A 144179-nucleotide genomic window follows, 5' to 3' on the forward strand; every position below is an offset into this window, starting at 1 on the left:
TCATGGGAGCACTCTCCGCTGATATCAATATAAAAATCACTAACAGAGCAGGCAGCATTTTACTCGTCATGGTCATCATCATATGTAATGAGACTTTCTAGTTCCTCACTGGAACATCACATGACTGTACATTCCAACAGATTCTGTGACATCACAATGGGATCCCAAGACAGTTGTGACCGCAGACATACAGGGCAGCAGCATGCAGCTACACCGGCAGTAATGTCTTAATGGGGGAAAGCAGGGGAAGCAGGAATATAAAATGGCCATGAAAAACAATCTTAGGCTTCATGCACACGACTTTTTTTTTTTTTAACGACCATCAATCGTCCATTTTAAAACCAATTGTAGTCTCTGGGGTTATTCACACTGAAGTTTTTATTGACAGTCAGTGAAAAACAGACTTCAAAAAATAGAACATATTCTATGCTGTCCATTTTTTCACTGATCGGCTGCCCCCATACAAATGAATGGATCAGTTTTTAACATCCGTTTCTCAGAAAGGCATCAGTGAAAAAACGTCCATATACATGTAGCCTAAGGGGGATTTCACATCACCATTATTTTTCTGTTCTTCTGAGCCATCATAAGAACAGGAAAAAACGGATCCTGTGCAGGTTTATATGGAATCCAAGACATATTGTAATATTACCGCAGAAATTGCTCCAAAGGTGGTGAAGGGAAGTATAAAGAGACAGATGAAACAAGACAGAACCACCTGTCAATACAGCAGAATACACGCTGTGTTCACGACACGTTTACATATACACATACACATAAATACACCATATACATAGTATACACACATAAATACACCATATATACACTACACACACATACCGCCCAACTTTTAAAAAACCTAAGGAGCTACCCTATCAGCGGAATGAAAAGCGTGACGCTACAAATTTTTTAAAGTGCTGGCCCACAGCTCTAACTCTAACCAATGTCTATCTGTACATGTCCCAATCCTGCCTAGTTTCCATTGTGCCCCCTACACAGTAGTTATGCCAGATCCGGGATGGTTGGGAGGTATGTATATCTAAACAGACTATATAGACACTACACTCACATAATCACATATACAATATAAACCAATATATGATACACCATACAGTATATAAATTACCTATAGGCTACATTTACAGTACAGTAGATTTACCTACGTACACCATATACATTTTAGGAAAAGAGAAATGTAGCAGCTCTCACCTGCCCTTCCTTTAGTTGTGAGCACGGATGGCCCGTGTCAGGTGCGGGCAGCAAATGCAGAAAGAAGTTGAGAAAAATCCAGCTCCACTTTAAAGGAATTGCGTTTATTCAGCTTGCGGTTAAAAACTCATCCAAGAAATACAAAATTTAGCAGTCTTGTCTTGTCTACATGTTTCGGGCTATCAGAGACATTTCCAGCCCTTCTTCATGACACAGAAAGACATTAAAAGTGAGACCTTTTAAAGGGGAGGGTACACCTGTGTTCACTAATTGTTTCCACAGGCCTGTAACCGCCCCCAGGAAAAGGTGCCACACTTCCAGTTAACTCTTCTCATGAAAATTAAATAAAAGAAAAAACAAAAATATATAACCATATGTATGCATAGAGAAAATAAAAGTATAATGACTATGAAAAAAAAAAACTATGTCATACAAGGGTATACATATATAGAGGATACATGGGGTATGAGCCGGATATACAGCAATATTCTAGCAAACCATGGTGGAATGTAATGGAAATCAGGTCACCAGAAATGTGTTGTAGCATTCTCAGGAAAGGAAGAAATTCACATGCCAAAATATTATTAGCATGAGAATTATTGCTGCAAAATCAGATCTAGGCGTTTATTGAGCCCCTCAGGTTGGCGTGTATTCAGTGAAAAAATCCAAAAGGATTCCCTGTTTAATAATTTTCTTCTATAGTCTCCTCCACGTTTAGGCAGAAAAACTTTTTCTATGCCTTGTACTATCATATCTGATGTGTCCCCACCATGGCAGACAGCAAAATGCAGACTAGCTGCAGACACATTGCGACTGCCATGGTGGGGCACATCAGAGATGTGTTTGCGTATCCTAGATTTTATTGCATTAATAGTACAACCCACGTATTGCAGTTTGCACTTTGTGCAGGTGATCAAGTATACAGCGTGGGTTGTATTGCAGTTAAGATACGCTTTCATTGGAAAAACTCTGTTGTTTGCAGTTGAGGAAAAGGTTTTGGATTTCATCATATGTGTGCAGCAAATGCATCTGTGGTGTCCACACCTATAACTCCCCTTGGTCCTAAGCCACACAGGTTGCGACTTTTTGTCTTCTTGGTATAGGCTAGGGCTGACATAGTTTGCAATTGTGGGCGCCCGTCTGGCTGCGCATTTAACCCCATCTGCAACTATGTCAGTCCATTCTCTGTCATAAGACAGGACAGGAAAATGTTTTTTTATAATATGACATATCTGTTGGTACTCTGTACTATATTGTGTTACAAACAGATTCCTTCTGTCCTTGTCCTTGATAATGTTGTTTGTGTTTCTATTTTTGTTTTCACTATTAGTGCCTATATCCAGTAGTGGAACCTCCTTATGCACAGGATTTTGCTGTTTAGGATAAAGGAGGGATCCCCTTTCAATGGTTGAGACCTGAGCTATAGCATCTTTTACATGTTTAATGCTATAGCCTCTTTTACCCAGTCTATGGCAAATATGTCCAGCTTCCTCCATGAAGCCAATTTCCTCCGTGCAATTCCTTTTTGCACGGATGATTTCCCCCCTGGGTATATTGGCAGTTACATGTTTAGGATGACATGATGTCGCATGTAATGTGGTATTACCTGCCATAGGTTTCCTATATGTGCAGGTGGATACCTGACTGGTGGCGGGGTCCCCCCTCAGGCGCAAATCCAAAAAGACCACCTCCAGCGTTTCAAAATGGACACTAAAGGAGATGGTATCCACACAGGAATTGATGTAACCACAAAAGGATGGTATGGCCGCCACATCGCCCGTCCAGATCAGGATCAGGTCATCGATGTAACGGCCATACCACCTGATGTGGTGCCAGAAAGGGTGGGTGTCGATGAAGAGAAAACACCTCTCCCACCATGCCATAAAAATATTGGCGATGGAGGGAGAGAATTTAGCCCCCATCGAAACCCCCGATGTCTGGAGATAAAATTTGTTGTTGAACATGAAGAAATTGCGCCTGAGGAGGAAGTCCACCACCATCAGGACATATTCCTGCAAGCCTGCAGTAATGTTGCCATATATCTGTAGGAACCAGGTTAGGGATTTAATGGCCAATTCATGGGGAATATTGGTATACAGGGACACCACGTCTGCTGTGATCCAAACATAATTTGAGGACCATTCAATGTTATCGATTGTTTGTAAAACAGACGTGGTGTCCCTGAGATAACCCGGTATTAATGGTATGAGTGGCTGAAGTATGGAATCAACCCATTGTGACATTCTCTCTGAAAAGGAGCCAATGCCAGCTACAATTGGCCTAAGGGGAGGTGGAAAAACATTTTTATGTGTTTTTGGAAGTGCATGGAACACTGGGATGACTGGGGACATGGTATAAATATACTCTGATTCTTTTTTGGTTAGGAAGCCTGATTGGATCCCTAAATCCAAGATGGCCCTGAGTTCCTTCTGAAAAGAGCGGAGGGGGTTGTCGCTGAGAGTGACTTAAACTGATGTGTCACTGAGCATGGATTCTATCAGGGTCCTGTAGAGACCACTGTCCAGCACGACAACCCCGCCTCCCTTATCAGATTGTTTAATTACAACATCAGCTCTTGTTTTAAGATCCTGGAGTGCCTTTTTTTCTTTTTTGGAAATATTGCTGCAACCCCCACTATCATGTTTGATCTGATCATGCAGCAAAACTAGATCACGTTCCACCAAATCCTGATATCTATCCAGTGCTGGAGATCTGGACTGAATCGGATAAAAATCCTGATTTTTAGTATGAAAATGCATGGACCTATTATGTAGATCCAGATCATCCAGAACTGTATTAGACTCTTGTAATTCACAAATATGCATCATTTCATGGAAACTCATATATCTATTTTCTAAAGTAATCGCATCAACACAGACGGTGGGATCACTATTGGATGCAACAGGGTGATCGGCGTCCCCAGCCCCCGCAGCACTAACATCATTACCACCCACCTGAAAATGCCGGCGGAGAGTGAGGGCGCGGGCCAGTCTGTTAACATCCAAGAGCGTCCTGTATAGGTCAAATTGACAGGTAGGAGAAAAGGTTAAGCCTCTTTTGAGTATGCTGATATCATCAGCTGACAATATGGAAGCAGATAGGTTAATTACTTCCAGTTCATCCTGTCCTTTTTGTATCTTATCGGATATCGTCGGTTTGCCATGTTTTCGGCCTGCTCTCCGTTTTTTGAAACCGCTTTATGTGAAACAGTCTCTTGACTTTGTGCGGCCTGCGCCGATGGCGAGATAAAATCCTGTTCGGAATCAGCAGAATCCAAATCTGTTGAGCTGAATGAGACCCTTTGTTGATTGTTTCTTTTCTGTTTATTTTTATTGCGCAACTTTTTAAGGATTGAACGAGGTGTGTTCTGTTTGGAGTCTGTCCATGTATACACCTGGTTGGACTGATAGTCTAGCAGATCACGGTTAAATTTCCTCTGCTTGAATCTAATGAGATCGTCCTCCATTTTTTGAAGATCATCCTTTAGTTTGTTGTCCAGGTTAATAAATTCAGGGTTATTAATCTGTGTGCATAGGGTTTCTTGTATTTTTTTGATGTTTGCCCTGTAATCCACAAGAGCCTGACTTTCATTGGTGATGATTAAGTCCATTAATTTCAGAGAACATTCTGACAGAATGATTTCCCATTCCTGCAAAAAAGTATCCGAATATATGGTGGTAGGTTTTTTCTTTAGTCTGAGCCCTCTAGGGATCATTCCTTTATCTGTATATTTTTTCAAGGAAGTAAGATCCCACCATGTGCGGAGCTCTCTAGACATGAGATTTTCAAGTGAAGACATTGACATAGTAAGTTGTATGTTCTCCTGGATGGATCTATTGGGTGCATCATATATAGCATTCATTCGCTGTAGTCTATTTTCATCGTCCTCTAAGGGACGCAGCGAAGCATGTGCCATGACAAAAGCACCCTTATGCAAACCGCTTAGTGAAGCTGAGGCAGGGAGTGCACGCAGTCCTGACTTGTGATAAATAGGAAAAGAGAAATGTAGCAGCTCTCACCTGCCCTTCCTTTAGTTGTGAGCACGGATGGCCCGTGTCAGGTGCGGGCAGCAAATGCAGAAAGAAGTTGAGAAAAATCCAGCTCCACTTTAAAGGAATTGCGTTTATTCAGCTTGCGGTTAAAAACTCATCCAAGAAATACAAAATTTAGCAGTCTTGTCTTGTCTACATGTTTCGGGCTATCAGAGACATTTCCAGCCCTTCTTCATGACATGAAGAAGGGCTGGAAATGTCTCTGATAGCCCGAAACATGTAGACAAGACAAGAGGGTATAAGGGTGCTTTTGTCATGGCACATGCTTCGCTGCGTCCCTTAGAGGACGAGGAAAATAGACTACAGCGAATGAATGCTATATATGATGCACCCAATAGATCCATCCAGGAGAACATACAACTTACTATGTCAATGTCTTCACTTGAAAATCTCATGTCTAGAGAGCTCCGCACATGGTGGGATCTTACTTCCTTGAAAAAATATACAGATAAAGGAATGATCCCTAGAGGGCTCAGACTAAAGAAAAAACCTACCACCATATATTCGGATACTTTTTTGCAGGAATGGGAAATCATTCTGTCAGAATGTTCTCTGAAATTAATGGACTTAATCATCACCAATGAAAGTCAGGCTCTTGTGGATTACAGGGCAAACATCAAAAAAATACAAGAAACCCTATGCACACAGATTAATAACCCTGAATTTATTAACCTGGACAACAAACTAAAGGATGATCTTCAAAAAATGGAGGACGATCTCATTAGATTCAAGCAGAGGAAATTTAACCGTGATCTGCTAGACTATCAGTCCAACCAGGTGTATACATGGACAGACTCCAAACAGAACACACCTCGTTCAATCCTTAAAAAGTTGCGCAATAAAAATAAACAGAAAAGAAACAATCAACAAAGGGTCTCATTCAGCTCAACAGATTTGGATTCTGCTGATTCCGAACAGGATTTTATCTCGCCATCGGCGCAGGCCGCACAAAGTCAAGAGACTGTTTCACATAAAGCGGTTTCAAAAAACGGAGAGCAGGCCGAAAACATGGCAAACCGACGATATCCGATAAGATACAAAAAGGACAGGATGAACTGGAAGTAATTAACCTATCTGCTTCCATATTGTCAGCTGATGATATCAGCATACTCAAAAGAGGCTTAACCTTTTCTCCTACCTGTCAATTTGACCTATACAGGACGCTCTTGGATGTTAACAGACTGGCCCGCGCCCTCACTCTCCGCCGGCATTTTCAGGTGGGTGGTAATGATGTTAGTGCTGCGGGGGCTGGGGACGCCGATCACCCTGTTGCATCCAATAGTGATCCCACCGTCTGTGTTGATGCGATTACTTTAGAAAATAGATATATGAGTTTCCATGAAATGATGCATATTTGTGAATTACAAGAGTCTAATACAGTTCTGGATGATCTGGATCTACATAATAGGTCCATGCATTTTCATACTAAAAATCAGGATTTTTATCCGATTCAGTCCAGATCTCCAGCACTGGATAGATATCAGGATTTGGTGGAACGTGATCTAGTTTTGCTGCATGATCAGATCAAACATGATAGTGGGGGTTGCAGCAATATTTCCAAAAAAGAAAAAAAGGCACTCCAGGATCTTAAAACAAGAGCTGATGTTGTAATTAAACAATCTGATAAGGGGGGCGGGGTTGTCGTGCTGGACAGTGGTCTCTACAGGACCCTGATAGAATCCATGCTCAGTGACACATCAGTTTATGTCACTCTCAGCGACAACCCCCTCCCCTCTTTTCAGAAGGAACTCAGGGCCATCTTGGATTTAGGGATCCAATCAGGCTTCCTAACCAAAAAAGAATCAGAGTATATTTATACCATGTCCCCAGTCATCCCAGTGTTCCATGCACTTCCAAAAACACATAAAAATGTTTTTCCACCTCCCCTTAGGCCAATTGTAGCTGGCATTGGCTCCTTTTCAGAGAGAATGTCACAATGGGTTGATTCCATACTTCAGCCACTCATACCATTAATACCGGGTTATCTCAGGGACACCACGTCTGTTTTACAAACAATCGATAACATTGAATGGTCCTCAAATTATGTTTGGATCACAGCAGACGTGGTGTCCCTGTATACCAATATTCCCCATGAATTGGCCATTAAATCCCTAACCTGGTTCCTACAGATATATGGCAACATTACTGCAGGCTTGCAGGAATATGTCCTGATGGTGGTGGACTTCCTCCTCAGGCGCAATTTCTTCATGTTCAACAACAAATTTTATCTCCAGACATCGGGGGTTTCGATGGGGGCTAAATTCTCTCCCTCCATCGCCAATATTTTTATGGCATGGTGGGAGAGGTGTTTTCTCTTCATCGACACCCACCCTTTCTGGCACCACATCAGGTGGTATGGCCGTTACATCGATGACCTGATCCTGATCTGGACGGGCGATGTGGCGGCCATACCATCCTTTTGTGGTTACATCAATTCCTGTGTGGATACCATCTCCTTTAGTGTCCATTTTGACACGCTGGAGGTGGCCTTTTTGGATTTGCGCCTGAGGGGGGACCCCGCCACCAGTCAGGTATCCACCTGCACATATAGGAAACCTATGGCAGGTAATACCACATTACATGCGACATCATGTCATCCTAAACATGTAACTGCCAATATACCCAGGGGGGAAATCATCCGTGCAAAAAGGAATTGCACGGAGGAAATTGGCTTCATGGAGGAAGCTGGACATATTTGCCATAGACTGGGTAAAAGAGGCTATAGCATTAAACATGTAAAAGATGCTATAGCTCAGGTCTCAACCATTGAAAGGGGATCCCTCCTTTATCCTAAACAGCAAAATCCTGTGCATAAGGAGGTTCCACTACTGGATATAGGCACTAATAGTGAAAACAAAAATAGAAACACAAACAACATTATCAAGGACAAGGACAGAAGGAATCTGTTTGTAACACAATATAGTACAGAGTACCAACAGATATGTCATATTATAAAAAAACATTTTCCTGTCCTGTCTTATGACAGAGAATGGACTGACATAGTTGCAGATGGGGTTAAATGCGCAGCCAGACGGGCGCCCACAATTGCAAACTATGTCAGCCCTAGCCTATACCAAGAAGACAAAAAGTCGCAACCTGTGTGGCTTAGGACCAAGGGGAGTTATAGGTGTGGACACCACAGATGCATTTGCTGCACACATATGATGAAATCCAAAACCTTTTCCTCAACTGCAAACAACAGAGTTTTTCCAATGAAAGCGTATCTTAACTGCAATACAACCCACGCTGTATACTTGATCACCTGCACAAAGTGCAAACTGCAATACGTGGGTTGTACTATTAATGCAATAAAATCTAGGATACGCAAACACATCTCTGATGTGCCCCACCATGGCAGTCGCAATGTGTCTGCAGCTAGTCTGCATTTTGCTGTCTGCCATGGTGGGGACACATCAGATATGATAGTACAAGGCATAGAAAAAGTTTTTCTGCCTAAACGTGGAGGAGACTATAGAAGAAAATTATTAAACAGGGAATCCTTTTGGATTTTTTCACTGAATACACGCCAACCTGAGGGGCTCAATAAACGCCTAGATCTGATTTTGCAGCAATAATTCTCATGCTAATAATATTTTGGCATGTGAATTTCTTCCTTTCCTGAGAATGCTACAACACATTTCTGGTGACCTGATTTCCATTACATTCCACCATGGTTTGCTAGAATATTGCTGTATATCCGGCTCATACCCCATGTATCCTCTATATATGTATACCCTTGTATGACATAGTTTTTTTTTTCATAGTCATTATACTTTTATTTTCTCTATGCATACATATGGTTATATATTTTTGTTTTTTCTTTTATTTAATTTTCATGAGAAGAGTTAACTGGAAGTGTGGCACCTTTTCCTGGGGGCGGTTACAGGCCTGTGGAAACAATTAGTGAACACAGGTGTACCCTCCCCTTTAAAAGGTCTCACTTTTAATGTCTTTCTGTGTCATGAAGAAGGGCTGGAAATGTCTCTGATAGCCCGAAACATGTAGACAAGACAAGACTGCTAAATTTTGTATTTCTTGGATGAGTTTTTAACCGCAAGCTGAATAAACGCAATTCCTTTAAAGTGGAGCTGGATTTTTCTCAACCATATACATTTTATACACATTTGTACGTAGCACTAAAGCCACCGGCATAGCTATAGGGGTCATCTCTGTAGTATGTGATGTGTGTACAGGGGTCATCTGTATGTGTGTGATGTGTATACAAGGGTCATCTCTATAGTGTGTGATATGTGCATAGCAGTTATCTAAATGTGTGTGATGTGTGTATAGGGGTCATCTCTATAGTGTGTGATGTGTGTATAAGATTCATCTCTGTGTGTGGTGTGTGTGTGTGTGTGTGTAGTGGTCATATCTATAGGTGTGATGTGTGTATAGGCATCATGTGTGTGTGATGTGTGTATAGGGGTCATCTCTATGTGTGTAGTGTGTATAAGATTCATCTCTGTGTGTGGTGTGTGTGTGTGTGTAGTGGTCATATCTATAGGTGTGATGTGTGTATAGGCATCATGTGTGTGTGATGTGTGTATAGGGGTCATCTCTATGTGTGTAGTGTGTGTGTGTATAGGGGTCATCTCTATGTGTGTAGTGTGTGTGTGTAGGGGTCATCTCTATGTGTGTTATGTTCGTATAGAGGTCAGCTCTGTAGTGTGTATAGGGGTCATCTATATACTGTGTGATGTGTGTAGAGGGGTCACCTCTATGTGTGTGATGTGAGTATAGGGGTTATCTATATACTGTGTGATGTGTGTATAGGGGTCATCTCTATGTGTGTGATGTGTGTATAGGGGTCACTTCTATGTGTGTGATGTGTGTATAGGGGGTCACCTCTATGGGTGTGTGAGGTGTGTGTGTGTAGAGGTCATCTATATAGCGTGTGATGTGTATAGGGGTCATCTTTATGTGTGTGATGTGTGTAGGGGTCATCTCTATAGTGTGTGTTGTGTGTATAGGGGTCTTCTCTATATGTATGATGAGTGTATAGGGGTTATCTGTAGACAAATTAACCGGTATCCAGCTCACCTGCTGCCTCTATCCCATTTGTTGACCTCCTTGATGCACGGAGACTTGGGTAAGAGCACGTAACTTCTAACAATAAGGATGAATCCAGCATCAAAGTATTACAGCATTGTAAATTCATTTATTAACAATAACACAGATCCATACAGTGACAGCATCACCCCAGTGTTCCCATAAGATCGTCTACGCGTTTTGAACAGACATGTTCTTATTCATGACTGACCAGAGATTTCCAGGTGGCAAAATTTGTAAAGGTGAGCTCCCACTACTCCTCTCATCTCCAGGTGGTGATTGAAGGTAGTAGATTGGAAAATCCACCAAACAAATGCCACGCTGGGAAAATCTGGAACAAACATTGGTGTATTGGCTTGCAACCATTAAATAAAACCATATACGTGCACTTTAAAATACATGAATGTTCTGACCCTCAGGTCTGATTCCAGGGATAGCAATACATGAGGAAAAGTTCCCAGCAGGATAAAAGAAAAAAGAAAAGAAAAAAGCGCTCCCTGGAAAAACCGCATGGTCTGAATATTCATTCCCAATGTTAAAAACAAAAGAAACTAAATATGGCAAGTCTGTAATCAGGAAATAGACTCATACAAAGAATAGACATAGAAAAAGAAAAGAAAAATCATGCACATCACAATGGATAAATCCTAATATAAGTACATGATTTCCTTTTTTAAGTTGAGACCAGCTGGATACCTTGTTTTTAATTGAAGTATCCAGAAGGCTTCTCTCTGTATTAAACTCTTGTGAAAATTACCCCCTCGGGTTATCTCTATAGTGTGTGATTTAGGTATAAGGGTCACCCTATGTGTGTGTGTGGTGTGTGTGTAGGGGTTAACTCTATGTGAGTGACGTGTGCATAGGGGTCAACTATATACTGTGTGATGTGTTTATAGGGGTCAGCTCTATAGTGTGTATAGGGGTCACCTATATACTGTGTGATGTGTATATAGGGGTCACCTCTATGTGTGTAAAGGGGTCACTCTATGTGTGCATGTGTGTTGTGTGCGTGTGTGTGTAGGCGTCATCTCTATAGTTTGTGATGTGTGTATAGGGATCATCTCTATGTGTGTGTAGGAGTCATCTCTATAGTGTGATGTGTGTATAGGGGTAATCTCTATTTGTGTTATGTGTGTATAGGGGTCAAAAACATGTGTGCATGGGGGTCCTTACCCTGTGTGTGATGTGTGTATAGGTGTCATCTCTATGTGTGTGTGTAGGGGTCATCTCCATAGTGTGTAATGTGTGTATAGGGGTTATTTCTATGTGAGTGATGTGTGTATAGGGGTCAACCATAATCTGTGTGATAATAAAAATTATAAGAAAAAAAAAGAAAGGTGGCACTCACCGAATCTTCATCAAGTCGTAGCTTTATTCAGGTTAAAACATAGCGGGTGCGGGTCACAATTTGCAGAAAAAAAAGGCAACAGCCGTTTCGCACAACAGTTGCGCCTTTATTCTTTTTTCTTCTTCTTTTTATGATGCAATTGATCTTTCGTTTTGGCTGAGCACCACTCGATTATTTGCATGGTTGCTGAGAGAAAGTTACTTGCACCATACCGCACGTAGTAGTGCCGGCTGTGTTTTCTCTCTTTTATTGCATAATCTGTGTAATTTGTGTAAAGGGGTCACCTCTATGTGCATGATGTGTTTATAGTGGTTATCTCTATAGTATGTGTGTATATGGGGGTTCATCTCTATAGTGAATGGGGTGTCATGTATTTATTGTGTGGGGTGTGTATATAGGGGTCATCTGTATAGTGTGTGCTATGGGTATAGGAGTCATGTGTATAGTGTGTATATGTAGGGTGTCCTTTATATAATGTGTGGTGTGTGTTTAGGGTGTCATCTATTTACTGGGGTGTGTGTAAAGGTTGCCCTCTATATAATCTGTATACGGTCAGTGTAGTCTCTATAGTGCTTATAGGGAAAGTGTAGCATATATAGTGTTTATATAGGATGCCCTCTATATAGTGCAGTGTGTGTGTATATAGGATGTCCTCTATATTGTGTGGTGTGTGTGTGTATAGGGTGTCCTCTATATTGTGTGAGGTGTGTGTGTATATAGGGTGTCCTCTATATTGTGTGAGGTGTGTGTGTATATAGGGTGTCCTCTATATTGTGCGGTGTGTGTGTGTAAATTGTGTATATGGTTGGTGTAGTCTATATAGTGGGTCTGATATGGGGTTCTGACATGGAGGTCTAAAGGGGGTCTGATATTGGGGGAAGAGGAGATTGAACATGAAGGTCTGATGGGAGTCTCATCTAAGGTTTGATATGAGGGTCTGAGGATATGATATTGGGGTCTGGGGATCTGAGATGGGGGTCTGAGGATGTAATATGGGTGTCTGATATGAGAGTCTGATCTGAAGACCTGATATGGGGGTCTGATCTGAAAGTTTAGGAGGTATTTTTTGCGCTGCCATAAAAGGGGGTATTTCTTACTGGAGCACATTATAAGCAGGTATTTTTGTACTGGCACACATTATAAGGGAATATGATTTGTACTGGCACACTAGGGGTGTAGCTGGCCAGCTAAGACCTGTCCTAGGTTGCTAATATAGCTTATATGTTTATACAACTAGACCTGCCAATAACCTTAATACAGTTCCTATGTTTGTGTGTTGAAGACAAAAGCAGAGTTATTTACAGTGACTTCATGTTGGATGTCATGTAGCTGTTGTACAGTATATTGTGTTCAATGAAGCAGAAAGGATAATATGCCTTTAAGATTCATTAAAGGTAAGGTAAGATCAGTGACACAGCAGAAACAAAAGAAAGCAGAGAGTTAAGTGCATTTTCTCATCTCAGACAATGGGGGCATATCCTAGCGATATGCCCCCAATGTCTAAGATGGGAATACTTCTTTAAACTGTTGTTGCTGGGAAGGAGTCTTGACCAATCCTAGCCAGCCTCACACCCCCCAGGAGTTTTGACCAATCACAGCCAGCCTCACACACAGCCTGTGTGGGAAATTCCCCTAGCAGGAGCTGCTAGAAATCATTATTCACCAGAGAGAGAAGCTGAACAGACATTCCCACCACTAAGAGCTGTGTTTTATGGAAGCAGAAAGGCCAAAATAGGTATTTAAAACAGTTATATAATGTTCCTACTGTTAATATAGTGATTAGAACTGAATACTGAACCAGTTATATTTGTGTTTACTTACAGTTTCACCAATTGCAAACTTCAAATTCAATTGAAAACTACAAATACCATACAAACAATTTCAACCATTCAAATTCCATATTGCAATCCAAATTGCATACAATCATACCAGATCATACTCAACCAATCTGCAAATAGTTACTGCTAACTGCATATTGCAAATTGCGACCAAATTCAGCAAGTGAACTATTAGTTAGACCTCAGATATACCTCTCTGAGAGATGATAAAGTGCTTAATAACCTTAGACGCTGTAGTAGCGGCGCACGCACGAGACAGAAATACATAAATACATTTAATTTAAAAGCAGCAAGCATATAGATACAAAAAAGTTACAAACAAGTTACAAGAAGAGTGACCAGAGACTGGCATGTATAGAGGGAATAGTAACTGTGTATCCATTAGGGATACTGATTTCCTGTAATGGATAGTGTATTTCAAACAGACACATTTATAAGATGCCTTATTAAATAAAAACTGACAAATCATTACGTTCGTTCAGGCCCAAGTAACCAGTAGCATCGGTTTTAATGATAAACCAAGCTTCTTTTTGGAGCAGGATGCGGTTCCTATCACCTCCCAGCAATAATGGGGGGACCTGTTCTAACCCCGCAAATCGTAGGACGCTCGCATCTCCTCCATGTTGGCACCGTACATGCTCAATGAGGCGAGTACGTTACTTACCTGTTTTAATAGAATTGCGATGTTCCCGTACCCGCTCCATTAAAGAGCTTTTGGTTTTTCCTACATAGAAGGACCCGCATACGCAGATCAATACATAGACTACAAATGTTGTTCTGCAATTAATAAATTGATGTACACAGTGTTCAATGCCTCCAAAAAAGAGATGGCGACCTTGAAGCATATAGCCGCATAGGGAGCAGTCACCACAGCGATAGTTGCCAACCGGCTTACCGAGTGACAACCAATCGCGTGGTTTACGCTCGCTTTAGCGGCTACACACCAAGATGTCCCTAAATGTACGACATCTTTTAAAAGCTAGTATTGGTTTCTGATCTACAAGTTTGCCCAGATCTCCTTCTGCTTTTAAAGTCTCCCAATTATTCAAGATTGATCTCTTTATACTCTTTGCCATTGGACTATGTTTAAACACAAACACAAATCTGTCCTTTTTCTCTATATCATTCTCATCCTTACATTTTCTGCGTTTCATCAATGATTGCTGTGTGTGGGTCTTCGCCTTCTCCAACGCTATATCCAGTTGCTCAGGCGGGTACCCATGCTGGACTAATCTGTCCCTCAGTTCCTTCGCCTGTTTCAGAAATACTGTATCCTGACTGTTAATCCGTCTGAGTCTCAAAAATTGTCCATACAGGACTGACTCTGTTACGCTACGTGGATGATAGCTCTCATGGTGCAGCAGGGTATTGGTAGCAGTGGGTTTGCGATACCCTTCGGTATGCAGAGCACCATCTTCCACAACGACACGAACGTCCAAGAACTCGATGGACAATCCCCCAAAATTGAGGGTGAACATCATGTTCATGTCGTTCGTGTACCTTCGCTAATATATTTCTAGGTAGATTTGAGGATAAGTATATCTTCTCGACGTCTAACCCGTTCCTCAGTTCCATACGTCTATTTTTGCGCTACGTGGATGATATCTTCATGGTGTGGTCGGGGACACAGGAGCAATGCGAGCGATTTGTGGCCCATCTCAATGGCACGAACGACATGAACATGATGTTCACCCTCAATTTTGGGGGATTGTCTATCGAGTTCTTGGACGTTCGTGTCGTTGTGGAAGATGGTGCTCTGCATACCGAAGGGTATCGCAAACCCACTGCTACCAATACCCTGCTGCACCATGAGAGCTATCATCCACGTAGCGTAACAGAGTCAGTCCTGTATGGACAATTTTTGAGACTCAGACGGATTAACAGTCAGGATACAGTATTCCTGAAACAGGCGAAGGAACTGAGGGACAGATTAGTCCAGCATGGGTACCCGCCTGAGCAACTGGATATAGCGTTGGAGAAGGCGAAGACCCACACACAGCAATCATTGATGAAACGCAGAAAATGTAAGGATGAGAATGATGTAGAGAAAAAGGACAGATTTGTGTTTGTGTTTAAACATAGTCCAATGGCAAAGAGTATAAAGAGATCAATCTTGAATAATTGGGAGACTTTAAAAGCAGAAGGAGATCTGGGCAAACTTGTAGATCAGAAACCAATACTAGCTTTAAAAAGATGTCGTACATTTAGGGACATCTTGGTGCGTAGCCGCTACAGCGAGCGTAAACCATGCGATTGGTTGTCACTCGGTAAGCCGGTTGGCAACTATCGCTGTGGTGACTGCTCCCTATGCGGCTATATGCTTCAAGGTCGCCATCTCTTTTTTGGAGGCATTGAACACTGTGTACATCAATTTATTAATTGCAGAACAACATTTGTAGTCTATGTATTGATCTGCGTATGCGGGTCCTTCTATGTAGGAAAAACCAAAAGCTCTTTAATGGAGCGGGTACGGGAACACCGCAATTCTATTAAAACAGGTAAGTAACGTACTCGCCTCATTGAGCATGTACGGTGCCAACATGGAGGAGATGCGAGCGTCCTACGATTTGCGGGGTTAGAACAGGTCCCCCCATTATTGCAGGGAGGTGATAGGAACCGCATCCTGCTCCAAAAGGAAGCTTGGTTTATCTTTAAAACTGATGCTACTGGTTACTTGGGCCTGAACGAACGTAATGATTTGTCAGTTTTTATTTAATAAGGCATCTTATAAATGTGTCTGTTTGAAATACACTATCCATTACAGGAAATCAGTATCCCTAATGGATACACAGTTACTATTCCCTCTATACATGCCAGTCTCTGGTCACTCTTATTGTAACTTGCTTGTAACTTTTTTGTATCTATATGCTTGCTGCTTTTAAATTAAATGTATTTATGTATTTCTGTCTCGTGCGTGCGCTGCTACTACAGCGTCTAAGGTTATGAAGTGATGGGTCGGTTGAACCTCCCCTAGATGATGCTATAAGTCAGCGCACACACGATTCTCAGCGTGGATTAAACAGCCGGAAGAAGCAGTATACCGCGAAACGGCCGTCGCTGTATATCGATTCTCCATGTGAGTCTGCCCCCTGTATGTACTCTGCAATAAAGATATGAAGACGGACGGTGAGTGCGGCTGATCTTTTTACCTTGCATCCTGTGACTTACCATTTAAAGTTTATTATAAGTTCATGGTGGATTGCCCCTAATTCTATTCGAATTTGAAATGGATCCTGCATAGAGAAAATCACTTCCCCCAAAAAATTTTCAACAAAAGTAATACAAACTGAACATTCAATAAGAAAGCAACGGAATACCTGAACTCTATTTTTGTTGTAGCTGAAAACAAACATGACCTTTTTTTTGGAGAACTGACCTTTCAATAAATATTTTTTACCAAACCGAGACAAATGTTGTTGAAGAATGTCTTACTTTTTTGGGCGCTCAACATTGGCAACGTTGGGTGGAAAATCAGGTGTTGGACTCTTCCACTCTGATGTGATCTCTCCTACAGCAATTTTCAGACAGCAAAAAAAAATTCTACATGTTCAACGCTCATTGGTTCGTAAACATTCTTCACCATCCACCGCTTTTTCCCCTTTGGAAGTATGAATTTGTTTCTTCTGGTACCAATAGGTGCTAACACTGTGGTCGGTACTCGAACAACTGCGTGATTTCTTCAAATATTTGAATTATGAGCTAAAATTGCAAGTTTAGTTCTAGCTTCCATGCCATCTATTCCAAAGTGTGTCCTTTTGGTACGATACTTCAATACCAAACTGTGGAAGGCTTCTATTGTTCCGGTATGGCAATTACGGATCAAGTGTGGAATATCACTGATGATCTATGAATTTTTGATGATCTCCTCCAATCTACGAAAAGCGGCGCTCTCCTTTTTCAGCCATAAAACTGATGTGTTTTCATTGCTCAATTCTTCATGGGAACATTTGTTGTAGTGTTCTGCATCTTCCCACTCATGCATGTCGACTATGTGATTGAGGACAGAATTCTAACGTTTCATGAAGAAAAGTTCATTGTGGTCGCATGTTTTCACACTCCACCAGAAATGGTTCACTATCTTGTCAATCCAGGGTTTCCGTTCCTGTCCAGCTCTTCCGTTACTTGCTTTTATCAATTTATTTTTATTGACTTGCGTTTTTATTGAATTGCGTAATGCCAAATGTCAAACTGATGGTCAATGTCAGTGAACAACTCGCGCATCAACTTTTGTATACTGACATGACGATTAGAGACAAAGACACATACGTCAAAGCCGTTGTTAATAACTTTTTCCATTACTGTTTTGAAACCAAACTTCTCCATTGCAACCGAAGAACTGCACTGGCTTCAATGAATGACTTCTAAATCAATTATTTTTTCAGTGTACCGATCCATTACGGTGTATGTACAATAGTTCGCTGAGTGGCCAGGGCTATCACATTGACCATCTGCAGCTAAACAAATCGGAACTTCATGCATTTCTTTTTGAACTTTTTTCTTTTCTTGCTGCCAGGCAATATCCATTGCAGGGAAAATTAAGCTGATCTGGTAACGGTAAAAAGTAGTCTCTGAAAATATAGACAAACCAAAAATGTTAGACAACTCGTGCACCTTTTGAAAGTTGAGTCCACTGCACAAGATAGACGCTGCCAAAAGGACATCCTATTTTGGGCTGGGTATTCCATAGTAAAGACGAGTGCCCTCTCTTGCAACGACCTCGAATGATCATGCACTTCCCTTCCTTTGTTTTGTAATGGAAATTATGGTTAGGTTGCATCCATCGGCATCCTGGCACTTCACCTGACATAGAAGTACATCCAGGCAACTTTCATTAACTATGAATTTTGGATCATTGACTATGTCTTCTACATTTAGTTCTGTAAAAGAATAATCACAGTTATTTTCCAAAATTGACTGTAATTCAATTTGATCAAACGAGCAGTGGCTTACCATCAACGGGTCGTAAGAGTTGTCCCTAGAATCCAGAATTTCCCCTTCGTCAAAATCAGCATGAGTGCGAATATTGTCAAATTCCTCCATTTCACCTGCCAACGGAAAAATTCCACTAACCTGATCATCACTGTTACCCTCATCTACCAGTTGCACAGAGTTTTGATCGTCTTTTGATAGAATTGGAGACAGAAGGCTAACGAAAGGAATGGTAAGCTTCCTCTGATTCCGATTGGTGGAAATTAGACCTCCTGGCAAAGGTGTTGATTCAGTGACTAGGTCAGAAATTTGTCGTACTGGGGATTGCTCTTCCACTAGGACATCATTTGGGTCTCGAATAATAATTATGGAATTGGTTAGGTCATAATCTGTCTGAGTTGAGGCATCAGTGAACTTTGACCTAGGACTTTCAACAATCTCTGAGAAATGTTGAATTTCCAGGCAGGAAACAGATTCTGTTTGCCCACTTGACTCTGTATTTTTTGATGATTCAGAGGACAAAGCTCTTTTATAAGCCTGTCACAACAGAGGGGAGGGATAAGTGCTGTCCTAAACTCCATCCCACCTTTGTCCCTGCCTACTTGCATGGCCCGTCCTAACTGACGGTGTACAACTTGGCGCCAGTCCCTCACTTAGATACGTGCAGGGGCCGAAGAAGATAAGAGGAATACCATAACAGAATCAGGCAAGCCAAAGTCAAAGCCAGGAGGTCACGCAGGTCAAGGTAAAAAAACAGAGCCGAGGTCAAAGAACACAGAAAGGCACAATAGGAAACTGCTGGTGAGGGTAGCAAGACTAATCACAGGCAACCTGTGGCCAGCAGGTTACCTGTTTAAATAGGTCCTCCTGATGGGTTATGTGACGTGGCCAGCGTCACATGACCCGTCCCCCACAACTCAGAACAGCTGAGCGCTGACTCATCAATATCGGCACTCAGTTCCCCACGGGCTCGTTGCCTAAGGGATGGAGGACGCCGGCCACGCCGAGGAAGCGTGTGCAGCCGGGTCCTCCCCGCCCTCTGGTTGCTATGGAGATTAGGATGACGGCCTCGTCCTCTCTCCTCTTCACTAGCGGGATGCCAGCGGCGCTGCAGAGGGGAAGCGCGTCACCGGCTCCCCGTTACAAAGCCTCTGGCGCACTTAGATTATACAGTCATTTTCTCTTGAACGCTTTGGCTTTAGTTAAATCCTCTGAAACCTTTCTGTCAGAATCTAGGAAATTTCGGAATACGGTCAGGATTGCGTTCGGACGAAGTACACACACACAAATGTAATGAACAAAGTCTATACTCGTAATTTTTTCGCTTCATTGTAACAATGTCTTCGGCAAGAGCACTTACTTCGTCCCCCGCACGAATTAACTGTGACAACCATTCTACAACTCTTTCCAGACAGTTCGGAAAAAAATGCAATTTTATTTCGTGCCCATTGTGGGTACAGCCAGGCAAGAAAAAGCAGTCCTTTACCCAACAAGTCGGTGCCATTTTCCCAATTCCTGTGAAGAAAACAAAATAAAGTAAATTTTAAGAAACACATATTGTGTTTATACATTGTGTAAAGAAAAGATAACTCACCAGATAGGGTGTCCAAACAAATCAACTGTGCATCGTAGAAACGTAGAACTAGTAAATAACATATTCCAACAGGGAATAGGGTTTTGGAACTCCAAAACTTTGATATTCTTCTTTCTTCTTCCATTGTCGAACCTTGGATTCAATCTTTTCCGTCCAATACATACCAAATTTTCTTACTCACCATATAGAGTGTTCAAACATATAAACAGTGTAACGTTGAACCGTTGAAAAGGCAAATAACCCATTCCAACCATGTAAACTTCAGTAAACATCTTTCTTCTTCCATCGATGAACATTGGATTCAAACTTACCTGTCAGGTAGGTACTGTGAGACAATGACAGGCAAAGTGATGGCAGGTATTTTTCCCCCAGAATCCTGTCATATGCAGCTTAAGCTCCAGGGAATGCCCAGTATGTAGTGGAAAGCCCAAGCTTTCCTGAGGTGGCTTTGTAGAAAAGCCGGTATAGGGCCTGGAGTTTGCATTGGGGAAGAGTTGAGCGGGTTCCCCAATCCGCAGTCCACTTCTGGTAAGGGATCTATCCTGCTGCCTGATTAGCTGCACCTGCAGCACTTGCATAAAGAGAATCTGGGCAGAGAGTCTGGGCCTGAGAGCTGGGACTGATATGCTGGTGCTTGTGAGTAGCTTGCTCTGGTTAAATTCAGGGCTGACAGTACCGTGTATAGGACAGTTAGTAAAACACTGTTTAGTTAGCGCTCAGACGAGTAGGATTTGCTTTGTGTTTTGCCTGAAATGTAAAGGCCCTTTATTTTTTCTGTTGAAACCACAATAAAGTGGAACTTCATTTGGACTTCATCGTGTGTGTCACTGTCTCTGACTGTCCGCAAGCCGGTCAATCCTGCCTCTACCAGAGCTAATTCCCACAGTACCCAGAAATCCTTACCGCAAAACACCTATAGATTATTGAACAAAAAACAATAAGGGAAAAAAAAAAAGATATACATCAGTCATTACTTTAGTGAACATATTTAATTTATAAAAATGTTTAACATACCTGTTTATGATGTTTTAAAATGTTGACCCACAAATTTGACACTTTGATATAATGGAAGCGCTCACTAGTCTGCAGGAGGAGGGGGAGAGAAGCGCTTTGAGCGCTGTACAGTACTTGCCCCTCCTCCTGCTCGCTCTTAGGGCCGGCACCACTCTGTCCTGACTGCTGCAGCGTCAAGCCGTACAGAGCGCACTCTGACCTGCCTCTGCGAGGTCAGGTGACTGCAGAGCGGGCCCTGATAAGAGAAGACAGCCAGGACAGGGAGAGTGGCGACAGGAGAGGTAAGTGACTATTATTTTAGTCTGATATGGAGGTCTAATGGAGGGTCTGGAGTGGTCTATGGGGGGGTCTGAAGGTCTGACTGAGGGGGTCAGGAGGTCTGACTGAGGAGGTATGGAGGTCTGACTGGGGGTCTAGAGTGGTCTAATGGGGGTCTGGAGGTCTAATGGGGGTCTGATTGGGCGTCTGGAGGTCTGGAGTAATTTTTTCACAACCCCTACCTTTCATGCCGCCTCCATTCCTGTGGCTAGTAAAGATCGCTCTCTCAGACCAGGCCTGGCAGCTGTTCCATCTGTTTTCTACACGGTCACTGTTTATAATTTCATTGTGTAATACTGTTGAGGGGGCCCTGACAATCTTTTAGTCCTCCTCCTCCTCCTGGATGGGCCCCTTCTGGGTCAGGGCCCCAAAGCAGCCGCTTCCCCTATAGCTACACCCATGCAACTCAATTTCTCTAGAACCTCCCTCAACCAAACAATATGTCCTAGAAGGATCTGACTTGATTTGGCAATAAGAAAGTCGTCTAGGTAGGGGATGATAACTACCCTCCCTCTCCCGGGCATGGGCCATCATCTGTAATACAATGTTGGTGAAGACCCTTGGGGCCTGGGAAAGCCCAAATGGTAGGGCTCAGAACTGAAGGAGTAGGACTCTTTTCCTTTAGCTAAATTGCAACCCTCAAAAACCTCTGATGTCTGGGATGGATAGTGACAGGATAATACGCATCGCTCACATCTACAGTGGCCATGAAGCAGTCTGGAAAGAGATTGTTTAATCACCGCCCTGATGGATTCCATCCGAAACCTCTCGTACACTAGATAATGGTTCAAACATTTCAAGCTTATTATAGTCTGGAAAGAACCATACGTTTTTTGACAAGAAAAAGGGTTGAATAAAACCCTTTGGCCACCTCCCGTTTTGGAACCTCTACTGGGACCTTCTTCTCTAGGAGGTAAGAAAAACTTCTGCCACAATAGCCAACTACTTTGGGAAATCTGACCGAATTTGCTATAACCAAACTTTCTTTTAGTAAACTTGAAACTTTAGTCTCAAGCCCTCTCTTCTAACAGAATTTATCCAGGGACTGTCAGACTACCTCCTACTGGGGGCCTGGCATCATTAGGGTTGTTTCTTTGAGGCATCTGACCCGGAAAAAAGAAACCCCTTAAACTTTTTAGCACCTCCTGCATGATGTTTTGCCCTTTCCTTCCCTTTGAAAATTCGCCTTGACATGGAATGGCACAAGCTTAGCTCTTAAACTAGCGTTCCCATTCCAGCCCTTCGCACAAATCGCTCTACGGGCAGAAGCTCTTGCGGATAGTCTTAAGGAGTCCGCAGAAGCATCAGCCAAAAAGCCAAAGCATTATCAATAGTCGGGAAGGAGGAAAGCAATTGCTCCCTAGGGGTACCCCCTTTAATGTGGGCTTCTAATTCGTCCATCCAAAGTTTTAGGGACCTAGAAACAGAAATGGCAGGCTTAAATGCTGCAACAAAGGCTTCCCAACTTATTTATTTTAATCTTTGTTCTTTTATCCATCGGATCTATAAGAGATCCCATATCTTCAAAGGGAAGCGCTGCCTTCCTGGACATTTTGGCTTCAGGGGCATCAAGCTTAGGAGCCCTATCCCAAGATGCGGAAACCTGTTCATCAAAAGGATATTTATGTTTAACAGAGGAAGGAATATAAATGTTTTATTTATTTATTTTTAATCAGGTTTCTTCCACTCACTGACATAATGACATTTTTATGGCTGTCAAAAAACCTCGCTCTTTCTAGGACCTAGGTCCTCAAACGTAGAGTCCTTAACGGATTGTGGTAATTTCTCATCATCTAAACCCATAGAAGCTCTAACTGCTTTAACCAGTGTTCTCAGCATGGAAGAGCAGCTTTCCTTCAGACTCGTCCTCAGAAGAATTGTTAGGAGATAGCCATTCCCCTTCTTCCTCCAAACCCGATAATACATCACTGGTACTAGGGTGATTTTTAAGCAGGCCGCTAACAGATTCTTTAACTTCATCACAGATCATCTGCTTGATACTGCCCATCAGAGACGGAGCTTCCTCCCCCAGTAACTTGCTTATGAATGCTTCACACAGGGGTTTAACCCAGGCAGATGGTAACTTTCTTTACAAACAGCACACCCCTTCTCCTTTGATCTGGAGACCTTCCTAGAAGACTCATATCTAGGCATAGAAGATGGCCCACATGAGCAAATCCATAACACTGATGTTAATGGGGAACAACCCCTCTTACCCCACCCCGGTACCGGTGTATCATTGGCGGTTTCAGCACACTGAGCCTGTTCCATAATCATACAGCAATACAGCCATAATGGACGAACTGTCAGCCTCTTCTCCACCGGCATGACAGTGAGCTGACTCATATAAAGCAGTAACTAGCTCCATTCACCACACAGTGAATGAAGCTGTGTAGTTCCGGCACCAGGGCTTGGACTTCCGATTATCCTGAAAGGCCATCAATATTAAAAAGGAGATTTTTGTATAACTTACCAGTAAAATCTCTTTCTCGCTCTTCATTGGGGGACACAGGAACGGTGGGTATAGCTATGTCCTCTAGGAGGCGTTTACACTAGTAAAAGCTGTTAGCTCCTCCCCTGGCAGCTATACCCCCTCCAGCCTGGAAAGAGAGCTTCACACAGTAGGAGAAGCAAGCCAACCAAGAAAAAGCATGGAACACCAACCATGCCAAAAGACCCAACAGGGTTCTAACCAGCAACTGCCACAACTGTGGCCGAACAACAATACTGGGTGGGTGCTGTGTTCCCCAATGAAGAGCGAGAAAGATTTTACTGGTAAGTTATACAAAAATCTCCCTTTCTCGCCCATATTCATTGGGGGACACAGGAACCGTGGGACGTCCAAAAGCAGCCCACGGGGAGAGAAAAACCACAGACCCATGGAAGCAAGCGTCCCTGCTGGTATCTAAGAAACTGACGCCTGCAAGACTATGCGGTCTAAGCAGCGTCCGCTGATGCATAAGTATGCACCAAGGAGGACCGGTAGCCGCGTTACACAACTGCGCAGCCGAAGCACGATGGCTCAGAGCCCAAGAAGTGCCCACCACCGCTCAGTGGAGTGAGCCGTGACACCTAAGGGCGGAACCCCGCACCAGGTGCGGAATGGTACAGCATTTGCAGACCGAATCCATCGTGCAATTGCCACCTTGGAGACCGCCAATACCTTGCGTGGAACCTCCGGATGACAAAAAAGAGGTTCCGTAAGCCAGAAGGGACTGGAGGCTGCCAATAATGATCAGAGCCCTGACGTAACTCCCTTCCCTAGGGAGTGAATGAGAGGGACAGTGAAGGAAGGACAATGCTACATTGATGTGGAAGACAGAGACCACCTTCGGGGGAAAAAGGAATGGGCCGGAGAACCGCCTTACCCTTGTGAAGACCCAGGAAGGGTTCCCTGCAAGAGAGCACCCCCAACTCGGACACCCGTCTGATAGATGTGATAGCCACAAAAAAAAACTACCTTCTAGGACAGGAGCCAGAGAGAAATCTCCCCAAGGGCTCCAAGGGAGAAGACTGGAACGCTGAGAGAACTATATTCAGATCCCAAGGCGGTAAAGGACGGTACGGAGGAACCATATGTGCCACTCCCTGAAGGAAAGTTTCCATGGGCACCAGGGGAACCAAAGGATAGGACCGTAGAGAGAGAAAAAAAATGGAGTGAGGGAATGTCCCGGCTTTCACAGAATCCCAGGAGGACCGCCAGGTCCTATAATAGATCCTGGGCGGTGCAGGTTCCCGGCCTGAATCATAGTGCGGATAACTTCCGCCGAAAAACCTTCACATCAGGAAGATGGTTTCAATAGCCACGCCGTCAACCAAGATCCTAAATGCCGATGCAAGACCGGACCCTCAAAGAAGGTAGTCTCTGAGTGGCAGTGACCAAGGGACATCTCCTAGGAGAACGAGGTCGGCGTACCACGCGCGACGGGGCCAATCCGGAGCGACTAGGATTTGTTGGAACGCCCTCCATCTGATCCTCCATAGAACCCTGATTAGGAGAGAAAAAACACGTAAGGAGGGAGAACTCCCGCCAAGGAGATGTCAGGGCGTCCATGTCGCACGCTTCCGGAACTCCTGCTCGGGAAAGAAGGTGGGGAGCCTTCGTGTAGATACCGTTAGCACACCCAGACAAATGGAAGGAGTCCCCATACAAGGAGGAATGTGGAGAGCGCCACAGCCCACCATTCGGGACTGGAGCGTGTCTGGAATAGAAGGCCACCAAAAGAATACCCCGTGCAAATGCAGATGAGGGAAGGTAGTAACATAGGAACTACCAAGGCATGCAGAGTGTCTATGAACCATGATCCAGAGGAGGAAAAAGGACAGGGGAAGAAAAAGCTAAGACCAAGCCCATTTCCCGTTTGAGACTGGCGCTATACAGAAGTGGCCAAGGATTAAAGAGGACCTTTCACTAGAATAAAAAATGTAAACTAAGTATACAGACCCCTGCACTTATTATTATCCCTGGGCGCCACTCCATTCTCCCGGTATAGGCTCCGGTATCTTCATAAGTTCGTCTCAACTGGGTGGAGCCTGCCGGCGTCTCCTTCTCCCAGGCTGTAGCGCTGGCCAATCGCAGCGCTCAGCTCATAGCCTGAGAGTTTTTTTTTCTCAGGCTATGAGCTGAGCGCTGCGATTGGCCAGCGCTACAGCCTGGGAGAAGGAGACGCCGGCAGGCTCCACCCAGTGGAGCCGAACATATGAAGATACCGGAGCCTATACCAGGAGAACGGAGCGGCGTCCAGGGATAATAGTAAGTGCAGGGAGATCCCTGGGCACCGCTCTCCATGTCTGTATACTTAGTTTACATTTTTTATTCTAGTGAAAGGTCCTCTTTAAGTGGCTGCGCAAAAAACTCTGCCTCCTATAGACACTAGAAAAAACTGGGGCTCTCTCTCCAGGCTGGAGGGGGTTTAGCTGCCAGGGGAGGAGCTAACAGTTTTTACTAATGTCAACGCCTCCTAGAGGACATAGCTATACCCACGGTTCCTGTGTCCTCCAATGAATATGGGCGAGAAATACTGAACTCCTGCATAACTGAAACCGGACGGATCCATTATGCTAGCCACAGACTTTGCCTCTAAAGGCATTCAGTCATTGAATTGCCTTATGGTCTGCCTTAACAGAATCATAGCGCAATTCACCATATACCCAAACGTCACAACTTGAGGTTTGCTCATCTCTACTGATAACCTATCCTCTGCATAGGTCATCGGTATTTCATTAGTTGGGGGTCCAACACCTGGGCCCCCCGCCGATCAGCTCCTCACCAAGCACAGTGCTATAGATTGTATAGCTTGGTATCGCAGCTCAGCCCTATTCACTTGAATGAACAGGTCACTGGCCTAGGAAGAGCAGAGAGAAGGCAGTGGCACTCACAGGAGTGCCGCCTTTGCCTCCTCGAACAGCTGATCGGCGGGGGTCCTGGGTGTCAGACCCCCACCCACCGATCAGATACTGATGACCTATCCTGAAGATAGTAAAGAATATTTGAAGACAACACCAATGTAACAATTTTTAGCAAGATGCACGGTCACCAGCGGCCAGGCTTATCTCCGCTCCAAAGTGTACAGAATAAAAAGGATCGTGACCAGCATCTTCTCTTTCTGCAAGTTTATTCCAGTTTAAAATAAGGCAACATTTCGGCTTATACCAAGCCTTTGTGAAACCATGGCTTGGCTTGAGAAAGGCTTAGTATAAGCCGAAACGTTGCCTTATTTTATATGTAAACTGGAATAAACTTGCATAGGTCACGATCCTTTTTATTGTCAGAAAATCCCTTTAAGGGTCCATTCACACGTCCGTAGAATGGGTCCGCATCCGTTCCGCAATTATGCGGAATGGGTGAGGACCCATTCATTCTCTATGTGGCCGAAAGAGATGCGGATAGCACACAGTGTGCTGTCCGCATTTCCGGAGCGTGGCCCTGACTTTCCGGTCCGCAGCTCCGGAACAAAAATAGAGCATGTCCTATTCTTGTTCGCAATGGCGGACAAGAATATGCATCTCTATGGGGGTGCCAGCTGGGTGTATTGTGGATCCGCAATGCACTACGGACGTCTGAATGGAACCTAAACAACTTTGGGTCACTACAATTATATTTTATATTTTCTCTCTCATATACTACAGACTGTCAGCTACCCTAATGTCCACCCCCCCCCCCCCTCCCTCCCCTTTTCAGGCTTGCTGAGATCATCACAGCCACCTGAAGTGGGGATGGCTGCTTTAACACTTGATATCTGGGGCTGGGTAGCACCTAGAACATGGTCCAGGTCTTGTTTGAAAGTGGACAATCTAAGCTTTAAAACAAGACTCACATCATTATCTCCTCTACATCGGGAGATATAGCTGTGAGAGTAGGGAGTGAAAGCAGCTGAAACTTGCTCTCATATCTAGCATCTACTCACTCTGTGATATGAAGATTTAAATGCTGTAAACACCTTCGGGGGCAATTTTTTATGCTTGCATTTTACTCATTTTGGTCTAAAAATTTTTTTTTCAATTGGTCTTTATTAAAAATATTGAGCTGTTCTGTCACAAACAGTCTAGCTACGTGAATGGTACTTTCACTTTGTGCCCGGTCATCTAATAAACCATATTTCTAAACTTACTGTTTAGGAGGTCAGAGATCAAGAGCTGTCAGCTGAACTGCCTGACGGAACAGAGTGAAAATTCAGAGCCTGCTAACTACAGAATCTCAAGGCTGCACGAAGACAGGGGTTCAAATTTTTTTTATAAAGACCAATTGAAAAAAAAATTACTTTAGCTAAAAATAAGTGTAATGCAATAATAATAATAATAAAAAAAAAAAAATTGCCACAAAGGTGTACATAGCCTTTAAAGCAGTCCTCACCCTGCTACCTGAGCTCTGCTTGGGCTGAACTGTAATTTACTTTCTTTTCTCAAAGCCTGAGCAGAGCTCAGTTGGTGGTTAAGTGATCAAGTCAAAAAGTTGCTTATTATTTTTTATCTTTGTATGCCACTAAAAAAAAGGTTGCATTTATAGGGCAAGAGACTGCACAATGTTCAATGAGCCATCACCTCAAATGAAGGAGTGCTTACTCGCTGGTAAATTCAGTTCATTAATAAGCAGACAACGCGCTAAACATACAGGAAATAGAGAAGTTCAAGTATATTTTATTTGAGGTGGGAGATGTACCACAATACATTATTGCCAAAAATTCACTGGTACAAAAAAAAAAAAATAAAGAATAAATTGTTTTTGACATCACTATAAATTAGTTATACAGTACTCATTAAATTCAGAACTTCCACTCGCATTTTGTATTCTTTGTAGCTAAAAATTGCGCCAGTATTAAAAATTCCTGAAGAAGATAAGGCATGGGCTGCAAGAAGAGGTAGCTGGTCCATCAGGGGATTTCCATTTCTCTCTCAATACCCACATATTTCAGAGCATCAGCTTGGCTATATCTGCAATGAAAACAATAAATTTTTATATTTGTAGTAACGTTAGCATTTGTGTAGAACAGTGGTCACCAAACTTTTGCTGGTTTTCAGCCTCATTAAGCATAATGATATGACATCCCTCTTGCCACAAATACAAAATAGATCCTGCTGCTGCCAAGTGCCATATGCAGAATACCAAAACCACTGGTTGTGAACAGAGGTGTAAAACTGGTCCCACTTCTGATGGATATTGAGCAGCAGTTTAAAGCAGGTAACAGCAGGGTGTGAAAGAAGTGGGCTGCTACCATGAACAGTGATCTTCGGTCAAACTTGCAAATTGACTGAAAATAAAGGTCAGTTTCTAAAAAAGTTACATCATTCAAGAACACTTATGCAAGTCCATAGTGTATTTCCAAGGTCTCGGTAGCTTGACTGTCCAGAAAAGGTTTAAGTGAATAAAAATGACCTTGCTCCTACTTGTCGTGGTTTAAACTTGTACACCACTCATACGAGAATAAGTCAGAGACATGTGAGGCTTTCCCAGCATTGCTAAACCTGACATATGCTGAATTTACCCAATGGCTCAAATTTTCCCGACTGGGGCCAAAAAACAACACTATTTGGCCTTTGGAGGGACATTTATGAAGACTGGCGTATGGGCACACCAATCTTGATATCCCTGCACTGGCATGAGATGAGCCTAATTTATTAAGTGGCGGATGCCTCTTAATAAATTAGGTTCATCTCCACCCTGCCATGCTCCATTAACTGAAGTCTATGCCAGGTACAGGCTGGCGTAGACTTCAGCTATAACTTACACCACTTTCTGGCAAAAGTTATAATAAATCCCATTTACTTACATCATGCTAATTATTAAAACACCACACCAACCTGTAATCAAAGAACAGTTCTTCACCCGTCTGGATGGCTCTTTTAGCAAATATGCCTATTCTATGGTCTCCATTAACCATCATTACTGAAATAGGAAAAAAAAAGGCTCTAATAAAATATGCCATCCTCTTATAGACAACTTCAATAACCCCCATTTAAGATGTTGCTGTGCCTCCTACATTACATTCATTACCTTTTGCATAGCAGTTTGGATTCACAGAGTGGTTTGCAAAACGAATTTTGTTGCCTTTGCGAGTTGCATCAACTACAAAATCTAAAATGAACAAAAAAACAAAAACAATGAACTTTAAGCAGTTTTCTTGCTCTTGTTAAAGACTACTAGGGAATAACAACTGCATTGTAAGTGTCTGAAAAAAACGTACAGAAATACATTAGACTTTTTGTAACGGTCTGGGCATTATCAACGGAGTGAATTTGGTATAAAAAAAGGTTGGCACATCCCTGGGCACTAGATCGGATTGCATGTACTGTATGTGTGTGTTTATTAGATGCTCACTGAGAACCAGAGATCACTTGGCCTTTATATTTACAACCATGCATGCACAAGATGAAACCATGAGGCTCATGTTGGCTAGTGATGATCCCACCATGTACACTGGCTTCTGATATACATTAGCTTTACCTATAGGTTGACCTGGGTAAGGAAAATTTGGGCTACACTGCAACTGGGGTCATTTGGCCCCTTCCCGAATAGGACATACCTGTATGTTGACATTATGTGTAATTACCCATACCTCAGCATACATTTACCTGTGCCATTCGCTGCAGGTGTCAGTTCATACATACAGTTGACACCCTGTTTCAACTTCAGGGGTGGGAGTTAACTCAAAACTTGGCCGCTGCCTTCTCAAAACAGCTAATAGGCGGAGGTCCTGGGTGTCAGACCCCCACTGATCAGATATTGGAAAACCTCTTAACATCTCTGTCCCTACACTATATTAAGAGTAAACCCAAAGAAAGTTACATTTTAAGACTTTTATAAATGCTCCTATCCAGTGAAAAGGAGTGGAGAGGAGCGATTTCACCAATGACTCTTTACAGGTGCATAGTATATGTTAGAACTTACCATTGTTCAAGTTAAAGAGGAAGCTGCACATGTATTTATCATATACTTTCCCCCTTCGATCTGCTTCATCCTGAGATATGATCTGAAAGCAAACATTTAACAGTTATTGACCAGCCTAGACACCATCCTATGGAATACTCCAGGCTAAAAATTATTTTTATTTTTTTCTGCCCTAACAAACAGCAATTCCCACTCTAGCAGAATCAACATCACAATACAGCACAGGAATAAAGGTGCAAATACAGATTAGATAAAGGCTGGCTGAACCCGGCAGATTCAGCAGGACAAGTAGACCATCGGTATTTCAATCCTCCCCAATGGCATTTGTCATGAGAAAGAAGGATAGGACATGTTGGACTTCTAAATGCTCAATCCTGTGTTCTAATGGGACGTGTCTGGCAGTGGCTTACTGACTACATGCATGCCAAAACGAGTGCGCATGTGCATGGCGATAAAGGGTTAGGAGGAAAATCAGTTAGTGAACAAGCATTTAGCTTACAGCCATTGGATGTATGGGCAGCTTATAGCCTTCCTTAATCAGAGCATGAAAGTTTGTGAACCCTTCAGAATTTTTTATATTTCTGCATACATTTGACCTAAAAAACTACATCAGCTTTCCATGCAAGTCCTAAAAGTAGATAAAGATAACCAAATCAAACAAATGATTCAAAACTATCAGACTCGTTTATTTGTTGAGAAAAATGATCCAATATCACATGTCTGAGTGGCAAAAGTATGTGAACCTTTAGAATTAGCAAGGAAGTGGAGTCAGGTGTTTTATTTAAAGAACAAGGATCTATCAAAAATCTGATATTTACAACACGTTTGTGGAAGTGTATCATGGCACGAACAAATGAGATTTCGGAGGACCTCAGAAGAAGAGTTGTTGATGCTCAGCAGGCTGGAAAAGGTTACAAAACTCTCTAAAAAGTTTTGACTCCACCAGAAGTAAATTCAAGACCATTATTCCCCTCTCCAGGGGTGGTGAACCAACAAGTAATTGAGTTCACTACCAGGACGACACTGAACAATGGTGTGCTTGGAATCATTCCAAGGAGAAAGACACTGCTCTCTGTGCTGCTCATCTGTAGTTTGCTAAAGATCACTTGGACAAGCCAGAATGCTATTGGAACTATGTATGGACAGATAAGACCAAAAGATAACTTTTTAGCTTAAATTAGAAGAGTTATGATTAGAGAAAAGAAAACACTGCATTTCAGCATCAAGTCGTTATCCCATCTTTGAGACATGGTGCTGGTAGTTTCATGGTTTGTGCCTGTTTTGCTGAATCAGGTCCATGACTGCTTGTCCTCACTGATGGAACAATTAATTCTTTATGTCAGGACATCTGTCTGTGAGCTGAATCTGAAGAGAACATGGGTCATGCAGCAAGACAACAACCTTAAGCACACAAGTCAATCAACCAAAGAATGGTTAAAGGAGGATAAAAGTTTTGGAATGGCAAAGTCATAGTCCCGACCTTAATCTAATAGAAATGTTGTGGAAGGACCTGAAATGGGTAGGTTCATGGGAGTACACCTATCAACATAAAAGAATTGAATCGATTTTGTACGGCGAAATGGGCCAAAATGCCTCCAAGCCGATGTGCTGGACTAATACACAATTACCAGAAAGGTTTAGGTGCAGTTATTGCTGCACAAGAGGGTCACACTAGATCCTGAAAGCAATGGTTCACATACTTTACACACTCACAGACATGTGATATGGGATCATTTCCCTCAATAAATAAGTGACTAAGTCTAACATTGTTTGATTTATCTTTATCTCTTTTTAGGACTTGAGTGAAAATCTGATGTACTTTTACGTCAAATGTATGCAGAAATATAGATCATTTTGAAGGGTTCATAAACTTGCAAGCACCACTGTAAAATAAAGAAGAGTGCCTGTTTCGGGCACTTATTTCCCTGCCCCTGAACTGGTCTCTAAATTGAGAAATCCGTACACAGGCAGAGAGAGATGAGATGCGGCTGCAGCATCTAGTGTTTGGATCTCACCCCAGAGCTGGATTATATTACAACTAATAATCTAACTCTGGGGTGAGATAAACCACTTTGAAGCTTCAGCCACATCTCACCTCTCTGACTTCTTTCTGCTCCCTTCTCCATAGACTACAGTGGGCTCTGTACAAACTTCTGTGTCCGGTTTTCATCAGGTAATTCAGAGACCGTGAACAGAGCTAGGGCAGGGAGAAGGGAAATAAGCGCAGGTCACTATTTTCACCCTACTGCATTATGAAATTTAAAGAAATTTATGCTTTAAGACTTATTTGTGAGCCATTCTCAACATACCTCTCCACAGTACTCTGAGATAAACTCATTCTTCTGTACAGGATCTTTGATGAAGATTCCCCATCCGGCCACATCAGAGGGTGCCAAAAGCAAATGCTAAGGAAACAGGATATGTTAAGTTGCTTAGGCTGAACGGGTAATGCCATGAAGTAAAATTGCAATGCAAGAAAGGATATATGAATTTAGTTGTTGGTGCATAATATGACATTGCAATTCACAATATCAACCTCACTGCGGCAAAGCAGTTCACAGCCGCAAGACAGACATTCAAGTGCGTGAACATAGCAAGCATAAGCCGCAAACCAAAAATAAGAAAAAATAAAAACCACAAAACTGCACCTACTGCAAGGCACTCATTCAATGCCAAGAAATGGAAAACATGAGGAGTAGAGGATTAATGAGACCTGTTTTCACATGGTTACGGCTCATGATTGTTGTGGGAGGAATGCAGTTTGAAATGGCCAGCTCACGCTCTGCACCGTTCCTGATGTCAAAGCAGCCATACCGCCCACTCACGTGCATCTATTCCAAAGACTCAAGAGGCCTTACCTAGGAATTCTGCCTCTTTGCCAATATTGGACCATATCAGTCTGCAGAATCAAGTGTTATTGGAAAGGAGGGGGGCAAACAAAGACAGGGTATTTGTTACATTCCTCTCACCCAAGAGAAAGGCAACATTACTTATATGTGACAAATGTCAATAATTCAATGTACGGTCTCCAAGGGTACAGTATAACCAATGATAGCACGGAGGAGCCCCTAAAACAAACCATCCCCTCGGATAGAGCTGCTTATGACACGCTGGAGGAAAATAAGGCATCTCTTGACTACAATGTTAAACGGTCATAGACAGATAGAAGACTGAGCGCAGAAAAAGACCAGCTGATCCCTCTAATCCGCCCTTACATTTTTATGAAATATGTAAAAATACTACCTTACATGAAGAGCAATGCTACATGGGCATATTGATCACCATAACACCAGCACTACCTTTATACTGAATGTATATATCTACTGTAATTTGGTCAAAAGCCATAAATGCTGTGTCATGTGCACTGGTCCTCATGTCTGACACTACACTTAGGGTACTTTCACATAGCGGCAGGCAGTTCCGGCAATCCGGACGCAAACGAATGCATTTGTGAGACGGATCCGGATCCTTCTGACATATGCATTGCAATATCGGATCCGTCTCTCCGGTGTCATCTGGAAAAACAGATCTGGTATTAATTTATTTTCCATTTTTAAAGGTCTGTGCATGCGCAGACCGGAAAGACGGATCCGTTTTGCCGGAACACTTAATGCCGGATTCGGCACTAATACACTTCAATGTAAATTAATGCCGGATCCGGCATGTGATCAGTATTTTTGGCTGGAGAGAAAACTGCAGCATGCTGCGGTATTTTCTCTGTCCAAAAAACGTAAGAGGGACCGAACTGATGCATCCTGAACGGAATGCTCTCCATTCAGAATGCATTAGGATAATGATCAGTTTTTTTCTGGTATTGAGCTCCTGTGACGGAACTCAATACCGGGAAAAGAAAAACGCTAGTGTGAAAGTACCCTAAGTCTTCGTTCACATTATGTTTGGGGAAAGCTCCAGGAGAACAAGCTAAACATGTTGATAGTCAGAGGCCAAAAGAGTCAACTGGTATATTAAAAAAAATAAAAAGTACGCTATGCTAGACAACGATATCCAGTTTAAAAAAAGCATGCGTGTAACACAGAGGTTTATAAAGACTGGCGATTCTAACGTTGGTCTTGCTCTCCAGTGCGATGGCACAATAAGCACCAAAATTATCAAGAGGAGAATGCTACTTGATAATCGCTACACATCTCGACTGGTCAATGCGCCAGAATCTGAATGCTATGACAGCAAGTAGCTAGTATAAACTGGTAATGGTAAATGTTATTAGGCCACTTGGGCCCCTTCAACGTTTTTACAAAAATGGCGAGCGTGGCACAGAAGGGGCGAGAAATCTAAAATTTCTGTGCAAAACGGGGCTTGTGCAGAAATTTTACTTTTTAGCAACACAATTCAGGAGCAGAGAGTTTGATAAATCCCCATGTTTTTTTTTTATTTATTTTTTATTAAGGGCGACGGATGCCACTGTATGGCAGCCATCGGAGGCATTCATTTAACGTATACATCCTAGTGTATACATTGACTGGATGCCATACCATGATGTAAACAAGCCACAGATGTTTCATATGCCATTCAATAAGACGTTAGTTGCAGGCCACGTTTTCTGATGTAAATTATGCTAAATGTGTTGGGCAAAAAGGCCCCATGCCCCCCTCCCCCCCCCTTTTTAAGTGCTGTGAGCACAGGAAAAATCTCAACCATTTGCACAATTGATGGTTGCGCAGAATTTTCTGGTGTACAACTTTAGTAAATATGTGGTAACGTGTAGGTCAATTATTTAACAATTCTGGGACACAAGTCATAATTTCTGCTTCAAGGCGATACAAACCCTAACAAGACATTCTACTACGCTCTTTCCTCACTTGTGCTGTTGCCAAAAGTGCCCTTATCATGAGAAACTGCATATTTTCCCAGTAGTCAACTGACAAAGAAAAGAGGGAGGCGCACAGTCAGGATCCGCCATGTCATTGTGCTCAACCATTTATCGCCTCTCATTAAAGTAGTTGTCCCTTCTGGACATTTAAGACATATCTACAGGACAGGCCATAAATGTCCGAAAGAAGCGGGTCCCAGGAGGAGGGAACTGCACCTATCTCAAGAACGGAACCCCAGCCAAATAGGTGGGCTTTGTTATTTTTGGAACAACCCCTTTAATACTGACCGACAGGCTGACAAGGCTCCCCTGACACTGCCCCCTCTCATGTCCTTTTCAGTTGGATACAGGGCACTGGCTTTCATTACAGAGAACCTTTTTCTTGCAGTCAGGGATTAAGCTGCTGAGAGCTGTACCTCAATAACATAAATGAGTAAGACATTAGGCAAGTGACCCTGACCTTTTTGGATCCTCGCTGAATGCTGCAATTCTTGCACGACACATTTTTGCTGTCCCAGTGATCAGCAGCACCGCAGGTCAGACACAAGTCCGGGTCACACTCCCGCACAGCGAGGTAACATGGGCATTGCTTGGTGTTACACTGTGCTTTACAACGACATCCTGGGAACCTGTTTTGGCCTTTATATATAAAGAGAGAGACGGTGTGACATGTAGACAGCAAATCCTAAAAGCACATCTTTAAAGTTTGCTTTGAACCTTTAACTTACACTCAGAGCTGCACTGACAGAACTTCTCACAGAAATTCTGTGCAATCACACAGGGGCAAGAGCCATCGCAGGGCTGGCGAGGGTGGTCACAAGGCTGATAATTGTAAACGTGATTAGAGGAACCATCTGCAAAAACACAAATAAATTGTAAAGATACAATGTCATGTGAAGAATAAATCATTTTCATCTTTGAATTAAACAATTTATATAAAAGAGGGTGGTGCTGCCCTAGCTTTACGCAGTACGTTTTCTTCTATAATTCTCTCGTTTTCCAGTTAACATGTACAGTATAACTGGCTGAATGGCATCTTTCGGTGCCTAAGGGCGGCAGAGCATTAAGAAGGATGCCATGTATGACAAGATTGCCTTTACTAATAAAACAGTCCAGGGCATGTTCACAAATGCGTTGGAGGCTTCATTGCTGATTCTGCCAAAAAGAGGACAAAAGTCCAACTGAACAGACCTCATTATAGTCAATGCGATCTGTGTGGCTCCGTTGGTTTCAGCAATGTGCCGGATCCGAACAACAGAAATGAGTAGGGGTGATGGCCTTATAGCAATTTCCTGATAATAATCTGGCAGAATGTTAAAGGTCTGGGCTACAAATATTAGCAGGTGGAAGACACAACTCTTTCACAGTATAAGCATATAAATAACAAAAACTTAACCAAAGGCTCAAATAATACAAACACACCTTTTTTCAACTGGATCTTCCTGCAGTGAGCGGCCCACAACCTGCAAGAATGAACAATTCTGTATTAAATTATAAATAATAAAGTTAAAAAAAATTATAAAAGGGATGTATGGCACCGACACCGAGAGAACCAAATGTGTCAGTTTTGTTTTCTAGACTAAAGGCAGTCACTTAATTTACCTTTGATCTAATTGGATAAGTTATCTAATATTTTTAGTTTGAAACAAATCCTTACCACTGAACAAATGAAACTATCTTAAAGGCTATGGACACTTTCGGGGCAGTTTTTATGATTGCATTTTACTCATTTTAGGCAAAAAATTTAATTTGGTGTTCATTAAAAATTTTTGAGTACAACTGTCATATTTTTTCCCCCCCATATTTTGATAAAGGTGATTAGTATCACCTTAGTGGCCATCTTCAAATTTTATATTAATTGTTCCTAAACCCATGTCCTCCATAGCGCCTATTTTCACCTTACCCTAAAAGTGGGTTGCTAGGAGAGGTTCGTCTATCTGCTGGAGGACGGGAGACGCACGAGCAGGCTGCCCTGCTATGTGTGTGCGCGTTCATGATATTCTAACCCCCAGGCGTTCCCATGGTGACGGGGACGCTTGCCTGGGGGTTAGAATATACCATCGGATCTGAGTTTTCACGATCTCAGTCACTCTCCGTCACCATGGGAACGCCTGGGGGCTAGAATATACAGGGCATTGTGTAACTTTAATCATCGCTCATCTCTTTACTTTGATACCTTACTCTCATCTCCGGTAACAGCAGGCAGCGCTCACTCACTGACATCACGCGCCTGCGCTGCCTAGTGGGAGGAGCAGGCACGTGACGTCAGTGAGTGAGCACCGCCCGCACTGCATGCTGTTACCGGAGCCAAGAGTAAGGTATCAAATTAAAGAGATGAGCGATGATTAAAGTTAGTTACAGATTACAGTTATTAAATGTACTCCTGTGAGCGTCGGGGAGGGGGATCTGTGGATGTTACTTTTTAGGGGGGAGGAGGGGGGGGTCTGTGGATGGCACTTTTTAGGGGAGGGGGATGTTCCTAAAGTTTATGTAATAGCAGGAGGGGGAGCGTGTTTAAGTGTGGAGAGCACATATTGGTTGAGGTGAAGAAGCTAGTGCATGAGGAGCTCAATGCATTGTGGGTAGGGAGAGCAGGCTGGATTAGCTTCAGGATGAGTCATCAGGGGCCATCTTAACTGAATAAGGAAATTGCAGTTTTGTGCAGACTGGTTGCTAAGGGCTGGATCTTATGAAATATGGGGTAAGTCAGTCTAATAGTTAGTGATTCTGGAATATCACGGTAATAGTAACTACATATATGAAAATTGAAATTAGGGTCCAAAGGTGACAGTTATCCTTTAAGCCATTTTTGAGATAGGGGTTAAGATCAGTCTATTTGCAGAGTATCACTTCTTGATGTGAAGGCTTATCTCTGATCTTCTGACCTCATAAACACTCATTTAAGACATATTCTTATCAGTTAGGCCTCTTGCACACGAACGTATTTTCTTTCCGTGTCAGTCCCGTTTTTTTTGGGCGGACCGTATACGGAACCATTCATTTCAATGGGTTTGCAAAAAAACAGAAGTTACTCCGTGTGCATTCCGCAAAAAAAATAGAACATGTCCTATTATTGTCCGCATTATGGACAAGGATAGTACTGTTCTATTAGGGGCCAGCTGTTCTGTTCCGCAAAATACGGAATGCACACGGATGTCATCCGTATTTTATGCTGATTTTTTTTTTTTCCGGACCGCAAAATACATACGGTCGTGTGCAAGAGGCCCTAGATAAGAGTTTAGCTATGAGAGTTTAGGTGAGGAGATCAGAGATAAGGCTTAACATGAGCCTTCTGAGAAGTGGATACTCTGCAAACAGACTAATTATTAAACCCTGTATCTCAAACGGTTGAAAATTTTCATAAAGACCAAGTTAAAAAATGATTTTTAGCCCAAAAGGAGTAAAATGCAATCATAGAAAATTGTCTCAAAAGGGGTCCATAACCCTTAACTATATTAAATATTTTGTTACAATTCCCCTAGTTAATGACGTGTGTCCCTACACAGTCCAACACTGACCAATTAGTGTTGGTAGTGTCCGACTGTATGGACAATACATGCCCTACTGACAAGGGGAATAATGCCCAGTTGTCAATGTATCCATACACTTCCAGGAGGAATAACAGAGGGACAGCAGAATGCAGAGTTCTAAGAAGAAGAAAGAGTCACTACAGCATTGTTATTTCAATGGAACACAAGTGCGTCCAAAAAACTGGATTTTTGTACTTACCGTAAAATCCTTTTCTCGTAGGATGTATTGGGGGACACAGCACCCTAGGTATATGCCCAGCTACCACTAGATAACAGAAAAGTTGGTTCCGCCCAGGTGGGCTATACCCTCTCCACAGCCACTAGGCTGTTCAGTTTGTACCAATAGAAGTAGGAGAGAGAAACAAAAGCGAAGAACCAACATGTCCTAGACCGGGGAATGAAACGAGAACAGCAGCCCGGTGACAGGAAGAGACAAGAAAACAAAGGGAGGGATCTGTGTGTCCCCCCCCCCCCCCCCCCCCAATGCATCCTACGAGAAAAGGATTTTACGGTGAGTACTAAAATCCAGTTTTCTCATGAATGGCATTAGGGGACACAGCACCATGGGACGTCCCAAAGCAGTTCCCGAGGGTGGGATTGGAAAGTCATGCAAAAAGTCGGGTGCATAGGTGCAGGACAACCATGTGACCCAACAGGACCCAGCATGAAATGGTCCCAAGGAAAAAAATGGGAGACCGTAAGGATCCAAAAGGGCAAGTGCCTGGGAAAAAGGCCTGCCAGAAGGAACAAGGAAAACACCCAGCTCCACCCAAGGTGAGAGAAATATAGCGCTAGAGGACAGGAAGCAAGGCAGATGTTCTGCAAGAGAACTAGGAGGTAAACAAGACTGCACTAGAAAGCCTGAGTAAGGATCTGGAAGAACCAGGGCCCCCCTGAAGAAACAGGGGAGTAGTACTGCCACGTGTGTTGGTAACAACCTAGCTCTCTGCCTAGAGAAGGATGCTGCAAGATGAGAATCCATAAGAGAAAAAATGAAATGAATCCACCAAAAGGAGAAAAAATAAATAAAAAAATAACAATCGGCCATGGTTGACTAACCAGCCCAAGCGTAGTGACTAGCAACTGTATAACGATGTCACGGAAGGGGCAGGAAAAGCAGCCTGGATCCTGCAACGGAAACGCTAGACATCCATACGTTAGAAGGGATGCAGAAGACGCCTGAGAAAACCGGGCGGGACTACACAGAATTGTAGAAACCAGCTTCCACCCAGCACACTGAAACCACCAGGGAAGTGAAAGGAAACCGACAGGTGCAGACGATGGCAAGGCCCAAAGGAACCACCCTTGTGTCCTGTAGCACAACTAATCAGAGAACATAAGGGGGTACAAGGAACACCCGGACCATGAGTAAACTACAGGGCCCAAGTCCGATACTCGAGCAAGCAGTTTCGCTCAGTAGCCCTGACACAGCCATATCAGAGAGGGCGTCCAACAATGACAGTTGTCTTTGACCACCGAGAGATTCTGTATGGTGGAGAACCTCCAGCGATGACCCAAAAACTCCAGTCAAGGCTGGTGCAGACAATACTTCGTACCCCTGCAGGATAGAAGATCCAGTGGCGATTGCTGTAAATTACCAGAAATAGGCCACTCCGTGAAAAGAAAGCAGAGAGACAATAACAACGCGAGTACTCCACAACATGGGGAAACACGGCTGTGCAGCATGCAGTAGTACTTTACAGGGTTGAACAGGAGCAAACCTAGCACAAAACCAACAACCACCTGCCCATGGTGAAGGGAGTGTGGTTGGTTGTGGACCACCCTGGTCAGATCTGAAAAAGCCAGCCATACACTGGATCTAACAGTCCATAGTCCAAGAAGGGGGAAAACTGGACCTCCCCTGTGAGACATGGTTACCAGGTACATGCTGTAATCAGGATGGTAAGTTGTAGACAGTGCCTTGAGAAGGTAGTCACGGGGTGCTAGATGCGTGTTATAACCAGAAAGGAGGAATGAATACAGCGACTAGGGATGGAAACACCCAGTAATACAGAAACTGTATGGGCCAGAGATTGCAGTCATAGGGGCCAGCACCTGGGATAACTGCAATACTTGACTATAATATAATAGGGGTAAAGTGGCTGCACATTACACTCTATGAGAATGGAAACAGAGCCACGGCATCCGGGAATGCTACAGTATCTGGCGATGGTACAAGCACTGTACCTTTAAGACAGAAATACGGCTGTGTAGCGCAGAGGTAAAACCAGACAGGTAAAATGGGTACAGCACCTGGAGGTGGTAGAGGTACTCCAGTTGAAAGGGGAGCAACGTGGCTGCATGGTGCACCCTAGAATCCGAGAGGTGCAACGGCAAACCGCATTAGAAAGGGACCTATACTGCGCCCAGGCCTTCATATCTCGCCTGGAAAGTGGGGAAATAGGGGCCACCATGGAACACCATAGAGCCAGACAGGAGGAATGGATACATCACCTGGAGATGATGCAGGTACTCTATCTATGAGGGAGCAAGATGGCTGCTTGGTGCACATTAGAACCAGGAAGGCGCCAATGCTACGGCAATGGAAGTGGCTTCAATAATCTCACCGGGAAAGGGAGAGATAGGACCACATGGAACACCAAAGAGCCAGACAAGAGTAATGGCTACAACATCAGGAGATGGTGCAGGTACTCTACCTATGAAGGAAGGAAAGTGGCTGCTTGGTGCACATCATAATCAGATAGGTGCAATGGTCATGTCAAACGAAGTTAGCCTCTATATCTCGCCAGGTAAGGGAGAAATAGGGCCGCATGGTACTCCATAGAGCCAGACAGGAGTAATGGCTACAGCATCTGCTGTACCTATGAAGGAAGCAAAGTGGCTGCGTAGTGCACACTATGGCCAGGCGGGTACAATTGCAACAGTAATTGAAAATGGCCTCTATATCTCACCTGGGAAGGGACCCCCTATAATGAGACTACGTGGTGCACACCAGCACCAGAATGCGTAGAATAGAACCAGAAAAGTCTGTCGTGATACAGCCATTGGCAGAAGTACTAGTAACCCCCTGTTAAGGGGAAGGCGTATGTACCGGAGACCCCACGTAGGTGTGCTGGCATGCCAAACACTGACGACGTCTGACTTGCCTGCAAGTACCCCCCTGAAGAAAGGGGATTGCCATCCAAAATCCACTAGAGGGGATACCAAGCATGTTTCTTTTAGGGGAGGTTCCTCCGTGGACGTTTGTCTTAGACCACTCAGAGAGATTCTGTCGGGTGGAAGACCGCCTGATGCTCTGTTCCGAGGGTATCGGTGCAGAGGTGTCCCCAAAGGCAACTGATGGTGTGGCAGGTAAGGGTCCATCACCAGCCTCAGGCATGTCCCGGGGATGACCCGAGGGAGTGCCATCCGCAAGGATGTTCTGTAAAATACTCCTTGGGGAACCCGGTGTCTAAGCGTAAGCGCGCCCCATCCTTTGCGGAGAAGACCCTGTGGAGGGTAGAGGTAGCCGCAACTTGGACAGATAGCGGTTCAGCGACTCAACCAGCGATTGGGAGAGGCTGGCAAGGTTCCCCAAGGCTTGGGGAAGTGAGGCGGCCCAATCAGGAGGGGCCGACACAGCGGAGGGGGCCAAGGGCGTCATGAGGGGGTCTGGGGTCAAAAATGAGAGATTATCCTACCAGACCCCAGGTGCGGTGTGCCAAGATGCTCTGCCCCCTTTAGAGAAGTCCGCGCTTGCCGGGAGTGAGAGCCCCTCCCGCGGGAAAGGAGGATCCGGCCTGAAGCCCGAGAGAAAAAAAAAAAAGAGGCGGTACCAAGCAGGAAGGGGCAGGACCAAGCGACCCGAAAAAAAAAAAAAGAGCTGAAGCCCAGGGAAAAAAAAGAGGGGTGGGGTCAGGCGGAAGGGCGTGGCCAAACGGGCCAAAAAAAAAAAAAAAAGGGCCCTAAATTAAATGCTGTGGCCGGCCTGGAGCTCCGGTAGCCATCGCAGGGAGCCCCCCCACCTCAGAAAATGATGCAGGGCCCAGTGGGGAGCCCCCTGGAGTAGCGATACTAGTACCCCCCACGGAGTGAGAAAACGGGGCTAAGGTAAGTTTCAAAGGCCAGGATTGAGACCCCCTGCATGGTGCACCCTGGTGAGGGCCCCCCAGTAGAGAAAAGGCCCCAACGACAGACGCCTGGCTATGAGGAAGATGGTCAATATGACCAAGACCTGTTAGCTGGAGCCCCTCAGGTGGCATGGGGGGGGGACACACGTGGGAATGCCAGCAAGCCACTGCAGATGCAGTAATGGGGACTGGGTGACCGGCGAGTTACCGAAGTACACGCCTGCAGGGGGTGCAACTAAAGTGGCAGCCCACGATGGAGCACCCCGCCTGCAGCAGGTGAAAACCTGCAGAAGAGAGAAAGAATTAAGATGAAAAAATAAAAAAGGAAAATAGCAGCAAGACCTGCAGGAAAAAAGCAGGTCAGGTCTGCCTCCTACAGACACTAGACTAAAAAGGAATAGCCTAGTGGCTGTGGAGAGGGTATAAGCCCACCTGGGCGGAGCCAACTTTTCTGTTATCTAGTGTCGCCTCCTAGTGGTAGCTGGGCATATACCCATAGTGCTGTGTAGCCCAATGCCATTGACGAGAAACAGACATTTCAGGACTCCCCACAACGTCCTCCAATTTGGATTGGTAGACTTAATAATAAACAGAAATCCTTTACATCTAATGGGATGTTCACATCTACTTTGTGCTGTATGTCAAGCGAATAAATTTTTAAACAGAAAAAAAACGTACAGAAACGTATGTCTTGACGTACCTATAGACTGTTTACGTTTCTGTACTTTTTTTGCAGGACAGAATAACGTAGCATACCACGCTTTTCTATCATGAAAAAAAAAAAAGAAAGAAGATAAGAGACAATTAAGTATACTTTTTTTTGTACAGTGTAGTGAATGTGAGAACTTCTTTTTATACACCAAATCTAAAAAAAAAAAAAAAAGGTTTCACAATGTTAAAAAACAAAAAAACGAACTGAAATGTATTGAAACGTATGTACATGCAGCAAACGTATACGTAAAAAAGGATAACCACAAAATGGCATACATTTGTATACTTTTTGTTACTGTATTCCGAAACGTATCTACTTGACATATAGCAAAAACTAGATGTGAACAGGCCCTAAAGGAAATGTAAGCTAATAAGTTACATCTCATTGGCAGCTACAAAAAAGCCTATAAATCTTCAGCAGAATAAAACAAAAATTAGGACCTGTGTTTCCGTTTCTTCTTCCTTGGCGGTGTATCTACATCCTCAGCAAGAACTGGAGCAATAATATTAGATTCCTTTACCCTGAACTCATACACCTGTAATACAGTCAGTCAGTTTACAAAACAAGCTCAAAATGACATTACCAAATACTTTAAGATAGATAGCATAGTCAATATTGATTACCTCTCCTAATCTCTGGGAGTACTTCATGGTGCCATCTAAGAGGGCTATGGCTAAGGGTCCTTTTAAATGGGCAGATTTCTGCCCCTAACGAGCTCCGATCGAGGATATAGCAAGTCAATCGCTGCTCGTTTTAGGACCTTCTACACACGCAGATCGTTGCCCAAACGACTCCAGGAGCAATCCCTACCTTTGATAGTTTGTAAGGCCGTTCATTTCTATTATTATCAGCAGCACATCCCCGGTTGTACATATAGATGTGCTGCTGAAAAACTTTTAGAAGCCGCATAAAAAATGTGATCGGTTGACTATGTGATCAGCCGAGAGTTTGCAAAGGGCAATGAGCAGATATATCACCAACCTTCTGGGAGACATCTGCCAATACAGCATTGCTGTACCAAGTTGAAGGCCTGTAGAATTACCTGTCGACACGTCTTTGAACCAATCAACCTTGCAATTGCACAGAAGTTGTCATAGTAGGTGCCAATGAGAACTCTAAACAGTGAGGCTTCTGCTCCACTCCAATCGACGTTTTCTGGGGCCTCGATATTTGGCTTTATTTTGACTGGTGTTTGGCAACGAGAGTTTGCTTCTGTAGATTAACAGAGAGACAAATGCAATTTGATAACAAGCCACAGTGATCAACTCAAAATCTTAACTTAAAGGGGTATTCTCATCTTACACATTTATGGCACAAAGGTCTGATAGTTGAAGGGGTTCTGGATAGATCATCAGCATCTGACCGATGGGGGTCCGACATCTGGGACCCCCGCTGATCAACTGTTTGGGAAGGCAGCGGCGCTCCAGGAGCGCCACAGCCTTCTCACGTCATGACTAGTATCAACTGACCTGGGCGGGGCTAAACTCTGTTCATTTGAATGGAGCTTAGCCGCACCCAGGCCAGTTGATATTAGTCGTGACGTCACTGGGCCTGCGGTAAACAGTGAGAAGGCCACGGCGCTACTGGAGCGCCGCTGCCTTCTCAAACAGTTGATTGGCGGGGATCCCGGGTGTCGGACCAGAGGATAGATCATCCGTTTAAACAAACTGCAGAACCCCTTTAAGGATCCCACTTCTGAAACCCACAAATGTCTCCAGAAAGGAGGTTCCACAACCTGCCTGGTGCCATGGCCATACAGGACTTTTTCTGGGGCACCCTGTTCCACACTTTAATGAAGTGGTGGTCAAGCATCCTCCCACTCCATTCAACTCTAATGGACTGCCAGAGACATCCAGGCAAGAGCGATAATCAAGTCAATTACCAGAGGAGCTTGAGGTCTCGTCTTTCTTTTCTTCTTCTTCTTTATCATTGCTCTCTCCACTGGTTTCAGTTCCAGCCTCCCTGTCACTATCTGTGTCTTTTGCTTCTGAAACGTTAACTGTTGGTGTGCTAGGCCTGCTGGTGCTATTAGGAAGTCTACCTCTTCGGCGACCACCAGGACGCTTGGGTGGTGTTTTTATCCTCTCTGCTGTTAATGCAGCAGCAAATTCTCTTGCTCCCTCCTAAAAGAAAAATACGCATTTTTGACTGTAGGGAAATGCTCAGCAAATGGCCATCTATGTTCATATATTCAGGCGCTCAATACATGGCTTTGGATGAACATTAGAACCAAATAGCTAACAAAATCAGCTTACCAAAAGTTGGTAACAGTTGGGTCCACAAGGTTTCCCATCGTTTGCACCTTCGTTATTTTTTCTTTTGTACGTATTGGGAGTGGCATGAAAAGCTTTACATAAAACACAAAAAGAAAATATGAAATAAAAAAAATAATTGTACACTTATAAAGTATGTGTAGTTCTAAAGATAAAACACTAACAAAAAAAACTGAGACGGTTGTACACCACTGTTAGAGTGGTATTATGGTTTTAATGATTACATTTATTAATTTAGAGAATAGGAAGTTGAACAGTTTTCTAATATACATATATTTGAAATTTTGCTTGCATATCTTTATTATACCCATACAGCCTTTCCCTAAAAAACACAAAGGAAAAAAAATAAAAAAAAAATAATAATACCTGTAACAGTATCTCATCATGTCTGTCAATGTGTGTGTAGAAACAGATGTGTGTGTTGTGTTTTTTTGCAGCAACAAGACATCACATAGGGACAGGCGGCCATTTTAAAATAAATATTCCACCACTAGTCCTATTTACGTATCACATACATGCATCCTGTGTGCTGACACAGCAGGTGTCAAATAACATTGCTGTTATACGAGATGAAGGGCGTCACATGACTGATGCCATGCTTCAGTTAGGCCATTGATACATTGCACAGGACTGATACAGGGGCTATACCATTTTACTGCATACAGGGGTCAACAACCTCATAACAAAGGTTTGTATGCAGAATTTTAAATACATGTATATTACAAAATTGTATGATTTCCTATTATTTGAACAAATAAAATAAAAAATTTTAGTTGGAAAATCGGTCTAACCGGCTACAGGTTAGGAGGGAGTCTAGTTTTCCAGTAGCCATGACCATGTGTAAAGCCATCAGGCTGAAGCTGCCTACACTTCCTTTAAAAAAGGACTTGCCACCACTATGGTTCCAACAGAAGCTGGATGCACCTTTGGATATACAGGCAGTTTTCACAGCAAGTACATATAACCACATGAATGTTGTACAATTTTAATTGTATGGCATGCAGAGACATGGCCACTTCTCTCACAGAGGTGAGTGGACACAAAGCTCTCCAGACCCAGGAAGAATACATACCAGGCAATGGCTGATTGAACATGTTGCTTTGCTGTCAAATGCATTCACTTATACCTCATGCACACGACCGTTCCATTTTTGCGGTCCGCAAAAAACGGAAGCCGCCCGTGTGCCTTCCACAATTTGCGGAATGGGCGGCCCATTGTAGAAATGCCTATTCTTGTCTGCAAAACGGACAAGAATAGGACATGTTCTATTTTTTTGGCGGGGCCACTGAACGGAGCAACGGATGCAGACAGCACACGGAGTGCTGTCCGCATCTTTTGCGGCCCCATTGAAGTGAATGGGTCCGCACCCGAGCCGCAGTTTTTGCGGCTCTGATGCGGACCCGAACAACGGTCGTGTGCATGAGGCCTTATACTGACAAGCATGAAGCCATCTTTCGTTAACAAACAATACATCAATTGGATATGAACTTACGATGTAAAAAGCAGTCATACTTGAAACATCGCCTACAGAACAAGGTGTGAAATGAATGTAGGCTCTGCTCCCTTTGCACAGACTTTGCATTTGGTCCATCGATATTTGGAGTGCATTCTGGAGGTAGAGCTCCTGGCAACTGTTGCTCTGTTAATTCTTTGTATCTAACAGGAATAAGAAACACAATGTAAAATTCAACGTTTAAAAGCAATGTCTAAGTCAGTGTTTCCCAACCAGTGTGCCTCCAGCTGTTGCAAAACTACAACTCCCAGCATGCCCGCACAGCCAAAGGCTGTCTGGGCATGCTGGGAGTTGTAGTTTTGCAACAGCTGGAGGCACACTGGTTGGGAAACACTGGTCTAAGTAATATTGCCACCAATGAAAATGATGTACTTATTTACAATAGATTAGGTTACTTTCACACTAGCACCTAGATTCAAGTATTCGGTTCCAGCATAGAACAAAATACCAGAATCGCCAGATCAAGCAAATGTTGGACGCCGCTGTCGTCTATTCACTATAATAGGGTCCGTTTGGTTCGGCATGAGAACCAGAATTTTGATGGACGAAATACCAGTGCACAGAGCTGTATTTCATCCTGCCAGAACTTGCCGCAGATGTGCAGGTGGATTTTGACCACACACAACCTATGTGCAAAATATACATTACCTAACTCTGATAAATCCTGTTATTATAACACATATATAAACATAGCAAGTCTTACTTTTCTTTTAATTCCTCGGTTGTTCCCTTATCAGGAAACATGGACGATATTGCTTCAAAGATTTTATCTGAAGGAAATTTCCGTGGCAGACGAGCCACCTTGTCTGCAAGGCAATAAAGATTAGATTTTAATCAGGACATTTTGGGGGATTAATAAGATAAGTCACAAATAGTATTCTATTTACCATCCATACTGTCATCATCATCATCCTTTTCTTTGTCCTCATGTTCGTCATCCTGATTGTCCTCTCCGTCATCATCATCTTCATAATCGCTGTACTGACTGAGTGCGTTCACCAGCTCTACAAATATTTCATCATTGATAAAGCCGCACTCTGTAAGAATAAAAACCCCAGATTGATCACGTAAGCATCTTGTCCAAAGATATTAAACTTCTGAAAAATATGGTCACTCCCAAAAAGGAGATTTGATGTTTCATTGTGAAGGATCTTTTCTGGTTCTGAAGATTTTATCACCTTGCCCATATGGTAGCTTTCACAATACAATCATTGGCACACAAAAGTAAAGCAAGTGCTTTAAGGGGTTTACCCATCTAAGACATTGATGGTATGTCACTGGGATATGCCATCAATGTCAGACAGGAGCAGGTCCCAGAAGTGGGACTGGACCTATCTCCAGAATCGGTTCCCCGGAGGGAAGGAGAAAGCACTGCGCAAGCGCAGTCACCCTGTCAGCCGATGTACATGGGCCTTAGCACACCTGTAAGACCACATCGTGACCAAATGTCTTTAATGATAATCCAATAACTAAAAATACCCATTAAAATGTCATTTGATTATATACAGATGGGGATGGGAAAGAGGTCCCGTGCACACAGTTAAAAAACAATAGTTTTAACTTATGAGAATATATTCTTTCATGATGTTTTGATGTGTTTGCATGCTATTAGTTTACGACATGATCCTATTCGAGAGTAGGTTGCATGGCACAACTTGACATATAGGGATGGGATTTGTGGTAGTGGAAGCTACAAAAGTAAGGCCTCTTTCACACATCCTTATCAGCGATGACATCTGTGACAATATGGTCAGCGATTCATCTGTGAAGAGGTCTGCGAAAGATTTTTATTTTGTCCATGTGTCCATTTTTTGCCCTCCGCGTGTCATTTGTATTCACTGCCAGACTGAAAATTTGTTTCCAGTGCATCTCCCACATTTGCTCTTTGAAAAACATGGACCAAAAAAGGATGGTACATGGACCGTTTTCACAGTCCCATAGACTGTAGTGTCACCACACTCTGTGGAAAACCACTGATGTGCGAATACACACATTAAAGTCAGTGGGTTCATGTGCTGCCCGTGGAGGCCACACATCTGCGAGTCAGACATGTGAAAGAGGCCTTAGGGTCCATTCACACGTTCATAATTCTGGCTCCACATCAGTTCTGCAATTATGCAGAATGGGTGCGAACCGATTCATTTCAATGGGGCCGCAAAAGATTTAGACAGCACGCAGTTACGTTCTGCGGCCCTGCAAAAAAAAAAAAAAAGATAGAGCATGTCCTATTCTTGTCCACAATCGCGGACAAGATTATGCATTTCTATCTAGGGCCGGCCATGTGCGGTCCACAAAATGCGGAAAACACGGCTGGTATCAGTGTTTTGCAGATCTGCAATTTGCAGACCACAAAACACTTAGACGCCTGAATGGACCCTAAGTCTGAGCATTCAGATTTAATTCCCCCCCATCAGAAGTATCATACGTTGTAAGCACTAAGGCCCCTTGCAGACGAGCGTGTCCGGATTAGGTCCGGATGAGTAGGTACCCAATTGCAGTCAGTTTTGACTACGATTGCATTCCGTTGTTCAGTTTTTATCGGGTGGGTGCAATCCGTTTTTCACGCGCGTGATAAAAAACTGAATGTGGTACCCAGACCCGAACTTCTTCACAGAAGTTCAGGTTTGGGTTCAAGGTTGTGTAGATTGTATTATATTCCCTTATAACATGGTAATAAGGGGAAATAATAGCATTCTAAATACAGAATGCATAGTACAATAGGGCTGGAGGGGTTAAAAAAATTTACAAAATTAACTCACCTTAATCCACTTGTTCGAGCAGCCGGCTTCTCTTCTGTCTTGTTCTGTGAGGAATAGGACCTTTGATGACATCACTGCGTTCATCACATGGTCCATCACACGATCTTTTACCATGGTGATGGATCATGTGACGGACCATGTGATGATCGCAGTGACGTCATCAAAAGGTCCTATTGCTCACAGATGAAGACAGAAGAGATGCCGGCTGCGCGAACAAGTGGATTAAGGAGAGTTAAATAAAAAAATAATAATAATAATAATAATAATAATAAATTAACTCCTCCAGCCCTATTGTACTATGCATTCTGTATGCAGAATGCTATTATTTTCATGTTTATTTCATGGTTATTTTCATTATTTAACATGGTTATAAGGGAAAATAATAAAGATCGGGTCCCCATCCCGATCGTCTCCTAGAAACCGTGCGTGAAAATCGCATTGCATCCGCACTTGCTTGCAATTTTCATGCAGCCCCATTCACTTCTATGGGGCCTGCGTTGCGTGAAAAACGCACAAAATAGAGCATGCTGCGATTTTCACGCAACGCACAAGTGATGCGTGAAAATCACTGCTCATGTGCACAGCCCCATAGAAATGAATGGGTCCGGATTCAGTGCGGGTGCAATGCGTTCAACTCACGCATTGCACCCGCGCGGAAAACTCGCCCGTGTGAAAGGGGCCTAAGGGTACGACCATATGACCAGGTTTCTGCATGCAGTTTTAGAAGCCAAAATCAGGAGTGGATCATAAAAGGGAGAACGTATAAAGGCCAGATATAACTTCTCTTTTTTGAATTCACTCCAGGTTTTGGCTTCCAAATCTGAATGCAGAAACGTGACCACATGGCCGAACCCTTACTGTCAAACAAATTACAATTGCTGGCATTGTGCCAGATTATGGCATAAGGCTGTCCCAATATTGCATTAATCATTTCCATCCACACCCATATAGGTCTCTCCCTATTACACAGAATGAAGATTGGGTGAGCGATACGCTGACACGCTATATTAGTTGAAAACCTCAAGTCACTAACCCTTTCCTGAGGGTGCACCCATTTATATAAAAAAAGACCCCGTGCTTTGCTTTACATTGCTGTTTTCCCACCGGCTCTGCCAGGCTCATGGTCATTACAGAATCAGAGGTTTGTATGGCTGCCAAGAGATTTGGCTGGAAACACAACGTGTCCGCTAACAGCTGTAAACTAGCAATTACCAGCCAGACAAACAAAAGATTTCAATCAAGGACATAAATATCGCAGATATCCAAAAATGGACCCGTCCCCTAGCAAAAGGAGAGGAACACACAATGGGCCCCATGTAGAAAAACTAGTGCCGACAAGATGTGGAGTCGTTACCCATTGAAACCAATTAGATTCTGCTTTCTTTGTGATACAGATAAAAATAAATAAATAATATAATATAATATTATAATATAATATAATATATATATATATATATATATATATATATATATATATATATATATATATATATAGAGCCAGTTTTTCTATGCCACGGCTCTGCCTTGTCTGCATTAAGCGCTACATGAAGCCCACTGCGACCAGACCCCCCCCCCCCCCCCCCCCCTTACCTTCACCTCATTAGGGTCCATTCACACGTCCGTTGTTTCTTTCCTGATCTGTTCCGTTTTTTTGCGGAACAGATCTGGACCAGATCTGTACCCATTCATTTTCAATGGGTCCTGAAAAAAAAATCTGATATTGAGCTGTCCGATTTTTTTCAGGACCCATTGAAAATGAATGGGTACAGATCTGGTCCAGATCTGTTCCGCAAAAAACGGAACAAATCAGGAAAGAAACAACGGACGTGTGTATGGACCCTAACTCAGCCACAAAATAAAACGGACAGCAACCACATACGTTAATCAGCAGTCTAATTTACTAATGATCCTACCCCTGTCTCCATGAACCTTTCCATCATAGTTCTTAATTAGTTCTTCAATAAATGTCCCATCCTGATCCAGTACCTCATCTCCCATGTAAGGAATGTTATGCAGCACCGTTTCATCTTCTACCTGGAAAAAAAAAAAAGATGTCAGAAGATTACACAACTAAGCATTCATGGGGTTGTCCCACAAAAATATTCTACATTTTCAAACAAGCAGCTGGATCTGAATACTTTTGCAATTGCATGTAATTAAAAATGTTGTATGGTCAGTGAGCTATTCAATAAACTGTACGTACACGCTTAGTTCTATTCCGTCACCAACCGTATCTGCAGTCAGAAGCTGCGACAGTAATGCCTCATTCACACATCAGTGTTTGGTCAGTGATTTCCATCAGTGGTTGTGAGCCAAAACCAGGACTGGAGCCTCCACAGACATAAGGTATAAGGGAAAGATCTGCACCTGTTCTGTGTTTAGAGACGCACCTGGTTTTGGCTCAAAATCACAGATCGAATACTGATGTGTGAATGAGGCTTTAGGCCGAATGCACACGGCCGTGAGCTGAACTGTGATAGGGATAGAGCTGCAGCAGAAAGGATATGCCCCTGAACTGTGATAGGGATACAGCTGCCGCAGAATGGATATGCCCCTGAACTGTGATAGGGATAGAGCTGCCGCAGAATGGACACACCCCTGAACTGTGATAGGGATAGAGCTGCCGCAGAATGGACACACCCCTGAACTGTGATAGGGATAGAGCTGCAGCAGAAAGGATATACCCCTGAACTGTGATAGGGATAGAGCTGCAGCAGAAAGGACACGCCCCTGAACTGTGATAGAGTTGCAGCAGAAAGGACACGCCCCTTGAACTGCAAGCTTGAAATAAATCTAGCAGAGCAATAAATGGGGGATCTCTGGACCTATTAGGGGTACAGGGCTCATCTTGGCTTTGTTAGAAAGAGAATGTTATATAATATAGGATGTCTGGTGTTCAATTTTTACATTTAAAACAGGGTATAACCTTTTTATAATGAGGCCATACTTATCCATAATTACCTTTGTACTTTTTTTTTTATTTTTTTTTTTTACAGATATTACATGGGTACCATGTTTGTACCAGTGCCAAATGTTTTTATGGCACACTGAGGTGTTTCAAAAGTGTTATATAGATGACGCCATATTAGTATGGGGAGATCTAGAATAGAAACGGATACTATTTTCCAGCATGAATCATGAGAGACATAGATAATTCATATGCAACTTACCATAAAATTTTGCTGGAGGGTAGACCATGAATACATGATGGGCACAGAGGCTACAGCGTTAAGTGTTTTAAGAGGGATGACTTGTTTTGGAAAATCAAAATCACTAGTCACAGAGCACTAAAATATTAAAAAAGACAACAGAAAATTAAAAAAGCAAAAAAACTAAATTACAGATGAAAGTTTCATTTTTCCAACAAAAGCATTCTGTTTAAGTGCAACATATTATAGACACTATAGGGTGCATTCACATGACCGTCTAAATGGATCCGCATCCGTTCCGCAAATTCATTTCAATGGGGCCGCAAAAGATGCAGACAGCACACCGTGTGCTGTCCGCATCCGCTGTTCAGTTCCGTGGCCCCGCAAAAAAGATAGAGCATGTCCTATTCTTGTCCACAACCGCGGACAAGAATAGGACATTCTCTATATAGCGCTGGCCATGTGCGGTCCGTAAATGGCAGAACGCACACGGCTGGTACCCGTGTTTTGCGGATCCGCTATTCGCGGACCGCAAAACACAGTCGTGTGAATGCACCCTTAGGGTCTATTTAGACGACCGTATTAGAAGCACATGGAAGCTCTCCTGTGTGCTTCCAGGTCTGTGCCGCAAAAGACGGGACATGTCCTATCTTTGGCCAGAACATGTGGAATGCGGACCCTTTGAAGTCATTAAGCTAATAGAGCCTAAAGGGCTCGTTCCCATGTCTAGTAACCTGATCCGCCAGGGCATTGCCGGATTCTTTCATTCACTGCCAGGGTTGCATCATACCAAACAAAAAAATAGTCAGCTTAGAACTTGGATAATGCTATTTTATATTGACCACCAGTTACCTCTACATCCATACATTGAATGACAAGAAACTAGCTAGTAAATTATAAATTCACCGTAGGTCCTTGAAGGGGTCCTCTGGAAAAAATGATTATTTTTTTTTTAAATTGCCAGAAAACTGCCTCTCCAAACAGAATATTCATACTTACCTGCTCCCTGCCACTCCAGTCCTCTGTGCTGCCTCCACTCTGTCCATGGTCACATGCTCCACTGCAGCCAATCACTGGCTTTAGCAGTGACATTCTGCTTGTGGCCAAGACTGAAGCAGCGGGGAGCAGATAAATAAGAATCTTGTGTTTAAAGAGGAAGGCTGCAGGCAATTGCTATATAAAAACAAAAAACAAAACAAAGAACCCCTTTAAGCTCTTCACCTCAAAAACCTGGTAGGACCTTTTTCTTCAGTAAAGGCTCTTCCACACAGGCTGGTGATCAGGCTAACGAAGCTTCATTGCCAATTACTGCCCCATGTTAACCACCTCAGCCCCCAGTGCTTAAACACCCTGAAAGACCAGGCCACTTTTTACACTTCTGACCTACACTACTTTCACCATTTATTGCTCGGTCATGCAACTTACCACCCAAATGAATTTTACCTCCTTTTCTTCTCACTAATAGAGCTTTCATTTGGTGGTATTTCATTGCTGCTGACATTTTTTACTTTTTTTGTTATTAATTGAAATTTAACGATTTTTTTGCAAAAAAATGACATTTTTCACTTTCAGTTGTAAAATTTTGCAAAAAAAACTACATCCATATATAAATTTTGCTCTAAATTTATTGTTCTACATGTCTTTGATAAAAAAAAAAATGTTTGGGTAAAAAAAAAAAAAAATGCTTTGGGTAAAAGTTATAGCGTTTACAAACTATGGTACAAAAATGTGAATTTCCGCTTTTTGAAGCAGCTCTGACTTTCTGAGCACCTGTCATGTTTCCTGAGGTTCTACAATGGCCAGACAGTACAAACACCCCACAAATGACCCCATTTCGGAAAGTACACACCCTAAGGTATTCGCTGATGGGCATAGTGAGTTCATAGAACTTTTTATTTTTTGTCACAAGTTAGCGGAAAATGATGATTTTTTTTTTTCTTACAAAGTCTCATATTCCACTAACTTGTGACAAAAAATAAAAACTTCTATGAACTCACTATGCCCATCACGAAATACCTTGGGGTCTCTTCTTTCCAAAATGGGGTCACTTGTGGGGTAGTTATACTGCCCTGGCATTCTAGGGGCCCAAATGTGGGGTAAGGAGTTTGAAATCAAATTCTGTAAAAAATGACGAGTGAAATCCGAAAGGTGCTCTTTGGAATATGGGCCCCTTTGCCCACCTAGGCTGCAAAAAAGTGTCACACATCTGGTATCTCTGTATTCAGGAGAAGTTGAGGAATGTGTTTTGGGGTGTCATTTTACATATACCGATGCTGGGTGAGATAAATATCTTGGTCAAATGCCAACTTTGTATAAAAAAATGGGAAAAGTTGTCTTTCGGATTTCACAGGTCATTTTTTACAGAATTTGATTTCAAACTCCTTACCACACATTTGGGCCCCTAGAATGCCAGGGCAGTATAACTACCCCACAAGTGACCCCATTTTGGAAAGAAGAGACCCCAAGGTATTCGCTGATGGGCATAGTGAGTTCATGGAAGTTTTTATTTTTTGTCACAAGTTAGTGGAATATGAGACTTTGTATGAAAAAAAAAAAAAAAAAAAATCAGCATTTTCCACTAACTTGTGACAAAAAATAAAAATTTCTAGGAACTCGCCATGCCCCTCACGGAATACCTTGGGGTGTCTTCTTTCCAAAATGGGGTCACTTGTGGGGTAGTTATACTGCCCTGGCATTTTCCAGGGGCCCTAATGTGTGGTAAGTAGGTAAATGACCTGTGAAATCCTAAAGGTGCTCTTTGGAATATGGGCCCCTTTGCCCACCTAGGCTGCAAAAAAGTGTCACACATGTGGTATCGCCGTATTCAGGAGAAGTTGGGGAATGTGTTTTGGGGTGTCATTTTACATATACCCATGCTGGGTGAGAGAAATATCTTGGCAAAAGACAACTTTTCCCATTTTTTTATACAAAGTTGGCATTTGACCAAGATATTTCTCTCACCCAGCATGGGTATATGTAAAATGACACCCCAAAACACATTCCCCAACTTCTCCTGAGTACGGCGATACCAGATGTGTGACACTTTTTTGCAGCCTAGATGCGCAAAGGTGCCCAAAGTCCTTTTAGGAGGGCATTTTTAGACATTTGGATACCAGACTTCTTCTCACGCTTTGGGGCCCCTAGAATGCCAGGGCAGTATAAATACCCCACATGTGACCCCATTTTGGAAAGAAGACACCCCAAGGTATTCAATGAGGGGCATGGCGAGTTCATAGAAATTTTTTTTTTTTTGGCACAAATTGATATTTTTTATTTTTTTCTCACAAAGTCTCCCGTTCCGCTAACTTGGGACAAAAATTTCAATCTTTCATGGACTCAATATGCCCCTCACGGAATACCTGGGGGTGTCTTCTTTCCGAAATGGGGTCACATGTGGGGTATTTATACTGCCCTGGCATTCTAGGGGCCCTAAAGCGTGAGAAGAAGTCTGGAATATAAATGTCTAAAAAAATTTACGCATTTGGATTCCGTGAGGGGTATGGTGAGTTCATGTGAGATTTTATTTTTTGACACAAGTTAGTGGAATATGAGACTTTGTAAGAAAAAAAATAATAATTCCGCTAACTTGGGCCAAAAAAATGTCTGAATGGAGCCTTACAGGGGGGTGATCAATGACAGGGGGGGTGATCAATGACAGGGGGGGGGGGTGATCAATGACAGGGGGGGGGTGATCAATGACAGGGGGGGGGGGTGATCAATGACAGGGGGGGGGGTGATCAATGACAGGGGGGGGGGTGATCAATGACAGGGGGGGGGGTGATCAATGACAGGGGGGGGGTGATCAATGACAGGGGGGGGGGGGTGATCAATGACAGGGGGGGGGTGATCAATGACAGGGGGGGGGGGGTGATCAATGACAGGGGGGGGGGTGATCAATGACAGGGGGGTGATCAGGGAGTCTATATGGGGTGATCACCAGAGTCATTGATCACTCCCCCTGGAAGGCTCCAGGGAGACGCCTGTATGTGTTTTGCAGATCCGATCCATCTATCAGTGGATCCGTAAAAATCATGCGGACATCTGAATGGAGCTTTACAGGGGGTTGATCAATGACAGGGGTGTAATCAATGACAGGGGGGTGATCAGGGAGTCTATATGGGGTGATAACCACAGTCATTGATCACGCCCCTGTAAGGCTTCATTCAGACGTCCGTATGCGTTTTGCGGATCCGATCCATCTATCAGTGCATCCGTAAAAATCATGCGGACATCTGAATGGAGCTTTACAGGGGGGTAATCAATGACAGGGGGGTGATCAGGGAGTCTATATGGGGTGATAACCACAGTCATTGATCATGCCCCTGTAAGGCTTCATTCAGACGTCCGGATGCGTTTTGCGGATCCGATCCATCTATCAGTGGATCCGTAAAAATCATGCGGACGTCTGAATGGAGCTTTACAGGGGGGTAATCAATGACAGGGGTGTAATCAATGACAGGGGGGTGATCAGGGAGTCTATATGGGGTGATAACCACAGTCATTGATCATGCCCCTGTAAGGTTTCATTCAGACGTCCGGATGCGTTTTGCGGATCCGATCCATCTATCAGTGCATCCGTAAAAATCATGCGGACATCTGAATGGAGCTTTACAGGGGGTTGATCAATGACAGGGGTGTAATCAATGACAGGGGGGTGATCAGGGAGTCTATATGGGGTGATAACCACAGTCATTGATCATGCCCCTGTAAGGCTTCATTCAGACGTCCGGATGCGTTTTGCGGATCCGATCCATCTATCAGTGCATCCGTAAAAATCATGCGGACATCTGAATGGAGCTTTACAGGGGGGTAATCAATGACAGGGGGGTGATCAGGGAGTCTATATGGGGTGATAACCACAGTCATTGATCATGCCCCTGTAAGGCTTCATTCAGACGTCCGGATGCGTTTTGCGGATCCGATCCATCTATCAGTGGATCCGTAAAAATCATGCGGACGTCTGAATGGAGCTTTACAGGGGGGTAATCAATGACAGGGGTGTAATCAATGACAGGGGGGTGATCAGGGAGTCTATATGGGGTGATAACCACAGTCATTGATCATGCCCCTGTAAGGTTTCATTCAGACGTCCGGATGCGTTTTGCGGATCCGATCCATCTATCAGTGCATCCGTAAAAATCATGCGGACATCTGAATGGAGCTTTACAGGGGGGTAATCAATGACAGGGGGGTAATCAATGACAGGGGGGTAATCAGGGAGTCTATATGGGGTGATAACCACAGTCATTGATCATGCCCCTGTAAGGCTTCATTCAGACGTCCGGATGCGTTTTGCGGATCCGATCCATCTATCAGTGGATCCGTAAAAATCATGCGGACGTCTTATGGAGCTTTACAGGGGGTTGATCAATGACAGGGGGGTAATCAATGACAGGGGGGTGATCAGGGAGTCTATATGGGGTGATCAGGGGCTAATAAGGGGTTAATAAGTGACGGGGGGGGGGGGGGGGGTGTAGTGTAGTGTAGTGGTGCTTGGTGGGACTTTACTGAGCTACCTGTGTCCTCTGGTGGTCGATCCAAACAAAGGGGACCACCAGAGGACCAGGTAGCAGGTATATTAGACGCTGTTATCAAAACAGCGTCTAATATACCTGTTAGGGGTTAAAAAAAAACACATCTCCAGCCTGCCAGCGAACGATCGCCGCTGGCAGGCTGGAGATCAACTCTCTTACCTTCCGTTCCTGTGAGCGCGCGCGCCTGTGTGCGCGCGTTCACAGGAAATCTCGCGTCTCGCGAGATGACGCATATATGCGTGACTGTGCGCAGGGCTGCCACCTCCGGAACGCGATCCTGCGTTAGGCGGTCCGGAGGTGGTTAACATCCTGCTGATCACCCTATAAATCAGTAAACGCCTGTTTGACGGTTGATCACAAACTTTAAAGAGCATCTCTCAGCAGGATTGACCCTATTAAACCAGGCATAATGCTTGGTTGGGTTGATCCTGCCGAGTAAAACGTAACCTCAGTTATGCAGTTCTTTTTCACTCAAGTGAGATATAAAACTCCATACATGGTGAACTATTCCGGTTTATTGAAAGGGGGCTTATTTATGGAGTCCTGTGATCAATTTTGCGTTTCAGACTATATTACTAGTACTACACAATCAAATAACTGCAAAAAGACAGTGAAAAAAAATTAAAAACAGAAAATCTAATAATAAAACATGTATCTGCGCTAAGAATAAAATATTTTTAAAAAGTTCTCAAACCCTAAAAAGGATAGCATTCTGCCTTCTGGGTAAGTATTATACCATTCTGCATAATGCGGGGGAAGCAGCTTATATCAGAGGAAGAATTCAGCCAACATAAGGGGGTCAGGGGCTAGTTTGGATCCAATCTGTGTCATTAGTCATTTCATTTGAGTACTTTGTGATCCAAAATTAAAAAAGGCGAGGTGTTACTTTACGACCCAACCCTATTAACTACAGCAGGGATCAGCATCTCGGCACTCCAGTCCTTCTGAAACTATAACTCCCAAAATGTTCCATTTACTTCTATGGGAGTTATAAGAGCAGCTGGAGTGCCGAAGGTTTCTGATCCCTGAACTAGGGTAATACAGAAATAGTACACCCTCATATTCCCTCCCGGTACGAAGGCGTAGAGAGGGCTCCTGAACGTCCACACACAGTGGAGAGAAGAATTACTGATGTGAAGTCAGCAGAACATGGATTGTTCATGTGTTACTGGGATGGTCGGAGATGACAGAGTCCATTTAAAGGAAATGGGTCACCAAATATTTTATCTACCAGTAACACATCTTTTTTGCAGATTTAAGGGGTCGTCAGAGTTATGAAAAAAAATTTAAAAAAAATATTTGCTATATATATATATATATATATATATATATATATATATATATATATATATATATATATATATATATATATATATATAGCAATGTGAATCTGATGGTCAGCAATATATAACCAGGCTAGGGTTGTTGCGGGTATCGAAATTTTGATACCCAATCGATTCCATTTTTTCGATACTGGGCTGCGCGGTCTAGTAACACAGAACATGAGCGCGCTACTGTCTGCATGCTCATGTTTCCTCAGCAGCACAGGGGAGAAGGAAGCAGTCTCTCCCTCCGCCCTGTGCCGCTGCTGGCACCAATGAGGAGAGAGGGGCCGGCGCACTGCGCCACCAATGATAGCAGGACTTTTCATGGGTCCGGACTTTAAGTTAGCAGGCTACATAGAGCGGCGAAAACTGACCAAATGGAGTGGGTCAAATATATTGCAAGTAACACTAATGGTACAAAAATAGTCAAAAAAATAAAAATTTTATTAGAAAATCACAAAAAGACACATGATTGACACAAGTCACACTAAACCATTTAATACAGGTCACAATACATATTAAAAACCAAGGGGACCGATGGTGAACTGCCGGTATATATAAATAAAGTGCACGTGCAAAGAACTTCCTGATTGGTCATCACAAAGAAGGTATGTTATACCTACACACTATGGCTCAAGATTTACATAATTTACCTAAATGCATTGTTTGTACAACAGATACCAGGATGGGAGTGATAATACACACCACAGATGGCTAACTGAGGCAATAGGGTAAATAGTTATAACCAGCACATAGAAAAATACTGACCACACAGTTCTAGTATACCGTACAGCAGCACCACCGGTCCACTCCCCAACGCACGTTTCGCGTACAGCTTTTTCAAGGGGTACTGGTTGGGAGGTGAGGGTAGTCCCTTAAGTAGGTGGGACGACTGTATCTTATTTGCTGGTGGGCTGTCATTCAATCAAAGCACTGATATCATTGGCTAGCCTGCCATCTGTCTATTTCAACTCACCTGAGTGCTATCACATGGTGAGTGCTCTGTACATGGCGCCCGGCATTCCACCATGAACGCCGCGCTGCAGGCCACGCCACGCCGGTGGAGCAAGGTCACGCTCTTACTGAGCGACGATCGTCATCCAGGAGCGGCGGGCGCTATGCAAGCACCATGTTAGGTGAGGGCATGCGGACCGGCTACCATTATAGTTACATGCACCATAATTGTATTTACAAAATCCAGACCCAATATAAATCGGCCACCAGTTCATAGTCATACAGATATAAATTCACTCCAAATGGTGTGTTTCAAGTGCAATATACAATATATTAATGCAGCATCCTAGAGACAGAGGTAACAAACATAGACACCTGTTATGAGAAACAAGATACACAACAAATCAAATGGACCTATTGCTGATCATAACTGAAATGCAACATCTCATTATTTTTAGATTTTAGTTGTTTTTATTATATATATATATTGCATGAATGTGCAGCGTGATTGCGCTATACACATGCCACGCACCGTACAGGGGTAGTTCTGTACAATCCAGTCGTCATATACACTGGATTATACAGTAGTTCAGTGTGTTAAAAACAGAGCTGGGATATGAGGACAGGAAAATTTTGACGCTTGCGCAACAAAGTCTTTTTTAAAAAGAATATAAGAACTATAAATAAAAAGATCATATATTACCTGTGAAAAGATATATAGATATTAATAGGTGAATACATATGCAATCTGCATTATCATGCACAATAGACTGGTGCAGCACATATAATCAGCAATCTAGATCAACCCCAAAAGGTTGATTGATTATATTAAACTAGTGTAGCACAAAATTAACAATTTAACCCAACCCAACGGGGTTGGAAGTGACGTGCTCAACTATTTGTCTCTCTGTGATACTCAACATTGTGCACACAGGGAGAAATTTTTTTTATGAAAGGATAATGAGTAAAAAATATAAAAAGTGAAGGCATAATAATAATGTGCTCAAAAGAGCACAAAAGGTGAATTATTAAACATCAATCATATAGGAGATACTGTGATATAACTAAATAAAGTCCCCGGGATCTCCCTGCACTTACTATTATTCATGGGCGCCACTCCGTTCACCTGCTGTTCCCCCGTTACAGTCTCCTGGAACGCCCAGGAGAGAAGCTGATGTCTCCTCCCCATGCTCCGATAGTAGTAATTAGCATATGGAGCAGGATACGGTAACAGGGGCACAGAGGGCAAACGGAGCGGCACCCAGGAATAATAATAAGTGCAGGGAGATCCCTCGGCGCCGCCCTGTGTAGCCTGCTAACAAAGTCCGAACCCACGAAAGGTGGTCTAACTTTTAATACAGGAGGCAGGGAGCCTCTGACAGGGAGCTGCGATCAGCGGCAGTTAACCCCTCAGGTGCGGCACGCGCCTCCTGTATTAAAGGTTAATTATCATTGGTGGCGCAGTGCACCCGCCCCCCCTCAACCCCCCCAGTATTAAAATCATTGGTAGCAGTGGCCACAGGGTCCCCTCCCCTTCTCATTGGTGGCAGTGGCCACAGAGTCCCCTCCCCTTCTCACTGGTGGTACAGAGGCAGTTGTGATCGGAGCCCCAGCAGTGTAATCCTGGGGCTCCGATCAGGAAGCCTTGGCTGCCATGGTAAGCTCCCTGCTGCTGTGTGTACTATGCACAGGGCAGCAGGGAGTGTGAGGTCCTATTCACCATAATAGAGTTCTATCTAAATGCGGAATGCACGTGGCTTTTTTGGCATTTTATTTTTTTCACGTGGTATCGAGTATCGCCACACTTTATGGTATCAAAATCAAATAAAAAAATTTGGTATCGAAACAACTCTAAACCGAGCTAAGCAAGTTTTTGGCATAAAAAAAAACAAACTATATTTCCTCTTTTCCCTGGCCCTTTGTTTACCTGCAATAACAACAATCTCTGCCCCTCCCCCTGCTCTCCAAAGGGACTGAATACAAGTGCTGCCCTGGGTGACATGTCTGCCTGCAGGGAGACTCAGCAGCATGTTGTATGTGTAGGACTACAAGTCCCAGCTGTATAATGACACTGCTGATACACACAGGATCTTCCCACTACCTGTTCTTGTGCAGTGCTCTGCAGAACTTCTCTGTCAGCTTCTGTGCCTAGCATTTGTCTCCTGACTGCCTGCAGCTACTCAGTAAAGCCTTCAGCCCTGAGTCTGCGTAGCTGAAAGGGTTAAGAATCCAGGGGGAGAGCAGTGCAGGGGGGCGTGGCCAGCACAGTGACATCTGGTGTACAGACTCATATCTCTTGCTTGTGCACGAAACATCATCAGAGCAGGGAGAGAAGCTGCCATCACAGGTCATGTGACCCTCAGTGAAATCTGAGGAGCAACTACAGATGCAGTTAAGTGCGTGGTAAAGCGGTTACAGTTGCCTAGTTAGAAACATACAAAGAGCAAAAAAATAACTCAGATAACCCCTTTAAGTCTATTTCCTGAACATTATTATGGGGGCTTCCCTCTTGCCTGTGATGTTCTTAGTAGCATTTACAAAGCATTAAGAAAACTGCTTTACGGTAACCCCATAGGCCATCGACACAATGGTCAGGAGGGAACTTCACTGACTTCTACAGAAGCGTTTTCTAGACATGCTCTGTGCCCTGTGCAGAGGTCCTTGTACGAGAAAAGAATAGATAAGCTTTGACAATCACCTATTGTCAACGGTGGATCCTGTCTTATCTTTACACAGTTGATATCATTACAGGAAGGATTAGAATGACAGATAAGCAGGTAACTGCAAGATTTTATGTTTTAATTTCTTTAAATATAGATATTGACATGGAAAATTAAAAATAACCATCAAAAAAATCTTAAAAATATGTTAAACATAAAAACGTCATTTAAAAGGTTTTTCCGAGATTTCAATTCTGATGACCTATCCAATGGATGGATCATCAGTATTTGATCGGTGGGGGTCCGACAACAGGGAACAGCTGTTTGAGAAGGCACCGGGGCTCCCATGAGAGCCCTGGCCTTCTCTGTGCTTACCAAGCACAGCAACATACATTGTATCCAGAGGATAGATCATCAGTATTAAAATCTCAGAAAACCCCTTTAGGCAATAGGTCATTTTCTGATGACACTTTTCCTTAAGTTGAAATCAAGGAAATGAAACCATGGACAATTATACAGTGGACATAACTGTTGGTTCATACCTCTCTAGTCCCTCGCAGAGAGCTGACCGAGGTCATAATGTGGACAGGCTGGATCCTTCGCTGCTTCCATTCTTGGTTTAAAATTTCAGTTCGTTCTAGGATTTTTTGACGGTTTGAATTAAACATGCCCTAAAAAAGAAATAAAAAGCTTGTTCTAAACATCACTACAAACTTATGACTCACAGCACTGGGGTTGTCAAAATGTGGCAGTGTAGGCAATTCTCTGCGAGTAGAATTATTTTGCAACCTTTTTTGTCAGTTCTGTCAGAGATCCTTTATTTTTGACGCAGAAAAATTTCTTTCTCCCGGCTAAAATAACAGATCTCAATTGGAACTGAAAAAAAAAAAAAGATGCAAAATGAGCATAATGGATGCTCAAAATAAAGGATCTGTTTATTTTTTTCTCTGTTCATCTGAGGGAGCAGAAGAATGGAAAACTTAAAGGGGTTGTCCGGATTCAGACCTGAACCTGGACATACCCATATTTTCACCCAGACAGCCCCCCTGATCTTAGCATCAGAGCATCTCATGCTCCAATGCGCTCCCTTGCCCTGCGCTAGATCGCGCAGGGCACGGGCTCTTTTGTTTACAATAACACTGCCGGGCGGAGTCTTCCGGCCGGCAGGGTGTTCGGTGACCTCACCGGCTCTGATGGGCATGCTTAAGCGCTGTCCTAGCCATTTTACTGGCTAGGGCAGCGTTAAAGCCTGCCCATCAGTGCCGGTGACGTCACAGGGCTTCTTGGCAGCCCCATGGAGAGCCCGGTTTGTCACCGGAACTCCTGAAAATGCCTTCTCCCTGCGCGATTCAGCACAGGGCAAAGAAGAACATCCGAGCATGAACTGAAATGGAGGTATGTCTGGGTTCAGCTCGGAACCCGGACAACCCCTTTAACGGTAATGTGAACCCGGCCTTAGGTGACATCCAACCACCGCAGAGATCGAGAGGCTCCTAATCACTGTCCTCGTATGGACAGCAGATAAGCATGTGGCGCCACTCTCCACAGATATAATTGGGAGTGTTGGACAATTTGCATAGATTTTAATATTCCATATGTTTCAAGTTGAGCCACATAGCCAAGTGCAGGCCTAGGAGTACAATTCCAGCTGGATCTACATATGTGGGGATATTCTGTGCCAGACATAATTTGTCAAAAAGCATTTAGCAGGATTGTGCCCGTAGAGCAGATATTCTAATGGATAATAAGGGGCATTTCTAATATTAAAAAGGTTAAAAACTGCCCTGATTTTCACGTGGGCAGAGTTAGAAGCCAACAGCAGTTTTCATTCCTCTGATTTGTAATTATAGACAACCATAGTGGCTTTGGCAGTAGGTGAAGTAATGATAGTCTCCCATGAAACTTCATACAAGCAAAATCCCTCATCTAGACTATGCCAGGCTTATCTATGTACCTTTACTTCATCCGCTCGTCTGAAACGCTTAAGCTGCCGCAGACGCATATACTCGGATTTCACCCGCTTCCTCCAGCAAACCGGTCCTTTCTCTGATTTTTTGCCCGTCTGGCCCATGATTATCCTGTGGAGATAACATCTTTATTTCTAATTCTGTAAGTACATTTAAACACTCCACCTTATTTAATTAAAATGTATTGATATCATAGCCGGAGGGTGATAAGGTACAGTTGCATGTGTAAAATATATCATGACAAAATGTTTTTTGGGGAGTTTCAGAAAATATTACAAATTAAACAAGGTGCCATCTTCAGCTCATGAAAACGGTCCAGACAACATAATAATATAAAAGAGTCAGTAACACGGAAACAGGTAAGGTGAGAAATTCAAACAAGGCTAAAATGAAGTGTAAAGCCTCCAGCTTGTTCTAGACTGTAGCTATAAGTTACTATCCATTATCCACACCATTAAAAGGGGTTGTCCCACAGGAAGCATTTTTCAGCGATCCACAGGATATGAGAATCAGATCACGAAGGGTCCGACCATTGGGACCTCCAGCAGTTCAGAGAATCAGGGCCCCCCTCGTCAGTCTCTGAATGGAGAGGTAGTGCGTATGTCAGTCCACCAGTTTGCTCACTTCTATGAGATTTATGGCATGCGGTCTACGTCAGCCTCATAGACATGAACTGAGCAGTGGGCCACTACCACTCAAGACTGCTGGAGGTCCCAGTGGTTGGACCCGCCACAATCTGTGGATAGGTAAAAAATGCTTCTTGTGGGACATCCTTTTGTAACAGTGTGGATAATGGATGGTAACTTATAACTGCGGTCTAGAACAAACTGGAGGATTTACACTGCATTTCTCACCTTGGATTCCTTGTTCTTGGGTCTGCTGCCAGTCCCTGAGGTTGCCCCCTACCATCAATCTTGTGGACAGGATTAAATACTTTTCATAGGATAAATGTTTTAAGATATACTTAGTGGCTTTTGTCTCATACCATGACAGCTCCGTTGGTGAAAACACCAGAAACGCAAACATAAAGGAGTTGTCATTTAATTCTGTAAACCTCGTCTAGTCTTCTAAAGAGCATAATAAACTCCGCCCAGTACACCCTCTATCATCCATCATCTTTGTGCCGTTTACAGCTTTGATATGACAAGCGGTGGACTCGGCCTACCCCGATTGTGGATTGAGAACATCGATCAGCCCATTCTAAGATCATATGGGTCTGACATCACGAGAATTCGGGCAGGGATTCTGACAGAGGGGATCATGGGAGGCCTGGTGGTGATGTCAGAGGAAATACAGTCTCCAAAGAGGGTGCAGTCACATGACCACTCTCCCGATCAGAGACAGAAAAAGAAGTGCAAGTCCATTAGTAAGTTGCAGAGCAAGCACAGGGAAAGGGAAAAATGTATACTCGGTTAACCCCTTTAAGGCCTCATTAACACATATGTGGATTTTATAGATCATACGAGTGTATTACTGTACAGTGGCGGCGGCACAAAGCAACCAATGATGGCGTGTGCTCAGCAGGACGGATTTTCGCGGATCAACGTATGTGTGAATGAGGCGTAACAGTGGATAAGTGCAGAGTAAGATAGGAGGTACATTGGTTCACTAGAAAGCTTGTATAAACTAGGGCTCATGTACACGGCCATATTATGGCTCAATCCGCTACAGAGCTGGAACTTAGCAGCCATAGAATTGTTTTTGTGCTCTACTGTACCTTTTACATACAGATCTACAACAGGTCTGCCATGTCCAGACCAGCCTAAAGCTGGGGCTACATTAAAGGGGCTTTCCAAGATTTTAAAGCTGATGACCTATCCACTGGATTGATCATTAGTATGTGGTCCGACAATCCCGCTGATCAGCTGTTTAACAAAGTCACCAGCACTCACAGTAGCGCCGCAGCCTTCGCATAGCTTTCCCTAGGACAGTGACAACACTTTCATAGGTCACCTAGCCTAGGCGCAGCTCCATTCAAGTGAATCGGGCTGAGCTTGATACCACGCACAGCAGCTATACCATGTACGGCGCTGCGCTTGAACAGATGATCGGCGGGGTCCCAGGTGACGAACCCCACCGATCAGATACTGATGACCTTATCAAGAGGATAAGGCATCAGTAAAAATATTTCAGAAGACTAAATATGTATAGATTTTTTTATGTATCTAGTAATATACTTTCGATCTATATTTTTTTGCACCTCTTCTCTCAGGGTACCATAGCATTTTATTTGATTTTGTCAACAAAGCTGTTTTTTGTGGGATGAGTTGACGTTTTTGTTGGCACTATTTGGCTGCCTTTTATTCAGTTTTATAGTTGGTGGACTGAACAGAAAAGCAATTCTGGAATAGTTTATACCTTTCAGCGGCACACGGACAGAAAGCATATTAGGGCCTAATAGACTTCTGGAGCTTCCACAGCAATGAACATTGTATAGCGGCTGTGCTTGGCATTGCTTGAATAGGACAGGGCAGCACATGGGCCATATGACTAATGAACAGGGCATCACTAGCCTAGGAGGAGACTGAAAACGCTGTGATGCTCCAAACAGCTGATGAGGGGGTGCCGGGTGTTGGACCTCCACCAATCACATTTTGGTGACCAGCTTGAAGATCTGCCATCAATAGCAACATCTAGGACAACTCCTTTAAAGTTTCATCCAACAAGGAGGGTAGCTAATTTTCTATTAAAACAAAAATTAGATTTACTAATCCTATAGATGGTGTAAACCTGAGCCATGGACACCTTCAGAGCAAATTTTTTTTATGATTGCATTATACTCATTTTGGACTAAAAATCATTTTTTCAGTTCGTGTTTATTAAAAATGTTTTTGTGATACACATGGTTAAAAATGAGCCTATTTGTACATTGTCCATCCTGAGTTCCATTAGCTGATGGCTCATGTGAAGCCTTATCTCTGATCTCCTGCCTCACTGTTTGATAAGAGTTTAGCTATGAGTGTTTATGAGGTCAAGAGATGAGATAAGGCTTCACGAGCCGTTTAAACTGATGAAGAAGTTTAAATAAAGACCAACTGCAAAATTATTTTTAGCCCAAAATTTGTAAAACGCAATCTAAAAAAAAAAAATTGCACAAAAGGTGTCATTTAAGGCGGATTTATACTGCTAAATCGTATGGCAGATTATTGGGAACGAACACTACTATGAATTCTCCTCTCCAATAATCCTACCATGTAAATGTGCTGCTGATCACCTGATGAGAGAGCAAAACGCTCGCTCATCAGGTGAAATGTTCTTTCATGCAGCACATTACATCTTCCATTTTGGGCAGCAGATTGTGCTGTGTAAACAGCGATCTGCTGCCCAGAAACAATGAATCTGTAGGAGGACAAGCGATTGCAGTGGAAATCACTCATCCCCATACAGCAGAGGCGATTGCTGTCCTGATAATTGCCTGCTCGCTCAGCAAGTCTAAATGCGGCCTTAGACAGGCCGTTTAGATCTGCACCAGATTTATCACGAGCGCTTATGCTGGATGACAGACACTTTTGTCTAATCCTATACCATCAGTTGACTTAGGCCTCTTGCACACGACAGTTTGTATTTTGCGGTCCGCAAAAAATATGGATGCATTCCAGATTTTGCGGAATGGAACAGCTGGCCCCTAACAGAACTGTACTCTCTTTGTCCGTAATGCGGACAATAATAGGACATGTTCTATTTTTTTGCAGAACGGAAATGGAATGCACACGGAGTAACTTCTGTTTTTTTTTGCAGACCCATTGAAATGAATGGTTCCGTATACGGTCCGCAAAAAATGAAAAAAATAAAAAATAAATAAAAAGAACGGACACGGAAAAAAAATACGTTCATGTGCATGAGCCCTTACTTTGAGACAGAAGTTACCACCAGAATTGTAGTGCAATATCTTGCATTGTAAGCCCCACCCCTGTTTGCAAACCATGCTGCTTCATCCAACTAGGCGGACAAACGCTCTCTAAAGGCTCCATTCAGACGTCCGCACTTTGGGTCCGGATCCGTTAAGCAATTATGGGGACCCATTAATTTTTAATGGGGATGGAAAAGATGCGGACAGCACAGCATTTCCGGTCCGCGGCTCTGCAAAAAAAAAAAAGAACATGTCCTATTCTTGTCTGCAGTTGCGGACAGGAATAGGCATTTCTATTGGGGTGCCGGCCCTGTGTTTTGCGGATCCGCAAAACACTGTGGACGTGTGAATGGACCCTAAACCTTGATGCACCAAACCGTGCCACTTTTTGGTAACTGTGGGTACGATATGTAAAGTTTAAAAGATAAAATATTAAGATAAAAAAAAAAAAAAAATTTTTAAACAAAACAAAAGACGAAACCAACTAAAAACAAACATAAATTACGTGTGAAGGAGGCCTACTGCAGATTCACATTTCTCTATGGCTATAAATACTTGATAACAGCAGATCTTGCTGCAAAATTCCCAGAAACAAACCGATAAGATGGTAAAACTTAAAATACTGCGTTTCTCACATGCTTGTCCTTGAAATTCCATAAAAGCGAGAAAGTCTACAAGTACATTTTTTGTTTAGAAAATAGCATATGTTAGGCTACTTTCACACTTGCGGTAGCCTTTTCCGGCAGGGGAACAGCCTGCCAGATCTGTGCTATCACAAGTCCACCATGCTGGCGGAAGTCCACTCCAGCCCCATTCAGCATAATGGGGGCGGGCCGGAAATCCAGCTGTTGCCTATAGTGATCCCTCAGGATACAGTATTTTCAACATACAATGGTCTTTTCTGATGCATCGTAAGTTGAAACCAGACTCCACATACAATGTCTCAGAGTCAGATCCAACCAATCAAGGCCACTTATCTGGTAAATAGCTGGATTAGTTGATAGTAGTTATTCCTGACTGGTATATGTAAGGACTTGTTTTATCTGTCTTAGTTATCTGCTTACTTTTCTTCAATACTGCTTAAGACGCTGACCGTTCAATTCAGTACAAAACAGAATGTATTGTACTGAATTGAAACAGGGATCAAACCCTTAAATGGTGAAGTCCCACAGTGGGACAACTATAAAAAGTTTTAAAAAAAAGTGAATTTTTTTTTTTTATAATAAAAAATGTTAAAGTTTCAAGTAAACATTTATTAAAATGGAAAATCTGCCAAAAAAGTGAAATTCTGAAATTTCATCTCCATTTTCCATTCATTCTTGAGGAACACCTAGAGGGTTAACAGAGTTTGTAAAATCAGTTTTTAATACCTTGAGCGGTGTAGTTCCTAAAATTGGGTCATTTTAGGTGGTTTCTATTATGTAAGCCTCACAAAGTGACTTCAGACCTGAACTGGTCCTTAAAAAGTGGGTTTTGGAAATTTTCAGAAAAATTTCAAGATTTGCTTCTAAACTTCTAAGGGTACTTTCACACTTGCGGCAAAGTGATCCGGCAAGCAGTTCCGTCGCTGGAACTGCCTGCCGGTTCTGGCAAAACGGTTCTGGCAAAACGTATGCCAACTGATGGCATTTGTAAGACTGATCAGGATCCTGATCAGTCTGAAAAATGCATTGAAATGCCAGAAGGACGGATACGGCATTCAGGCAAGTCTTCAGTTTTTTTGGCCGGAAATAAAACCGTAGCATGCTGCTTTTTTATCTTTTGCCTGATCAGTCAAAAAGACTGAACTGAAGACATCCTGAATGGATTGCTCTCCATTGAGAATGCATGAGGATAAAACTGATCAGTTCTTTTCCGTTAGAGAGCCCCTAGGACGGAACTCTATGCCAGACAAGAAAAACGCTAGTGTGAAAATACCCTAAGCCTTCTAACATCCCCAAAAAAAAAAGAAAATGTCATTTACAAAATGATCCAAACATTACTTTCACACTTGCGGCAGTGTGATCCGGCGGGCAGTTCCGTCGTCGGAACTGCCCGCCGGATCCACCGCTGACTGAAAGCATTTGTGAGACGGATCCGGGTGCGGATCCGTCTCACAAATGCATTGCAAGGACGGATCCGTCTCTCTCCGCTTGTCATGCGGACCGACGGATCCGTCTTGTACATTTTTTCACATTTTTACCAATCTGCGCATGCCGGAACGACTGATCCGGTATTCTTAATGCCGGATCCGGCGCTAATTCATTCCTATGGGAAAAAATGCCGGATCCGGCGTTCAGGCAAGTCTTCAGTTTTTTTCGCCGGAGAGAAAACCGTAGCATGCTACAGTTTTCTCTTTTGCCTGATCAGTCAAAACGACTGAACTGAAGACATCCTGATGCATCCTGAACGGATTACTCTCCATTCAGAATGCATGGGGATATGCCTGATCAGTTCTTTTCCGGTATAGAGCCGCTAGGACTGAACTCTATGCCGGAAAAGAACAACGCAAGTGTGAAAGTAGCCTAAGTAGACATATGGGGAAGGTAAAGTGATAACTATTTTTGGAGGTATTACTATCTGTTATAAAAGTAGAGAAATTGAAATTTGCTAATTTTTCCAAATTTTTGGTAAATTTTGTATTTTTTTTTTTATAAATAAAAGTGAAATATTTTGACTCAATTTTACCAGTCTCATGAAGTACAATATGTGACGAGAAAACAATCTCAGAAAAACAATATCAGAATGGCCTCGATAAGTAAAAGCGTTTTAAAGTTATCACCACATAAAGTGACACATGTCAGATTTGCTAAAAATGGCCTGGGCAGAAAGGTGATAAATGGCAGGGTCCTGCAGGGGTTAAGAGTCAACTTGTGTGAACACCAAAACAAACATAAAAGGTTTCATATAGAGGGTTAGGTTAACCCCTTCAACCCCGGGCCTGTTTTCACCTTCCTTCCCAGGCCATTTTCTGCAAATCTGCAAATGTGTCACTTTATGTGGTGATAACTTTAAAACGCTTTGACTTATCCAGGCCATTCTGAGACTGTGTTTTCGTCACATATTGTACTTCATACCCCCTAGTGACCCATTCATGAGAAGAAGGGCCGACTTCCGGCACCCCCTGTTTGAAGAGACCACAGCGCTGGAACAAGAGCCGCCTTCTCTTCACTGTTTAGCAGTGTAATTACAACTATGCCATTTCATTCACTTCAATGGAACGGCTCCCTCCTATTCAAGTGAGCACTTTTGGCGGTGACCAGCATGGACACACTGGTCAGCGTCTACACAGCCCCATAGACAACAAGCCGTGATGAACGGTGTTTTCTCTTTATCATAACTCGAAATCACTTTTCCAGCATTTCTAAAGAGTTTGAAGTTCTTGGTCTAAATGAGATGCATTATGTTTGGAGAAAAGAAACCCCTGCATTCCAGCATAAAAACCTCATCCCATCTGTAAAACAGGTACTAGTCGGAACTGAAGCAGAGCTTGGCGTCAAGTTTTAAAGTGGTTTTCCACTTTAAAAATCAACTACTAAAGTTATTCGACAAAGTCACGCACGACTTTGCAAATAACTTACTTCGGCTCATTGGAGCCCATACATTCTTATACTGTACGGAGACGGATCTCCGTACAGTATTATTCAGACGTTTTGAACGACACGACTTCGAGTGAAGCATCTGAAGTTAGATTCGCTCAACACTAATGGCAGCCACCGTCTTCCCAGGGAGTCACCGCAGCCACACAATTATCCCTACGCTTTAAGTCCCTGTGAGAAAAGAGTATTGCAAATGTTTGTCATTGAAGGACCTTAAGTGAGCAGTTCATGGGAGGAAACACCATCATAACAAAGTTGAAGCTGTCTTTTCCACTCACATGTGATGCTAGACTAATATTAGACTATAAGTGTAATATTCTTTGACTCATTTGGTTATCTTTATCTATTTTTAGGACTTGTGTAAAAATCTGATGTAGTTTTAGGCCAAATTTATGCAGAAACTGATAATTTTGTGGGGTTCACAAACTTTCAAGCACAACATTAACTCAAAGCCAATAAACCAGCAGGTAAAGTGATTCTGCGCTCCCCAATTACATGTAACTGTATCCCGCTGGACTGCTCATGTAACATACTTGTATCAGACGTCGTTCATATTGGAGTGAAATACGAGGACACAGTACTTTGATTATTTTAAGAATCTTTCACAGTTTATTACAGTGAATAAAATCACACAAGCTTTCATGATGGATCCCAATGTTGCTAATAACCATGCCAGGAAACCGCACCTATGGGTGGGGCAGGGTTCCTACTACAATAGGAGCAGAAATACACCCAATGATTACTTCTAGAATGTAACCTAATGTATCATACTGTTCGAAGATTACTTCAATAATCTGTAGTCAGATCACAATACAAATTATCAGTGCTATTAAGGCTAGGTCTACACAACGACATTTTGTCGCACCAATGTCGAGCGACAATTTGTATAATGGTAGTCTATGGTGTCGCACTGGGACATGTGACAGTCACAAAAAATCTATTTGAGATGGATTTTTATGCGACTGTCGCATTGTGACACCATAGATTATTATTATAAAAATTGTCGCGCGACAAATGTTGCAGTGTAGTTGTGCCCTGTCACGCGACACATGTCGTCGTGTAGACCTAGCCTAAAGGTGTTTTCCAGGAGAACATTATTGATGATCTGTCCTCAGGATAAGACGTCAATATCAGATTGGTGGAGGTCTGACTCCTGACCCCCCTGCTGATCAGATGTTTGAAGAGGCCTCCTCACCAGATACCATGCACTTCACCAGGCATTCTGTAGCTGCCATGCTTGGTATTGCAGCCCAGACCCATTCATTTAGGACTGAGCTGCACATAGGACATGTGATGTCACATTGCCTAGGAAGAGGCCCTGGCACTCGCTAAAGCGCCCTGATCTTCAAAAAGCTGATCAGCAGGGGTGCTGGGAGTTTGAACCTCACCAAGCAGATATTGAGGACCTTAAAACTAGAAAACCCCTTTAAGGGCTCATGCACACGACCGTAGCCGTTTTGTGGTCCACAAATTGCGGATCAGCAAAACACAGATGCACATTTGGGACTGAGCTGAACATAGGACATGTGATGTCACATTGCGTAGAAAGAGGCCCTGGCACCAGAGCGCCCTGGTCTTCAAACAGCTGATCGGCAGGGGTGCTGGGAGTTAGACCCTCACCAAGCAGATATTGAGGACCTCAATATTTTACTCCTAAAATAAACCTTTAAGGGCTCATGCCCACAACCGTAGCCTGTTTTGCGGCCCACATTGCAGACAAGAATAGGACTTTTTTTGCGGAACGGACATACGGATTTGGAGAGCACATCAGTGTGCTGTCCGCATCTTTTGCAGCCCCATTGAAGTGAATGGGTTCACATCGGCCCGTAAAAAATGCGGACCAAAAACTGGTTTATGCTAGCAATCGTCTTTATCATCATCATCATCATATTGCCAGTGCAGGTATGACACTAGTCCAGTTGGTGATCATTTACGATACGAATCTTCCCTTGTGTCTCCCCAATAGTATCTGCCTCTCTAGACACAAAGGACACAGACTCCACGCGCCATAAAAACATGCATCCGTCAGCGATTCTTATTCCCCTAAGTAACACTGTTAATTGAGAAGAGGCATGATAGTCTCATGATATATTGCTCAACCACTTCCCTGTAGACGACATTTAATAAAATATGCAACAACCTAAAAAGCATTCCCCGACCGCAGAGTACAAATCCTTATGTTCGCCCAGGAAGGTCGTGTAAGGATTTTAGTTTGGGGCAGAGAGCCAATTTACAAAAATATAGGTTTATTCTTTACAAAAAATAAAAATAAAAAAAAACTAACTTTTGATTGTCGAGAACTGCAGAGAAGGGGAAAAAGAAACTTCAAGAACCGCCTATCAGGTTTATATCATGATGACTATGTGGAAACTAGTCAAATCAAAAGCCACGTGCTCTAGATTTGAAATGAGTTGGACTTTCCCCACATAATTCTGTAGCGTAGAGAGGCAGCTCAGCATGGGCCATAATTCAGGCGAGCACAGTCCTCAGAATCTTAGACTCCGATCCTTCACCAGTAGCCTCAATGAAGAAGTACCAATTACAAGAAAATCCAGTGCTTTAGGCCTCATGCACACGACCGTATTTTGTTTCCGTGTCCGATCCGTTAAAAAAAATAGTGCATGTCCTATTTTTTTCTAGTTTGCAGACAAGGATAGGCATTATTACAATGGACCTGCAAAAAAAAACGGATCCGCAAAAAAAAAAAAACGGATGCCATACGGAACGTCATTTTTTGCGGACCGCAAATCACATACGGTGGTGTGCATGTAGCCTTAGTCAGCTAACGAGCAGCAACATTTCACAAAATCAGCTCCACAGAAGAACTAGGGTGTTGACTGGATCTCCTTGGGAAGACTTTTCTGTTGCTTCTCCATATGCTGTCATATGGTCAGTTAAACCCATTTCACACTGCCTGGTCTGACGAGATATGTTAGATCAGTCAGGCTGCTCTGACGCAGGCAGATATGACTGGACAGTCAGAGCAAAGGTGAAGACTCCACCTCTGGATAAATGATGTGGTGGTTGTGCCGATTGGCAAACTACAACCAATTAGCATATAGGATGCCAATATGAATGGGTGACGGATCTTGGGAATCGGGAGTCGGATCAGGAGAAAAAAAAAAAAAAAAAAAGAAGGAATATTCAGCAGGCAGAGGGAATTATACCTCCTCATTAAGATGCAGCCCTGGAGAAGGTAGCAAAGATAAATGCTTTATTTTCATCCTGACAGTCAAATGTGCCAGGTGTTGAGGTCAGCCTATAAACACAGGGTGCCCTACATTCACTTCTATGCACTGTTCTATTTCCGTAACTCCCTAAGAAGTGAATGGCACATGGCGCAAGCGCGGTCGGCTATTTCTGGACCACCCATAGAGGTGATTGGAGGGTGGCCGCGCTTGCACCATTTATCACTTTGGAGGCTCTATTCTAGGGATAGGTGCAGGTCCCAGAGGTGGGACTTGCACCTATCGGACATTGGAGGCATATCCTATCAATATGCCACCAGTGTGCGAGATGGGTCAACGCATTTAAAAACGTCCATTTTTAAAAAAATGCTGTGTATAAAAATAAGCAAAGATTTTAGAGAATGATCCGTTCTCTCAAGGGCCACCATGTGTGTGTACGCTTTTAGGTGATCATACATTAGATAAATGTAGTTCAGCAGGACCAGTCATCTATTGACAGACCCCCACCTCCCATGACATCAAGAAGGGTCAGCCATCTTGGTTTTCAGCATGCCCGATAGTCCACTGCAAGGTGTGGTAGGGGCTTATTCCCCTCTCCCTATTCAGAACACATATATAATCTGATCAGCCAAGTGTGCACTAGGGTGAACGGTGTTAGCTATCGAAGGTGCATGCCCTGCACCACAGCTAAAATAGCTTTACCATCTTGATAGATTGGCATAAATGCTGCTAATTTAGCTATACGTTATGAGGAAGGCCAAGGTGAGAGCAACACGAGGGAGTGTTTGAGAGGAAGGCCAAGGTGAGAGCAACACGAGAGAGTGTTTGAGAGGAAGGCCAAGGTGAGAGCAACACGAGGGAGTGTTTGAGAGGAAGGCCAAGGTGAGAGCAACACGAGGGAGTGTTTGAGAGGAAGGCCAAGGTGAGAGCAACACGAGGGAGTGTTTGAGAGGAAGGCCAAGGTGAGAGCAACACGAGGGAGTGTTTGAGAGGAAGGCCAAGGTGAGAGCAACACAAGGGAGTGTTTGAGAGGAACTCTAGGGCTGCAGTAAACAAATATTTTAGTAATTGAGTATTCTATCGATTATATTTCCCGATTCATCGAGTAATCTAATAAGAAAAACCTTCTTAAAATAACGTACGCAATTAAGTTTTTCTTTATAAAAACAATATTTTTATCTCCTCTTGCTTTGTGCAACAATTAGTAAAACTTAAGTGACACAGTCACACCTTACGGGGGGTAAAAGAAGAATTTCAGAAACATCATCGGATCAAACTCCCCCCCCCCCCCAATCAGAATATCACCTTCCAACTTCACACAGATCTCTCCATCCAAACCAATATTATACATGATGCCATTGCAATTTGCCAGCGCCAATTTGCCTCCATTAAACCCTCTCCAGAGTCTAAAAAACCAATAACTTTATATATGCCAAGTTGGCTGTATAAAGTTATTGGTTTGGAAGAGTTCATGGAAGCACCTTGGCAATGGGCATGTATAAAGTTATTGGTTTGGAGGGGTTAATGGAAGCACCTTGGCAATGGGCATGTATAAAGTTATTGGTTTGTAGGGGTTAATGAAAGCACCTTGGAGGTGCCTTCATTAACCCCTCTCTAAACCAATAACTTTATACATGCCAAGGTGGTGCCTCCATTAACCACTCTCTATCTGCCTTTCAATATCAATTTACAGTGAGTGCCCCCGATTCCCCCCTGGCGTGCCTCTGGTGCTGTTAACTTAAATTACCTAATGGCACTGGCACTAGTGAGGAGGGCGCAGCCGCAGACACATGGAGTCCGAAACCGTCTTCATCCCAGCAAGCACTGGGACCTTACGTCACACACACATCGTTAGCAAGCGTGCTGTCGATGTATGTGCGCAACTGCGCATTACGCCAAGCCCTGCCTGCAGGGCGGTGCCATCTCTCTGGACTCCGGAGGACACGGAGCGGTGAGTGAGACGCTTAATTTCACTCCCACTTCGTGATCATGTGATGTAAACGATTACTCGATGCAGGGAAACTGCATTGAGGATTTTTTTTTGACTCGATTTAATCGAATTATTAGAATAATCGTTTCAGCCCTAAGGAACTCCATCACATAAAGGCGCCTACTACTTTGTTCACATCTGTATTTCTGATGTCCTGCCGCATTACAACAAACATTACATTAGAGTTGAATCTGTTGCTGGACAGGCACAAATAGCACCTGATGGATGCCATCATGGGGCCTGAAATTTCAGCAGAGCATCAATCACTGAAGGGGTTGGCCACTATCTATTACTAGCGCCACATGTGCTGGGAACAACATATACATGCTGCAAGTAATACACATTAGGGTACTTTCACACTTGCGGCAGAGGATTCCAGCAGGCAGATCCGTCGCGCCGAAACTGCCTGCCGGATCGGACAATCCAGACGCAAACGGATGCATTTGTCAGACGGATTTAATGGAAATTAATGCCGGTTCCAACATTCCGGTAAGTGTTCAGGATTTTAGCCGGAGAGAAAACTGCACATCTGTGCAGCTTTTTTGTGCAGATCTGCCAAAAACTGCAAGCAGAAAAGGCAGTTTTTCATTGCAGTATACACCCAAAAGAAAGCGTCAAAAATGCACTAAATGCTCCAAAAAACATGCCTTAAAAAAAAAAAAAAAAAAAATTTAAAAACCAGCATGGATTTGGTGCTGAATTTAAAAGCGTGTTTTAAAAATCCATCGCGTGAACATACCCTTAGGGTCCCGCCCATCACTAGTCTCCGAGAATGGAGGCCAGAGGCTTCTCTCTCAGGAGAAAATATTCACTTCGCCCGATCCTTCTCTCTACCGACATAATCTGTCATGGAAGAGTTGGGAGCTCCCCGCACATATAAGACCATCTGCCGCAACAATGTGCTAATGTGTATGTGGTCTTCACAGAGTCTCCAATACAGGTATGAGCAGAGCCTTAGGGCTGATTCACACAGGACTGTTATCCCAGGAAACATGGCCCAAGTGTCAGACCAGGAGATGTATCAGACCACGGTCATGTGAATCAGCCCAAAGACCCAATTCTGCGATTCTGAGCCAAAACCAGGAGTGGGTCAAACACACAGACAACAGGTAAACTTGTTTTCTGTGTAGACACCACTCCTGGGTTTGGTTAACAATCACTGATGTTAGTTACGGATCAAACACGTGAACACGACATTAGGTTGGGACCACCTAAAGTGTAACACAAATTCTAAAGGGTGGCACCAGTATCTTAGACCCAAACAAACAGTGTCCCATGACAAAGGCCGCACAAAATCAACCTGAGCAACAAAAGACTGTTTGGAGTGAGATGCAGTCCCTTTAATTTTGGGCTAGGCCGCTGACATGTATGTATGCACATTCAGGTGTGAGGAGTGGCATCACACATGGCACCGACATCTGTGACACCACCCCGCAGTCAGGGAGACCACATCTGTAGACAGGTGTACTGAAACGTCACAGCAGCTTACCAGATTGTCCTATCAATGCCGACTGAAGGTGACCACAAGTGTCTGATGAGAAGCTGTCACTTGTATACTGTAACAGGATACAAGAACTACTGCTGAGTAACAGGAATACAAACTGGGGCACTTCTCAATCTCCCTCAGTCAGCAGTGACTTATTTCCAGCAGGTAATAAAGATGTACTAACGCTGTCCTCACTGCCCCTGCACGCACCTAGATCTTCATGGACTGCAGACCTGCACACGCACCTAGATCTTCATGGACTGCTGACCTGCACACGCACCTAGATCTTCATGGACTGCTGACCTGCACACGCACCTAGATCTTCATGGACTGCTGACCTGCACACGCACCTAGATCTTCATGGACTGCTGACCTGCACACGCACCTAGATCTTCATGGACTGCTGACCTGCACACGCACCTAGATCTTCATGGACTGCTGACCTGCACACGCACCTAGATCTTCATGGACTGCTGACCTGCACACGCACCTAGATCTTCATGGACTGCTGACCTGCACGCACCTAGATCTTCATGGACTGCTGACCTGCACACGCACCTAGATCTTCATGGACTGCTGACCTGCACACGCACCTAGATCTTCATGGACTGCTGACCTGCACACACACCTAGATCTTCATGGACTGCTGACCTGCACAAGCACCTAGATCTTCAAGGACTGCTGACCTGCACACGCAGCTAGATCTTCATGGACTGCTGACCTGCACACACCTAGATCTTCATGGACTGCTGACCTGCACACACCTAGATCTTTATGGACTGCTGACCCGCGTGGATCTTGACACCATAAGCAATGGCTAAGGCAATGTTAATCAGACAAGTCAGGAAGACTCCAAGCACCGCTCTGTCCATTCATAATGACAGTCACGCTATGAAACGTGCCGCACCGGTACCGCTCCGCCACACTGTCAGGGAGAAGTTACCCACAGGTGTAGGCACAGTACTGGAGCAACATCTGTCCCGATACTGACCCTGCACCTACATCCTCCCAGCACACAGTGTGGCTCAGCCTGAGCCGGGAGCCCCTCCTCCTCACTAGCTGGGGGCGGCCCCTTTGTCCTCGCCTGCACTCACCCAGGGCCCATAGTATAGCCCACTCCAGCCAGCACACGGGACAAGCGGGAATTACCGTATGAGTGCCTGTCTCCTCTGCCGGGCCTCCTCTTCCGCCGGTTCTTCTCCTTCCCCCCCAACGATAAAGTGACAAGCAAGCTCACTCGGCAGCACCGGTCCCAGGCGCCAAACTAACCTCCCCAGTCCCCCTTTCCCCGCCCACCCTATAACCACGCCCACACCGGCGCCTAACCACGCTCTCCTGATTGGTCGTTGAAGCGGCGCTCTAAGTAAGAAGAACCAATGAGGGAGCAGAGAGGGAAACGAAGCCGGCGCCAGCAGTTGCCCCCATCCAGTCGCGCTCTCCGGCTCCTTTGTTCTGCTTTTCCTGTGGCGGGGGCGCGCTCTACTTTCTTCCTGGCTCACCTCAGCGGCCGGTTGTCTACGTTTATATACCTGTCCGTGAAGTTGCTTACAGTCTGTGGCCCTCATGAGCTTCGGCAGTGTGGCTTTCAGCAATTTACCGCTCCACTGTGGACTAACATTCATATAGTCTGTCAGACCGGCTCGGCGTGTCATGTATTAGTTTGTTTTATTTGCTAGAACCAAAGCCGTTTTCAGTCAGTGACTGTTTCGCGCGGTCCCGCCATTGGCGGGAGGAAGGAGGTGGGCGGTTAAAGTTTGAATTTCTGACCTGACCGTTGACCGCGTTAACGTTTACTGTACCAATAGTGAAATGGGCGGGCTCGTCTGGGGACACGTGACCAGGCTGACTGCGGTGCTTCTCACGTGAACGTTTGGGATCCGGCATTGCCATGCGTATAGTGGTGTCCTGGCAGCCCAGAAGTGCTTGTAAAGTGGGCGGTTACCCATAGCAACCGGATTTCTGCGGATTTTACTGGTGGGGAATGGTGAAAGCTGTACAGCTCCAGACTGCATCAGCATAGTGTACTGACTGAACACACTGACGGCTGAGAAGCACGAAGAGGGTCGTGCGGCGCGTTTCGCAGCCAATGTTTTCATCCTAGGCCAGGCACCGCTCAGCAGGGTCAAACGTGACAAAATGTGAGGCGTGCACAGCTTACTGTATTCACATTGCTTTTTTTTTTTGTCCCACGCTTAATCCCTAGGATACCGGAGGTTTTTGCGTTTTTTACGCCCTGTGTATTTCCGATCACCGGCGGGCGGTGATCAGAACAAGGTGCCTGCTCAAATCATTGAGCAGGCACCTCGGCTAAATGCATGGGGGTGTCCCCCCCCATGTCGGCGATCGCCGCAAACCACAGGTCAATTCAGACCTGCGGTTTGCAGCTTTTCATGTTGCGGGCGGCGGTGGTGCCATCGGGTCCCCATGGGGCTGTAGGGGGGACCCGATGGCATGGAAGGGGGGGGGGGGGAAATAGACATATTAGGTATCGCCGCGTGGTATCGACCGGCTCTATAAACATATCACATGACCTAACCCCTCAGATGAACACCATAAAAAATAAAAACTGTGCTAAATAAACCATTTTTTGTCACCTTACATCACAAAAAGTGTAATAGCAAGTGATCAAAAAGTCATATGCATCCCAAAATAGTGCCAATCAAACAGTCATCTCATCCCGTAAAAATCATACCCTACCCAAGATAATCGCCCAAAAACTGAAATAACTATGGCTGTCAGAATATGGAGACACTAAAACATGATTTTATATTTTTTAGGTTTCAAAAATGAAATCATTGTGTAAAACTTACATAAAAAAGTATACATATTAGGTATCGCCGCGTCCGTAATAAGTTGCTCTATAAAAATATCACATGACCTAACCCATCAGGTGAACACCGTAAAAAAATAAACGGTGTAAAAAAAGCAATTTTTTGTAATCTTGCATCACAAAAAGTGTAATAGCAAGCGATCAAAAAGTCATATGCACCCCAAAATAGTGCCAATCAAACCGTCATCTCATCCCGCAATAAATGAGACCCTACCTAAGATAATCGCCCAAAAACTGAAAAAACTATGGCTCTCAGACTATGGAGACACTAAAACACGATTTTTTTTTTTGTTTCAAAAATGAAATCATTGTGTAAAACTTACATAAATAAAAAAAATGTATACATATTAGGTATCGCCGCATCCGTGACAACCTGGTCTATAAAAATATCACATGATCTAACCTGTCAGATGAATGTTGTAAATAAAAAATAAAAAAACGGTGCCAAAACAGCTATTTCTTGTTAGGCTACTTTCACACTAGCGTTCGGAGCGGATCCGTCTGATGTTTCATCAGACGGATCCGCTCCGATAATTCAGACGTTTGCATCCGTTCAGAACGGATCCGTCTGCATTATTACTTAGAAAATTTTCTAAGTCTGAAAGTAGCCTGAGCGGATCCGTTCAGACTTTACATTGAAAGTCAATGGGGAACGGATCCGCTTGAAGATTGAGCCATATAGTGTCATCTTCAAGCGGATCCGTCCCCATTGACTTACATTGTAAGTGTGGACGGATCCGCTCGCCTCCACACGGCCAGGCGGACACCCGAACGCTGCAAGCAGCGTTCAGGTGTCCGCTCACTGAGCGGAGCGGAGGCTGAGCGCTGGCAGGCGGATGCATTCTCAGTGGATCCGCCTCCACTGAAAATGCATTAGGGCCAGACGGATGCGTTCGAGGCCGCTCGTGAGCCCCTTCAAACGGAGCGCACGAGCGGACACCCGAACGCTAGTGTGAAAGTAGCCTTACCTTGCCTCACAAAAAGTGTAATATAGAGCAACTAAAAATCATATGTACCCTAAACTAGTACCAACAATACTGCCACCCTATCCCGTAGTTTCTAAAATGGGGTACTTTTTTTTGAGTTTCTACTCTAGTGGTGCATCAGGGGGGCTTCAAATGGGACATGGTGTCAAAAAACCAGTCCAGCAAAATCTGCCTTTCAAAAACCGTATGGCATTCCTTTCATTCTGCGCCCTGCCGTGTGCCCGTACAGCAGTTTACAGAAACACCCCATATGTGGTCATAAACTACAGAATCAGGGACATAAATATTTAGTTTTGTTTGGCTGTTAACCCTTGCTTTGTAACTGGAAAAAAAATATTAAAATGGAAAAATCTGCCAAAAAAGTGAAATTTTGAAATTGTATTCTTATTTTCCATTAATCCTTGTGGAACACCTAAAGGGTTAACAATGTTTGTAAAATCAGTTTTGAATACCTTGAGGGGTGTAGTTTCTAGAATGGGGTCATTTTTGGGTGGTTTCTATTATGTAAGCCTCACAAAGTGACTTCAGACCTAAACTGGTCCTTAAAAAGTAGTTTTTTGAAAATATTCTGAGAAATTTCAAGATTTACTTGTAAGCCTTGTAACGTCCCCCAAAAATAAAATGTCATTCCCAAAATGATCCAAACATGAAGTAGACATATGAGGAATGTAAAGTAATAACCTGTTATTCTGGGTGGACGCGCCGGCGCGAGATTTCCTGTGAACGCGCGCACACAGGAACCGGAGGTAAACTAGCTGATCTACAGCCTGCCAGCGGCGATCGTTCGCTGGCAGGCTGTAGATGCAATTTTTTTAACCCCTAAAAGGTATATTAGACACTGTTTTGATAACAGCGTCTAATATACCTGCTACCTGGTCCTCTGGTGGTCCCTTTTGCTTGGATTGACCACCAGAGGACACAGGCAGCTCTGTGATAAGTAGCACCAAACACCACTACACTACACCACACCACACCCCCCTACCCCTTATTAACCCCTGATCACCCCCCTGTAAGGCTCCATTCAGACGTCCGTATGTGTTTTGCGGATCCGATCCGCAAAACACATACGGACGTCTGAATGGAGCCTTGCAGGGGGGTGATCAATGACATATAGACTCCCTGATCACCCCCCCCTGTCATTGATCACCCCCCTGTAAGGATGGCTCCATTCAGAGGTCCGTATGTGTTTTGTGGATCCATGGATCGGATCCGCAAAACACATACGGACGTCTGAATGGAGCCTTACAGGGGGGTGATCAATGACAGGGGGGTGATCACCCCATATAGACTCCCTGATCACACCCCTGTCATTGATCAGGCTCCATTCAGACAATTTTTTGGCACAAGTTAGCGGAAATTGATATTATATATTTTTTTTCTTACAAAGTCTCATATTCCAATTCCACTAACTTGTGACAAAAAATAAAATCTCACATGAACTCACCATACCCCTCACGGAATCCAAATGTGTAAAATTTTTTAGACATTTATATTCCAGACTTCTTCTCACGCTTTAGGGCCCCTAAAATGCCAGGGCAGTATCAATACCCCACATGTGACCCAATTTTGGAAAGAAGACACCTCAAGGTATTTTGTGAGGGGCATGGCGAGTTCATGTAAAATTTTATTTTTTGTCACAAGTTAGCGGAAATGGAGACTTTGTGAGAAAAAACAAACAAAAAATCAATTTCCGCTAACTTGTGCAAAAAAAAAAAAACTTCTATGAACTCGCCATTGCCCCTCACGGAATACCTTGGGGTGTCTTCTTTCCAAAATGGGGTCACATGTGGGGTATTTATACTGCCCTGGCATTTTAGGGGTCCTAAAGCGTGAGAAGAAGTCTGGAATCCAAATGCCCTCCTAAAAGATACTCATTGGAATTTGGGCCCCTTTGCGCACCTAGGCTGCAAAAAAGTGTCACACGTGGTATCGCTGTACTCAGGAGAAGTTGGGCAATGTGTTTTGGGGTGTCCTTTTACATATACCCATGCTGGGTGAGAGAAATATCTCTCTATAATGACAACTTTGTATAAAAAAAATGGGAAAAGTTGACTTTTAGAGAGATATTTCTCTCACCCAGCAAAAATACACCCCAAAACACATTGCCCTACTTCTCCTGAGTACGGCAATACCACATGTGTGACACTTTTATGCAGCCTAGGTGGGCAAAGGGGCCCAAATTCCAATGAGTACTTTTAGGATTTTACAGGGCATTTTTTACACATTTGGACTCCAGACTTCTTCTCACGCATTAGGGCCCCAAAAATGCCAGGGCAGTATAACTACCCCACAAGTGACCCCATTTTGGAAAGAAGACCCCCCAAGGTATTTCCTGATGGGCATAGTGAGTTCATGGAGTTTTTATTTTATTTTTTGTCACAAGTTAGTGGAATATGAGACTTTGTAAGGGAAAAAAAATATCATTTTCCGCTAACTTGTGACAAAAAATAAAAAGTTCTATGAACTCACTATGCCCATCAGTGAATACCTTAGGGTGTCTACTTTCCGAAATGGGGTCATTTGTGGGGTGTTTGTACTGTCTGGCCATTGAAGAACCTCAGGAAACATGACAGGTGCTCAGAAAGTCAGAGTTGCTTCAAAATGCGAAAATTCACATTTTTGTACCATAGTTTGTAAACGCTATAACTTTTACCCAAACCATTTTTTTTTACCCAAACATTTTTTTTTAATCAAAGACATGTAGAACAATAAATTTAGAGAAAAATTTATATAGAAATGTAGTATAAAAAAAAAAATTACAACTGAAAATGAAAAAGTCATTTTTTTGCAAACATTTCGTTAAATTTTGATTAATAACCAAAAAAGTAAAAATGTCAGCAGCAATGAAATACCACCAAATGAAAGCTCTATTACTGAGAAGAAAAGGAGGTAAAATTCATTTGGGTGGTAAGTTGTATGACCGAGCAATAAACCGTGAAAGTAGTGTAGTGCAGAATTGTAAAAAGTGGTCTGGTCTTTAAGGGTGTTTAAGCTAGGGGGGCTGAGGTGGTTAAGGACTTAGGACGTATCGGTACGCCCTGTTTCCCGAGTCCCTAAGGACCCAGGACGTACCGGTACGTCCTGTGTAGTTTTGATCACTGCTGCACGGCCGGCAGTGATCGGAACAGGGTGCCTGTTGAAATCATTCAGCAGGCACCCTGTGACAATGCCTAGGGGGGTTCTGTGACCCCCCTCCCCCGCATTGCCGATCACTACAAACCGCAGGTCAATGCAAACCTGCGGTTTTTAGCGCTTATGCAAGTTTCTGATTCCTGCGGTCCGTGACCGCAGGGATCAGAAACCTCAAAGTGCCCATATTTTTGAAAGTTAACCCCCCCCCCTGCAGCCCTCTGTGTTTTTGTGCCTGCGGGCGCAGTGGGGGGGGGGGGCGGGTGCGCGATCTTCCATCCGCCCCCCGTTTATTTTCAGGATGGCCGAGCGGTTGAATCAGAGTGTCAGCCCTTCCGTAGGGACCGCTGTATGGAAGAGGTGAAAAGGAAGCCCTCCTCCCTCCCCTTCCCCGTCTGCTCAGTTGTGGCAGACGGGGAAGGTTCCCATGGCAACAGGACGCCTTCTCAGGCATCCTGCTGTCCATGGTGCTGAACAGATCTGTGCTAAAGGCAGAGATCTGCTCAGACAAAGTGTGAGTGAAATACAGTGCAGTACACTATATAGTGTACTGTACTGTATTATACAGACATCAGACCCACTGGATCTTCAAGAACCAAGTGGGTCTGGGTAAAAAACAAATGTGAAAAAAAAGTAAAAATAAAAAAACACATTTATCCCTGATTAAAAATAAAAAAAATTTAATTCCCTACATATGTTATATATCACCGCGTCTGTAACGACCCGATCTATAAATTGGTCATGTTACATTTCCCGCACGGTGAACGCCATAAAAAAAACTATGATGAAATTGAAATTTTGCTCACCTTACTTCCAAAAAAAGGTAATAAAAGTGATCAAAAAAGTCGTATGTACGCCAAAATAGTACCATTCAAACCGTCGTCTCATCCCGCAAAAAAGAGACCCTACCTAAGATAATCGCCCAAAAACTGAAAAAACTATGGCTCTCAGAATATGGAGACACTAAAACATGATTATTTTTTTGTTTCAAAAATGATATTATTGTGTAAAACTTACATAAATAAAAAAAAAAGTATACATATTAGGTATCGCCGCGTCCGTATCGACCGGCTCTATAAAAATATCACATGACCTAACCCCTCAGATGAACACCATAAAAAATAAAAACTGTGCTAAATAAACCATTTTTTGTCACCTTACATCACAAAAAGTGTAATAGCAAGCGATCAAAAAGTCACACGCACCCCAAAATAGTGCCAATAAAACCGTCATCTCACCCCGCAAAAATCATACCCTACCCAAGGTAATCGCCCAAAAACTGAAAAAAATTATGGCTCTCAGACTATGGAAACACAAAAACATGATTTTTTTTTGCTTCAAAAAAGAAATCATTGTGTAAAACTTACATAAATAAAAAAAAGTATACATATTAGGTATCGCTGCATCCGTGACAACCTGGTCTATAAAAATATCACATGATCTAACCTGTCAGATGAATGTTGTAAATAACAAAAAATAAAAACGGTGCCAAAACAGCTATTTCTTGTTATCTTGCCTCACAAAAAGTGTAATATAGAGCAACCAAAAATCATATGTACCCTAAACTAGTACCAACAATACTGCCACCCTATCCCGTAGTTTCTAAAATGGGGCCACTTTTTTGGAGTTTCTACTCTAGGGGTGCATCAGGGGGGCTTCAAATGGGACATGGTGTCAAAAAAACCAGTCCAGCAAAATCTGCCTTCCAAAAACCGTATGACATTCCTTTCCTTCTGCGCCCTGCCGTGTGCCGGTACAGCTGTTTACGACCACATATGGGGTGTTTTTGTAAACTACAGTATCAGGGCCATAAATATTGAGTTTTGTTGGGCTGTTAACCCTTGCTTTGTTACTGGGAAAAATGGATTAAAACAAAAAAATTGAAATTCTGAACTTTCATCTCCATTTGCCAATAACTCTTGTGGAACACCTAAAGGGTTAACAACGTTTGTAAAATCTGTTTTGAATACCTTGAGGGGTGTAGTTTCTTAGATGGGGTCACTTTTATGGAGATTCTACTCTAGGGTTGCATCAGGGGGGCTTCAAATGGGACATGGTGTCAAAAAAAACAGTCCAGCAAAATCTGTCTTCCAAAAACCGTATGGCATTCCTTTCCTTCTGCGCCCTGCCGTGTGCCCGTACAGTAGTTTATGACCACATATGGGGTGTTTCTGTAAACTACAGAATCAGGGCCATAAATATTGAGTTTGGTTTGGCTGTTAACCCTTGATTTGTAACTGGAAAAAAATTATTAAAATGGAAAATCTGCCAAAAAAGTGAAATTTTGAAATTTTATCTCTATTTTCCATTAATTCTTGTGGAACACCTAAAGGGTTAACGACGTTTGTAAAATCAGTTTTGAATACCTTTAGGGGTGTAGTTTCTTAGATGGGGTCACTTTTATGGAGTTTCTACTCTAGGGGTGCATCAAGGGGGCTTCAAATGGGACATGGCGTCAAAAAAACCAGTCCAGCAAAATCTGCCTTCCAAAAACCGTATGGCATTCCCTTCATTCTGCGCCCTGCCGTGTGCCCGTACAGTAGTTTACGACCACATATGGGGTGTTTCTGTAAACTACAGAATCAGGGTCATAAATATTGAGTTTGGTTTGGCTGTTAACCCTTGCTTTGTAACTGGAAAAAAAATATTAAAATGTAAAATCTGCCAAAAAAGTGAAATTTTTTAATTGTATTTCTATTTTCCATTAATTCTTGTGGAACACTTAAAGGGTTAACGACGTTTTTAAAATCAGTTTTGAATACCTTAAGGGGTGTAGTTTCTACAATGGGTTCATTTTTTGGTGGTTTCTATTATGTAAGCCTCGCAAAGTGACTTCAGACCTGAACTGGTCCCTAAAAATTGGGTTTTTGAAAATTTCTGAAAAATTTCAAGATTTGCTTCTAAACTTCTAAGCCTTGTAACAGCCCCAAAAAAATAAAATATAATTCCCAAAATGATCCAAACATGAAGTAGACATATGGGGAATGTAAAGTAATAACTATTTTTGGAGGTATTACTATGTATTATAGAAGTAGAGAAATTGAAACTTGGAAATTTGCAATTTTTTAAAAATTTTTGGTAAATTTGGTATATTTTATTATAAATAAAAATGATTTTTTTTTACCCAATTTTAGCAGTGTCATGAAGTACAATATGTGACGAAAAAACAATCTCAGAACGGCCTGGGTAAGTCAAAGCGTTTTAAAGTTATCAGGACTTAAAGTGATACTGGTCAGATTTGCAAAAAATGGCCAAGTCCTTAAGGTGAAATAGGGCTGAGTCCTTAAGGGGTTAAGGGCCAGTTCAGGTCTGAACTCAATTTGTGAGGCTTACATAATAGAAACCACCCAAAAATGACCCAATTTTAGAAACTACACCACTCAAGGTATCCAAAACTGATTTTACAAACTTTGTTAACCCTTTTGGTGTTCCACAAGAATTAATGAAAAATGGAGATGAAATTTCTGAATTTCACTTTTTGGGCAGATTTTAAATTTTTTATACCAGGAGTGTTGCTGCAGGAGAAGTTTGCCTTACCTGTGGAGTTTTTTTTTGTGAAGATTACATCAGGAAAAGGTGACAGGGGCTGTTATGCTAATATACTGTAAGCTACTGTATACTGTGGGGTGCTGTATACTGTAGGGTGCTATACTGCTCTACTGTATACTGGGGGGTACTGTATTCTGTATAGTTTGGGGTGCTGTATACTGTGAGGTGCTGTAAACTGTGGGGTGCTGTATATTGTGTGGTGCTATACTGCTCTACTGTATACTGGGGGGTGCTGTATACTGTGAGGTGCTGTATTCTGTATAGTTTGGGGTGCTGTATACTGTATACTGTGAGGTACTGTGTACTGTGGGGTGCTATACTGCTCTACTGTATACTGTGAGGTGCTGTATTCTGTATAGTTTGGGGTGCTGTATACTGTATATTGTAAGGTGCTGTATACTGTGGGGTGCTGTATATTGTGGAGTGCTATACTGCTCTACTGTATACTGTGGGGGGCTGTATATTGTGGGGTGCTATACTGCTCTACTGTATACTGTAGGGGGCTGTATACTGTGAGGTGGTGTATTCTGTATAGTTTGGAGTGCTGTATACTGTATACTATGAGGTGTTGTATACTGTGGGGTGCTGTATACTGTGGGGTGCTATATACTGTGTGGTGCTGTATACTGTATAGTTTGGGGTGCTGTATACTGTGAGGTGCTGTATACTGTGAGGTGCTGTATATTGTAGGGTGCTGTATATTGTGGGGTGCTATACTGCTCTACTGTATACTGTGAGGGGCTGTATACTGTGGGGTGCTGTATACTGCGGTGTGCTATACTGCTCTACTATATACTGTGGGGTGCTGTATACTGTATAGTGTGGGGTGCTGTATACTGTGGGGTGCTGTATACTGTATAGTGTGGGATGCTATACTGCATACTGTGTGTTGCTGTATACTATAGGGTGCTATACTGCATACAGTGGGGTGCTGTATACTATAGGGTGCTATACTGCATACTGTGGGGTGCTATATACCATAGGGTGCTAAACTGCATACTGTGGGGTGCTATATACTATAGGGTGCTATACTGCATACTGTGGGGTGCTGGGGTGCACTGTAACACCAGGGTGAGCCGAGCCCCGGTCTCCTTCCTGAACTGCGGAGCGGTGTCCACTTCCAGCCTGAGCCCAGCTGCCCAGAGCACTGATCCTGAGCCGCTGGAGTCTTCAGAACTGGAAGTATTTACAGTCATTCACTGTACTCTACCAGGTGTGTGGATTTTTTTTTTTTGTGTGTGTGTGTTGTGGTGGAGGGCGTGATCACATGCTAGGGTGTGGGAAGGCGGGATCCAGGGGGCCCAAGTAAATTTCTGCCCAGGGTCCAATCAATATTAAAGACGGCCCTGCTCCCACTGATTCTACTTACTTGGCTCCCCGCTTCCTGCGCTGCTCCTGGTCCCTGCACTGCAATCACTGCTTCTCCCCTTGCACGGATGAAAACATCCGGTGTTGAGGGGCAGCCAATGGCAGGCGGTGACAGGAACGAGCCACCCTAGCATCGCGGGTGACACTAGGGAGGCTCGTCCCTGTCACCGCCTGCCATTAGCCCCCCCCCCCCCCCCCGACACTGGATGTGTTCATCCGCGCACGAGGAGAAGCAGCGGTGCAGGGATGGGGAGGGGCATTTCCAGGCTCAGAAAACCCCTTTTAAAAGCAGCTGATTGACGTTGTATGCTGTTATTTAATCAATGATCTACAAGTATACCCAAATCCTTCTCTAAAATCGACTCCCCCAGTGTTACATCCCCTAGTACATATGATGCATGGAGATTATTACTTTACATTTATCCACATTGAACCTCATTTGCTAAGTTGATGCCCAATCACACAGTGTGTCCAAGTCAGCTTGTATTTAATGGACATCTTCCATAGACTGTACAGTACTACATAGCTTGGTGGCATCTGCAAAAATAGATATGGTGCTATTAATCTGATCCTCGATATCATTAATAAATTAAATAATAGGGGACCCAGCACTGAACCTTGGGGTGCACCACTTATCATCCGGGACCATTCTGAATAGGAAGCATTGACCACAACTCTCTGGACACGGTCCTTCAACCAGTTTTTAATCCAATTACAAATTATACTTTCTAAGCCTATAGACAATATTTTACCTAATAACTGTATTTAAGAACTCTGTTGTAATCCTGGACCCAGAGCCTTGTTCACATTTACCGTATTTAACTTAGCTTGGGACCATATCTTCAGTTAGGCTACTTTCACACTCGCGTTTTGGCTTTCCATTTGTGAGATCCATTCAGGGCTCTCACAAGCGGTCCAAAACGGATCAGTTTTGCCCTAATGCATTCTGAATGGAAAAGGATCCGCTCAGAATGCATCAGTTTGCCTCCGATCCGTCTCCATTCCGCTCTGGAGGCGGACACCAAAACACTGCTTGTAGCGTTTTACTGTCCGCTTGATGGAACTGATCCAAACGGATCCTGACACACAATGTAAGTCAATGAGGACGGATCCGTTTTACTATGGCACAATTTAAAAAAACGATCCGTCTCCCATTGACTTTCAATGGAGTACATGACGGCTCCGTCTTGGCTATGTTACAGATAATACAAACGGATCCGTTCATGACTGAGCAATTTCTTTTTTTGTCATCTTTTGCACTTTTTACAGTAGCTCTTACCTAAACAAGAATAATCTTTGCAGTGTAAAGTGTAAAGGATTTAAAGCTCTCCCATTTCTCCGCAGTATAATGTGACAGTAGCTGCTCCCAGTCTATGCCCTGAAATGCTGCCCTCAACCCAGGGAAATTGACCTTTTTAAAATTCTGTGTTTTTGCTCTCCCAGCCAAAACGGAAAAACAAGCCTCAGGAAACAGGAAATGTTAACTATTGTGTCTGCTCATGTAAACGTAAAATAAGCAATTTTTTTTAAAAGTCTTCAATAAAAAAAAAACTTTCCATGTAAGCCCTTTATATGGGTGCTAGTGAACCTGAATCTGATATAAATCTGTCAGAGATTACCAAATATCTATAAAATGTCTGGCTCACAATGATTTGCAAGTATTTTCACTCATTCCTTTTACATACATATACACTCAGCTAAAGAATTATTAGGAACACCATACTAATACGGTGTTGGACCCCCTTTTGCCTTCAGAACTGCCTTAATTCTACGTGGCATTGATTCAACAAGGTGCTGATAGCATTCTTTAGAAATGTTGGCCCATATTGATAGGATAGCATCTTGCAGTTGATGGAGATTTGAGGGATGCACATCCAGGGCACGAAGCTCCCGTTCCACCACATCCCAAAGATGCTCTATTGGGTTAAGATCTGGTGACTGTGGGGGCCATTTTAGTACAGTAAACTCATTGTCATGTTCAAGAAACCAATTTGAAATGATTCGAGCTTTGTGACATGGTGCATTATCCTGCTGGAAGTAGCCATCAGAGGATGGATACATGTTCTCATTCTGTTTACGCCAAATTCGGACTCTACCATTTGAATGTCTCAACAGAAATTGAGACTCATCAGACCAGGCAACATTTTTCCAGTCTTCAACAGTCCAATTTTGGTGAGCTCGTGCAAATTGTAGCCTCTTTTTCCTATTTGTAGTGGAGATGAGTGGTACCCGGTGGGGTCTTCTGCTGTTGTAGCCCATCCGCCTCAAGGTTGTGCGTGTTGTGGCTTCACAAATGCTTTGCTGCATACCTCGGTTGTAACGAGTGGTTATTTCAGTCAACGTTGCTCTTCTATCAGCTTGAATCAGTCAGCCCATTCTCCTCTGACCTCTAGCATCCACAAGGCATTTTTGCCCACAGGACTGCCGCATACTGGATGTTTTTCCCTTTTCACACCATTCTTTGTAAACCCTAGAAATGGTTGTGCGTGAAAATCCCAGTAACTGAGCAGATTGTGAAATACTCAGACCGGCCCGTCCGGCACCAACAACCATGCCACGCTCAAAATTGCTTAAATCACCTTTCTTTCCCACTCTGACATTCAGTTTGGAGTTCAGGAGATTGTCTTGACCAGGACCACCCCCCTAAATGCATTTAAGCAACTGCCATGTGATTGGTTGACTAGATAATTGCATTAATGAGAAATAGAACAGGTGTTCCTAATAATTCTTTAGGTGAGTGTATATGAAAAAACATTTAATTACCTTCCTCAGTGGTACATACGTGTACCGAAACGCATCAGGTGGCGGTTGTGAATGGGCATTGTGCACAAGAATATATCGCAGACAAGGTGAACACGAACACTACTACCAATTGAAGTTGGCGTTCCAGGAACCTCAGAGCGCATGCACTGGGAAAGTCACAGCCGAGAGAGGCATAGCAGAGCCCCGCGAAAGCAATGAGTAATCTGCAGGAGGTTGCGAGTGACACAGCGGACATTTGCGCTGAGAGACCGGAGTGAAAGGTGGTTGATGATCTACAGGAGATCGTGAGTAACACGCAACATTGTTGCATACAAATGTGGACAGCAACTAGCGGCCATTTATTATAATCTGCAAGTCTGGATTATTCACACCATATGAAAAGCCGTCTGTGACTAATAGCATAATCTTAACATGTGAATGTGCATCAACAGTGATAAAACGCACTATTGTGAATAGACTGCTACTAATTATAGTTAACAAAAAATATGGACATCACCCTGTCTGTCTATATCCGATGAGCTAATAATTTGAAAGTAAATCATCAAATGTTGAATCACACGCCCAAACACAAGTGAAAAACTTTTTAGACTTTTTTCATTTATGTGTGTGAGCTCCGCATTATAAAAGGGACCAGTTCTACTAACTAAATTGGGGATTTATGATTTATTGGTATATTGTGTGATTAAATGTTTTTTATATATATGTATGTAAAAGGAATGAGTAAAAATACTTGCAAATCATTATGAGCCAGCTATTTTATAGATATTTGGTAATTTTTGAAACTGGGGGTTGCCAGTAGGCCAGGCTCCAATTACGACGGTGAGCATCCTCAATCTATATTTATATAAATCCGTCAGAGGTCTGCTTCTGCTCTCCTTTCTCTCAGTGTTAGGGCTCATGCATTCGACCGTGGTTTTGGTCCACATCCTATACTATTCTTGTTTGTTTTTTCGGACAACTAGGATAGGACATTTGTGAAGGAGTGAAAAAAAAATGGCAGCAGGCTTTCAACCAGTATGCATGTTTTGCGGCTCCGTGATTTGCTGACTGCAAAAACGGCTACGGCCATGTGCATGAGCCCTTAGAGATAGTAACAGGATTGTGCACAGTATACAGTAAATAGGATCTCAATAGTGGATGAAAACGCTTCAGTTTTGTCCCTATTCATTGTCAATGGGGACAAAACTGAACTGAACAAAATGTAATGCTCCAAAATGCATTTCGTTCCGTTTGGTTGCGCTTTCATCGCGGACAGAATAACGCTGAAAGCGGCGTTTTTCTTTCTGCGATGTGGTGTTGATCCGTCCCCATAGACTTTTTCAATGGTGTTCATGACGAATCCGTCATGGCTATATAAGACATAATACAACTGGATCCGTTCATGACGGATGCATGCGGTTGTATTATTATAACGGAAGCGTTTTTGCAGATCCATGACGGAAAGTAGCCTAAGTCTATGATTTATATATTTTTTTCTTCAGATTTTTAACCTCTGAAATTAAATCCAATTCTGTAACAGCTCTACAATGCTGCCACCTGCTGATAAAATATACAAATACAAATGAGCATTAAGATCTAATGCAATGTTGACACTTGTATAAACTTAAATATATTATAACAAATTTTAGATATAGTGGCTCACCCCAATCGACTTGTGGACTAAGGTGCTCTTGTTCCAGGGCTATCCCACAGCCCTACTAGGAGAGACAAAATTTAAAGAGAAAGATAGAACAGGCACTCTAACATCCGGAATAGCTTGGAAATTGATTTATTCAAATGACAAGATCACTATAAACATATGCAATTAAGATCACTATAAAATAGAAAATGTAATACTACAATAAAAATATTCCATAAAAATATTCTATAAAAACTAATAGATAAAGATGTGACCATAAGCTGGTTGTGTTCTAGCACACGTCTCTCAGGTCTTGTTGTACATGTGGGTAAAAGGATAATAGCAACAAACAATGGTGATGGCATCCAATGCTGCAAGAGGATGCTACAAGTCCCTCAAAACCATATCACATGGTGCATATATAGTTCCATATATTCCAAACAGTCAATAGGACTACAGTTGCAAATGGATCACTTTAATAGATGGTATTCCAGTGATCCAATAGGATTATTCTGATCGATGATGTTCCAGTGATAGTAAAGGGAACTAACTAAACCCAGATCAGTTGGTTAATATGGCATGGTTGATCTCAAAAGCGATGCTATTGTCTGTCCCGTACCTCACTGGCAAATTGGCAGTAAGGGGTCTATAGGACCTATTTATTAACCGCCCGAACCAATGGCAAATTAACGGTGATGGAATAACAGTTGAAAATATATATTTGTTACTGTCTCCTCGCCAGCGGTATGTACAGTCTCCTTTACAGCGGTGTCTGGAGTGTATTTCACCGCTCGCTCGATCAGGTGCAGACCCGGAGACTCGACTCTTCCAGTACAGGTTTCCTGGCGTGTCACGTGATGCCCGGCATGTCACGTGGTGTCCCACGTGATCAGATTAGAGGCCGGGTTTCAAAGGTCTTCCAGCGTGCTGGTATTTAGTCCATATCCGATGATTGTGTTAAATTTTCATCAGGGTAACACTATTGCCTGCCATTGGCAATCCAATCACGTGGGACGCCATGTGACATGCCGGGCATCACGTGACATGCCAGGAAACCTGTACTGGAAGAGTCGAGTCTCAGGCTCTACCGCAGTCTGCACCTGTTGGAACGAGCAGGGAAGTACACACCAGACACCGCTGTAAAGGAGACAGTACATACTGCCGGTGAGGAGACGGTAACAAATATATATTTTCAACTGTTATTCCATCACCGTTAATTTGTCATTGGTTCGGGCGGTAAATGAATAGGTCCTATAGACCCCTTACTGCCGATTTGCCAGTGAGGTACGGGACAGACAATAGCATCACCTTTGAGATAAACCAGGACATATTAACCAACTGACCTGGGATCAGATAGTTCCCTTTACTATCACTGGAACATCATCGATCAGAATAATCCTATTGGATCACTGGAATACCATCTATTAAAGTGATCCATTTGCAACTGTAGTCCTATTGACTGTTTGGAATATATGGAACTATATATGCACCATGTGATATGGTTTTGAGGGACTTGTAGCATCCTCTTGCAGCATTGGATGCCATCACCATTGTTTGTTGCTATTATCCTTTTACCCACATGTACAACAAGACCTGAGAGACGTGTGCTAGAACACAACCAGCTTAGAGTCTATGGTCACATCTTTATCTATTAGTTTTTCTAGAATATTTTTATGGAATATTTTTATTGTAGTATTACATTTTCTATTTTATAGTGATCTTAATTGCATATGTTTATAGTGATCTTGTCATTTGAATAAATCAGTTTTCTATGATTTTCCGGATGTTAGAGTGCCTGTTCCATCTTTCTCTTTAAATATATTATAAAATACCTAATTTATCCTTTATTACACAACCATTAACATTACATAATTAGACTTAACAGTGCTGGAATTGCAAAGAACTTTGAAGTAGCAGGGTTACAATGTGTCTCAAAACCTTGAAACAGTCATGTTTTCTGCATATAGTTGCCATAGAAATCATCAGTCAGCCACTACTGTCATAAGGCATAAAATATATAGAAAGAACAGTTCCTGTTAAGTATGTGATAGTTTTGAATTTGCAGGAAAAACTCACAAATCACCACATTTATTTTCACCAGTTGAATCCTTATGGCAGTTGTGATAGAAAGGAGATTATGGAATTACGGAACCATAATTAAAGTTTACATATTATGTTATGTTTTAGTTAGATTCCATGAATGTATCATTTTCAAATGCTCTGTTATAATGGTCAGTTGGGGAAAAGCTGTGACTTCAGATGATCAACTGAAGCCAGGGGCGGACTGGGAACTTAAAGTGGCCCTGAAAAAAAAAATAGTAGTAGTCACATGCTGTATGTGGGTCCAAAAAAAAAAAAACGTGGGGCAGTACTAGTAGGCAGGGATAACAGAAGTAGGCGGTACCCACAATACTGTAGTGCAGCACAAAATACCGCCACAGCAGAGACAAGTACCACAGTGCAACACAAAATACTGCAGTATTCAACTGTATCACTGCCTTAAGGACTTGAATTAATGAGGGCACCAGCAGCTGCCGATGAGGTGCATAAGTACCTGATGCTCCTAGCATTAATTCATGCTATCATTAGATCATTATGTACCTGGCCGGCGGTAGGGTTGTTGCGGGTATCGAAATTTCGATACCCAATCGATACTTTTGTCCCGGTATCGATACGATACCGGGATTTCCGTTTTTTCGATACTGGGCTGCGCTTCTGCGCAGTCTAGTATCTCTGAACATGAGCGCGCTGCTATCGGCGCGCTCATGTTCTCTCTCAGCAGCACGGGGAGAAGGAAGCTGTCCTCCCTCCCCCTGTGCTGCTGCCGCTGCCACCAATGAGAAGAGAGGGGCGGAGGAGGGGCGGCAATGAGAAGAGAGGGGCGGAGGAGGGGCGGCAATGAGAAGAGAGGGGCGGAGGAGGGGCGGCAATGAGAAGAGAGGGGGTGGAGGAGGGGCGGCAATGAGAAGAGAGGGGCGGAGGAGGGGCGGCAATGAGAAGAGAGGGGCGGAGGAGGGGCGGGCGCACTGCGCCCCCAATGATAGGATTACTATCGGAGCGATGGGAGGAGACATCAGCTTCACTAGTGGGCGTTCCTTTTCCCTGCGCTGCGATTGGACAGCGCTACAGCCAGGGAGAAGGAACGCCCACTAGTGAAGCTGATGTCTCCTCCCATCGCTCCGATAGTAATCAGCTCAGCAGCATGTGGAGCAGGAGAGGAGACAGTAATGGGGCACTGCAGGCGAACGGAGCGGCGCCCAGGACTAAATGGTGAGAGCTGAGACATCGCTGGGCGCCGCTCTGTGTGGCCTAATAGTGAAAGTCTGGACTCATATACAGTAGTCAGTCTTTAACACATACAGGAGGCGGGTGCCGGCAGCAGAATCGCATTGCCGGCACCCTGCCCCTGACAGGGAGCTGCGATCAGCGGCAGTTAACTGCCGCTGATCTGCTAGTACCCGCCTCCTGTATAAAGGGGTAAAATCATTGGTGGTGCAGTGTGCCCCCCCCCTCAATCCCCCCCATCCCATTAAAATCATTGGTGGCACAGTGCGCCGGCCCCTCTCAACCCTCCAGTATTAAAATCATTGGTGGCAGTGGCCACAGGGACCTCTCCACTCCCCCTCATTGGTGGTGCAGTGGCAGCTTCTGATCGGAGCCCCAGCTGTGTAAGCCTGGGGCTCCGATCGGTTACCATGGCAGCCAGGAAGCCCTGGTTGCCATGGTAACATCCCTGATGCTGTGTGCACAAAGCACAGAGCAGCAGGGACAGTGTGGAGTCCTATTCACCCTGATAGAGATCTATCAGGGTGAATAGGAAAAGGGATGAAAGATCCCAGGTTCTAGCCCCTAAGGGGGGAAATAGTTATTAAATAAAAAGTGAAAAAAAAAAAAACACTAAAATATGAAGTATAAATCACCCCCCTTTTCCCAATTTCACATATAAAATATATAAATAAACATATTACATCGCCACGTCAGAAAAGTCCAAACTATTAAAATATAAAAAAAAAATCTAGGTGGTGAATGCCGGAACAGAAAAAATAAAATAAAAACTGCGCGATTCGCCATTTTTAAAAATGAGGAATGCACGTGGCTTTTTTTGTTTATTTTTTTCGCGTGGTATCGAATGGTATCGAGTATCGCAATACTTTTTCATGGTATCGAAACCGAATCAAAAATTTGGTATCGCAACAACTCTAGCCGGCGGTGTAAGGAGGGTTTGGGCGGCCCCCTGGGCATCAGCCCACCGGGAAATTTCCCTGTGGGGTCTATGACCAGTCCAGCCTTGACTGAAGCTAAGCAAGGCTGTTATCACACAAACCAAGAATGAAGAGTTCCCTTACGTCCTACAGCAGCACAGATGGGGTTAACTGCCCCTGTGGACTGGTAGGACCGGCGGAATTTTTAATGAGCCCAAGAACCAATAAGCGATCTTCAGCTCCCTGAAAGGGAGGAGATCGCCCCCCAGCCCACCGTGTTTTTTTCTGTCCTTTGGACAGGTGGACTGGCGTGAGGCTCCCCTTTCAGGGAGCTGAAGTGTTTTTGAAGGGGGCTCTCTTGTTTCTTCTAAGAGATCGCCCCTTTTTGCTTTTGCTTTGCTTGCTTTTGTTTTTGCTTTCTAAGAAGCTTATTGCGGCTCTATATTTACAGGCGTACCTGGGGGGGGTGACCTCCCTCCCCTCTTCCTCTGTCTCCGGTTTTCGGAGGCTCAGCGGTACTCCGGTTGTCAGACGCCGCGCCAGTGTCGGCGCCGTGGGCGCCGCCATCTTCCGGAAGTGACGCGCAGGTGCGCAACGTCACTTCCGGTTTCTCATATCTCCGAGCGGTGGGTTTTTTCTTCTCACCGCTCGGTCTTTCTCTAGACCAGGGACATCCTGCACGGTCAGAGCGGCTAAGGGAGATGTGTTATATACAGCTGAGTCTATAATAAAGGCTCCATTAGATCTGGGCTTAGCTCTGTGGAGATCCCGCCCGGGGGCGGAGCTTCCCCTTTTTAACCACCTCCGGACCGCCTAACGCAGGATCGCGTTCCGGAGGTGGCAGCGCTGCGCAGAGTCACGCATATACGTGTCATCTCGTGAGACGCGAGATTTCGCTCAAAGCCGGCCCGCGCATGCGCATCGCGGGCCGGCAAAAGTTAAAGAACAAGTTCGTCACCAGCCTGCCAGCAACGATCATTGGCTGGCAGGCTGGCGATTTTCAAAAAATCCAATCACAAGCCATATAACAGATCATATTAGTAAATATGATCTGTTATATGGCTTCTCTGCTCCTCTGCTGGTCCTTTTCGTCGGTTGGATCCAGCAGAGGAGCAGACTGAACTGTGAGTACACCAAACACTTCACTGTAGCCCCAGATCACCCCCCTGCACCCCAATTAACCCTTTGATCACCCATTTGATCGCCCCTGTCAATCACTAGTGAAAGACAAAAAGTGATCAGTGTAAACGGTCACTTTTTTTTTTCACTAGTATTGGCTGTTAGGTTTTAGGGATAGTTTAGGCCCCTTGGTTAGGTAGTTAGCGTCAGTTAGCGCCCACCGCACCGCAGTCACTTTTATTCGCTGATTAGCGTATCGCTAATCAGCATTTGTACTTTTATAGTATCTGTAAGTGATCAAAACTGATCACGGTCAGATCTATAATTGTATTAGTGTCACCTTAGCTCGCCCTCCACTCAAAACGCATTGTTTGCCCGATCAGGCCTGATCGGTCGCCCACACGTGCGTTCACCCACGCCCGCCCCACCGCAGTGACAAAATAATATATTTTTTTGATCACTGCACATTCACTTTACACGCACTGCGGCGATAAAAAAATCAGTTTTGATATTTTTTATCAACCGCAGCGGCCTCCGGTACTTCGCTAGCCTCCCCTTTGTAAGACAGGCTTGCTTTTTTTCTTGGGTAGTCTCAGGGAATACCCCTAAATTTAGTAGTCCAAAATGTCAAACAGGGGGTATTCTTCTGAAGAGGCCTACAGGATTCTGACCCAGTCGGATGAGGAGTGGGAACCCTCATCTGACGAATCTAGCGGGTCAGAATATGAACCTGTGGAAAGCAGTGGCTCTCTGACCCAAAGTTCGGACGAGGAGGTGGAGGTCCCTGGCAGCACCAGGCGTACCCGGCCCCGTGTCGCTAGACCACAGGTTGCGCAGGATCCGCTTCAAGAGCAGCAGAGTGGGGCTGTCGCTGCCGGATCACGTGGTGAGGCATACACCAGCAGCGCAGCCCTTCCTGGACCTAGTACCAGCACTGCCGTACAACCTGGTGAAGTAGCGAGCACCAGAAGGGCAGTTGAAGCTGGTACGGTGGCACGTGCAATAGTTACCCCGTCGCAGCCACCGCACAGACAGGCCCGTAGAGCCCCTAGAATCCCTGAGGTGCTGGCAAACCCTGATTGGCAGTCACCAACTTCAGCCGCACCAGTAGTTCCCCCTTTCACCGCCCAGTCTGGAGTTCGGGTTGAGACGGCTCAAATCGGTTCGGCCCTGGGATTTTTTGAGCTGTTCTTGACTGCGGAGCTCTTGGACTTAGTCGTGGCAGAGACAAACCGGTATGCCACACAATTTATAACCGCAAACCCGGGAAGCTATTATGCCCAGCCTTTCCGGTGGAAACCAGTCCAAGTTTCCGAACTTAAAATTTTTCTGGGCCTTCTCCTCAACATGGGCCTGACAAAAAAGCATGAATTGCGGTCATATTGGTCCACGCACCCGATTCATCACATGCCCATGTTCTTTGCTGCTATGTCCAGGACACGATTTGAGACCATCCTGCGTTTTCTGCATTTTAGCGACAACACCACCTCCCGTCCCAGAGGCCACCCTGCTTTTGACCGGCTCCACAAAATTCGGCCCCTCATAGACCATTTCAACCAGAAATTTGCAGATTTGTATACCCCTGAGCAAAACATCTGCGTAAACGAGTCCCTAATACATTTTACCGGGCGCCTTGGCTTCAAACAATACATCCCAAGCAAGCGTGCCCGGTATGGGGTCAAATTGTATAAGCTCTGTGAAAGGGCCACAGGCTATACCCACAAATTTCGGATCTATGAGGGAAAAGATCAGACCCTGGAGCCGGTCGGTTGCCCTGACTACCTGGGGAGCAGTGGGAAGACAGTCTGGGACTTGGTGTCACCCTTATTCGGCAAGGGGTACCATCTTTATGTGGACAATTTCTACACAAGTGTGGTCCTCTTTAGGCATTTGTTTCTAGAATGGATTTGCGCCTGTGGCACCGCGCGAACTAGTCGCGTGGGCTTCCCCCAACGGCTTGTAACCACCCGTCTTGCAAGGGGGGAGAGGGCTGCCTTGTGTAACGAAGAACTGCTCGCGGTGAAATGGAGAGACAAGCGTGACGTTTACATGCTCTCCTCTATTCACGCAGACACGACAATCCAAATTGAGCGAGCAACCCGTGTCATTGAAAAGCCCCTCTGTGTCCACGACTATAATGCGCTCATGGGAGGGGTGGACTTCAATGACCAGATGTTGTCTCCGTATTTAGTTTCCCGCAGAACCAGATGCTGGTATAAGAAGGTGTCTGTATATTTAATTCAATTGGCGCTGTACAATAGTTTTGTTCTCTACAGTAAGGCTGGGAGAACGGGATCTTACCTCAAATTCCAGGAAGAGATCATCGAGAACCTCCTTTACCCAGGAGGTTCCGTGGCCCCATCCACCAGTGTAGTTAGCCGTCTACACGAGCGACATTTCCCCAGTGTCGTTCCTGGTACCTCAACCCAACCGTCACCCCGAAAAAGATGTCGTGTCTGTAGCAGGAGTGGAATAAGGCGTGACACCCGCTATTTCTGTCCTGACTGTGCTGACCACCCTGCCCTATGCTATGGAGAGTGTTTCCGGAAGTACCACACACAGGTACACTTAGCATAGGGATTGCATCTCACAGGACAGGCACACAGGGCTATTAGGGCCCTTTTACTCACAGCTGCTGCAAACCTCTCCTTTCACCTGGGATAAAGTGCATAACGTACTTTGCCACATCTTTGGGCGATTTGCGCTTTGCACATTGTCCCATGGGGAAGGAGAGGTTTGTTCTATAAAGGTAAAAAAAACTAAACAAAAAAAAAATTACCGGTAAGTAAAAAAGTTAAAAAAGTAAAAAAAAAGTTAATATGTTCTGTTCTAAAGTTAATAAAGTTATTGCTTTGCGGCCTGGTTTTTTCTTTTTTGTTTTGTTTTTTTTACCTTCCAGGTGGACCAACCGATCGACTAGCTGCAGCACTGATGTGCATTCGGACAGAAGCATTGCGCTGCTGTCAGATTACACGCAAGTCGGTGTATGCGGCGCTGCAAGACGAGATTTCTCCTCTGCAGTAAAAGATACGTTTGCCGAGGCATATGAGCTGAGGAGGTGGCGGTGTTCATATACTTTGGCAAACACTTTGTATATATAAAAAAAAAAATCCCGGCAATGATTTATTCATCCACATCGATTGATGTGAATGGAGAAATCTGGTTTGCCAGGGCATACGAGCTAAGTGGGTATGGATGTTGGGCGGAGCTCCTATGTCCTGGCAGACGCCTTTCCCCTCCTTTTTCTTTTTTTGGCAGAGATTTTTTCATCCACATTGATCGATGCGAATGAAGAAATCTGTGCCGTTCATTTTTTTCTTTCAGCCCAGAGGCTGAACGGGAAAAAAAAATCTCATTACCCGTATGCTCAATATAAGGAGAATAGCAGAAACTCCTAATGCTGGGCATACATGTAATGATTGCGGAGACCCTCAAATGCCAGGGCAGTACAAACACCCCACAAATAACACCATTTTGGAAAGAAGACACCCCAAGGTATTCGCTGAGGGGCATATTGAGTCCATGAAAGATTGAAATTTTTGTCCCAAGTTAGCGGAAAGGGAGACTTTGTGAGAACAAAATTAAAAAAATCAATTTCCGCTAACTTGTGCCAAAATTTTTTTTTTTATATGAACTCGCCATGCCCCTCATTGAATACCTTGGGGTGTCTTCTTTCCAAAATGGGGTCACATGTGGGGTATTTATACTGCCCTGGCATTTTAGGGGCCCCAAAGCGTGAGAAGAAGTCTGGTATCCAAATGTCTAAAAATGCCCTCCTAAAAGGAATTTGGGCACCTTTGCCCACCTAGGCTGCAAAAAAGTGTCACACATGTGGTATCTCCGTATTCAGGAGAAGTTGGGGAATGTGTTTTGGGGTGTCATTTTACATATACCCATGCTGGGTGAGATAAATATCTTGGTCAAATGCCAACTTTGTATAAAAAAATGGGAAAAGTTGTCTTTTGCCAAGATATTTCTCTCACCCAGCATGGGTATATGTAAAATGACACCACAAAACACATTCCCCAACTTCTCCTGAATACGGCGATACCATATGTGTGACACTTTTTTGCAGCTTAGGTGGGCAAAGGGGCCCACATTCCAAAGAGCACCTTTCGGATTTCACAGGTCATTTACCTACTTACCACACATTAGGGCCCCTGGAAAATGCCAGGGCAGTATAACTACCCCACTAGTGACCCCATTTTGGGAAGAAGACACCCCAAGGTATTCCGTGAGGGGCATGGCAAGTTCCTAGAATTTTTTATTTTTTGTCACAAGTTAGTGGAAAATGATGATTTTTTTTTTTTTTTTTTTTTTCATACAAAGTCTCATATTCCACTAACTTGTGACAAAAAATAAAAACTTCTATGAACTCACTATGCCCATCAGCGAATACCTTGGGGTCTCTTCTTTCCAAAATGGGGTCACTTGTGGGGTAGTTATACTGCCCTGGCATTCTAGGGGCCCAAATGTGTGGTAAGGAGTTTGAAATCAAATTCTGTAAAAAATGACCAGTGAAATCCGAAAGGTGCTCTTTGGATTATGGGCCCCTTTGCCCACCTAGGCTGCAAAAAAGTGTCACACATCTGGTATCTCTGTATTCAGGAGAAGTTGAGGAATGTGTTTTGGGGTGTCTTTTTACATATACCCATGCTGGGTGAGATAAATATCTTGGTCAAATGCCAACTTTGTATAAAAAAAATGGGAAAAGTTGTCTTTTGCCAAGATATTTCTCTCACCCAGCATGGGTATATGTAAAAAGACACCCCAAAACACATTCCTCAACTTCTCCTGAATACAGAGATACCAGATGTGTGACACTTTTTTGCAGCCTAGGTGGGCAAAGGGGCCCATATTCCAAAGAGCACCTTTCGGATTTCACTGGTCATTTTTTACAGAATTTGATTTCAAACTCCTTACCACACATTTGGGCCCCTAGAATGCCAGGGCAGTATAACTACCCCACAAGTGACCCCATTTTGGAAAGAAGAGACCCCAAGGTATTTCGTGATGGGCATAGTGAGTTCATAGAACTTTTTATTTTTTGTCACAAGTTAGTGAAATATGAGACTTTGTAAGAAAAAAAAATAAAAAATCATCATTTTCCGCAAACTTGTGACAAAAAATAAAAAGTTCTATGAACTCACTATGCCCATCAGCGAATACCTTAGGGTGTGTACTTTCCGAAATGGGGTCATTTGTGGGGTGTTTGTACTGTCTGGGCATTGTAGAACCTCAGGAAACATGACAGGTGCTCAGAAAGTCAGAGCTGCTTCAAAAAGCGGAAATTCACATTTTTGTACCATAGTTTGTAAACGCTATAACTTTTACCCAAACCATTTTTTTTTTTACCCAAACATTTTTTTTTAATCAAAGACATGTAGAACAATAAATTTAGAGCAAAATTTATATATGGATCTCGTTTTTTTTGCAAAATTTTACAACTGAAAGTGAAAAATTTCATTTTTTTGCAAAAAAATCGTTAAATTTCGATTAATAACAAAAAAAGTAAAAATGTCAGCAGCAATGAAATACCACCAAATGAAAGCTCTATTAGTGAGAAGAAAAGGAGGTAAAATTCATTTGGGTGGTAAGTTGCATGACCGAGCAATAAACGGTGAAAGTAGTGTAGGTCAGAAGTGTATAAAGTGGCCTGGTCTTTCAGGGTGTTTAAGCACTGGGGGCTGAGGTGGTTAAACGCCCAGAGCCTGTCATTCAGTCTCTGGTTGCGTTGCTTTGACAAGCTAGCTCCAGAGTTCCCTGTGCTTGGCAGATATTCTTTGCTATTGGGTATTTTCTTCCAGCTCTAGTTTCTTCAAGTGCTGGTGGGCGCCCATATGGTTTTTTTCCACCTCACTATTGGTTTGTTAGGAGTTATGACCTGTCTCTTTTCTGTTACAGTGATGGCTTCCCCTAGGGATTCAGATCAACAGCGGAAGTCCGGGGCCAAAAGAAAACACTTGGCCTGTTACGACTGTAACACTCCTTTGGACGACAACTGCCCTTATTCAAGGTGTGAAAGTTGTCGCACACAGGCAACCACGGAACCCACGATGCAGGAGATGTTCCAGTGGACGAAAACCTACGTGGATGATTCCATAAAGGGAGTTGTGCGCCTTCTTAATGAGAGGCTACCAGGATCCTCCCAGACTCCTATGGAAGTGGCTGCACCAGTCGAGAGACCCACTTCCTGTTCGGTGGGGTCATCTTCTGAGGAAGAAGAACTAACTTCTTGTTTTTTTCCTCCAGAGAAAACACAGAAGTTGCTGAAGTCCATCAGGTCGGGGGACCATGATGTTGACATGGGGGAGTCCTCCGATCCCGCCGGACGGACACAGCGTGTCTTTAGGGTGGATGAGACCCTTCTCTCTGTGATGCGCACAGAGTGGAGAAAGCCTGAAAAAGGTCCAGTCCTCACCAGGAAGTTCAAGCTTATGTACCCGATGGCTAAACCCTTGCTGGAATCGTGGGGTTCTGTTCCCAAGGTGGACATGGCGATAGCCAAGTTGTCCAGGTGCACTCTGGTCCCTGCAGACGATGGGTCTAGTCTGCAGGACCCTCTAGATCGGAGGGCAGAGTGCACCCTTAGAAGGGGTTACGCGGCGGCCGCTGAAGTAGCCTCCTTCCTACGCTCCAGGCTGAATCAAATCCAGACAGACGTGGACCAGAGCGTTTCCAGAGATGACATCTTGACCGCCTTCAAGTCAGTCAATCTGACTATGGATTTTTTGTGTGATTCCACCCAGATGCAATTAAAACTGGCAGCCAAAACAATGGCTGTGGTCTCAGCTGCCCGTAGACCACTATGGCTGAAGCCGTGGAATGCGGACAACGCGTCCAAATTTAATTTATGTGGGCTCCCCTTCGAGCCGGATAGGCTGTTCGGATCCGAATTGGATAAAATTATGGAGGGACTCTCCGACAAGAAAGGGAAGAGTCTCCCCCAGCAGCCCTTTCGGGGACGCACCAGACAGGATCAAAGAGGCAGAGGCCGTTCAGGGCAGCAGGCTAGGCGCGGAGATTGGGGGGGGGGGGGCATCTCGTAGATCCTCGAGACGCCCCCGCAAACCCACCAAGGAGGCGAAACCCTCCTGACTATGGGCCTCCCCGAGGCTCTTGGTTAAACCCTGTCGTATCTCCTCTAGATTTTCCCGTACCCCTCCCCCAGATTCCCGTGGGAGGTCGTCTCTCCCACTTCAAACACATTTGGGCCCAGCAGATTGCAGACCCCTGGGTTCAGGGTATAGTTTCTGCCGGTTACCGGGTAGATCTCATCTCCCCCCCCCCCCCCCCCCCCCAGAGAGATTCTTCGCCACGCGAAACTTCGGGTCTGCCAAACAAAAGATCCTAGAGTCCTACATTCAGGACTATATCTCCAAGGGAGCTCTGGAGGAGGTGCCGGCAGGGAAGAGAGGCCTAGGGATTTATTCTCCAGTATTCCTGGTTCCCAAGAAGACGGGAGATCTCCGGATGATCATCGACTTGAGATTCCTCAATCGATTTGTAAGGAAAACCAGGTTTCGGATGGAAACCATAAGGTCAGTCAGCCACATCCTCAACCCCAGGGACGTCATGGCTACTCTGGACCTCAGGGATGCTTACCTCAACATCCCGATCCATTCTGCCTCCCGGAAGTTCCTCAGGATCGCGGTCCAGATTTCAGGGGTTCGCAGGCATTTTCAGTTCGCCGCTCTTCCCTTCGGAATCTCTTCTGCCCCTCTTATCTTCACCAAGGTGGTGGTGTCGGTGGTGGCAGCTTTGAGACTTCAAGGGCTGACTATTATTCCTTATCTGGACGATTGGCTTTTCTTAGCCTCTTCAGTTCCGATCCTTACCCACCATCTTCAGATCGCAATCTCCTTTCTCCTCCGCCTGGGCTGGATTATCAACTGGCAGAAGTCGAATGTGAGCCCATCGACTTCAATCCATTATTTAGGATTCGTGGTCGACTCTGTGGAGATATCCCTCCAGTTGACTCTAGAAAGGAGAGCGCAGATTCAGGACCTGGCAAGGGTCCTTTATGTCCCTCGTCGAGTCTCCATCCGGACTCTCATGAAGATGCTGGGGCTCATGTCAGCGGCTGCGGACGCAGTCCCTTGGGCGCTATGGCACCTCCGTCCCCTTCAGTCGGAGGTCTTACACTTATGGAACGGCAGCCCTCCGGGGCTAGATTCCCTGTGCTCCCTGTCCGGTCAAACCCGGAATTCCCTCAGATGGTGGTTCCAGCTGCCAGCAGGGAAGTCTATGACCCAACCAGTTTGGCTCATATTGACTACAGACGCGTCCCTTGTAGGCTGGGGCGCTCACCTGGACGGATCCCCAGTACAGGGATCTTGGTCTCCTCTGGAGTGGCGTCTCTCTTCCAATCTTCGTGAGATGCGAGCTATCCGGCTAGCCCTCCTTCACTTCGCCCCTCAGATCCGGGGCAAAGCAGTGAAAGTCCAGTCAGACAATATGACTGCGGTTCTCTACATAAACAAGCAGGGAGGCACAAGATCATTGCCCCTTCTTTCAGAGATCGGGGTAATTCTTCGGTGGGCAGAGACGAACCTTTCCCATCTATCTGCCACTCATATTCGAGGCTCCCTCAATATGATAGCGGACTGCTTAAGTCGAGGATTACCGACCATGGAGTGGTCTCTGCATCCGGAGATCTTCAGGCAGTTAGTTCACAGATGGGGTATGCCAGAGGTGGATCTCACGGCGACCAGGTTCAACGCCAAGGTGCTGAGGTTCTGTTCCCTGTACAGGGAAGACAACCCCCTGGCGATAGATGCTCTGTCGATACCGTGGAGGTTCAGGCTGGCTTACATCTTCCCTCCGTTTTCCATGATACCGAGGGTATTGACGAAAATCCGTCAGGATCAGGCCTCGGTAATAGCCATCATACCGTTCTGGCCCAGGAGATCCTGGTTTACCCAGCTCATTCAGATGAGTCGGGGACAATATTGGAGACTCCCCCCGGAGCAGACCCTGGTGTCGTGGGACACTCACCTCTGCCCAGATCTGCACAGATTCAACCTGACAGCCTGGAGGTTGATCAGTCCCTTCCCAACATAGAGGGGCTCTCCGAGTCAGTCCTGAGAACTTTGTCCCATTCCACATCAGAGTCTACGAAGAAGGCCTACTCCAGAATCATGAGAATCTTCGTGTCATGGTGTGATTCCAAACAGGTGGCGTCTGCAGATCCGCCCCTTCCTGCGATACTGCAATTCCTTCAAGATGGATTAGATAAAGGTCTTTCTCCAGCTACCTTGAGAGTACAGATATGTGCCATCTTGGCCTGCCTTAACAGGCCACATTCTCGGGACCCACTCATCAAACGCTTCCTGAAGGGAGCTGAAAGACTAAAGCCTACTATACTGAAACCTATTCCCCAGTGGGATCTTTCAGTAGTGCTCAGGGGGTTAGCATCTCCCCCCTTTGAGCCATTGGAGGAGGTGGATTTAAGATTTTTGACCTTAAAGGTGGTTTTTCTTTTGGCTGTAGCTTCAGCCAAAAGGATCTCTGAACTACAGGCTTTTTCTGCAATTCACCCTTACATCATCTTCTTGCAGGTCAGAGTACTCCTGAAGTTTTTACCCTACTTCAGGCCTAAGGTTCCAACCTTCCAAAATATTAACCAGGTAATCTCTTTACCAGTTTTGTTTTCAGCCTCCTCCTCTGATACTCCAGCCAGACACACGCTGGATATTTCGAGGTGCCTCCAGGTCTATGTGGATAGATCCAGAGAGTTCAGGATAGATGAGAATCTTCTAATCCTGTTTGCCGGTAAGTCTAAAGGCCGTAAAGCGTCTAAAGCTACCATTAGTCGCTGGATCAAGGAAGCCATTAGGGAGGCTTTCGTCTCCCAATCTCTAGATCCTCCGGAGTTTGTGAGGGCCCATTCTACTAGGGCTGTCTCCACCTCCGTTGCGGAGAGAAGACTTCTCCCCTTAGAGTTGATCTGTAAGGCGGCTTCCTGTAGCTCTGAGTCAACCTTCATCTCCCATTATAGGATAGTTGCTAGGGTGGCAGAGTTTTCGGCTTTTGGGCAGACAGTTCTTACTTCTGCCAGGCATGAGGACCCTCCCTAGGGGATTCTTCTTGCTATCTCCCCATTTGTGCTGCTGTAGGACGTAAGGGAATCGTTAATTTCTAACGATAATTTGTTTTCCCTTAGTCCTAACAGCAGCACACAAATATCCCACCCTAGGTACATTATGCTTGTTAAAGACACGGTGGGCTGGGGGGCGAGCTCCTCCCTTTCAGGGAGCTGAAGATCGCTTATTGGTTCTTGGGCTCATTAAAAATTCCGCCGGTCCTACCAGTCCACAGGGGCAGTTAACCCCATCTGTGCTGCTGTTAGGACTAAGGGAAAACAAATTATCGTTAGAAATTAACGATATGTCCTTCATTTATATTTCTCATTCCTTTCCAGTCCACTCCTGGCTTTGGCTCAAAACCTGCACGTGCGATTCCAGCTTCAGAGGAGAGAGATGACAGCGGCCGTGAGGCTAGTTCAAGCTGAATAAACAGTTATTCATTTTATGGCTACATGTCGATTGAATAAAATGTGCTTGTTATTAAAATTGTCGAGTACAGTCTTGTAATGGAAATCATATTTGGATTCAAATCGCCATCATTAGTATAAATGCTGACGCAGATTGAGGTTTCACAAAAGGTCTCCATGGCAACACTGTACCTGACAAAAAGTAAAATTTGCAATTTTAAGTGATTATATCTGAACAAAAAAGTAACCCCTTTCCGCAAATGGACATAACTGACGTGCAGTTACATCCATGAGATGCCACAGGTGCTGTACCCACGCCATCCGCAGTGGGAACCAGCTGTAATACACAGCTGACTCCCACTGCGACCAGTCTTTGGAGATAATTGATCCTAGCTGTTTAACCTCTTAATTGCTATGGCTGAGGATTTCTAGGGTAAATGATAAGGCCATTACCCCTCAGTGATGTGATCACAGGGTGACGATAGTTGCTCGGCGCCTGACAATGCTCCCCCATGATTGATCTTGATCTTACTATCCCTATTGGGCCCTGATAATTAGTTTTGGGCGCGAATATTCGTATCACGAATATTAATCGCGAATATCGGCACTTCGAGAATTTGTGAATATTTAGAATATAGTAATATATATTCGGATTTTCGAATATTATAGATTTTTTTTCATCTGAACCCATGATCCCTCCCTGCATCTTGCTTGTAGGCAAATGAGAAGGCTGCAATGTCTTTGTCTGAGCTTAGCAATATCCCTAGCAACCATTAGGAAAGTTGCCTACCCCTTACTATATAAGAACCTCCCCAGCAGCCATTTTCTACAGTTTTTTAAAGTTCTGAGAGAGACAGCAGTGTCATTGCTGTGCTCTGTGCTTTGCTGTGTCATTACATTAGATAGTTAGTTAGCTTATATATATAATACAGATAGTTAGTGGGAGATAGTCAGTGTAGGTTATATCCTGATATAGTGTAGCTGTTGCAGTGCAGGGTGTTAGGTAATGTGATATTTTCTGCTGTTTATACATACATGCTAAAGACATAGTGCTGTGTTGTCAAAACAATACATAGTGCACCAATCAGTAATATGTAGTCAGACCTGCTAAAATGTGAAGTTTCACGTATTGCGCCAAAATATTCGCACCATTAGTGGTGATAAGCGCAATCGCAAATATATTGGAGCACTCTGCATATAAAGCCATTTTTTATGTTCTGCCGTGCCAACCATTTTCTCCAGTCTCAGGAAACTTCTAGCAGCTTGGAAAATGTAGCAAAAGTGACCCACGCCTGTATTGCCCACGCACTACGCAAATATTACATTGCCGATTTTAGCTATCAAGAAAATAATAGCGAATTCTCGAATATATGCCAAATATTCTACAAATTATTTGCAAAATATCGCGAATTTGAATATTAATATCTGATCGGTGGGGTTTCACAAACCCCATCACTACCAATCAGCTGTTCCCTACAGCCACTGGCGATGGAACTAGCTATTGAATGGAACAGGAAGCACAGCTTTGTTCAAAGTGCAGTGGCCATGCTGGGTTACTTCAGTTCAGTGCAGCAGGCAGGGCTCACGAGTCACTATCAGTACTAGCGCAGGTAGCTGGCCGGATGGCAGCGTAAGCGTAATGTCACTCACTTCGTCATGCACCTGCTTCATTTATAAAGTGGGAGGAGCAGGCGCGTGACACAGTGAGTGACGTTGGCCGGCTTACTGCTTAGTAGTACACTGTGAGAGTCGACTGTGAGAGAGACTGTGAGTGGATTGAAGACAGTAGACTAGACACGAGAGTGACTCTCTCTGATCAGTATATCAAAATGAATTAATCATTTAAAAATGGTCAAAACACCAGGGTTTTATTATAACACCCTGGTGTTTTGACCTTTTTGAATGATTAATGAATGAATTTTTATATACTCATCATGAGTATATCAAAATTAATTCATTAATCATTCAAAAATGGTCAAAACACCAGGGTGTTATAGCGCTGATGCCCCCGGACAGGAGATGGCACAGCACAGATGGATATGTAACCCCCTAGTTAGTTATATTAACATAACTGCTTCGAAAAAATTTATGCAAACAATGTTTCACTTTTTCATCTTACTCTTTCCACTTTTCCAAAACCTCCTGAAATACCCCCACATCCATTCACCCAGAAAGGAACTATTCATCTCTTCCTCCATCTTACCTTCTCATCTGACAGCTTGCACAAACCTGTTTGGCAACATAAAACACTTCCTTCCCAAACACACACAGATACCTCCTGCTCTCTCTTACTCTTACCTACTAACACTTCCACTGCTTTTCCTTATTGCTGGTAATATCTCTCCAAATCCAGGCCCCCCTCAGCAAATCCCCACTATCACCTCCATGTCCCACTACAAATCTCCTTCTACAAATTTCTGCAACCCCTTAAACCTAATAACCATTCCTCTGACCCCTGCTACTTTGGTTCCTCTTGCAGGAGCATTATGGAATGCTCGCTCAGTCTGTAACAAACTGTCCTACATTCATGACCTCTTCATCTCTCAAAAACTTTCCTTTCTGGGTCTCACAGAAACATGGCTGACACCCTCTGACACCTCTTCCCCTGCTGCAATCTCATATAGTGGATTTTAATTCACTCACACCCCCTGCCCCGGTTGCAAACATGGTGGAGGAGTTGGTCTTCTCCTATTAGACACCTGCTCCTACAGCCCAACTCCACTGCCACCCTCCATTACGCTCACCTCATTTGAAGTACACTCTGTTCGCATCTACTCTCCCTCCAACCTTCAACTAGCTGTCATTTACCGCCCCCGAGGCCCAGCCACCATCTTTCTTGACCACTTTAACACCTGGCTACTACACTTTCTGCCGACATCCCCACTATTATCATAGGTGACTTCAACATCCCTTTTGACACCTGCCACTCGGCTGCCTCTAAACTCCTATCACTCTCTTCCTCCTTTGGCCTATCACAGTGGTCTTCAGCTCCCACCCACAGAGATGGTCACACTGTGGATATAATCTTTACCCGCCTCTGCTCCCTATCTAACCTTTCTAATTCGCCTCTCCCCCATCCGACCACAACCTACTCACCTTCTCTTCATTGGTCTCTTCTGCTGCTCCCCCGATCCACATATTAGCATACCCCCGCAGGAACCTTAAACATCTTGACTTTCGCTTTCTTTCTGACTCTCTTCTCCCACTCTCTACCATCTGTTCCCTCCAAGACCCAGATGCTGCCACCACCCTATATAACACCACCATAGGTACAGCTCTGGACACTGTTGCCCCCCTCACACACAACAAAACCCGAAAAATCAACAGACAACCCTGGCACACCAACTTGACCAAAAAACTCAGACAAGCTTCCAGGGCTGCTGAGCGGCAATGGAAGAAATCCCATTCTAAAGATCTATTCACCGCATACAAGCAATCCCTCCTCATATTCAAATCCTCACTTGCTGATGCAAAACAGGCCTACTTCTCATCTCTCATATCTTCCCTGGCCCACAGCCCTAAACAACTTTTGAACCCTTTAACTCCCTTCTCTGTCCCCCAGTACCCCCGCCCTCTCCTCTCTTCTCAGCTGAGGACTTTGCCAAATACTTCAAACAAAAGATAGTCAACATCAGAGAAAGCTTCAGTACACATTCCCCACAGACCCTCTACACAACTGCTTGGTCCTCTTCTCCCAAAACCCGCTTCTCCACCATTACAGAAGAAAAACTCTCCACTCTACTCTCCAGATCACATCTCAGCACCTGTGCACTTGACCCAATCCCATCCCACCTCATCCCTAACCTCACCACAGTGTTTATCCCAGCCATAACTCATCTCTTCAACCTATCACTAACCTCTGGTGTCTTCCCCTCTGCTTTTAAATATGCTACCATTACACCCATCCTCAAAAAGCCTTCACTTGACCCATCTTCTTTGTCCAGTTATCGCCCCATATCACTTCTTCCGTATGCCTCAAAACTAATTGAACAACATGTCCATTCTAAACTGTCCTCTCACTTCTCCTCCTGCTCCCTCTTTGACCGCCTACAATCTGGCTTCCGACCCCACCACTCGACTGAGACTGCCCTTACCAAAGTCACCAATGACCTACTAACAGCCAAAACCAAAAAACATTACTCTGTCCTCCTTCTCCTTGACCTGTCCTCTGCCTTTGACACTGTCGAACACTCCCTTCTGTTGCAAACTCTCTCATCTCTTGGCATCACTGACCTGGCCCTCTCCTGGATCACATCATACCTCACAGACCGGATGTTTAGCATCTCCCACTGTTGCACCACCTCCTCGTCTCATTTCCTCTCTGTTGGTGTCCCGCAAGACTCTGTCCTAGGACCCCTGCACTTCGCTATCTACACTTTTGGCCTGGGACATCTCATAGAGTCCCATGGCTTTCAGTATCACTCTTATGCTGACGACACACAGATCTACCTCTCTGGTCCAGACATCACCACCTTACTATCCAGAATCCCACAATGCCTATCTTCCATATCCTCCTTCTTCTCCTCTCGCTTTCTAAAACTTAACATGGATAAAACAGAGTTCATCATATTTCCCCCATCTTGCTCAACCTCCCCAACAGACCTATCTATCACGATCAATGGCTGCACTCTCTCCCCGGTCAACCAAGTCCGCTGCCTTGGAGTGACCTTGGATTCTGCCCTCTCCTTCCGACCGCACATCCAAGCCCTTTTCACCACCTGCCGCCTCCAACTCAAAAACATCTCCCGCATCCGCGCTTTCCTAAACTTTGAATCGGGGGGCGTGGCCTGACTGCTATGGTGTGAGGTCGCAAGTTACTTCGGCTCCGCTATCATCCTGGCATTATCCTGTCTATCTGACTACACAGATCCCTTTTTTTTTTCAATAAAGACCCTCGGCGAGGACCAACAACCGGTCTGCTTACTGGTGACCCGACCATCTACCCTTCGGCTGTCTCCGTCGCCGCCTGACTGATCCCCCATTGTGCACGGCCTGCACGCAGCAAGACACCCTGGACTGCGGACCTCCTGGTGAGAGCGGGAGGGGTGGGACGTACAGACATTGTACCTGCCGGTGCCGGTGAGCAAGCGGAGCCTGGTGCTGCAGGTCGGAGTGACCCCCGGGCTCTCTGCTGGCTGACCGGCTGAAGTAAAGTTTCCCCCACGTGTCTGATGTGACGGGCGCCATCTTGACCGCGAGTCGGTGGTTCGGGGCCTTCTCTCTCCACTTCTGGTGCTGGCCTGGCGGTGCCGTGGACCCTCCTGACCTTCTGCTTTTCTGTGCGGGCAATATAAGAGGTTCATACCTGGAAGAGAAGATTGATGTGCTGGAGGTGGTGAGGTGGTCCCTTGTGCTGCAGTGGGGGCTCTTTCAACTCAGTGACGCAGCTGAAGTGCGTTTGTTCCTGGGGAAAGTGAAGGCTGGTGGTCCGCTAATACTATCACTAACAAAAGAGTGGCCGCCTTATGGGCCGGAAAACAGGCACCTCAGGGCAGGCTATCCCGCCTAAATTAATGCTGGACAATATGAGTCAAACGGAAGATAGAATGGTTGGGGCCCCTTCTACACAGCCGGAGGGTGATCTGGCGAAAGTTATGGCGGCTATCACTGGTTGTCAGACTGCACTCACAGTTAAAATTGACCATGTACAAGCTGATCTAACTCTCCTCAGGCACGATATTGACAAGATAAGAGAGAGAACGACTGAGGTTGAAAGGAGACTAAGTGACGTGGAAGATAGAGCTCAGCGTGAAGATTCTGAAATTCACACCCTCCAGAATCAAGTCAAGACCCTAATGGCGAAAGTTGAGGACGCGGAGAACCGTAACAGACGGAACAATGTCCGCATTATGGGTCTACCCGAAAAGGCGGAAGGTACCGCACCTGAGGAGTTTGTGGAGAACCTCATTAAACAAGTCCTGAATCCGATAAATCTCTCAGGGACTTTTGCAATTGAACGGGCCCACAGGATTCCTACTCGTCCTCTACCTCCAGGGGCCCCACCCCGTCCTTTCATTTTTAAAGTCCTGAACTATAGAGACCGAGATGCTGTGCTGGCGGCTGCCCGCCGTCTAAAGGACATACGTTTTGACAACACTAGGATCTCTTTCTACCCGGACTTCTCTGCAGAGGTGCAGAAGCAACGCAAACAATTTACAGCAGTGAGGACCCGGCTGCGGGAAAGGGGACTTGTCTACGCCATGATGTATCCAGCGCGGCTCAGAGTCCAGGACGGTGATCTGGTGAAATTCTTTACTAACCCTGAGGAGGCCTCAGACTGGCTTGACCGCAGGGGCTGAGTATAACGAGACGTCTGAGCTGAGGGTCTCAGTATATACTTTCAGATGACTACACTGTATGATGGAGCTGAATGTGTAACGGTGAAGATACTTGGCTGTCTAGGTTAGGTTTAGTGGTTTACCTAGATTAGTTGATTGAATACGGGTCTTCGTCCCTATTTTCTCTGAGAGACGAATGGGGGGTGGGTATTTAGGCTTGGATGTGTTGGGGTTATCTAGGCAGGGAGGTGGTTGGGGCCAGATGTTTTGGGCTTCTGGGAAGTTTTTGGATTTGAATGTGATGAGTGGGTATAAGTGTGTGAGTGTATGGCTTGGGTGGTGCAGGTTCTTTTGGGATTATTGTTTTTTCAAACCGCCATGATGACGGTCTGTCGGTTGGTCTCCTGGAATGTCAGAGGTCTCAATGACAAAATTAAACAATCTCTGGTCTTTAATTTTTTACGTAGAGGTGTGTCAATTTTGGTGGCGAAATCCCTTCCCTTCCGGTTGCATTTTGTGCATAATGACATGTTGGGACGTTTTGTGGTTCTTCATGCTGCAATCAGGGGCATTGACTACCTTGTGGTAGGTGTTTATGTCCCCCCCCCCCCTTTCGGAGGGAAGTTTTAGATGAGATTATGAGACATGTAGCATCCCTAGCCCCGGTGCCTCTGATTGTGCTTGGAGACTACAATGCGGTCCTAGACCGTTCGCTGGATCGGCTTCGCCCCAGTGACACCCATAATGAAACGTTAAGCTCCTGGGCTGAAGTGTTTGATTTAACGGAGGGTTGGAGGTATTTGCATCCGGAGAGACGTCAATATTCCTGTTACTCTGCCTCCCACGCAGCTCTCTCCCGGATAGACTTAGTGTTCCTTAGTAGAGACCTGTTGTCCTCTTTGACGGTAGCTGATTATTTACCAAGAGGTATTTCTGACCATGCCCCCCTGTTGGTAATCCTGAAACAACCTCTTACACCGGCTGAAAGAATATGGAGACTCAATAGTAAATGGCTGGAGGTCCTACCTGTAGTTTGGTCTGCACAGCAAGGTATGAAGGACTATTGGGAATTTAATGAGGGCTCAACTAACCCGTCAGTCGAGTGGGAGGCCTTTAAAGTGGTATTACGTGGCACTTTGATTCAGGCGATAGCTACGCACAGGAAGGAGTTGAGTGCTGCTAGGACTAAGTTAGAAGGAGAAGTAGTAGAGAAAGAGCAGGCCTTTATTGTAAACCCGAATGCAGAGAGTCGTAGACTATGGGATGGGGCACAGAGGAAACTTAGTTTACACCTAACTGAGTATACCCAGAAGAAACTATTGTATCAAAGGCGCTTAGTATTTGCTGACGGAGATAAGAACGGGAAAGCTTTGGCCTTCCTGGCTAGGACTGAGACGCCTCAGACGGTGGTCCCGCACATCACATGTGGGGATGGTTCGAGGGTATATCGGCCGGGAGATGTCTGCGAGCAGTTTGCCCAGTTTTACGCAGACCTGTATAGCTCTAAAATTAGCTTGACCCCGGATGAGATCGGATCTTTCCTTCAAGCCATTCCCCTTACAACATTGGCGAGGGCAGACTGTAAGTACTTAGAAGGAGCTATTGATGAAGGGGAGATTAAAGCTGCGATTGGAGATATGGTAGTGGGGAAATCACCTGGTCCGGATGGCTTCCCAGTGGAATGGTACAGATTAGATGCTGTATGTTAAAATTGTTTAATCACGCCTATGAATCCGGGGGGCTGCCTTTATCCTTTGGAGAGGCTACCATTGTGGTTATTCATAAAGCTGGGAAGTCTCCGGACCACTGTGCGTCATATAGGCCTATTTCCCTACTGAATACTGACGCCAAAATTTTCGCCAAAGTTTTGGCCAAGCGACTTAGTGGAGTAGTCCTATCTATCATTGATCCTGACCAATCTGGTTTTATGCCTGGGAAGACAACGGATATCAACCTTGGAAGGCTATTTACAAACTTGCAGGTCAGGCATGATAATGCGGGCTCAAGGGTCCTGGCGTCTCTCGATAATGAGAAAGCCTTTGACTCGGTAGAATGGCATTTTATTTGGGAGACAATGTCCCGTCTTCATTTCCCTCCCTCTTTTATTAAATGGGTCCAACTGCTGTATCAGGCGCCCACAGCGCGCATTAGAGTAAATGGCTTTACTTCCCGATCTTTTAGACTGTATAGGGGCACAAGACAGGGTTGTCCCCTGTCACCACTGCTGTTTGCCCTGATAATGGAACCCCTTACACAATTAAGCACTAATAGTTCCTTGATAGAGGGGTGGTCGGTAGCCGGGATACAAGAGAAGGTGTCGCTATACGCGGATGACCTGTTGGTGTACTTAGCTGACCCTGGCCCTTCCTTAGAAACCCTGCTAGATGTGGTAAATGGATATGGGAGATATTCTGGCCTGCGAGTGAACTGGGCTAAATCCAGTCTTTGCATAGTGGATGTAGATGAAGGGGTAGATATTTCTCCGGTGTCTCCCCTGAGAGTGGTGGACAGCTTTATTTATTTAGGGATTCATATCCATAGAGACCCTCGGCAATTCTGTCTTTTGAATCTGAGACCCACTATGGAATACGTTACACGTAAGCTGGAAGCCTGGGAAAATCTACCATTGACCTTAATAGGCAGAATTAACATTATTAAAATGGTGCTGTTGCCTAAGTTATTATACGTGTATAGAGCAGCTCCAGTAAAGATTCCTAAGTCCCATTTTGATGTTTTAGACAAAGTCATGTCTCGATTCTTATGGGGTCATCAGCCCCCAAGAATAGCAAGAAAGATGTTGAAAGCTTCCTACTTACAAGGGGGTTTGCAACTTCCAGACATGTATATTTACTATATAGCGACACGCCTGATGTATGCATCCTGGTGGATTAGAGCAGATGCCAATAATCCGGCGGTAGTGTTGGAGGCGGCGCTGGTTGGGTCATATGAAGCTCTAACGAACCTGGTTTATAGGGGAGGCGGAACTCTGGTTTATGGGAGATATACGGAGGCCATGGTGACGGTTATAGAGGCATGGGCGAGATTTGTGAATACACATACACTGCGTGCAGAATTATTAGGCAAATGAGTATTTTGACCACATCATCCTCTTTATGCATGTTGTCTTACTCCAAGCTGTATAGGCTCGAAAGCCTACTACCAATTAAGCATATTTGGTGATGTGCCTCTCTGTAATGAGAAGGGGTGTGGTCTAATGACATCAACACCCTATATCAGGTGTGCATAATTATTAGGCAACTTCCTTTCCTTTGGCAAAATGGGTCAAAAGAAGGACTTGACAGGCTCAGAAAAGTCAAAAATAGTGAGATATCTTGCAGAGGGATGCAGCACTCTTAAAATTGCAAAGCTTCTGAAGCGTGATCATCGAACAATCAAGCGTTTCATTCAAAATAGTCAACAGGGTCGCAAGAAGCGTGTGGAAAAACCAAGGCGCAAAATAACTGCCCATGAACTGACAAAAGTCAAGCGTGCAGCTGCCAAGATGCCACTTGCCACCAGTTTGGCCATATTTCAGAGCTGCAACATAACTGGAGTGCCCAAAAGCACAAGGTGTGCAATACTCAGAGACATGGCCAAGGTAAGAAAGGCTGAAAGACGACTACCACTGAACAAGACACACAAGCTTAAACGTCAAGACTGGGCCAAGAAATATCTCAAGACTGATTTTTCTAAGGTTTTATGGACTGATGAAATGAGAGTGAGTCTTGATGGGCCAGATGGATGGGCCCGTGGCTGGATTAGTAAAGGGCAGAGAGCTCCAGTCCGACTCAGACGCCAGCAAGGTGGAGGTGGAGTACTGGTTTGGGCTGGTATCATCAAAGATGAGCTTGTGGGGCCTTTTCGGGTTGAGGATGGAGTCAAGCTCAACTCCCAGTCCTACTGCCAGTTTCTGGAAGACACCTTCTTCAAGCAGTGGTACAGGAAGAAGTCTGCATCCTTCAAGAAAAACATGATTTTCATGCAGGACAATGCTCCATCACACGCGTCCAAGTACTCCACAGCGTGGCTGGCAAGAAAGGGTATAAAAGAAGAAAATCTAATGACATGGCCTCCTTGTTTACCTGATCTGAACCCCATTGGGAACCTGTGGTCCATCATCAAATGTGAGATTTACAAGGAGGGAAAACAGTACACCTCTCTGAACAGTGTCTGGGAGGCTGTGGTTGCTGCTGCACGCAATGTTGATGGTGAACAGATCAAAACACTGACAGAATCCATGGATGGCAGGCTTTTGAGTGTCCTTGCAAAGAAAGGTGGCTATATTGGTCACTGATTTGTTTTTGTTTTGTTTTTGAATGTCAGAAATGTATATTTGTGAATGTTGAGATGTTATATTGGTTTCACTGGTAAAAATAAATAATTGAAATGGGTATATATTTGTTTTTTGTTAAGTTGCCTAATAATGATGCACAGTAATAGTCACCTGCACACACAGATATCCCCCTAAAATAGCTAAAACTAAAAACAAACTAAAAACTACTTCCAAAAATATTCAGCTTTGATATTAATGAGTTTTTTGGGTTCATTGAGAACATGGTTGTTGTTCAATAATAAAATTAATCCTCAAAAATACAACTTGCCTAATAATTCTGCACTCCCTGTATGGATACCCAAGTAGGAGAAACCTGGTCTCCGTATGTCCCACTATGGCGTAATAAGCACCTCCCTGAGCTTTTACACCTATCAGATTTTGAATTTTGGCCTAGGAAAGGGCTTAAATATTTGACACAGTTGTTCCAAGATGGGACCTTTCGCTCCTTTGAGAGTCTGCAGTCAGAATTCTTGTTACCTCGGACAAGTTTTTACCGGTTCCTCCAATTGAGAAACGCTTGTGATAAACAGCTCCAATCTTTGACTCTAAGCTTAAAGTGTGGTCCTCTTGAATCTGTAGCCAGGAGAGTACAACCACACAAGCCAATTTCTTCCTTTTATGTTGAAATTATTAAAATGCAAGAATCCCCTATCCAGCGATCATTCGTTAGATGGTCGGCGGATATCCCAGAACTAGAAGACTCTCACTTGGAGGAATGGCGTCTAGGGTGGAGGAAGTCTGTTATAAGCGCTCGGGATCCAACTCATTCAGGTCAAATGGATACATAGGGTATATCTGACCCCGATGCGTTTGTACCAGATGCGGCAGATATCGAGTCCTGGATGTGACAGATGTGGGGGGGACAGAGGTTCCTTTTTTCACATGGTTTGGAGGTGTCCGACAATGCAGATATACTGGAAGGGAGTGTGCAATTTTATTAGTGTTAAGTTGGGGCTTCCGGGGATCTGTGATCCAATAATATGCGTTATGGGGCTGGTTTCTGATGTGACCCCATCCAAGTATAGTAGAATTTTGCTACGGTTACTAATGTTTTATGGTAGGAAGAACATATTGTTGAACTGGAAACCGCCTAAATGCCCCACGGTGGATCAGTGGGTGCAACTCATTAACAAAGACCTTCAGATGTACAAATTGACATACGAAGCAAGAGGAGTGCCTGATCGATTTGACAAAATCTGGGGAGTTTGGGTACAAGCGGAGGGCACAGTTTGAGGTTCATTGCTGATTGGGTCTGCATTACCCAAGTGTGTGATTGTGTGTGTGGATGTGGTGTGAGTGAGTGCAGAGTTCTCTTTGTGACGACAGTAATGCTCTGTAATAAAGAAACGTTTATGATTTTTACTGTTGTGCAATATGATAATGATGGATTTATCTGTACTTGCTTATGTGTATGATTGTCATGCTGATTGTTTTTCCCTTTGGGATTGTTGTATTAACTGTTTTAAAAAAATTAAATAAAGGCTATTAAAAAAAAAAAAAAACTTTGAATCTGCGAGAATGCTTGTACATGCCCTCATCATCTCCCGCCTAGACTATTGCAACATTCTCCTCTGTGGCCTTCCATCTAGCACTCTTGCACCCCTCCAATCTATCCTCAACTCTGCTGCCTGACTAATCCACCTCCCACCCTGTTACTCCTCTGCCTCTCCCCTCTGCCCAGCGAATTCACTTCAAAATACTAACAAATACATACAAGACCGTCCACAACCTGTCCCCTCCCTACATCTCTGAGCTACTTTCCCGATACATCCCCACACGCACTCTTTGATCCTCAAAAGACCTTCTTCTCTCCTCTCCTCCTATCACCTCTTCTCACAATCGCCTCCAAGATTTCTCCCGTGCATCCCCCACACTCTGGAACTCGCTACCCCAACATATCAGACTCTCACCTACAGTGGAATCCTTTAAAAGAAACCTGAAAACCCACCTCTTCAGACAAGCCTACAACCAGTGACCCTGCTGCCTCTATAGCGCCATGACCAACTTCACCCGCACCTACTGTGTCCTTCTCTCATACCATGTAGATTGTAAGCCCTCACGGGCAGGGCCCTCTCTCCTACTGTACCAGTTTGTAACTTGTCTTGTTTATGATTAATGCAATTGTCTGTATTATGTATATATACCCCTTTTCATATGTACAGCGCTATGGAATGAATGGCGCTTTAATATTAAATAATAATAATAATCAGATTATGAAGTCACAACAAGCCTCATATATCGGCATCGGTGACATGTTCTATAGTTATGGCTGGGGCTACACTGGGGCTACACTATGGGTGTGGTGTATTTGGCACAATGCTCCTGCCCCCTTGACTACGTAGGGAAAACCAAGAGGGAATTTAGGCGACGAATTAGAGACCATATTAATGATATTCAAAACAATAAAGATACATCAGTGGCCCGTCATATGAACCAATATCACAATGGGGACACCGCCTGCCTTAAATTCATAGGTATCCAGTATGTCGCCAAACCCAGAAGAGGTGGAAATTGGGACAAAATGATCCTAAAGGCAGAAACTAGATGGATTTTCAGACTTAAATCAGTGACACCTAATGGTCTCAATGAATACCTCTCGTATAAGCCATATCTGTGAAAAACTAAAAAACAGTAAACTAAATTTCCAGGTTATATACTAGTGGACTAATACTAACCAGTCTACCCCTCCATACCTATGTGTTGTCCACAGCAGTCTCTCCATCTGTGCCTATGGGACACTGGTGACAATCATCTGTACCAGTGTTCCCATCTGTACCTATGGGATTGTGCTGACAATACTGGACAATTACCACCAGCTCAGGGATAATCCATAAATACTATATGTACTAGCACTGATGATGTCTGGGTACATTTACCCTCTGTATATGCCACACAGTTAATTTTACTGTCATGAACAGTGTCCTGTGTAAATCTACCCTGCGTACAGATGTTCACCCACTCTGTACATACCTACATACTGAAATAGGGATATAGACTTTGGTTATGTACAGGTATGTCTGTGTGATTTACATATAGTAGTCTAGTGTTTTATTTTTATTTATAGTTGCTATAGTCTGACTAACACCTCCAAAACCTGCAATGAAATGTAACTATACTGCGGTATTAATCTTTGAGTGAACTGGATCTGTATGCTCTCACTGCGGTCCGGAGCAGGTTCCGGACGGGGTGAGTGAGCGTCATCTCCAGTCCACCAAGTAATACGGATACAACAACCTATTTTTGTCCTCTGATTCAGACGGCACCTAGATCGCTAAACAGCGATAACCATTAGAGACTTGCTGCACCTAAGGCAGCCGGGGACGCGGAGATAGATCCCCATAGTAACTCACCACTCCCACAGTACATGTCACTTCCGGGTAGTGACGGAGCACAGCGAGCCCGTACTCACAGTGGGGCGGTACCTCGGTATAGGTGTCTCCGTCGGAATAGACATGTGACGATTGACGCACTATGTGGGAGGAGCGGCGCGTTCAAAAGGAGACGCGGGAGTATCAAACATTGCCACTGCCAGAAGAAGAGAACAGACGCAAAGCCACTGCATACGGTGCTCTGTCCACCAATATCCCTGACGAGCCGAGTCTACACCCGGCGAAACGCGTTGGATAAAGGTACCATCATCAATCACTAGGGAGGTAAGAGCATAGGGTTTACAGTACAGGCCCAAGGTTCCTGAGGCTGGGGGTCGTCCTTTTCAGGACGAGTGCCCCGACTACAGCCATTGAGGTAACCACCCCTAGTAGACTAGGCCAAGTAGGGTGAGTATCTAGGGTGAGTTAGGGTCCTGACTTATAGGCTCCTCCCCAGTATCACTGCCCTCCTCCAATACACTAGGTTACTGGGCTTCATTTGCTATTATAGACCCAAAGCGCCCCCTATCTTCTATAGTGCAGATATAAATACACCATACTGTCTCACTTATTTTATATGACCAAATAAAAGTTATATATTAACCTAAATACATTAAGGCATCCTCAGTTCCGTATTTCTATTTTGAGACCACTGAGTATACAAATAGGAGGTCCACTAACTATAGACCCCTATAGCCAGCTTTCCAAATTCCATCTTTGAAATAGGGCTGCAGCTGCAGTCCAGACAGAGGAGGACATGATCTGTGGCCTTGCCGCTTTTGTAAAAACTTACTGATGTGTTTGAGCTCTGCTTCCCTCTTGTGGCTGTTTTGAAGAATGAAAGTTTTCTGAAAACAATGGGAGAATTGTAGTCAGTTAAGCTGCATTGATGTAATTAGCACATTGTGAAGGATGTTGTAAATACTTTCTCCTAATCTCATGAGTGTGCTGCAGTATTTTTTTTTTTTTAACACCATACTACAATACTGCAGATTGCAGGGGTCCTGTCTGGTGGACCCCCCTCCACTAATTTAGGAAAAGAGACCTGTTATAAGGCTGTTGGAATCTATCTATAATGAATACATCTGTGGAAAGCTTTACAGTTCTATTGTAGATGAAAGGCGGCCACTGATTTCTATTTTAATTTTTAGGATAATGGGATGCTACAAATTGGAACTTACACAGGCCCCCACCAGCACTGTGCGGTGTACTCAGGAGGTAGGTGATGCTTTTTCTATGTCACTGCTATAAGTCAGTGAGTAAGTTAGCCCCAGGGGTGACTTAATTGAAAAATGTTCTGATTTTCAGGCTCCTCAGACATTGTGACCTACTTGGGGTAAAGAAAAAGACATCCTGTATGTCTGGGACCACATATTTGGGGATATTTTGAAATCCCAAAAAAGGCAGGGATTGAGAACATTTCTAGTTGTGCCTGAACTGGCCAAAGAGCTCAACGTCTGGTCTGGACTGAGAAGAGCGGTGAGTACCTACCTGCCTAGAGAGGCTTTCACAGAATGTGGTTTTACTTTTCTGTAGTGCAGGCATGCCCAACCTGCGGCCGTCCAGCTGTTGCAAAACTACAACTCCCAGCATTCTAAGACTGCCTACAGCTATCAGCCTACAACAGGGCATGGTGGGAGTTGCAGTTTTACAACAGCTGGAGGGCCACAGGTTGGACATCCCAGCTTTAGTGTATTAAACCTAAAGGGGTTTTTACTCCATAGACCTATTAAGATTGGTGGAATCTAACTCCTACCCCGCTGGCACCAGCTAACATTGTAACAAGCATGTCTGTCCCTATGCTCAGAGAAGGTGAGGCCACATGGGCAGGGACACGGGGCCCCATAATCTCCTATTGCCCGGGGGCCCCATGAGTTGTCATTCCGCCCCTGATGCGGGCTGTTGCTGGCTGTGACCACATGCAAATTGACTGTCACACTAAAAGAGTTCACTAAAATGGCCCTAGCCCAGTCACTTTAGCACAATTCAAGTTGCCTTGCCAGCCTGAGCCTACTATCAGTGAGTGACAGACTGTACGGAGGGGGAGGGGGGGGGGTTACCTTAAATTATCAAACTTGGGTGTACATAAACTGACCGATCTATTAAACACAGATGTTAAATGAGCTTTATTTGCTATCTGAAGTAGAGTGCAATCTTTATTGGGAAAATGAATTACATTAGAAGACTAGCTTTATTGTGCTTTAAACAAGGTGTTGTAATGCTGTTGCATTTATTTATCATGTTATAACATAATGGATGTGGGCATGATGTCCTAGCAAGCCAATTATTTTACAAGGTGTGCTCTTTTGTGCTTTCATTGTAGAAAGCGCAAGATGAGCCAGAAAAGGGTGACTAGCAAGACTATTGATTCCTTCTTCAGTACTAGTGCAAAAAAGCCAACAGGAGCACAGCCTGTACTAGAAAGCACTTCAACTATAGAAACTGACATTAGCCTACCTTCGTGTTCTGGTACACAGTCACACGTAGAGCCAATACCTTGTCAAACTGATTCTGTGTTGCCACTGTCTTTTGATACCCCACCTCAAACTGGCAGTATCCTAATGAATGACATTGGCACACATCTTGGGAAAACAATTAATGACTTCACCTAATGCTTGTTACTGGAAAATCCATGGCAACCTCCTCCTGGATATGAGCTACCTTTCTCTGTTCAGAACACAACTTCCAAAAATTGAGAAACTCGGACAATCAAACGATACTTGTCAAAACAACATATTGACAGTTTTCCTTGGCTAGTATATTCAGCTGTTAAGAAGAGTTTGTTTTGCAAGTACCGTGCGTTGTTTGCACAACATCGCAAAGGTGGTCATAACAAAGGCATGGCACTTGGGAAATTGGTAACTGAGCCCCTTACAAATTTTAAAAAGCTTAAGGGGAAGGAAGGAGATTTGAAAGTCCATGCAAGACTTGTTTATCACCAGGAGAGTGTAACCGAAGGAAAGGCATTTTTAAAAACCTACCATTCCCCTGACAATGAAATTGTCAATCAAAATAATTCAGTCTTCAGAAGGTGAAGGAGAACCAAGAGCGAATTCGTCCTATTCATCCTTCCATTATATTCTTGGGTAGACAAAATATACTTCTACGTGGCCACCAAGATGATGGTGCATTAATGGATGACTCCACTCCGGTAGTGAATGAAGGGAACTTTCGGGAATTGCTGAGATACTGCGTTGCATCTGGAGACAAAATGTTAGATAAGCACCTCCTTACTGCATCTTCATGTGCTACGTACATTTCAAAATCCACACAAAATAATTTAATCAAGTGTTGTGATGAAATCTGCAATATCATTGTTGGTAGAATTAAATAGGCTTGCTCTTTTAGTGTAATATTTGATGAAACTACAGATATTTCACATATAGAACAGCTTTCACTTAACTTTAGATATGTCTACAGTCGTGGCCAAAAGTTTTGAGAATGACAAAAATATTAGTTTTCACAAAGTTTGCTGCTAAACTGCTTTTAGATCTTTGTTTCAGTTGTTTCTGTGATGTAGTGAAATATAATTACACGCACTTCATACGTTTCAAAGGCTTTTATCGACAATTACATGACATTTATGCAAAGAGTCAGTATTTGCAGTGTTGGCCCTTCTTTTTCAGGACCTCTGCAATTCGACTGGGCATGCTCTCAAACAACTTCTGGGCCAATTCCTGACTGATAGCAACCCATTCTTTCATAATTACTTCTTGGAGTTTGTCAGAATTAGTGGGTTTTTGTTTGTCCACCCGCCTCTTGAGGATTGACCACAAGTTCTCAATGGGATTAAGATCTGGGGAGTTTCCAGGCCATGGACCCAAAATGTCAACCTTTTGGTCCCCGAGCCACTTAGTTATCACTTTTGCCTTATGGCACGGTGCTGCATCGTGCTGGAAAATGCATTGTTCTTCACTAAACTGTTGTTGGATTGTTGGAAGAAGTTGCTGTTGGAGGGTGTTTTGGTACTATTCTTTATTCATGGCTGTGTTTTTGGGCAAAATTGTGAGTGAGCCCACTCCCTTGGATGAGAAGCAACCCCACACATGAATGGTCTCAGGATGCTTTACTGTTGGCATGACACAGGGCTGATGGTAGCGCTCACCTTTTCTTCTCCGGACAAGCCTTTTTCCAGATGCCCCAAACAATCGGAAAGAGGCTTCATCAGAGAATATGACTTTGCCCCAGTCCTCAGCAGTCCATTCACCATACTTTCTGCAGAAGATCAATCTGTCCCTGATGTTTTTTTTTGGAGAGAAGTGGCTTTTTTGCTGCCCTTCTTGACACCAGGCCGTCTTCCAAAAGTCTTCGCCTCACTGGGCGTGCAGATGCGCTCACACCTGCCTGCTGCCATTCCTGAGCAAGCTCTGCACTGGTGGCACTCCGATCCTGCAGCTGAATCCTCTTTAGGAGACGATCCTGGCGCTTGCTGGACTTTCTTGGACGCCCTGAAGCCTTCTTAACAAGAATTGAACCTCTTTCCTTGAAGTTCTTGATGATACTATAAATTGTTGATTGAGGTGCAATCTTAGTAGCCACAATATCCTTGCCTGTGAAGCCATTTTTATGCAACGCAATGATGGCTGCACGCGTTTCTTTGCAGGTCACCATGGTTAACAATGGAAGAACAATGATTTCAAGCATCACCCTCCTTTTAACATGTCAAGTCTGCCATTTTAACCCAATCAGCCTGACATAATGATCTCCAGCCTTGTGCTCGTCAACATTCTCACCTGAGTTAACAAGATGATTACTGAAATGATCTCAGCAGGTCCTTTAATGACAGCAATGAAATGCAGTGGAAAGGTTTTTTTGGGATTAAGTTAATTTTCATGGCAAAGAAGGACTATGCAATTCATCTGATCACTCTTCATAACATTCTGGAGTATATGCAAATTGCTATTATAAAAACTTAAGCAGCAACTTTTCCAATTTCCAATATTTATGTAATTCTCAAAACTTTTGGCCACGACTGTACAATGGATCTATTTGTGAAGATTTTATAAAATTCGTAGATGCCTATGAATTTGCAACTCAGAGTTAGTCAGGATTCGATAGTTCAGATTCAGAACTAAGGCTTACAGGACAGGTTTTAGGCCAGATAGTAATTCAATCAAAGACCTCTCCCTGGGTATCATTGTGTTTGCATTGGAACAGACAGTTGCAGTGTTATGTTTTCAGAGGTGGCTGGTCCCGTTTCAGATATTATTAGAGCAGCACCCAACAGTTGCAGATGTCCTTGCTACAACCATTCTCTGAACAATTCAATTTCAAAGTCCTCACAAGTTTGCGCAGTTCGCAATGCAGTAGCAGTGGTCAAATCAACGATTTCATTTTTCAACCAATCAGCAAAGTGTCATTTTGTTTTAAAGCAGGAGTTAGGCTCTCAACTGACCAGTCTTTGTGAAACTAGATGGGTAGAGCTCCATGATTCTCTTATAAGATTTCGAGATGGACTAGTTAAAGTGGTGAGTGCACTATCATCAATATCTCAATGGAAATGCTCAAGCTCTAGTCCATCAGCCTCTACTCTCATCCATTCTTTGTGCAGTGCAGAATTGATCTTTTTCTTGATTTCAATGTTCTGAACATAACCCAACCTCTGAGTCGTTTTCTTCCATCTCCAACACTTGATTTGACAAGCGCATCTGAATGTCTGAATGTCAAAATGACAACCCTGGAGAATTTGCGATGTAACGCTGATCATACTTTTTCCACTTTGCATATGGAGGCTACAGAATTGGCCTCAGAACTTGGAGTGGAACTAAAATTGCCACGCGTTGTAGAAAGACAAGTGCACAGATCAAATTACAATGCAGGATCAACTGAAGAATTCTACAGTAAATATTTGTATATTCCTTTGCTGCATAACATTATTAACGATTTAAAAGCTCGTTTGCCAGAAAACTCGATGCAGTGTTTCCAGATTCAAATATTGATGCCATCCGTACTTGTAAAGAACAAAATGGAAACCATGTATCCTGTTGCTGTCCACTCTTTATCAAACTGTTTCCCCCCTCTTCTAGCTGATGGTAGCCTGAGGATAGTGGAGACTTTACTTCAGGGAGAAATTTGTCTCTGGCTTACAAAGTGGAAAAGCGAGTTATCCCAAAACAAGGAAATTCCACAAACAGTCCTTGAAGTTTTAGATGTGTGTGACCAGGACCTCTTTCCAACCATCAGAAGTTTACTTCTGATGTTAGCAACTCTACCTGTAAGTGTGGCCTCTGCAGAGAGATCATGCTCAACCCTACGTCGTGTTAAAACATGGCTTCGGTCACGAATGTCAGAGGAAAGATTAAATGGTTTGAGTTTGCTTTACATTCACAGAGATGTTCCTGTGAATACTGACCGAATAATTGAGCTGTTTGCAAAGGAAGGAAAAAGAAGACTTGAGCTAATTCTGTAAATTATTCATGTTATTTAATGTACAAATGTAATGTGTCTGTTGCTTTTAGGGCTGTTTCACACGAGCGGATGCCGTGCGTGACATCCGCTCCATGAATGACAGCCAAGACCTGATGCAGACTGCAGAAGCACGGAGCATTAACATGATTGATAATGCTCCGTGCCTCTCTGTGATCTCTTTACTACGAAATCACAGTGAGATAAAGTTGGCTGTCATTCACGGAGCGGATGTCACGCATGGCATCCGCTCGTGTGAAACAGCCCTTAGTGTTTGGAAAGTGACACTGTTATCAGTATATTTCTACCTTTTTACACATAATTGTGCATTGTTTGTTACTATTTTGTCTGGGAATATTCTGTTCTATAATCAGTATACAAACTCCTAAAGAAAATGTCTCCAAAACTGTTAAATAATAAAGTTATATGTGGTTAAATATCACCTATTTGTTTGTAATTTTTAAAATCCGTAATTTTGAAAGACAAATGTGACTGTTTTTAAATAAGGTTAGAGCTGTACGATAGGTTAAATAAAATAGTCTGTTCTATAAGCACCACATTATTTTCTGTCCGCCACCACAAAACAATCTGAAAGTGCCCCTCCCGAGACCAGGCTCTGGATCCACAACTGCACTACACTTTGAACAGAGCTGTGCATCATCCTGTTCCAATGACAGTTCTAGTTCCAGCGCCGGAGGATGCCAAGAACAGCTGATTAGAGGTGATGGGTCATTAATATCAGGAGCCTGGACAACCCCTTTAATACTCAGCAATACATATGTATAGCAATGTAGCATACTACTGATTGAGGCCCCTAGTGGTGAAACGCCCTAGTCAAATAAAAATTCTAAAAATAATCAAATGTTTCTTAAAAAAAAAAAAAATGAATTCTGTCAAAAGATTAAGAAATAATGTATAATTGGCATTGCCACTTTAATAACAACTTGATCTATTAAATTGTCCCATTATTTAAAGGAAGTCAGTTGGTTTTTGCATATGAACCGAAGCACAACAGTACCTCCTTGTCAGGCAATCTGTTGTGGAGAAAACCATCTGTGTTCAGATATGGATGGGCCTTGTGCAGTACAGCTCTCCTTGGTGACAGAACAAGAGGCTATACTGGCCATGCGCCAAAATTCTGAAACCTGGTGCTTGAGTGAGATTACGGAGCCAGTCATGAGCAGGATTCAGATTTCTGACCCTATTGCGAGATAGGGAAACAGCTCTCATTGTCTGAACACTGTTTATATAAATGAAGATAAATGAGCTGGACTGACATTCTGCTATTTGGCCACAAGATGCCGCTGTTTCCTAAACACAGCTAACAGACTGCATATTTTTACATATTCATGAGAGGTGGGGTTACAAAGCCTGGAGAGGAAGAGATAGAGCAGGCATCTTGGGGAGAGCTTGGAAGAGGATCCAGGAGCTGTGTGTGAGGAGGATCCATCGACATCCAGGTGTGGGAGCACCCTTCGGTGACCAGAGCTGCAGACCAGTGAAGCTGAGTGTGTCCAAGCCCCTGATCCTCTCCAGAGGAACGAGGATTTCTTCCAGGAATGCTGATGAGAGCTGAGGAGCAAAGCAACGTACAATGCGGTACCACATGCTTGTTGTAGAAGCTATTGGTCAGTTCACAGTCACCAGCGGATGCAGAGCAGACCCGGGTCGGTAAGACTGATCGTGCATGCACCTCACCACAGTGCTGGTGCCTAGAATAAACTTATCCACAAACTCAAGCCAGGCTGGCGTTTTGGCTCAGAAGGAATACTCAGGCACTTGCTTCAAGACCAGTTATGGTAGAGCATTGTAAGTTTTGTAAGCTGTTGTGCTGAACCTCACGCTAGCCCGTACCACACATCCATACAGTTTTTCTTTATTTTTAGGGTAATAACAGGTAAGGGATAGCTGTTTAGTTGTGCCCGCCAGTAAATAAATTACCGCACTTTCCTCTGGCTTCCATCAGAGGGCGCCGCGATGTGCAGCACAAGGGTCTCCGCCTTCGGGCTGGGTGTATGGAAATTTATTGTGTGTTCCCAGCATTTGTGGTTGTGCTCATTGCCACGTTTAAGTAAAATACTGTTTTGGCAAAAGCTGGTCTTGAGTTGCTTTCCTAGTTCGTGACTTCGCTGTATCCTGGGGAGCCCACCCCGGTACACGGCTTACAACTTGGTGTAGTCAGCAGGATACAGCGACTGTTATGGATAGGAATGTGGTGGGAGACCTTCCAACGGTGCCGGTCCAGGACCCAGCTCAGGGTGCGCCAGTGCAATGCCAACTTGCCCCAACACCACTTGAACAACTAGCCCCAGCGCTGCCGATACAGCTTCCCCTCACAATGCCTGCCCCAGTAGGGTACATCCCCGTGAGGGCGCTATTGCGTCATCTGCCAAAGTTTGACAGTAAAAACATGACATTGCAGGACTGGACTAAAAGGGTGCATAGTGCAGTTAGAATGTGTAACCTGACCCCCAAACTGCAGGCAGAGGTTGTGTTGGGGGCTCTAGAGGGTGACAGCAGACAGCAGTGACAGTAAGGCCCGAATCCAAGAGAGACACCCTACAGAAAATATTCTCCCTGCTAGAGAGAGCCCGTGCTAAAGTAGTGCAGTTGCGGAGCCACTTCTTCAACCGACCACAGAGAAAGCGCAAGACCCTGAGACGTTAAATGAAATATATCGGCGAGACCCAGACGCCATGGGAGCCTTTCCGGGAGGTGGACCGGCTACTACGAGACCAGTTCAAAGTGAGGCTCTCCAACAAGTTTTTACAGGACAAATTGCAAGAGATGACCCAGATGACGGCTGACATAACCTTATAGAGCGTCTACCTAGCCGCTGTGAAGAGAGAGGAAGAGCACATGCCTGTGGTGGCAAGCGTAGTGAGCAGCACCCATGCTGCAGGAGGCCATATGGGTCCTTAAAGGATGTTGTCCAGATCCTGCGGACAGAATTGAGAGAACTTCGGCTGGAAGTGTCCCAGAGGAAGGCAAAATCACCCTGGCCTCTGGAAATGACTCCAGTACCCCCACGCCACTCCACCCATATTGTCAGAGAGTGCCCATAAAAGATGAAGTCCAAACTTCCGACCGCCGCAGTAGCTGAGTGTCTTGCGGCGGTACACCAGAAGCTAAGCCCTATGCGAGAGGAACACGACCTATATGCTAGCAGCCCCATTATAGAAGCCAAGTTGGAAGGCCAGAAGGTTACACTGCCTAGTTAATACAGGGTCGGAGTTCACCCTTATGCCTCTGGAGTTCTTTGAGAGACAGTTTGGACATATGATGGAGCTGGAAGACGTGAGCGTCATCAGGTTGATGGCTGCCAATAACAGAGAGATGGATGTCCGAGTGATAGTCTGGATGAGGGTCTGACTGTTTGGGCAAGACATCGGCAAGGATGGGGTCGTGCTGATAGATCATTCGTCCCGGAGAGGAATGGACGTGATGCTAGGTAAGAATGTGCTGAGAGACCTAGACCATCAACTCTATGCCATAGAAGGGCCAATGTATTGGCAACGGGCGATCACACACAGGCCGACCCAGAAGGTTCTACAGCAGATGGTGAGGAGCTGTAGTCTGCGAAATAGCAACATGTCCGGTCAGCCCATTTGACACATGAAGGTGCTGCGGAGGACTCTGGTGAAGATCCCTCCTCGACCAGAACAAATGTTGATGCTGTCGGTGGGGGCTGGATGATGACTGAATGGACTGGAGGTCCTGATCGAGCCTGCTTACCAGGCAGTTGATGGAGCACTGTCTGGGGACCTCAACTTCGAGTTGGTATTGATATACCTGGACGACAAAGTAGTGTTTTAGGCTTCCTTTAAGGATCACCTCCAGAAGCTGCGACAGGTCCTAGGACGGCTGCGGGACCATGGGCTCAAGATCAGGCCCAATAAGTGGCAACTGTTTCGACAGCAAATAGCGTATTTGGGACATTTAGTCACCCAGGATGGGGTAAAGCTGGCACCCAGCAAGGTGGATACCATCCAGAAGTGGCCCCAGACACATACACTACGAGAGGTGCGGGCATTTGTAGGACTGGCCAGCTACTACAGGAGGTTTATACCCAAATTTTCTAATTTGGTTGGCCCATTAAACGAGTTATCAAGGGGCCCTACTGTGGGCCGAAGAATTGTCCCTACGAGTGGGGACCCCAGCAACCAGAGGCCTTTGAAACAGTGAAGGAGGCGCTTACCAGTGACCCGATTCTGGCTTATGCACGGTTCGACACCCCATTCCTGCTGTACACTGAGGAAAGTCTACATGGTCTGGGGGCTGTTATCCCAAGTCCAGGACGGATGTGAGAGAGTCATTGCCTACGGCAGCTGGTCTCTGAGGGAATCAGAGCGCAACCCTGACAACTATAGCTCCTTTAAATTGGAACTACTGGCACTGGTGTGGGCCATGATTAAAAGGTTCACTAAGTACGTGACAGGTGCACAGGTGACCGTGATGACGGACAACAAGCAATGTATAAACTTCAGGTTCAGATTGTACTCATTTTCACTTGTTTCATTTTATATGGACTAGCACCTAAAGGAATAGGAAACTATCAAGAAATACAATGCATGTTCACGTGACTCACACGCTTGTAGCATGTAGCAGATTTGCCATATTTCGGCCACTAAATTTTTGTATATCAGCAGATATATGCTGATCAGGCATTAAACTAACTGGCTAATATTGTTTAGGTCTACATCATGCGGTAAAACAAATCTGATCCGTTAAAACATTGACTCCACAAAATCTCTGTAAGTGTCCTGTGGTATCTGGTACCAAGACAGTAGTAGCAGACCCTAGTCCTGTAAGTTGCAAGATGGGGCCTCCATGAATCAGACTTATTTTTCCAGCACATGAAATGGTATACCTGGTCTGCATTGATATTTAGGTAGGTGGTGAGTGTCAAAGTAGAACATTGTCCACAACATAACACAGCCTATGTCGGCTTGTCTTCATCCTGATGGCAACTCTTTCCCAGGTAAGCGATGAACACATACCGGGCCATACAGATGATGTACAAGACAATGTGATTCATCAGAGCAGCCTGCCTTTTTCTATTGCTCTGTGGTCTAGTTCTGATGCTCATGTGCCCACTGTAAGCATTTTCTGCCATGGACAAGGGTCAGCATGGGCACACTGGCCAGTCTGTGTTTTGACTTTTCTATCATAGCCAGCTTTTTCAACAATTTGTCCTACGGTAGGTCATATGTGAGATTGATTAAAATGTCTAGCTTTCACTGTACAGACACAGATTAGTGGACCTTGGTTGCCCATGATACTGTTGCTGTTTCACTGGTTATCTATCCTTAGACCAGTTTTTGTAGATATTGACCACTGCCTACCAGGAATATTCCACAGGACCTGGCATTTCGATATGGTCTGACCCAATGTACATGCACAATTTGGCCCTTATCAGAGTCACTGAAATACTTATGCTTGCCCATTTTCCCTGCTTCTGAGACATCAGCCTCAAGAAGTGACTGTCACTTGCTGTTTAATATATTCTACTCCATGACAGGTTCCATTGAAATAAAATAATCAGTATTATTCACGTCACCTAACAGTAGTTTTAATGTTATGGCTGTTCACTGTATGTACAATATATATATACTGTGTACACAGTGAGGAACAGAAGTATTTGAACACCCTGCGATTTTGCAAGTTCTCCCACTTAGAAATCATGGAGGGGTCTGAAATTCACATTGTAGGTGCATTCCCCCCCAAAAATTTTTTTTTCAATTGGTCTTTATTAAACATATGGAGCCCTTTTTTCTGTACATAGCTCAGATGCTCTAGTAGCAGCCTCCAGATGTCTTTTCAGTCAGTTAGGGAGCTGACGGGCTCCTTATCTCTGCTCTCTGACATTATAAACACTCATAGCTCAATACTTATCTTACTGATAAGAATGCGGCTTAAGTAAGTGTTTAGGACCTCTTAATAGTTTAGAAATAAGGTTTATTAGATGACCAAAAAAAAATTAAAAATTATCTGCCTGAATAGACGTATGAAGGAAAAATAATAAATAGTTTATTAATTCATATATTAAAACGGGAAACTGAATATCACAACTGTGACTATCAGGCTTCCAGACTCAGGTGAGGTGGTGTAGGAGAGGGATTAAATCCACACCACAACCTAAGAGTCCGGACTAGAACCCTATCCAGCTAGCACGTAGGTGCTAATATATGATGGCAAGGGGAACAGGACACGGTTCTTATAATTAAACCAGGCACAGGTGCATCATATGTGGATCTACCTGGCTGGGCGATGTGAGGTAGCTAGCGAGTGAAGTTAAAACCCATTAAGGGTAAAGCATCCACCAGAAGTCAACATGTATGGACTCTCACTCAGCTATCTCCATCAGCCTGCCTAAACCTTTAGGTGTAAGTCAGGATCACAGACCATATGTATGCACAAGTCAGCTGTTGCGCTGCTTGAAACAGAGTAACACCCTGCCTAGAGAGCCGTGTCCAAACACAAGATCACCGGCTCAACGCGTTTCGCTATGGCAATATGAGCCACAATTCATCAGGAGCGAAAATCTCTATTTAACTTGTTACCTGTAAAGCAGAACAGCCTCACACTTTTGCGTGTCAAGGCATTCGGCGCTGTGATGACCAGCATAAAGTGAAGGTGAAAGGAAAGTTCAGCAGGTCTCACCTGCCCCTCCTTCAGCTGTGAGCACGGATAACCCGAATCAGGTAATGGGCAGCTGTATGCAAAAAAAGGGTTTGAAGAAATCCAGCTCCAGTTTGATAAAGGAATATAAATTTATTTTGCTTGCGGTAAAATCTCATCCATCAGTTTACAAAAATAGCAGTCTTGTCTACGCGTTTCGGGCTACCAGAGACAATTCCAGCCCTTCCTCATGACACAGTAAGACATTAAAAATGAGACCTTTTAAAGGGGAAGGTGCACCTGTTTCCACTAATTGTCTTCACGGGCCTGCAACCGCCCCCAAAAAAAGGTGTCACACCTTCAAATAGCTCTTCTCATGAAAAGAAAAAAGAAAAAACACACAAGAACATTAAACCATACATATACATAGTAGAATATAGCTATGCAAAAAAGAATAGGATACGCATAAGGTATATGCTAGATGCACACAAAATCATTTTGTTGGAATATAATGGAGTGTAATAAAAGTCATATTAAAAGAAAAGGGGAAAAAAGAAGAAGAAATCCCCTAAGGGCTGTTTCACACGAGCGGAAGCCGTGCGTGACATCCGCTCCGTGAATGACAGCCAAGACCCGATGCGGACAGCAGAAGCACGGAGCATTAACATGATTGATAATGCTCCGTGCCTCTCTGTGATCTCTTTACTACGAAATCACAGTGACAACTTTATCTCACTGTGATTTCGTAGTAAAGAGATCACAGAGAGGCACGGAGCATTATCAATCATGTTAATGCTCCGTGCTTCTGCAGTCTGCATCGGGTCTTGGCTGTCATTCACGGAGCGGATGTCACGCACGGCATCCGCTCGTGTGAAACAGCCCTAAAAGGGTTCCCAAAAAAAGGGGGAGGGTTATTTTCACTTGGATTATAGTGTGTAGATTATTGCTGCAGGATCAGATCTAGACGTTTGTTTAAGCCTTCTGGTTGGCGCGTATTCAATGCAAAAATCCAGAAAGACTCTCTGTTTAATAATTTTCTTCTATGGTCTCCTCCACGTTTAGGCAAAAAAACTTTTTCTATGCCTTGTACCACCATATCTGATGTGTCCCCACCATGGCAAACAGCAAAGTGCAGACTAGCTGCAGATACATTGCGATTGCCATGGTGGGGCACATCAGAGATGTGTTTGCGTATTCTGGATTTAATTGCATTAATAGTGCAGCCCACATATTGCAGTTTACATTTTTTGCATGTAATTAAATAAACAGCATGGGTTGTGTTGCGATTAAGGTACGCTTTCACTGGGAAGACTCTGTTATTTGAAGCTGATACAAAGGTCTTAGATATTAACATGTGTGTGCAGCAAATACACCTGTGATGTCCACACCTATAGCTCCCCTTGGTCCTAAGCCAGACTGGTTGCGATTTTTTTCTCTTCCTGATACAGGCTAGGGCTCACATAGTTTGCAATTGTGGGCGCTCTTCTAGCTGCACATTTAACCCCATCTGCAACTATGTCAGTCCATTCTTTGTCATATGCTAGGACAGGAAAATGCTTTTTAACCCCTTCCCGATCGCAATCTGTATATATACGTGACAGCTGCACATACCCCGTGCAGCTACCACGTATATAAACGTTCTGGCAGCTCTTTAATCCAAGCGCTGCAAAGCGCTTGGATTAAAGCTTCTGCCCCTGCCCTGCTGCTGTCACGGACAGCATACAGTGCAGTAATGCCGGCAAGGGACCAATCAGAGTGGCCCCTTGCCGACAATCTGTGCGGACTAACCAATCGGATCGCGGCAGTGAAAAAAATGCCGGTTTCATCCTCTGATCTGCGCTCTGCAGATCAGAGCATGAAATCAGGTAGGGTCCTCGTAATACCCCCCCCCTCGATCTGTGCCCCCAATCTGTGGCTGTGCCCCCCCTTGTGTCCGCCTGCAGCTCATCTCCTAGAAGCAGCTGCCCTGATGCGGTCCGCCCTTCCCCGCCCATGCATTCAGTCTCACCCGCACCTCCTGCCCCAGCCTCCCTCAATGTTGGCGGCCGTACCCCCCGATCCCCCCCTTTCCAGCGCTGCCCCCGATCCCCCTGCTGTGTGTGATGGCAGCGGCTCCATTACTGAGCCGCCGCCATCAGCAGAGAGTGTCAGCTCTATGCTGACACTCTCCTGTAACCCCATAGATGCCGCGGTTGCGGCATCCATGGGGTTAATAGAGGGAGGGAGCTCCCTCTCTCAACCAATCGGGGCTGCAGCGCTGTGATTGCAGCACCCGATGGTTGCCATGGCAAAGGCGTCCAGTGCTGCCACCTACAGGACATCTGGAAGTATTATACTTTGGAATGCAAGCATTACAAAGTATAGTACAACTATCAGCCCCACTGGATCTTCAAGATCCAAGAGGGAACTGATAAAAAAAATGTGAAAATAATAAAAGTAAAAATAAATAAATAAAAATGTAAATTAAAAACCGAAATTGCCTTTTCCTATAAAAAAATAAAAAAATAAAATACACATATTAGGTGTCACCGCGTCCGTAACGACCGTCTCTATAAATATATCACATGATAGACCCCGTCCGATAAACACCATAAAAATAAAATAAAAAAAACAGTGCCAAAAAAGCTATTTTTGTCACCTTACATCACAAAAAGTGCAACAGCAAGCGATCAAATAGGCTTATGACCCCCAAAATAGTACCAATCAAACCGTCACCTCGTCCCGCAAAAAATGATAGCCTATTTAAGACAATCGCCCAAAAAATAAAAAAGCTATGGCTCTCAGACTATAGAGACACTAAAACATCATTTTTTGGGTTTCAGAAATGCTATTATTGTGTAAAACTTAACCACCTCAGCCCCTATGGCTTAAACACCCTGAAAGACCAGGCCACTTTTTACACTTCTGACCTACACTACTTTCACCGTTTATTGCTCGGTCATGCAACTTACCACCCAAATGAATTTTACCTCCTTTTCTTCTCACTAATAGAGCTTTCATTTGGTGGTATTTCATTGCTGCTGACATTTTTTACTTTTTTTTGTTATTAATCGAAATTTAACGATTTTTTTGCAAAAAAATGACATTTTTTCACTTTCAGTTGTAAAATTTTGCAAAAAAAAAAAACGAGATCCATATAAAAATTTTGCTCTAAATTTATTGTTCTACATGTCTTTGATAAAAAAAAAATGTTTGGGTAAAAAAAAAATGGTTTGGGTAAAAGTTATAGCGTTTACAAACTATGGTACAAAAATGTGAATTTCCGCTTTTTGAAGCAGCTCTGACTTTCTGAGCACCTGTCATGTTTCCTGAGGTTCTACAATGCCCAGACAGTACAAACACCCCACAAATGACACCATTTCGGAAAGTAGACACCCTAAGGTATTCGCTGATGGGCATAGTGAGTTCATAGAACTTTTTATTTTTTGTCACAAGTTAGCGGAAAATGATGATTTTTTTTTTTTTCTTTTTCTTACAAAGTCTCATATTCCACTAACTTGTGACAAAAAATAAAAAGTTCTATGAACTCACTATGCCCATCAGCGAATACCTTGTGGTCTCTTCTTTTCAAAATGGGGTCACTTGTGGGGTAGTTATACTGGCCTGGCATTCTAGGGGCCCAAATGTGTGGTAAGGAGTTTGAAATCAAATTCTGTAAAAAATGACCAGTGAAATCCGAAAGGTGCTCTTTGGAATATGGGCCCCTTTGCCCACCTAGGCTGCAAAAAAGTGTCACACATCTGGTATCTCCGTATTCAGGAGAAGTTGGGGAATCTGTTTTGGGGTGTCTTTTTACATATACCCATGCTGGGTGAGATAAATATCTTGGCAAAAGACAACTTTTCCCATTTTTTTATACAAAGTTGTCATTTGACCAAGATATTTATCTCACCCAGCATGGGTATATGTAAAAAGACACCCCAAAACACATTCCCCAACTTCTCCTGAATACGGAGATAGCAGATGTGTGACACTTTTTTGCAGCCTAAGTGGGCAAAGGGGCCCATATCCCCAAGAGCACCTTTCGGATTTCACTGGTCATTTTTTACAGAATTTGATTTCAAACTCCTTACCACACATTTGGGCCCCTAGAATGCCAGGGCAGTATAACTACCCCACAAGTGACCCCATTTTGGAAAGAAGAGACCCCAAGGTATTCGCTGATGGGCATAGTGAGTTCATGGAAGTTTTTATTTTTTGTCACAAGTTAGTGGAATATGAGACTTTGTATGAAAAAAAAAATAAAAAATCAGCATTTTCCACTAACTTGTGACAAAAAAAAAAAAATTCTAGGAACTTGCCATGCCCCTCACGGAATACCTTGGGGTGTCTTCTTTCCAAAATGGGGTCACTTGTGGGGTAGTTATACTGCCCTGGCATTCTAGGGGCCCAAATGTGTGGTAAGTAGGTAAATGACCTGTGAAATCCGAAAGGTGCTCTTTGGAATATGGGCCCCTTTGCCCACCTAGGCTGCAAAAAAGTGTCAGACATGTGGTATCTCCGTATTCAGGAGAAGTTGGGGAATGTGTTTTTGGGGTGTCATTTTACATATACCCATGCTGGTGAGAGAAATATCTTGGCAAAAGACAACTTTTCCCCATTTTTTTATACAAAGTTGGCATTTGACCAAGATATTTATCTCACCCAGCATGGGTATATGTAAAATGACACCCCAAAACACATTCCCCAACTTCTCCTGAATACGGAGATACCACATGTGTGACACTTTTTTGCAGCCTAGGTGGGCAAAGGGGCCCAAATTCCTTTTAGGAGGGCATTTTTAGACATTTGGATACCAGACTTCTTCTCAAGCTTTGGGGCCCCTAAAATGCCAGGGCAGTATAAATACCCCACAAGTGACCCCATTTTGGAAAGAAGACACCCCAAGGTATTCAATGAGGGGCATGGCGAGTTCATAGAAAAAAAAAAAATTTGGCACAAGTTAGCGGAAATTGATATATATTTTTTTTTTTCTCACAAAGTCTCCCTTTCCGCTAACTTGGGACAAAAATT

The 144179-nt window shown here is 44.1% G+C and overlaps 1 protein-coding gene across 3 annotated transcripts; it reads right to left on the bottom strand.

The window, feature by feature from the left end:
* Positions 1-28468: 28468 nt before the first annotated feature.
* Positions 28469-81378, bottom strand: EZH2 (enhancer of zeste 2 polycomb repressive complex 2 subunit). Of its 3 annotated transcripts, none has more exons than XM_040432723.1 (20): positions 81252-81378; positions 65998-66121; positions 64586-64714; positions 53592-53708; positions 52335-52455; positions 48550-48699; positions 48366-48468; positions 47642-47805; positions 46132-46223; positions 45759-45999; positions 44919-45088; positions 44317-44411; positions 36987-37027; positions 36293-36418; positions 36025-36203; positions 33046-33141; positions 30737-30818; positions 29843-29923; positions 29650-29734; positions 28469-28782 (listed from the first exon to the last, which is right to left on the bottom strand). In XM_040432723.1, exons 2-20 carry the CDS (start codon positions 66112-66114, stop codon positions 28722-28724), a joined length of 2250 nt encoding a protein of 749 aa, XP_040288657.1. In that variant the 5' UTR covers positions 66115-66121; positions 81252-81378; the 3' UTR covers positions 28469-28721. The 3 variants fall into 3 exon arrangements, with proteins under 3 accessions (XP_040288657.1, XP_040288658.1, XP_040288656.1); XM_040432724.1 differs by having other exon boundaries at positions 36987-37006; positions 81197-81371; XM_040432722.1 differs by having other exon boundaries at positions 81197-81371.
* Positions 81379-144179: the final 62801 nt, after the last annotated feature.

Source organism: Bufo bufo, chromosome 5 (assembly GCF_905171765.1).
Source record: "Bufo bufo chromosome 5, aBufBuf1.1, whole genome shotgun sequence".
Classification (NCBI taxonomy): Eukaryota; Metazoa; Chordata; class Amphibia; order Anura; family Bufonidae; genus Bufo; species Bufo bufo.

What these genes read in the sequence shown, in the direction of transcription:
- EZH2 (XM_040432722.1), bottom strand. An exon ending in CCAACTGTTACCAACTTTTG is followed by an intron (nt 46,000 to 46,131) that starts GTAAGCTGATTT and finishes TTTTTCTTTTAG; the next exon opens with GAGGGAGCAAGAGAATTTGC. An exon ending in GAACTGTTCTTTGATTACAG is followed by an intron (nt 28,783 to 29,649) that starts GTTGGTGTGGTG and finishes TTTTCATTGCAG; the next exon opens with ATATAGCCAAGCTGATGCTC.